This window comes from Cricetulus griseus, chromosome 7 (genome assembly GCF_003668045.3).
Source record: "Cricetulus griseus strain 17A/GY chromosome 7, alternate assembly CriGri-PICRH-1.0, whole genome shotgun sequence".
NCBI lineage: Eukaryota > Metazoa > Chordata > Mammalia > Rodentia > Cricetidae > Cricetulus > Cricetulus griseus.
Window position 1 is genome coordinate 80993428 of NC_048600.1, and position 123571 is coordinate 81116998.

At 41.8% G+C, this 123571-nt stretch overlaps 2 protein-coding genes and 1 pseudogene across 8 annotated transcripts; 2 read left to right on the plus strand and 1 right to left on the minus strand.

Moving 5' to 3' along the window:
• Positions 1-35623: 35623 nt before the first annotated feature.
• LOC100769546 lies at positions 35624-37299 on the minus strand (annotated as a pseudogene).
• Positions 37300-59038: 21739 nt separating this feature from the next.
• On the plus strand, positions 59039-82394 carry Myh2 (myosin heavy chain 2). Of its 5 annotated transcripts, none has more exons than XM_035447524.1 (38): positions 59039-59242; positions 59341-59484; positions 60750-60906; positions 61956-61983; positions 62065-62179; positions 62279-62371; positions 62959-63022; positions 63138-63236; positions 64218-64321; positions 64777-64915; positions 65213-65331; positions 65420-65569; positions 66637-66807; positions 66896-67205; positions 67272-67288; positions 67799-67852; positions 69103-69190; positions 69274-69391; positions 70888-71148; positions 71469-71724; positions 73209-73451; positions 73563-73739; positions 73822-73967; positions 74049-74139; positions 74228-74617; positions 75186-75312; positions 76232-76350; positions 76480-76676; positions 77282-77465; positions 77546-77711; positions 77808-77932; positions 78064-78372; positions 78456-78659; positions 79209-79334; positions 79422-79592; positions 79674-79778; positions 79888-79983; positions 82180-82394. In XM_035447524.1, the coding sequence occupies exons 1-38, from the start codon at positions 59039-59041 to the stop codon at positions 82330-82332; spliced, it is 5820 nt and encodes a 1939-aa protein (XP_035303415.1). In that variant the 3' UTR covers positions 82333-82394. The 5 variants fall into 5 exon arrangements, with proteins under 5 accessions (XP_035303415.1, XP_035303416.1, XP_027282921.1 ...); XM_035447525.1 differs by having other exon boundaries at positions 67283-67288; positions 67794-67852; XM_027427120.2 differs by lacking the exon at positions 67272-67288 and having other exon boundaries at positions 67773-67852.
• Positions 82395-86629: 4235 nt separating this feature from the next.
• Positions 86630-109146, plus strand: Myh1 (myosin heavy chain 1). 3 transcript variants are annotated; one of them, XM_035447530.1, is made up of 38 exons: positions 86630-86836; positions 86930-87073; positions 87181-87337; positions 88542-88569; positions 89319-89433; positions 89533-89625; positions 89738-89801; positions 90457-90555; positions 90644-90747; positions 90862-91000; positions 91244-91362; positions 91459-91608; positions 92404-92574; positions 93717-94029; positions 94125-94201; positions 95287-95374; positions 95461-95578; positions 95790-95913; positions 96001-96137; positions 96235-96490; positions 97959-98201; positions 98313-98489; positions 99274-99419; positions 99497-99587; positions 99676-100065; positions 100624-100750; positions 102365-102483; positions 102669-102865; positions 103981-104164; positions 104419-104584; positions 104672-104796; positions 105197-105505; positions 105589-105792; positions 106092-106217; positions 106301-106471; positions 106942-107046; positions 107162-107257; positions 108994-109146. In XM_035447530.1, the coding sequence occupies exons 1-38, from the start codon at positions 86633-86635 to the stop codon at positions 109144-109146; spliced, it is 5829 nt and encodes a 1942-aa protein (XP_035303421.1). In that variant the 5' UTR covers positions 86630-86632. The 3 variants fall into 3 exon arrangements, with proteins under 3 accessions (XP_035303421.1, XP_035303420.1, XP_035303419.1); XM_035447529.1 differs by having other exon boundaries at positions 86633-86836; positions 93717-94031; positions 94148-94201; XM_035447528.1 differs by having other exon boundaries at positions 86633-86836; positions 93717-94019; positions 94127-94201.
• Positions 109147-123571: the final 14425 nt, after the last annotated feature.

Here is a 123571-nt window from a genome sequence, read left to right on the forward strand (position 1 = left end):
TTAATAGGCGCACATTAAGGTATGTGAAATTCACTGGAGTAAATGTGTGGAAAGTAGGTAGGAAGGTGTGTGATACAATTTACAAATATTCCACTAGAAAAGACACCACAACACACAAGGATTGCATTCATTTTCCTGGAGATTTCACAGTGTGGGAAATTTTATCCTGAGGCAATGGCACAAAAAGAGTGTTTTTAACCCACCAAACAGGAGTGAATGGAAAGCCAAGTCATTAGAGAGAAAAAAAAAAGAAGCACCCCCAATTCAGTAGAATCCATGGCTTTCAGAGAAGGGACTCAGAAGATCATGTGACCATGCAGGGATGCTCTCTTACTTCATGGATGAAGAAACAGTCTAAAAGAGCACCAGAGGCTTGAAAATGAAAATAGTCTCTTTTGTACCTCCACTTATCAACCTCACTCTCCCACTTAACCACTGTGTCCAGGTTTTGTTGTTGTTTTGTTTTGTTTTATGAGACAGGATTTCTTTGTGCAGCCTCACTGTCTTGTAACTAGCTCTGTAGACCAGGCTGGCCTCGAACTCACAGAGATCTGCTTGTCTCTGCCTCCCCAGCACTGGAATTAAAGGCATGTGCCACCATCACCCAGTGATATTTTCTACTTCTTGTAGATCCCAATAGTAGATTCCACGTAGGAGTGAGATCCTGTGAAAACTGTTTCCCTGCGTCTAGTCATTTCTCTGAACATAATAGCTCGAGGTTTTCTCAGCCTAGGTTTGTGCTATAGCTCCTCAGTCACACCAATGGAGGTAGAAGATGCTGTTTCTGCACATGGTGGATAAGCAGTGAGGGAACTATCTGGAGAATCACCATTGGGTACCTTTCTGGGGGAAGGAGACATAGCCACCAGGCTTCCATCAACTGTGAAATGCTCCATCTCACTGGCTATGGCTGCTCTGCAAAAGCAAGGGTGCTGTCTTGAGACATGGCACCAAAATAGGAAGAGGACAGTCCAGGCGCCAAGTCCCCTTGAAGACTCTTCTCACTCAGAAGTATTTTTAGTCGTGGTAATTGTAGGTGGTGAGCCGAGCACTACAGCCCTCAAAATAGGTGGCTCTCAAACAAGCAAGGTCAGCAGGTGCCACCTCCGTAAGCAAGCCTGCAAGAAGGAAGGGATTAGCTGTGCGCGGGACAGCTTTCCAGAAGAGGCCGTCTTGCAGAATGATCTGGGGTGACCTTACTCAGGAGATTAATGTGCTTCTCCCCTTGTGCCATTAGCAAGCAGCAAAATATCTGACACCTGGGATACTGTGTGTTGTGGTAACAGGGAGAGTAAACGCAGGGGTGTGGTGGTCGCTCGAGTGAATATTGGGAAAGAGGAATTGGCAAGTGGAACACATCAGTGTATCTCCGGAGGTCCAACATGTTCTGTCTCCTGATAGATGCCCTGGGCCCCTGATGTGGAAATAGTTAACAGAACTTCAGAAAATAAAAATAAAATGGCCATAAAAATGGACACTAAGACTATCTAACTTACGTTCTCTGCTCCCACAGGGATACAGTTTGGAATGGGTTCCAAGGTAGGTGTAGTAAAGGCTTGCTGTTCAGCACAGTAGCCACTGGGAGGTAGGAGAATCTTGAAAAGGTGGGACCTAGTGGGAAGATTTCCAGTCACTGTGCGTATGCCACCCCTTTCTCCTCCACTCACTTTTTTTTTTTTTAACATCCCAGCCACATAGTGAGCTGTCTTGCAGTGCCATGAGCACATGTCATGATGTGCTATCCTCCACCCCCATCAGAGGCCACAAAGCAATGGTCTTCCCAGTCCTGGGTTAAAACCTCTAAACTCTGACCCCCAAGTAAGCTGCTTTTCTTTACTACAGGTTGGCTGCCTTGGGCCTGTGCTAACAGACAGCCGGCAATTGTGCCCAGTGACATTATGACCTCATCTGCCAGGAAAAGAATGCTTTAAGCCCAAGATTGGGTCTGCTTTTTGGACCTAGACATGCTCCCTTTATAGATGAATAGTGGATTCTGGCAACAAAACTCAATTGCTTATGAACTTGGTGACCACTCATGGAGTTTTGATCACTTGATTATCCTATGTGCCCGGTAAACCGCATTCTAAAACAGCAATGTGGGACCCTTCCATTGAGTACTTACTCTACACCAAATGGCATGGGAGGAGCTGGCAAAATAGTAATTGTCTGTCTTGTTGTGACTGCATCTGAGAGGGCCACCCATCTGCTGTCATCAAGTCTTGTTTATAGTCTATGTGAACAGGTCAGTCAATCCTCTACCTGTGAGAAACCTCAGCTGCCATCCCAGGCCACTGGCTTCCAGTTCCACCTGCACATTGCAATCATTGAAGGAATTTGGGAAAGGTGGCAAAACCTGGAGCATGGACCTCAGGGCTGTTCACTGAACTGGTTGGAAGAAGACGCCATGCGTCAGTGTTTTGCAAATCTACCCAGGTGATTCAAAGGCAAAGGTGGGGCTCATAATGCTTGACCGGGCTCAGCAGTTCTACTTCTAGGAAGGTAAAATAAGACCCACAGAATTCAAGGGACAACCCAAAAGTTAACGCTCACACAATTAGTGAGTTCCTTCTAGCAGTCTAAGTCAGCTATGCTTTGTTTTGGGCAACGGCTGTCTCCTAAATCCCCTCTTTCACATGTAATCTTCATATTTTCTTACTCATGTGCACCTTTCTACATCCTTAACATGTTCTTAAAAGTACCTTATTATTATTTGCATTCGTGTTTTGCCTGCATGTAGGTCTGTATGAGGGTGTCCGATCTTGGAGTTACAAACGGTTGTTAGCTGCCAGGTGGGTGCTGGGAATTAAACCCGGGTCCTTTAGAAGAGCAATCAGTGTGCTCTTAACCACTGAGCCATCTCTCCAGCCTCCACTTAACATATTTTAAAAATGAGTCTTCACAATATCATTTAAGCTGTGTCCTCTGCAATAAAACAGTGAAGTTCAAATTGAACTGCAATGGATTTAATAGCAGACCAGTTTCCTTTAGCTGTCAGTCACACCACAGACTTGCATCACATCTAGAGACTTCCAGGCCTGAGTGCTCTTGGGAAGGTCTGGGGTAGTGCTGTAGACCCTTAATGAGCCTTGATTGCAGGAGCTATGGGAGAAACTGCATTGGCCACAGGAACTGGGCAGGGGCTGATCCTCATGGGGTCTGTGCTGGCTAATCTTAATGTCAACTCGACACAAACTGGAGTCGTGTAAAAAGAGGGAACCACAACTGAGAAAATGCCTTCCGCTGAAAGGTATTTTCTTAATTACTGATTGATGGGCCCAGCCCATTGTGGGTGGTGCTATCGCTGGGCCGGTGGTCCTGGGTATAGCAAGCTTTCTTGTTGGACTATCTTTGTGCTGCCAGCCCACAAATAATGACCCAGAGACTTATTGTTAATTATGAAAGCTTGGCCTTAGCATAGGCTTTTTCCCAAATAGCGCTTATAACTTAATATGCCACATCCAACTTGCTCTGGGTCTCCTGGCAAAATCTAGATTCCACCTCACAGTTCCTCTCTCTCTCTCTGCCCCAAAGTCCCACCTATTCTTTTTGGCCTACCTATTGGCCATTTAGCTCTTTATTAAATCAGTCAGAAGTTGTCTTAGGCAGACACACATCTTTACAGTATAAACAAATATTTTGCAACACCTGAGTTCTATAAGAAAGCAGGCTGGGCCAGTAAGTATCATCCTCCATGGCTTCTACATCAGCTCCTGCCTCCAGGTTACTGCTCTGTTTGAGTTCCTGTCCTGACTTCCTTTGTTGATGATCAGCAATGTGGAAAAAGTGAACCCTTTCCTCCTCGGCCTGTTTTTTGGTCATGGTATTTCATGGCAGCAGTAGAAACCCTAACTAGGACAGGGTCTGTGAAGGCCTCTGTGGCACCCACCTCAGGAGTGAGGAAGACGGATGGACACAAGGACCAGGGACAACGTGATTTGGTTCACATCTTCTGGAAAAGGTCACAGCTCATCCTAACCAAAAAAGACTGTGAAAACGAGGCTGCCCACCTGTCATCTGGAATCTGCTGCTGAAACACTTGAATTGATGTAGAAGAGGAGGAAAATGACACCACAGAGTGCTCAGAAAGTGACACCAGAGGGCACAATTTAAATTAAATGTCACCTTTAGCTCTTTGGGGTCTGAAGGATTCAGAATTTTCAATTCATCTCTTCACTTACTGAGACTTACTTTCCTTTTTTTTTGTGTGTGTGTAAGACAACTAATCTTGCTCCCTTTATAAATACAGTCTAAACTGACACGCAATATTCTGAAATGAGAGGGGGGAAAGATGTATTCCCTTGTCTTCTGAGTTCGGCCTCTGGATGAGAAAGGTCTTTGAGATTTGACCAATAAATTATCCTTAATTAGAGTTTTGATGAAGAGGTTTCCTGGCTTTCAAATTAGGGAGAAGAGATGTGAAAAGCATTGCAGGGCTGATGAGATGGTTTGGTGAGATGAGAGGTAGACACATTCGGTACACAGGCCTGACAACCTCTGTTCAATCCTCGGGGACCATGGTGGAGGTAGAGAATAGAGTCTTGAGAGCTGACCTCTGATCCACACACACTGTGCCACAGCATTTCTGCTGAGACTGATGCATACACATCACACACGCACACACGCACACACACGCGCGCACACACACATACACACACACACACACACACACACACACACACACACACACACACACACACACACACACCTAAGTGTAACACATGTTAAATTTAAAAAAGGAAGGGACTGGAGAATCCTTTGGTGAAATGAGAGGACCTGGAGTCCTTCAAACCAGCCTTTCTAGACAAAACCCAAGGCCATGCGTTTCTTTCTTCATTTACACATAGAATAAATGGTACAAAGCAGGAATGTACACACAAGCTTGAAGTAAAGCTGCTGCCACTGGGAGGAAAGCAAGGGAGAACTGTAGTATTTATTATTATGATTAATCTTAAATATTTGAAGTAAATAAAAACATTTATTAAATCTGGCTGGTAGGTCATGGATACTTATTAAATTGTTTATCTAACTTTCCTGTCAACTTGTCTTTATAGGGGAAAGTAAGTTTTTTCAGGGATTGCAATTCTAATTCCAATGTCTGGTGTATGTATATAAATTCATTATATATGCATACCCATTGTGATGCAAAGGCTTGCATTGTTTATATGGGGAGACAGATGCAGAACTCAACTTCTGTTGCATAAAATGACATGCACATTTAGCAGGAAGGATTTGTTAAAGAGCTGAGGGAGTAAGGGCTGGTGAGATGGCTCATCTGGTAAAAGCTCTGAGTCTCAGACCCGATGATCTGAGTTAGAATCTTGGAACACATGCAGAGATGAAAGTGTCCTCTGACTTCCACACATGAACTGTGGTGTACATGCCCACATATACACATCATACACACAGTCCACACATATCCATCATACACACAGTCTACACATACATTCCAGACACAGAAGCCACACATACACATCAGATACACAGCCACAAATACACATCACATGACACACACATGTAATAAATACAAAACTTTTAAAGAGTTAAGGAAATAATGTTCAGTTAAAAATCCTTGCACAAGTAAAATATGTTGAGTTAAAAAGTGCTTAATTTAATAAAACATCCTTGTTTTTCCAAAACATGATGCTTCGAAAAAACCTTTTATTTCTTGAATTTACCTACAAATATAATGACATATGTAACTGTCTACATTCATTGGACATGTTCAAGCAGTATTAAAGAAGTTGACTGTTTCCCATCTCTCATGTCAATTCTGCCCCCACCCCACAAGTTAGCCAAGTAACCCCCTTGACTTTGTCTTTCTGTCTCTCTAAGAAAAAAAATTAAACCTTGTTCTTGCAAATCTTCAAACCAATTAAACGTTTTGTGGTTAACAATTACTTTTCTTTAATAGTACCACAATCATTCTAGAAAAATGCACGAGGGAACAAAACCAAGATAAAATAAGAACAGGTAAGTGGGCATGCATTTCTAATTCAGCTTGAACAGACTTTGTACCTTTTAAATCCTGCATCAAAGATTTAGGCTAGACTCTATTTGCTAGCATGTGTGCGTATATCTTCACTTCCACAGTCCCTTTCTGTGAGTGTGTCTTGACCATCCCGGGGAACTCAATAATTTCAGATGGTAAGTCACCAAGGATCCCCTACGACTCACAGTGGGAACCACCCTTGTTCCCCTGGGCATAGCAGGGATAGAGTCAGAGACCAGGACACTCCACTGCCTTCTCCCAGACTTCTGGATGGTCACAGCTTATCACCCCCACCTCCCATCTGCCCTTTCTCCTCTGTCCTTGCCTACACTACCCCCCCTTGCCCTACTCCATTGCTGCCTCCAACTGGCAGAAGAAGTGTCCATGTCACTCACTTCTTGGGTAACAGGAGCTCCTCAGCTGTTTGGGTCCTGGTTTGGAAGGACATCTCAGTGTCGTCCTGGCTCCTATAACAGCCAGCCTCCCAGAAGTTTTCACCTGTCAAAGCTGGAGATTGACTTATATTTCCTTATGAGAACTCTGTTAAAAGAACTCAAAATAAATCACCACACGTACTAGAGAAATGCTCAGCAGAGTCACCCCAGTCTTCTGAGATTTCTACTTCAGAACCAAACTTTCCCCTAAGTCTATGGTGTGTGTGTGTGTATGTGGGGGGGCTTACCATGTGGTCCTGGAAAGTATTCAGCGGGGAAAGCCACATGAGAAAGATTCAAAAGCAGTGTTACCTTTCTGGAATGAGCAAAGCCCAGAGCCAGAGGCAGGTTGGGAGGTGCTGAGCAAGGGCGATAGGACACTTTAGTCACGAATTGCCATTAACTTCTACAGAGCTTCAGAGATAGGAGTGGGGTTTGCGGGGCAAATAATTGGTCCCTTCTCTACCATCTCATTCTTCCCTCCATGTCTCTCTTTCTTTTGTGATTCTCCCCAATCTAAAACACCCTTTTATAAAATAGGTTATGTGGAAACAAATTAGCATCATAATCTTTGCCCAGGGTGTGCCTGTGGTCCCTGGGGGACAATGACGGGTGGAGCAAGCCAGCAGCTCTCACAGACTCTACACAACTGACAGTGAACCCTGCAATAGAGCAGAGGCTTAGGGCACAGGCTGGCTGTGACAAATACTACAAATACTACATCTGACATTGATGCTGGAGACAAATATGCACAAGGAAGAATGAGTGTGTGATGGGATGTTAGTTTTGCTGTGAGCCTAAAACTGCTCTGATAAAGTGCATTTAAACTTAAAAAAAAAGAAACAAACAAACTCCCAAGAGGCAAAATTATGTACTGTGCCTGCTTGTACAACATGGCCATTAAACAAAAACAACCAGGAGAAAGAAACAAGGACTTTTAAGATAGTCCCCAGGGTCTAATGCCAGTAAGTACTCTGATCTTGTCTGGGGACAAGGAGCCTTGAACAGGCCACATTCCTGTGCCTGGTGCCAGGGTCCTTTGGCATTATCATCTTACACAGGGAGAAGCAAGAATGTTCTTATAATCCAAGGCCTGGGCTCTCCTTCCTTGATCCCTGTGGGGTAAGAAATCTGAGGACAGAATGAGCCTGCCAGGGATGGCTGAGAGATGGGACCGGAGCTGGTGGGGATGATCTCAGGAACTCTATCAGGTCAAGCGACCTCAGTTGATCTGCCTGACCCTGGGTTTTTCGGTTGATCCTTTTCAAGGAAACCATATTATTAATCATGCTATTCAGCAGACACCATTCACCATTTATTATTATTATTATTATTATTATTATTGTTAGTTTTTTGAGGCAGGGTTTCTCTGTGTAGCTTTGTAGACCAGGCTAGCCTCGAACTCACAGAGATCTGCCTGCTTCCGCCTCCCTAGCACTGGGACTAAAGGCGTGCACCACCACCTGGCTCTATTACTTACCACAAACCTGTTCCACACCTCCTGAGTACTCCCATATGCCACACAGTACTGAGTCCCTTACACATATTCTCCTGCTCCCCTCTTCAGACTTCGGAAGGAGGTGCCAGTCTTACCTCCGAGTTATGAATAAAGAGCCTTTAGAGGGAGGAAATAATTTGTTAAAGCCACAAATACATTAGGTTTGGGGGCTCTGAAAAACCGTCTATCCAGACACACACCAAAGCTATGTCTTCGTGCTGCCCTTCAGAGCTCAGGCTACGGCTGATGACAGGAGGGCACTGAGGCTTCCTGAGGACTGGATTTGCTTCACTACATCCCAAGGTGGGTTAGTTAAAGGCCCTTTGTCCCCCATCTCTCCCCATCTCTCTAGAGCATCCTACACTCATGCTTCCCTTGCTCTACCCAATGGTGGCCCTGGGTAGCTGACTTTTCTTCAGACTCACCAAGCTTTCTTAGACCATGTGGTAAACGTGGCTTTTGTGCTCCACCTGCTGCCATGGCGCCCCATCATTCTTTCAGAAAGACCTATCTTTTAGGAATAGATTGCAAAGGCAGGATAGATGGCTTGGCGGTTAAGGGCACTTGCTACTCTCTCGGATGGCCAGAGTTCATTTTCCAGTAGCTGTATCAGGTGGCTCACAAACAACGGTTACTCTAGCTTTAGAGGATCCCATGCCCTCTTCTGGCTTTTGTGGTCACCTGCATACAGGTGTGTACACACACCTGCCCACACACATAAATAAAAATAGATCTTTAAAAAAGGCAAACAAAAAAATATGTCATTGTCTCCATCTTCCCAACCTTGAGAAAGTGACTTTTCTTCCCACCACTATGACTGTACCACCCTGTAAGGGCCTCAAGAGTTGGCCCTTCCATATTGGTGTTCTTAACTGGCCTTCTGTTGGCTCTGTGGAAGCATAGCTGTTCACTTTTGCCTGGTCCTCATCCCCTTCATAGTAGGTACCAGCATCATGGTTCTAAGTGCATGTTGGGTGCTCAAAATACCTGCTGTATAGATTGAACTCAAATTGGAAAGTGTAATTAGGATTTTGAAGTTGAATAACATAAATTTAGTTTTCACTTGCAGACTCCATGGCTCATGGTTATTGCACAGAAAATGCACTACCGAAGTCAAAATTAAAAGTCAAAGTCAGACCCAGGGCAGGTCCATTGGCAAGCCCTCAGCTGTAAGTGTAACCACCAAATTGTGAATTCTGTTTTCTTGAAAAGTGGTTCATGGAATGTATGCCAGAACACTGGATTTGGTAACACATAAGATTACGAGGGGAAGACGTTTTTTTTTTTCAAGACAGGTTTTCTCTGTGTAGCCTTGGCTATCCTAGAACTCACTCTGTAGACCAGGCTGGACTCGAACTCACAGAGATTTGTCTGCCTCTGCCTCCAGAGTGCTGGGATTAAAGGCATGCACCACCACCACCACCACCTGGTACCAGGGGAAACTTATATGAAAAGAGATGCAAGTGGACTTTCCCTACCCATTGACGTCCAATTCTCTAGGAGTATCTGAAAAGGTTCGATTCGTCAATAAAAAAGTAGAAGCTAACAAGAAACTCATGTATAACTAACTGGCAGATAATAGCCCTTCTGGATGAGCCCCATGTGGCTAAAGGGGCCTTTGTACTTAGTTGTAAATGAATTCTACCCAGCTACACCAAGTCATTGATGAGCCTACTGTTTCAGGTTGATTGGTTAAATTAACAAGGTTGTGCTGGTAAATATTGCTATGCAGAGATCAAGTTTAGTTATGAGTTTGGGTTGGTGAATGGGCAGGGAGTTACTCATGAGAACCCGTTCGCTTATTCCTCAGTATTAATGTCTAATATGTGCCCCTCCCCATTGTGCTAGTCGCAGGAAGTTGACAGACACTTTGAGGGTCTTCTGACTGAGCAGCTGATTGCCTCCCTATGAGTTAGGTGCTGCAGGCCAGAGGGACATCTTTTGCTCACTGAGAAACTCATGGTCACCCACATGCTAAGCTCCTTCCCTGGATCCTTGCATTTGCTGTTTTTTTCTGCCTGGAATGTTCTGATGTTTTCTCAACTGGTATCTTTTATGGTACAAGATTGTAACTCAATTCCTTTCTCATCAGAGACTTTCATCAGCATCTCAGTGTCGTTCTGCTACTTAGTCATCATATCCCCTTGCTTCATTCTCTTCACTTTCTGGAGATACTGTCTTTATTTGTATGCCTGGTCATCCCATCTCAAACAATTACAAACCCCATGGGAAAACAGTCTTGCTTTTAATTTTCAGAATTTGGAATTCCCACAGATTTGTGGAGGGAAGGTACAATTCAACCTCCTCATGAGTGAGAGAGGCAAGATTCTGCAGACACTGACAGGGAACTCAAGGTGGCTGGGGACATGATCAGGCATGAGGCTCTGGGTTTGTTTCTCCAAATGACAAAAGCAGAACAATGGAACTGAGAGCCAATGATGGGCTTGAACAGTAACTGTTTTATGAGAAATCTGTGAAAACATTGGATCTGGAGCACAGTGAATTAAAATGATGACCAGGCCGAGTCAGGCCAGAGGGCACCTACAAAGATGCCGAAGAAGAAAATGGCTTGCACAAGGGGATGGACACCAGTGTGGCCTGGAGCAGGAGTTTACAAAGGCAAGCAGTGAGAGATGAGCCTGCAAAGGTAGGCTAGATAAGCTCGGGGTAGGATCTCAAAGCCAGCCTCAGAAAGTATTCTCAAAGATGCAAAAGACTAACTCAGCCAGCTGCATCTCCATCAAACACAATTCATCATGTTCCATGCTAGAAGAATAAGTTCAGTGGCAGAGGGCTTGCCTAGCATGCACAAGATCCAAGATTCGAACCCCAGTGCAGTAAAAAAAAAATCATCTTACTCTAAAAAGAATGAACCTTTGAAAATTTTAGATTACACTATATAATATTCAGACTTCTCTTTTCTGAGTTAAATTTTTAAAAAGTATTTTAATTATGTGTATGGGGGGCTGGGAAGGCACTGAGCAGAAGAGCTCTTCCCTGGGGACCTTATATGCAGGGTGCTCACGGCACAGGCAGGCACAGCACATTTAATCAGATTTGGTACAGACTGTAAATCTGCTGGCAGGGCTGGGACTTAATAAAAAGTGTGTTATTGAGGAGATCTGCTCTCAGGAAGACTGGCTCTGCCATTAAAACATTTTAAAGCAGACCCAAAGGGGACAAATACAAGCCTCCATCCTGCAAGCATTTGGGAAAAGTGCAAGGAATATTGATTGGTATTTTAGGAGTGGAAGGAGGCTCTTTTATGTCTCTTGCTTCTTTAAAAATGTATAAGCAAAGTCACTAAAAAACCATCTTTGTTAATGGCAAGGTGGAAACCACGGTGGCTCCGTGTGAGGGAGAGTGACACTGCAGAAGTTTTAGAAGGACCTGATGATGTCTAAAAGTAGACAAGAAACGCTGGAAGCTTCCTTAGCACAGATCAGCTTCTGTTTGTGGCTCCACAGGCCATTTGCTACATCCACTCACTCCTCAAGGATCAGCTGCTCCCTTCCAAGTATTAAGATGTCAGCGAAAATCTACCTTCTGGGGAAATTCAATCAGGGGAGAGGAGCTGCTGACACTCGTAAAAATAGCTCTCAGGCACTGTGATCCCTCCGGTCAAGCTGGGGTGAAAGAGTAGAGCTGTGTGTGTGTGATCCTCAGGACTTTGTGTTCAGATGCACCCGGCCTGGGTCAGGAAGTCAGAGGGGGCTAGGGCCAGGCTTCAGGGACTCTTGCAACTCCCAGAAATTCAGCAGCAACAACAAAAATCTCAGGCCTTTACAGAATTTTTAGGGGAAATCTTTCATCAGAATTTCAGATGTTCACACCCCTTACCCCCAAATTAAGAACCATCACTTTGGTGTATAATGTCCACAGACATTTTTTTCACTCTTAAAAAATAATTTTTCATTGGCCAAGAAATACTTAAATACATATCATGTACACACACACACACACACACACACACACACACACACACACACACAATCTCATGACGCCACCCCTAATTGACCTGGAGTTCAAGAGGTAGGCCAGACTGGCTTTGAACTCACAGAGATCTGCCTGCCCCTGTCTACCAAGAGCTGATATTAAATGCATGTAGCACCACTTCTGGACTTTGAATACATAGTTTTAAGAAAAACCTCAAAATTGTACATAAATAAGGCTCTCTACCCATCCCACCATGTTAGAGCTGTTTTTGCTCTTCTTATCTTTTCATCCATTTTCATAATTATGCACATACACAAAAACTACAGCGGTGCTCTGTATGTGTCTGAACTTGCAGTTGTAACCCACAAAGTCTAGAGGCTACTTCCACAGTGCATATAAAAGCCCATTCATCTCTTTTTCAGCTGTTGCATGGTCCCCCTAGGTAGGCTGTGCTCAGTATACATAGCCAACCTCTACAGATGAACACTTAGTAGTTTCCAGTTTTCCTTCCTTCCTCCCTTCTTTGCTTTCTTTCTTCTTTTCTTTCTTTTTTTTTTTTTTTGAGACAGGGTTTCTCTATGGCTTTGGAGGCTGTCCTGGAACTAACTCTTGTAGACCAGGCTGGTCTCAAACTCACAGAGATCTGCCTGCCTCTGCCTCCCAAGTGCTGGGATTAAAGGCATGCGCCACCAATTCCTGGCCTGTTTCCAGTTTTCCACCACCTGAGCAGCAACACGAAATGAGTATAATTGTATAGGTCTCTGTCTGTGTTTCTATAGCTGGGAGGGTTTGCTTGGTCACATGATATACATTACATTTTTTAAAGTTTGAAATTAAAATATAATTACATCATTTTTCTCCTTCCCTTTCTTCCTGCCAACCCTTTACATGTACCCTCTCTCACTCTTTCTCTCAAACTCATGGCCTTTGGCCTCCTTTTATTTACATATATCACATATTATTATTTTATTTTTAATTAAATGTTTTTCATGTAGTATATTTTGCTTATGTTTTTCCCTCTCTAAACTCCTTCTGGGTCCTCCCTACCTCCACACCTATGTAGCTTTATGTTCTTTCTCTTTCTTTCAAGAAAAAAGAAAAACAAAAAACCCACAAAAACAAAAATCAAAACAAAGAAGCCAAAAAATGCCCAAACAAAAAATGCTTTCAGAAAAACCATGGAATTTGTGTTGGCCAACTATTCCTGAGCATGGAGCCTGCCTTGGAGTGTGGTTGATACACTCAGTGACATTCTATTGGAGAAAACTGATTTTCCTTTTGCTAGAGAGTATCCGTTGTAAATAGTTTCTTGGTTAAGGGTAGACTCTTGTGTCCACTTCCTCCTCTCAGTGCTGAGGCCCCATCTGGTTTGAACTTGTGCATGTCTTGTGTGTGCTGCCACAGTCTTTATGATTTCATAGGTGCATCAGTCTTGATCTGATCTGTGGATTTAGAAATCTATCGCTGGGAGTCATTTTATTGCCATGTTCCTTTAGCAGATGAATAGTTGGTTTTCCCCCTAGGCCCATGACCCTATCTAGTCTCAGGCTTTTGGTCACTTTAGTGGTGCCAATTGTGGGTTCCATCTTTTGGAGTGGGCCTTAAATTCAACCAAAAATGGTTGGTTGGTTACTCCCATAACATTTGTGCCTCTATTGCACCAGAGTATCTTGCAATTAGCTGACTGTTGTAAGTTGCAGGGTTTGCAGTGAGGTGACGATGATGATTAACTTTCTCTTCTGGTACTTTCATAGTGCTAGAAGGCAAAGAACCTTCTAGCACTATGAAATGCCATACATTTCGGGAGAAGCTTCTAGTTAAGCACCAGCTTGACCTCTCTGAGTTCTATGACAAGAGTGAGTGCTGTCTTCAGCAGTAGTAGAGCCTTATCATCAGGTTTGGATAGCCTTAGCAATAGCCTGTGATGTTTGGGGGATTCAATGGGACCCCTTTGGTTAATGACTCAACAAGACATAATCCATTCCTGGCACTGGAGGTTTTACTTGGTAGCATAAGCTGTCTAGTTGGGATATTGTCTCTCCTACTATTTGATGACTCCATTTATATTATATATCCGTGCATATTTTAAGATGCTTCTACAGTTGGTTTCAATATGGTTTTCAAATGGCTTTTAGTGTTAGTTGTCCCTTTCCTCTCCTTTATCCTTCTCTCCAATCTCCCTATTTAACCCTCTCCTCTAGTCTCCATTTTATCTGTCCATAACACTGTGTCTGATTTCTCTTTTCTTGGGAGATCCTGTCATCCCCCATGATCCTTTACTGGCTACCTAACCTCTGTGGTTAGAAGGTGCTCTGTAGGTGTCTCCTCAACACTCTCCCTCTGCATTTTACCTAGACACGGTCGTATGAACTTACATCCAAGAAGGTAAGACAGGAAGGAAGGAAGGAAGGAAGGAAGGAAGGAAGGAAGGAAGGAAGGAAGGGAGGGAGGGAGGGAGGAAAGAAAAACAAAGGAAGGGGAAAAGGGAGGAAAGAAAGGAGAAGGAAGCAAGATTTGTTAAAATGTTTATGCTATGTCCTATCTGAAGCAACCCAGTGTGACAGACATTCCGCTTGGGTTCTTACCTTGATTTTGAGGTTTTCCAGCTACAGAATGCTTAGCTTTTATTTGTTCTTCTGTGAAATGAACTTTGCTATCACTGCCTGAGAGGCATGCATGCATACATGCCTGTGTGTGTAATATATATATTAGGTGCTACAAGCCCAGTAGGACTAGTGAATTTACCCTTAGACCTCAGATCCCTCCCACTTCGTGACTTGTTGGAACTTCCTCTGGCTCTACTGATAGACTGATTCTACTTTCACTCTTTTTGTAGGACAACAAAGTCTTTCTCAGTCCTCCCAATCAAATCTTCATAAGATCTTAAAACTGAAATCTCCCAAGCTGCTTCATGTTTACAACACTGTATGGGAATTTGTTTAGAAATTCTGCAGAAAAAAAAAAAAACAACTTTGCTAGAGAGCAACAAAGGACAATCAATCAATTAGCAATTTATCAATATTACCTCATGTCACTCATGAGAGTGCTAGCATGCACAGACATATTCCAAAACCTTTCTCAAGGATGAGTGAGAAGAGACAGGAAATTTAAATACAACCCACAAGAGCAGGGGTCTAAAGGTGAGGACTGGGGAACACTACAGAGCCAAATAATAAAGAGAGGTCTCTGAGTTGGAAAGTCAGGGAGATCTTAAGAATTTAAAGGAAAAATAGAATGTTGTTAGGTAAAGGGGAGACAGATGCTTCTGGCAAGAAACATGGGATCAGTAAGAGCAAAGTGACAGAAGGGTTGAGTGCTCTGTGGTGAACATTGGACAACTGGAAGACAGCGAAGGCCAGGGTGGGTGCACATGGTGCCACTTGATATGCTGGGTTTTGGTAGCAGTTGCTTCCTGACCTCAGGATTGAACAAACACATACTTTACACTTTTCATTTTGCTAGTGTTTTGGGCTATTAATTTAGCATTGTGATGGGTAAAGTTATATAAAACACAAAGGATGTTGGAGTAAAAGGTCCCCTCTTATACCACCCTGTCTGGCTTTTTTGTATCACCAGGGGGCCTCTTCCACATAAGGACAGTAAGTTCATGCCAGTTGCTTGCCATAGTCACATTCTGTAAAATCACTACGAGTGCTGAATTGGCAAACACTGAACCACTGCTCTAAGGAAAATGCAGGGTCTGGTTCCCACAAGCTTCTGGTCATGGCCCTTCAGCAAGCCAAGGGAGGACAGGTGTATTGATAAGGATAGCATCTCTTTACTTTTAAGTAACTTGGGGAGGAAGGAGGGTTGTTGGTGTTGTGTGGCAAACAGTGGGATTTATTAAATCCGGGTAGGTTTTGGGCTGATGGCAGAGACAGACAGACAGACAGATGGATGGACACACACACACACACAGATAGAGAGAGAGAGAGAGAGAGAGAGAGAGAGAGAGAGAGAGAGAGAGAGAGAGAGAGAGAGATCTCACATAGCAGTATCAGGTAGGAAAACAGCATCAATGAAACAAACTGGGGTCATGGTAGAGCGAAGGTATGAGAAGGATGGCAACTCCCAATCAAGGAACAGCTAAGAAGTTTTAAAACTTAGACATTCTCAATTTCTCAAAACAGATTGGAGCCTAGACAGTGACAGAATTGTCAGTGCTGGAGTGTTCAGGATTTCCAGGATCATGGCCCTGTTTTAAGTAGGGCAACATTCTCAGAGGCCATTTCAGAAGGGGATTTTTTTAAAAGTCTCCCATCTACCTATTATATGAAGTTTCACAGTGACATTTCTGTTCAGGCGCCTCCTGTGCTCTGACCTACCAGCTACATGGACTGGAGGATATTTGGGTTAGAAGTAGAATCTCATGCAGTGCTTCACCCTGTCCCTGTCTCTAGCTGGGGGTGGCAGGCACTTAGCTGAAACAAAGCTGGGAATTGGATCTCTGACTCTGTCTCCTAGTAAAGGTCCCAAAGAGTCTAGGGCTGTGTTCAAGGATGAGACCAAGTATCACTGGGCCTGTAAAGCTCTGAGATGATCATTTCCTCTTTGAGAACTGGTTTGTAACTGTGCCTTCTAGGCCATCTCAGATGGAGGCAGTAGTGGGTCCTAAGTTCTCCATAAGAAACTTGTGAATGAAGTGTATGTGCATGTCAGAGAGAGGACTGAACACTCATGAACATCCATTATGTAGCAAATGTCAACTCTGTGTGCTGTGACCTATTCCACCAGATTCAACATTCTGGAATATTCATCTGGCCATGACCTGAGCAGGGATATTGAGGAACAAAAGTTAACCTTCTGAAATTGTCTGCCTCCCCATAAGTCAGTGATTCTTAATCAGAAGACATTCTCTTCCCCATCTGACACTGACAATGTATGAAGGTATTTGTGGTTGTCACATCAGGCGATTGGGCTGTTATGGAGGAGAAAGGCCAGAGCCACTACTAAATATTCTACAAGGCAGGTTTACCCCACAACTGAGTTTGCACATCAGCATTTCAGAGGACAAGAAGGCGTGGAAGAGGGGAGAGCAGGGGGACTTGGTGTCTCTACTGCAGAATTTTGTTTAAAATGCACTTAAAAAGATGTTGTAATGTATCTCAATTGCTTCCCCCTGTCAATCTGTTGACAGGTCATTATCCTTGGGAACTCGTGATTTACAGTTCAGGACTTGACATGGACAGTCATCAGATATCCATACATGGGAGTTAATTTTAGAGATTCATGTTTCTTATTCCTTTGTGTAGCATTTCATTTTTCAGGCTTACACTGCTGACTCAATATATTTTCTTATTTTATAACTGTGTCTTCAAAGCTGTCAGTAACAGTGACACTGAGTGATGCTGACATGAACTCCTTTAACATATCCTGTAAGTTCACAGGCTGTTGATTTCTGCTCTGCCCCTGGAGGAAGTGAGGTGAGACTGGGCTGCTCACACAGGCGTTTACTTAAATAGCTGCAAGCATGAACAGAGGGAGTAAAGACAGCAGGGCTGACCACTCCCATCATCGGATGCATTGGTTATTGTCTGTAAGAAATGGGCTGGGTGTGATGGCGATGCAAGCCTATCATTCCAGAGCTTGAGAGCTGAGGCAGGAGGATCATGAATGGAAAGACCAGCCTTGACTACAGAGTAAGATCTGTCTACAAAAGAATGGAGGAAAGGAAGGAAAGAAAAAAGACCTGATAGTTATGTATTGAGATAAAAGAATTCCAGAAATTTTCTTCTATTTCCTAAGAAGACTAAAGAATTTCGTAGTTGACTTTTTCTATGCCAAGTGCACGTTAAGAGCACCAGGCTGAGGAGCAGGTTTTACCGTGCATGCAGACCACCCAGGCTTTTTGTTAAATATCGACTCTGGTCCCGTGCCTGGAAGAAGGACCATGTTCCCTGTGAAGCTGACATTGTCCACTTGTGGACCACCTTTGAGCACAGTAGACTTTAGATATCTCTAAGTAGTATCTGGGGAGAGATCTTGTTGCTATTTAAAATCTGTAGGGTCACAATATTTAGTACTTAGAGGTTAGAAATCACTTCCACTCCTTGAATGCAATAGTATGGAAATCACAGGTGTTTTTGTTTGGTTGGGGCGTCTTTGTTTCGTTTTTTAGGATATAGAAAAATGAAATATTTAAGTCAATGGAAAAGAAATAAAGAATGGTTGCAGATTGTCTTAGTTAGGATTCCTATTGCTGTGATAAAATAGCATGACCAAAAGCAGCTCAGGGAGGAAAGGGTTTATTTCATTTTACAGCTTGTACTTCATCACCTAGGGAAGTCAGGACAGGAGCTCAAGAAAGGAACTGGAGCCATAACTGATGCAGAGGCCATGAAGGAGAGCTGTTTACTGGCTTGGTCCTCATGGATCTCTTATCTTGCTTTCGTATAGCACCCAGGACCACCAGTTCAGGGATGAAACCACCCACAAGGACCAGGGCTCTCCCACATCAATAGTCAATAAAGAAAATGCACCAAAGGCCAATCTGATGGGGGCATTTACTCAAATAGGGTTCCCTTTTCCCAAATGATTCTGACTTGTGTCAAGTGGTCATAAAATTATCTGGTACAAAGATAATGTTGACAGGTATTTATTTTGACTGGGAAGATGGCCCTTGTTCAAAATGAATCTCAAATTTTTTTTTGCTTTGAAAAGATAAAATAACATTTTATTATCAGTGAGTAGCCCATTGAATCAGGAATCAGCAGAACTGAATGCCATCCCAGCCACTGGATGATCATCTTGGAGAGCCAGGTAGCCTCTGTCGGACCCATCATGAAGTGCATCGGGCTCCTCTGTATTCCGAAAGGCCATAGGTGCAAGGCGTGGGAAACAGAGAAGGGCTGTCAGGGAGGCCTCACTAGGGGCTTTGAGGGAAAACATCTTGGGCTAGCTCAAGGTATTCATTCCATTCTTTGAACAATACACATATCTCATACACATGTAGGTATCTCATCATACCAGCAAGTATTTGAAAAGTTCAGTGGTAGCATCATTGAGAAAAACATTTTTTCCTAGCTGGTCACAGTGGTGCAAAAGTTTCAACACTCTCTCCCCATTAACATCACCCCAAATCTGGACACTACACGGACATCCCTCAATAAGTGAATGAAAAAACAAACTGTTCTGTACCCATTAAACAGAACCTTACTAAACAATAAAAGAGCTACCAAAGCATGAAGATTAAATGCTCATTGTAAATGAGTAAAAATCAGTTGGAAAAGGCTGAACATTGTTGGTTTCCAATTATGTGACTTTTTTGGTAAGAAACAAAACTTTAGAGACAGTGGGAGAAAAAAAAATCAATGATTACCAGGAGCCCAAGGAAATGGAGTGTGGTGTATAGGTGCAATGAGAAATGTGTGTGTGGGGAGGGCAGGGGTCAGACCAGGAAAACTATTTTATATAATACTCTAACGGTAAATAAATGGTACTTGGCATTTGTCAAAACCCATAGTGTTTACATCACAAATAGTGAACTTTCATGCATTCAACTTAGAAGATTCATAGGTTAGTATGCACAGTACAAGCACACAGGTTAGTATGCACACATGCATTCTTTGCTGTCAGCCAAGAAGTTCCCCCGAATAACTGCCCATTAGCAATGAGCACATTTAGTGTCCAGATAGCAGTTTCTAAAAACCATGTCTAGTAAAGACAATTAGAGATCCCAGAAACAACACGCAGATCCAACTGAGAAGGGCAGTATGAAAGACAAGCGTGGAGGATCTCACAAGGTCAGAAAGTCTGAAAAAACTAACAAAGAAATAAACGATCCTCAAAAAAAGTAATGCTACATCACAGAAGTCAATTGAAAGGCCTCCTAAAGGCCAAGGTTGTGACAATCTGAGTAACAAAATAAACACACCTAAAGTATAAAATGAATACCTACAAATATGCTCTGATTGGAACACATAACTAAGTGGTAAGAGGTGAATTTCCATACAGAAGGATTCCATACAGTCTATGCAGATGTTCTGCCTCCAGGATGGGGAGTGTAACTCACACTCCTTCAGCTGTGGTCTGCCTGTCAATTTCCCACTAACAGTAGAGCACAGAGGGACAGGAGCAGTCATAGAAGGCCGGACCAACCCAGCAAACACTCCAGTGGCTAGGTGATTCATGTCAACATTAACAGCCACAAGTCCTCGGATGTTAGGTGATAGGAATGGTGATACCTTGGAAAACTTCATCCTCCAAAGCTACAGCGTTAGACATGAGGAGTCTCAGATGATGGGTGAATGTCCTGTGAAATACAACAAGCAAACACTCTCAAAATCGGAGAAGTCCATCAAAACAAGAGTTGTCTGAGAGCCTGCAATGGCCAAGAGAAGCCTGAAGACACCTAATAACTGAATACAGCATGGCATCCCAGAACAGAAAGTGAAAATTAGCCAAAGTTAATGAACTTTAAACTCAAGGACTAGCAGGCATACACTATGGACTTTACTAACAAATATGGACCATTTACTAATACATATGACATTTCTAACAATAAGAAATGTATAATTTTGGTTGCTTATCAGCCTTTTGACTAAGATCAAGTGTAGAAATGTGCCATAATAATATGGTGTTAATAAAGGGAAAATGATTATTCCCTGCTTTTAAGTGAATCTAAAACTTTTGAAGATTATAGCCTTTAATAAACAAATCATGTTAAATTTGAAAGCCTTAAGAAGTCAAACAAAATGTTGCTATATAAGAATCTGACCTATGGTGCTTTGAGCTCCACCTGTATGGAAGAGTCCAAATTTTCAAGTAGTGACTTTCTTCTTTTAGTCTGTCAAGAAGATGTAACGATAGCATTACATTAGGCAATGACAAACAAATCACCTTCAATCCCTTCCCTCTCAGAAGTCAGTAGACAGCATTAATACCACAATCCCTACAGCCGTTTATCTGCCAATCAGAAGCTGCACTCCTGTAAGTTTTTAAGTCAGACTATGTCAGAGTCATTTGTTGTTTGGCAACTGTGACCAACCTGCCAAGACTTGGGATATGGACAGAGATAGAGGTGCTGAGGGAGTGTTCTGGGAAGCCCAGCTCTTACATCTCAGCAAGTTTGCTGGTGATGTCAAGTTTCCATATTTTCAGCAGCTTCCTGGAAACAAATCCTTAAATGCTTTTGGGTGCAGGCAAAGGAGAATGAGCCGCAGGCTTGCTTCCTATATTTAACAGACAGATGCAGTTATAGTCATTAGGCTTTATTATTTTCTTCCATAAAGAACATGGAAATGTAAGGCTATCAATTGTAAAATCATGTAACCTGCCCACTTGCTTTATATAAATGTACAGAGTGGAAAATAAAAAACAATGAGATTAAAGAAATAAAATAGCCCAAGGGAATGAAAGCATGCCTTCCAACATACTGAAATACGGGTAGTACTAGTGTTCAGCCCTTTCAGTCTCATGGTGTAACTCAAGAGGAAACCACTTTTAAATGACTATTTTCAAAATGTCTGCTCACACTCCTGAAATGAAAAGAATAATCCTATCCTGATTATTGCAAACATACATGCTTTCAAATGATTTCATCTCATTTAAGGAGTGAACTTTGCTGAGCTAAGGAGTTTACATTCAAACTTGTGAAGAATCAAAGAAAAGAGTTCTCAAATGAGACAGCTGGCAATTCTCCCACATCCCCCTTTAAGCACAGTCGCAGAGGCCTGCATATCTGAGTGGTGTTTGTGGAAAGCTGTGACAGTGAACCTCCTTGCAGGAGACTGTTGGGCTATTCCACCCCTCTCCACTCACCATCACTCCAGGGATGATGCTGGCCTCTGAGGTTAAGCCTTGCTTCTCATAATGCAAATCATCCAATCTTCAAGGACATGGAGACATCAGATATTTGCATTTCTTGCAGTTATAACTGGGAAAGTCCAAAGATCCAGTTATGAAATGTCTTGGGAAACACAAAGTGTCCTTGGGGGGGGTGTAGGACAAGTATCTTTAAATTCATTTTCAAAATCCATTCAGTATTTCTTTAAAAATGTTGGGGTATTCATAGTGTACCTGAATCTCCCAGTGATGAAAGATAACATTGCTTTCCCATTTCAAACTCAGTCACAATGAATCGTGTGTGTGTGTGTGTGTGTGTGTGTGTGTGTGTGTGTGTGTGTGTGGTCTATGTGGGTATTATACACCTGTGCAACTAGGTAATTATTTGGCATACATGTGCAAAGTGACTAAATTAAACTAGAAGTAGATCTGCTCACCCAACTGATTTGTGCATTTTCCATGTTGGTAGACACTCTGAAGTAGCCCTCTTACAGATGTAGCCTGGGTTTATATCTCCACCCACACCATGTGAGAATCCCCAACCACTGGTGTTTTTTATAAACCAGAAGCATGGACCATGGACGACAGATCTAGCCCACACCTGGAAGATCTACCCCAATCCCCTCAGCAGATGAAATCCTATTTCTGAGGGAGCAGCCACTCTGTTTACTTCAAGGTCGCTATGTGACAAATGTGTCCCCAGCTCAAGTTTACAAGTTCCAGATGAAGGTGGTTTGTCTTTCAACACAGACCATCTTTCACCAGGTTGACCTCGAGCCTCCCGGGACAACACTCTCCTCAGCACTTTGTACTTTGGATGTGCCCACCCGTGTCAGGGATAGAGATGCTAGAAAGCTCAGGAGTAGACAGTAAAGACATTTTTCTCTTGTTATTTCTTTCATTTCCTAGGCTGACTTGCTTCTCTTTCATATGAACCAGGGTAACACTGGGACAGTGTCATCTTACCTGAACTATTTTAAGTCCTTGGCTAAGGCCTTTGTGTTTTAATGAATTTATTGATAAAAAAGAACCATATTTATTCCTAGCAAAAATGACCATTTAATAGAATCATCACTAGTTAATAACAAAATATGCAACACCAGCATTCTTATGTGTTATTTCTGGGGGACTATTTATTGAAATTGATCAAACATAGGACTCACTTTGGTGTGAGGAGGGTTCTCCCTTCAGTTCTCAGACTCAGACTTAAGTGGATGAGAAAAGGGCCATAAGTTTTCTTGGCAGAGTGACCTATTCACAAGTCAGGAACCAAGCTCTTGGCTGCTCTGTGGCTCAGTAAACTGATAGAAGATGCCTGGTACTCAGCCATCTCTTGCAGTTCCCATGGTAGCTATTTGATGGCCAAAATTCTACAGGCAAGAAGACAGCAGGTGAGTCCACTGGAAGCTAGTTTCTCTGCTCCCTTTCCCCCTTTCTTTCCATCCTGCTTCCCTTGACCTTAGCACTCTTAGCATTTACAGTATCTCAGGTTCTTTCCTGTCACATCCCAAAACCACATCTCCTCAGATTCACTCTCTCTGCTGACTTCCCAGGCCAGTCACTGGCATCCTCCCTCCTAAAGCCTGCACTGTACTTTCTGCCCACTGGCTTTCTCCCTCTAACTTCTTCAGCCTTAACTCCTCCTCCATCATTTACTCAGTCTCCAATCACCAGTCACCCTCACACTTTTCCACTAAGAGAAGCACATTTGCGACTTTCCTTGGCCTCCACCTGTCAGTATCTTCCAATGTGGGGCTTCCAGATCTCTGTGTTTCCCACGTGCAGACTAATGATGTAATTTGACCATTGCTGTAGCCACAGGCTTTCCCCCATTGAAAGGCTTCATTTCCAACAGTCTTTTTGGGCAGAGAAAAACAAAGGGTCAAAGGCCATCTGTAACATTTAAGCTATCCGGAATAAAAATGTAGATGGAGACAAAAATAACAGATTTGAAGTAGAGGTACAGAGCACTTACCTAGAAGGTGCAAGGTCTTGGATATAGACTTCAATACTGCAGAGGAAAAAGCAATACATTTAAAGTATTGAGTTTATATCTTATCTTATATGGGAAGGAAAAGGTACTATATTCAAACCGTCTTTAATAGAAAAAAAAAACACCTCTTTTGAAGGCTTGGGATATAACTTAGTGGGAGAGTGCTTACCTAGCAGGTTCAAGGCCCTGGGTTTGATTCTCAGTACAACGAGAAAAAAAGAGAAACACCAATTTTTAAGAATCAAAAGCAAGACCATCTCTGTATTTAAAGTGTTTCCTTGTGTAAATTTTTTCGATCAAAATTTAAAAGCTTAAGCTGTCATTGCCATTGGCACAGCCATTTCTTGGGGGAATGTAGACACACCATTCATGATGATGATGAGGTTGTAATGAGAACGTTATTTATTTGCAAACTGTACAACCCAGTTCAGAAAAAGAGGGGAGGTTTCTCACAGCAATTTAAAAACAGAACTACCTGAGGCTGGAGGAATAGCTTAATCAATAGAGTGTTCATTTAGCATGCAGGAAGCCTTGCATTCAATTCCCAGCACCACATAGACTGGGTGTGGTGGTGCACACCTGTACTCCCAGAACTTGGGTGGTAGAAGCAGGAGAATCAGAAGTTCAAGGCTATCCTTAGCTACCTAGAGAATTGAAGGATAGCCTAGACTACATGAGACCTTGTCTCAACAACAAAGCAAACAAGTCCCTACAGGACTACTATCTGAACTAGCAACCTTGTTTCTGAGTGTTTATCCAAGAGAACTGAAATCAAGACCTTGAAGAGATCTTTGCATTCACACGGTTCACTGCAGTACTGTTCACAATAACCAAGACATGGAAACAACAGGTCCGTTGCCCAGTAAATTAATAAAGGAAAGAAAATGTGATACACATGTACACACAGACACACACACACACAGACACACACACACACAGACACACACACACACAGACACACACACACACACACACACACACACACACACACACACACACACACACATACACACACGAGTGTTCTTCAGTACTAGCAAAAAGGTAGCCTGCCATGTGTGAAGGATAAAGCCAACTAGTAGCAAAAGGACACATAGAGTGCAATCTTACTTATATGTCAAAGCCATACAGATACAGATTGTAAGGGCTGAGTTACATAACAAGTAGTCTCTAGAAATGTGCTCTGTCACATTGTATCTGCAGTTAATAAAGATGCACTTTTGTGATATAGCTCTTCTATGTGCTCACTACAAGTAAAGGCCCACAAAGCTTGGCTTTCAGCAGACTTCCTTGGCTGCTGGTGACACCCAAGGAAACAGCAAATGTTTGCTGGTTTTGATAGACACATGGTAGAGAGAGCATGGTCACTGATAGGGACACACACCTGACCCCAGGAGATAATGCATGGTCACAAGTAGCATGAAATGGACCTGAAAATGCTGGATCACCTGGAAACAGGCAAGCCAATGGCAATCAGTTTTCTAGTCATTTCTCCCAGTAGAGGTTGGGAATAAGTAAGAAGACAAGGGGTGCTAGAAGAGTGCCCCCACTACCTCAGGCTGGACCTCTGGCTCTCATTTAATAAGCAACACCAACCAGCAGGAGCAACTACCATCACCATCTTCCAATATCCCCTCTTTTTGCCCTGGTATCCCCTTCCTAGTCCTGTTCCCAACTATTCCAAGTTCTCCCAGCTGGAGAACTACTTCATTCCTGTTCCAGAAGGAAAGAAAACAAAACCAAACTGGAAAACCATAGCTCTCCATTCATGTTTAAAAGCATACTTGCTACTCCCATGGTCACATGCCTCACCCTCATTTCCAAGTCCGTTTACATAAGCTTGCATATACCTCTTGAATCTATATACGTACATGCATAGAGGTAGCTATTATATCTGCTTTGCCACGTAAATATAATTAGAATAACGAACCAAACCTACCAATGTGCTATAAAATACAGAGGATCTGGCACTATTAGTATAAATGGAGTTAAAAAAAAAAAAAGAACACACCAATTTCTTCTGGGATAATCACCTTTACAAAGCAAAGCCCCTAGGAAAATGTTAACGGACGAGAACTGCCCAGGGTGTGTGCTTAGGATCCTGAATCAAATTACTGAGGGACGGCCCCACTTATTTGCTACATGATATTCAGCCTCTCTGCCCACTCACTGCTGCTTAATAAAGATTCATATCCTGTGCTTCTCACCAATTTGCCAGTTCATTTAACAGAATCTGCTGATGGACCGAAAGATGCCAATAATTTCCATGGGCGATTCAGATTTTTGCTTAAGAATTGACTTTTGGGAGCAAAAAGGAAAAAAGAAGCCTGCCAATTGGTGGAATACAGGACCAAGTTAACAGCTCACTCTAAAATTACCATCATGTTATGTCAGAGAGAGATTGCAGGGTTTTTGGTTTTTTGGTTTTTTTAGCCTTGCTCCTAAAATGCATTTAGCTTAAACATGACTGAGGGGCTGGAGAGGGGGGTGGTGTTCTGGTTTTGAGCTGGTTGCTGATAACCTGCATATTTTCAGTTGGGTGAAAATTCACCTTATTATTTTATAATGTGCTTACTTTTGGGTATTCATGCATATTTCAATAAAGGGTTTAAAAATGCATGTGCTATCTTCACGTATAAATACAGAAGACCTGGGAACGTCTATAAAGATACTTTATCAGGTTGTTAAAATCCCAGAATGCTTGCTTCTTGAACCCCCAAAAAGGTAAGTTTAGGACTGTAGTCTTGTGCCTTGGAAGTAAATTTTACTTGTGGGTGCATGTCTGAACACAACCAACAGCCGAGTCTTTGTAGAAATGATTTCAGATGGCTTCAGGTTCAGGTCGTAATGGGGGTTGGGCTGTGGCTAGGCCTGAAAGGAAAAAAAAAAACTGCTCTGTGACCACAGCAGTCCCCAGGAGACTCTGCTGAGGTCACCAGCTGTGCCTGTCTATCTCTCAGGCACTTCAATTTGGGATGTTAGAGCCACTTGCCACAACCTACTAACAGCCAAATAGCCACCTTCTATCTTTCTCTCTCCCCCTCTCTCCACCAGGACACCTCAACTGGAGATCTATACCCCAGTTTACCCTGGGCCCCTCCCTTCTGCCCCCAAGTAGACATGCTATTTAAATCAAACACAGCTTCACCTTAAGTCAGTGGTGTTTTCTTTGCCTTTGTGGATTGCTTGACTCTGCACCAGTCAAGTCCTCTTCCCTTTCCAGTTATTTGGGATTTCTGTTTGGGCACCCACACAGGCTAGAGGAAAGTGCCTTTCTTCTTCCTGGTGCCAGGGACACAGCCTTTATCCTTTGTTTTCCTCACACACATCTACAGTACAGAATATATAGCACACAAGGCATGGCAGAAACACAGAAAGCAGTGAGCGTTTGAGAGTTATGACTGAGGCTCCAGATGGAGCTTTGCCTCATGCTGATCTCTCTGCCTTTTCATTAAAACAATAGACAAGTTTATTGTTTCACCTTCCAGTTGGAATAGCTATTAAACAATCTGATACACTTGATTGTTTTTCCTGGTAGTGCTGGATCTTGACGGCAAGGTCTTTCGCATGCTAAACAAGTGCTCTACCACTGAGCTACACCCCAGACCTGGAAGGCATTTCTTATACCAACTGTCAGTACTCACTAGCTCCACTCCCTTATCCATTCACCTTGACATGCCTGACATGAACCAATTGCCCCTCTGTGTGCCCAGTGTCCTTTTAACAAAAGCATTTATTCTGTTTTGTCATATATTGTCTGGGTCCATCATTCCTTGGCAGCAATTCTAAAGTTCAAGATGCACTGAAAAGACAAAAGCTCTTTTTCCTTTTTAGCAGCTTTGTATTTGGGTGATAGTCTTGATTTAAAAAATGATGTAGAGGTATTTCTCTCTAGTGTTTATGTGATTATTACACTGCAGTGGTCTAACTTTGAGATGTTGTCACAAAACTTAAAGGGATATTAGGTGAGATAAGTCTCATAACCTCTGTGCAAACAGATGGCAGGAATCCAATATTTTTGTGGTTTGGGGAGAATTTTTGTATCACACACAATATACATTCTTTTACTATGAATATTATACAGTATTCTTTAGAAAGAAACCCTTTCCCAATCAAGAACACTCTAGCCCTTCAGTACACCAGTGGATCCACGATTTGCATGCAGAAGCTGGTGCCTTCAGAGTCTTTGAAGAAAATGATCTCATCATTGTCTTAATCTACACTATCTCTGGAAAAAAGTCAGTGACTCTGCCATACTATAATGATGGCCATATAACTTTTCTTGGTCAAAACCATGCGACACAATGGGTGGTGCCTGATGTAAACTTTGTCTTTCAGCTAATGATGATGTAGTGATGTTGACCCGCCAGTTGTAGTAAGTGTACCTCACTAAAGGGAGTTGTTGGTAGTAGGAAAACTGGGGCCAGAACTGAGGGAGCTTAGAGGGATTCAGAATTTTCTGCTCAAACTTTCTATAGACATAAAGCTTCATTTCAAAGTCTACTAATAGAAGCTTGCCATGATCGTGCACATCTGTGATTCCAGTATTCAACAGCCTGAGGCATGAGAAGCCCAAGTTCAAGGCCAGCCTAGACTACATAGTAAGAACCCATCTCGAAAAACAAAAGTTCAAATAGAGCAATGGGGAGATGAGTATGACCAGACTATGTTACATGTATACACACATGAAAAACCCTGTAATAAATCCTATTTATTTGCACAATTAATTGCTTTTGTAATAGTTTTTTATAAGTCCATGTACATTTTTAATTTGAAAAAGAAATAAATGTATATTGGGAAAATTGGCTTACTTTTGATGAACTATTCAGTAAGTATGCTGTCAGACCCTCTGTAACAGGAAATGTATTTGATGGAACAGAGTGGAGATACATCTACTTTTATCCTTGTAGCTAAAGTCCTCTCTCACAATGTCTGCTTGTTAGTGAGCATCCTTTTTCTTTGCCTGGACATCTGTATGATATTCAAGCTCCCAAGACTCACTTTGGGGGGAGTTTAAGGAAACAGATACAGATATACGGAGAGATGGCTTTTGTATTGAAGGTGGGTATAATTTTCCAAAGGAAAATGGGTGGACATTGTACATGAAGGAGCTTGGGAAGAAAAGATCCATGCCTCAGGGAGTGTGGAAAGTGGACTTTTCCTTGAGAGTCTAAAGTAACATGGTAGTTGGAGATGCAGATACTTAATCCACTCACTAGTTGGAGGATATGTGAGGTTAAGGAACTTATAGGATCTCTCCAGGCTTGCACTCCTCTGTTATAAGCTGAAGGTCATTGTAACACCTGCCCTATACACCTATACCAATTAAACAAAACCATCCAAGCCAAGTACTCAGTACTATGGTAAGAGTATAATGCTCAAATAAAGGTAGTCACTATTAGCCTTGTATGGATTATTATAACCCTCTCTTGTAAGTCTCCAATAAAAAAGTCTTCACAGATCAAGACAAGTGTGTTGGTTTTGAGGAGACTGGGAGAAAGACAGTGTTCAGTGGGAGAGTAAACAGGAGTGCTCCCCCACTCCTGCTCCATCCTATAATGAGCAAGAGACTGTTGGCTAGTGAGGGATTCATAGCTCCAAGTTTTAAGTGGAAGTGGTTGCCCAGGGTGAAGCTGGCAGGAAGATTCAGGATGCTGCCAAGGAACTGTTTGGAGGAAACAGATGCAAAGAGAAGCAATGAAATAAATCCTATGGTTGAGAGAGAGCTGCTCTTCTCAAATGGGAGTTGGAAAACCAGTCAGCCCCCTGAGTAGAATAGGAACCATTCCAAGATGTGCTTGTTAAATTTAGATAGGTTGTATTTGATAGGTGGGAGCAAATAAACTCAAAAGACAGCACTCAGCACGTTCATGCTCTCTTAGCGAGACTGTTTCAGAATCTGCTCAGATCACCTCACTTCAGTCTGCCTCCCACTGAGTCAGGAGCCTCCCCTGTCTCTGACCCATGCTGGTCTATACTGCTTCTCTAGATTGACTTCTCTATCACACTGCATCCATGTCCTTTCTCTTTCATTCTAGACCATTCCATTTTCTTGCTCTCTAATCCAAGGCCAAGGAGTTTTCTTGGGAACCTGTGGTCTTACTGAGAGAGTCTCTCTTACCTATGCAAGCTTCTAGATCAATCTCCTCTACAGGACCCTCTAGTAAAGCAAAATACCTCAGCCAATACTTGCAAAAGGGCTCTGTTATTTAAGGTTGACTGACTTGAAATATTTGTCTTAAGTTATTTCGGCCATTAGTAGGCTGCTGTCTGTTTCTTGTGCATGAGTCTGGTTTTAGTGCCTCTCAAAAGTTCCACCTTTTAAAACTTTTTTCTCCTAATCAAACACTTCTTCAACCATTATTCTACTTTTTCCCATTAGAGCTGTCTGAGCTTTCAAACACAGTTTTCTGAAGCTGGTCCTTGATGGATCACATTTCTTTTGAATATGCGATCTTTAGATGAAGCTCTAAATTTGGGTTCCACACATTTAAGAATTTGTATTATCAGATTAATCAGTAGGAAGAATTAATTGTCCCACTGCTTTTAATGGAAGATCAGGGAGAGAAAGGATCATTTTCTTGACACATAAAAGGACTGTTCAATCATGAGCAATTTAGCTAAGAAGAAAGAATTAGCTTGGATTTGAAATACGTCATTTTCTCTCATTCCTGGAACACAGACAGGGGGCTTGTTCCCTGAGCTCAGAACTTGATGTTGACCTATTTTACCTTCCTTTTTTGTCACTAGCATGTTTGGTTTGATTTTTTTCCTGTCAAAGCATATACTTATTAACTAATATGAATCTTCAAATTCCTTTATTTTACCTAACCTAAACATAAATCTAAGACCTCAAAGGGAAGTGAAAGGAGCCAGTGCCCCCTTCTGCCTTGATTTTATTTGTTTTAACTGCCAAAAGCAAGTCAGGGGAAAATGACTGAGAATTTCTTTTAAAGGTAGCATCTGTTCTCTATCCCAAGGTCTGGTCTACCTTGGCCACCAGCTTTTGACTGCAGACAGCCATGTCTTTGTCTGCAGCTATGGCTTTGACTGGTCCTTCTATCTTGACCTCTGTGTCATCACTCTGTACCCAGACCCACTTCTCAGCTTGCTTGGAGTTCTGGTCTTTCCCCTTACAAGCTGAGTGGTACTAAGCAACTTAGTGAATCCTCTCTGGGCTCCAGCACTCTAGAAAAGACATCAAAGAGCACAAAGCCCCGCAGAAGGAGAACTGGGGGGAATTCGGAGCCTGCTGAACCTGGTGGTGGTTTGACTTCAGGTTCAGGTTGCTTCGGTGCTGATGGTATTTCTTCGTACAGGTATTTCTTCATTTCTTCATATTTCTTGCAAAACACACAGCTGACAAAAAGATCAACACCATGAGTATGCAGAGTATCTACCTTTCAATAAGAAAGAAGAACCTAGCTTTCCTCTCATTTTCCTTATCTTCTTCCTCTTTCTCCCTTTTCTCCTTCTTTGTACTATGGATTAAAGCCAGGACTTTGCAAATGCATATACTATCACTAAACCATGCTCTCAGTCCTAAGTAGTCTAATTTTTAAAAGCGGAGAAAAATCTTCAGTAGGAACTTCTCAAGAGAAGCTGAACAGATGTCTAACAACATACTAAAAGATACTCAAGATCGTGTTATTGAGCAAAAGCAAATTCTTTAAGTCTGTCAGACAAAGATAAAGGTAAAGTTAGCAGGTGGACAGTACTCAGTGTTATAAAGTAAGGACACAGAAACCGGAGTCTCACACCTTGCAGGTGGGAGTGCAAAATGGTAATTTATTATAAAGTTAAATATATGATTGCTCTACAATCCAGAAACTCTAGTCTCGATACTTACCCAGAGAAATTACATGTATGTCTGTGAAAAAAGCTTACACATATGTTCCTAGAGTCTTTAGCAAAACAGTAAAAAACTAGAAATGACTCAAACACCCCTTGGCAGTTGAATGGATGGACAAACATCTTTATAACAAGCTGGTAATAGGGAATTTTCATGAAAGGTTTAAGCACTGAGGTACCATAAAGTGGGTAAATTCAAAAACACTATGTTGACTTACAGAAGGACAATCAGAATGGCCCATTGAATAAAAAATCTGAACAAAACAATTTATGGTGAAAAGATTTGAGAGTGTGGTAAGCACTGGTTGGTGGTACTATATAGGCATACATGTGAAATGCAATGGTATCAGTTAGAGTTCAATAAAGCAACTTTTTAAAATGATTATGTCATAGAATCCAAAAGATTCTTAAGCAGTGTAATCAGGAAAAGCCATTCCACTGATGTTAAAACACATCCTCTGGTGTTTTTAAGGTTTCTGAGGTCAAGATGCGCCTTAGAGTCAATGGCATGCTAAAGTTTAATATTTTCTATTCTTAGAAGTGTGTTAAATTACAGAATATTGAAAGCTGGTGACTTCCAAGTATTTTTTAAAATTTTACAAAATTCTTGTTCTAGTCATCTCAACTGAGTATTTCTGCTTTGATATCGCTTCTAACACCTACTAATAACTAAGGTATTGGGCAATCTAGCATCACTCTGATTCATGCCCTACAAAATGACTTTCCCTAACAACTATGCTTTGGAATCATTGAAGATAAATTAACCTGTCTGCCAGACTCCAGCCCCGCTCTCTGCAGCTCCACAGCTGGGGCTTCAGCTTTCATTAATAGGCTCAGCTAGGCCTCAGCCTTAAGGCCTCGCTAAGCCAAAGAGGGGAGTAACTTGAGCGTTGCCATGACTCCAGCTGCCAATTCTGCTCAATCCCTGTCCAGTCCTAATGACTAGTTTCACAGAATGGTGGGAACTGTCAGCCAAGTCTTTTCCATTCCCTTAAATTAGTGTGAAAGATAACTCTGTGTTGGTTCACTTAACATCTATTCCCAACCTCATCATCCCATGCTGTCCTCAATTAGGGAGGCTGAAAAGCCAAGTGCTCTGTTTTCTAGCTTCCCTGGTTACTTCTGGTAGCCACATGACCTGCCCTGGCCAATGAACATACTGCAATGGGAGAAGCTTTGATCTCTGCTTACTCCTCTGTATCTTACCTTGAACTAAGAAGTGATTGTTATGATAAAGTGTGAGGGGAACCTTGAGTGGGGGGACCTTGGAGGATTCCATGGCAGGCAGCAAGGTTGACTGAAGCAGGGGACAAACATGCCAGGCAGACAGAGCTTAAGTAAGAAGTTTTATTAGAAAGAGAATGGGGTGAGGGGAAAAAAGAGGTAAAGAGACACAGAGACAGAAAGAGGACAGAAGAGAAAAGGGAGACAGGAAAATTCCTGCCTCCCCAAGGGGATCCACAGGGAAGAGAGCAGGAAAGAGAGCAGAAGTGGATGGGGTCTTTCTTTTAAAAGGATCCTTTGTACCTGCATGCAGACTACTAACCATGGGACCCTGGGATGACCAGGATACTGCCTGAGTGCATTCTGCCAGGTGACAGGGACAGGCCAGCATAATGCCTGAGTCCTTACAGAGATGCTCTTTGGCAGCTGTTAAGCAGCAAGGATGAAGAACTCTATACCAAGAGGGTGGAGAGGGAAAACAGACACAACCTTGAAACAAACTATGGTTACAGTTTTAATGATACCATCAATGGCTACTTTTTCTAGAAGTCCTTAGCTACTAGTGACTTGCACTGAAATTTTGATAGGTTAAATATGGTGTCTAGAACACGCTTCCAAGTTGCCCAGTGGAGGCTGGTGGAAAGAATAAATCTGTAAGTAAATGATATAATACCAACAGTTGTGGAAACTGGATAGAGACATACACCTGGGCCATCTCTAGTTTCATGTATGTTTTAAATCCTCCATAATAAAATGACTAAGATATCTGGCTGAGACTACCTCAGTCATCAAGTTTAACATCACCAGTTGGATCGGGTACTTTCTATTTAATGTGGCCAAATATCTAACAAGAAGAAAGCTAAAGGAGGAAGGTTTTGTCTTGGCTTCCTGTAAAAGAGGACAGGCAAGACCTGGGAGTTCATAAAGGCATGCATATGTGACTGGACACCTTACAAGTGAGCAGTCCAGGAAGCAGAAAACAAGGAATGTTGTTACTCATCCAGATTCCCCTTCCCCATGCCTTTCATTCAGCCCTGCCCCCCAGTCCATGGAATGGTACCACCTGCATTCATAGTGGGTCTTTTCTCCTCAGCTTTGAAAGTCCCTTAGTCATACACAGTCAACCAGGCTTGGCTGGCTCTTCCTCCTCACTTAAACCCCTCTGAGAACAACTCCACAGACACATCCAGAGGTATGTCTCCTAGGTGACTCCAAATTCAATCAGTTGTCACTGAAGATAAACCATCACAGAAGTTAACAATTGAGAGATTCACATCACTATTGTTTTGTGGCTGCTCTTGGCTACCACTAAGTCCTAGTATCGTGTGAAAGCCTGGAGATTTGGATGAACGACAAGATGCCTGCTCCACTTTCTCAGAGAATGTCTCTCACCTTTATTGTGGAGCAGCTTTACATACAAACTTACAAAAACCCCAGGTCAAAGGGTTCACAACAGGATATTGATCCTAGTGGGGTGAGGTCAGGAAAACAGGAGGTACCTGTGGTTATGTTGGAAAACAACTCTTAGAGACCCCGTGGGGGCTGGGTCCTAACATCTTCCCCTTCTTTATATATAACAAAACAGCTATCAAGTAAGAACTATAAGATTGGATTTTAACCATTCTTAGTGTGTTACTATAACTAACGATCTTCAGCTCCATCAAAGACCATAGAAGGATAATACATAAACTCTAGAACTGACAGAGACATCTTGCTTCCTAGAGAGTTACCCAAAGTTTCTTGGTAACATTGGGGCATCCATTTTTAGCCTACAGGCCATAATGTGTCTGGCAGACTTCTCAGCAAAGCAGGGAATTCTAAACTGTCCACCTGCATTGGCAGTTTGTCTGTCACCTTTTTTCTGTGTCTTGCAGAATATCTAACAGACTCATGAAGCAGGAACTGTTTAGGACTGTCCATCAGCAGTCACTTCAACAGTCAAACAGTTCAGGCAAGAGCAGCTTCTTGCCCAAATGGCTAGTCTTGCCATGTGAAAGGCAAACTCTATAAGGAGTTTCTTCAATGCCTATCTTCCTCTCAGATGTAATTGGTGTGCCAGGAGCAGTTGTGTCTCACTGTCAAGAAAAACCCTAAACCATTTAAATGCCATATATTCTGTAGGTCTTTGAAAGGTTTGAAGAATATCTATATATCTAGAAAACCTAACTAATATCAACAAATGAAGACCCATTCTAATACAATTGAAGAATATCTATATATCTAGAAAACCTCATTAATATCAACAAATGAGGATCCATTCCAATACAAAGTATCAACAAATGAAGATCCATTCCAATACAAAGTATCATTTCTATATCATATTCTTCCTTTTTTCTTTAAAAAGTGATTGACTGTGACTACTACCATTTCTTTTTTTATTTTTTTAAATTTTATTTTATTTTATTAGTTCAAATTAGGAACAAGCTTGCTTCAGATGTCAATCCCTTCTTCCTCTCCCTCCTCTCCCCCCCAAGATCCCACCTGCCCCTAGCCATCCCCCCTCCACTCCCCAGGCAGGGTAAGGCCCTCAAAAGGGGCTTCCCAAAGTCTACCACATCATCCTGGGCCAGGCCTAGGCCCTTCCCCATGTGTCCAGGTCAAGAGAGCATCCCAAATGAAAACAAATATTTGAATCACCTGGGCCACTGCTTCAGGGAGTCCTGCCCCATGAAACCATACAAGTCTGGAAGGAATCCACAGCTCTTCACCCTCTGTGGAAACAAAAGCAGAAATTCTCCTCCCAAGTAACCTGTACTTTAACAACTGTTGCTCCTTCCCCAGAAATTAAACAATTCAAAAACAACACAATAGCATTCTTTTGTTAACAGTCACACATTTATGATCACACTTCATACACATGTGTGGCCACACCATATTTACAGAACATATATTAATGACAGGAAGGGACACAACCATTGTCAGCCCATGGATTGAACCATATGAACAAAACTCGAAAAGGAGAGGAGGTGTGGGGAGGGATGGCCCCCTTTACCATAGCTTGGTATTTTTGGAAGGTCTTGAGGATGCGATGAGGACTGCCATATCTTTGTCCATTCCTGTATGGTCTTTTGTAGGGCCTGGGTTTTTCCTTTATCCACTTGGACATATTCTACTTTCTCATCTGATGTGACAGATGATGTGGATGGCTTGTGATGAGGGCTCGGGGAGACTGGATGGAAGTCTAGGGCTATGTAATTCATATTGCCAGTACTCATTTTTGGAGCTGGGTTGTTGGTACTACTGGGTACAGGGGATGAAGACACTGGTTTCTGCATAGGGACATAGTTCTCATTGTCTATGGAGTCTGTGTTGGTGACACTTTGTGAGGAGATGGAACGGCAGTACTGGGAGAAGCTGGAGTTAAAGGTGTGGTTCACCGAGGACCAAGACTTGGTGACAGGTGACTTGAAAGAGAGCTCATTGATGACAGTGTTGTTTCTCAGGTCAAAGGGTGCTGGCTTTGCATTTGGCCATGCTTGAGGTTGAGATTGACTGGGGGTGGCTGGATCTTGCTTCCTCGGCTGAAGCCTTTATGAATAGGAAGGGCTGTGCATGGGTAGCCTTGTGGGTCAAAGTGATGGGGCATTGTGCTCATGGGGATGTCAGAACCTGGGTTTACAGGCACATAGTTGTCATCAGAGCAGGCACTGTCTGATCAGCCCACAATAGTCTTTTCTGGAGATTTAGCAGACCAGCAGGTGGTTTCTCTGCTTCATGTTGGGTACTTGTTGTCACTGACTGGAGGTCTTTGTTGAGGGCTGCTCCACCGAGGTGTCTTGGGGTGCCATGGTGGGGGAGCTATGGCTGAGTCCACTAGGAGGTCTCCAAATTCCCAACACAGGGTATTGCTTGGTGCCTTGAAGGTGTACACATCCTCACTAACTGAAGCAGACCCTGTGAGGCTGCCCTTGGTGTGGCTGTATGAAGCCAGGCTACGAGGAAGGTCAAAAGCACTGTATTGACTTAGCTTGGGAAGGCTATAGAAGCCAGGAACCTGACCACTGACTCTGTTGATACAGTGTCTATTGCCCTGGACAAATTTTTGTTTGGCTGCATCACTCTCCTGTCAGGTGCTCTGAGAGATACTGGCACTCCTCTTCTTTTCTGTCCTTTGGCTTATGCATTGGTGCAAGTGTTGATACTCCTGAGGTGCACTGGTGGACAAGACAGGCTGGATGTGGCTTGACACAGGTAGCTGGCTAGAGTGTGAAAGGGCTGAGGACTTTCTTGCTCAGAGCAGGTGCTGACAGGAGCTGCTGAACTCAGCTGGAGAAGAGCAGAGACTATGACTGATTGAAGAAAGGTTTCTCAGGGAGTCTGTGCTCTCTTTAGTCTGACTGAAGCTGCAGATCTGGCAGATGCTCTGGACCCACCTATTCATGTCAGCCTCTGTCTCAGCCACCAGGTAGAAGGTGTGCTCATTGGTCTTGATACCAAACATAAAACTCTTTTGGGGCTCTTTTTTGTTGAAGGTCTGGCCTACATCCAACTGCTTACAGAAGTTTAAATTGATAATCTGCAGGGGTTTCCAGGAGTGTTCATTGTTATAGTATTCTAGAATATCTGGGTCACCATTCATCTGACCACTCCACAGGATAAACCAGCGTTTCTTCCAAGCATAACGCCTCAACTTTTCTCGGGAGGTGATTTCTCCAGCCAGACTGTGCACACCACATCATTGCCCACTGACTGGAGCCTGCAGCGGGCTCGAGTGGACAAGGGCACAGGCAGCTGGGTCAGCTGGCTTCTCGTATGCAGCTCACAGGGGAGGGATTCCTCAGAGGAGGATTTCCTGTATTTCTTTAATAATTTTCTTAACATTATTACTTAATCCAAAGTTAAAATGAAATCTTACCAGTACCTTGTATCTTTAAACTTTCTCTGTGTGATTGACTGTGATCTCTATTCCAATCCAATTCTCTTAGGAGCTGAGGTATCTATTTTCCTGTACCTTTTTCCAATCCAACTCTCTTAGGAGTTGAGGCACCCCTTCTCCAGTGCCTTCACAATCCAACTCTCTTAGGAGTTGAGGTACCTATTTTTAGTACCCTCATAACTTCTTACTTGCTGGCCAGCCTTCTGAGGGTGATCTCTCAACGTCCCCTTTCTTTCCCAATCTCGGTGGAACCTCCACTTTGGCCACCACTAAGTCCTAGTATCAGGGCAAAAGCCTGGAGATTTGGATGAACGTCAAGACGCCTGCTCCACTTTCTCAGAGAATGTGTCTCACCTTTATTGTGGAGCAGCCTTATATACAAACTTACAAAAACCCCAGGTCAAAGGGTTCACAACAGGATATTGATTCTAGTGGGATGAGTTCAGGAAAACAGGAGGTACCTGTGGTTATGCTGGAAAACAACTCTTAGAGACCCCGTGGGGGCTGGGTCCCAACATGGTTTGTAATGTTGAAATCGTGTGTCTCTTGATATGATGTAGTGAGAAGGGCATTCCATGTCTACGGTGATCCTTCCCAAGTCATCTCAGTATAGTTAGGAGAAATCATTAGACAAATCAAACTGAGGAATATCCTATAAAATATCCAACCAGAATTCTTCCAGAAATGCCCAAACTGTGAAAAGCCAGAGACACTGACAGCTGAGAAATGCTTAAGGAGACCTGGAGACTGGAGGCTGTGAGGCATGAGCTGGATTCTGAATGGCACAAGCACACACACTTGTGGGCAAACTGAAAAAATGCCATGAAAAACTGTGTTTAAATAACAGTATCAATTCAAGTGTCTTACTTTTGACTAATGTCTTAAAGTGTCAGGAAACTGGTTAAAATGGACTTATACCCTCTTTATGGCTTTTCTATGACTAAAGTCATTCCAAACCAAAAAAAAAAAAAAAAAAGATTATTTAAAGAAAAATCTGAAAGAAAGCAAGAGCTTGGCTTTCCAATGGCATTACTGAACACTGAACTAACATCAGCAATGATCCATCCCCAGAGCCCTGGTTGATGTAAGAAAAAAATTCTCAGTAGCAAAGTTAGCTAGTGTGTTACCTGTAGTTGACTAAATATGAATTGATAAGATGTGCTTACTTGCCTGATGCTGTTAGATGTTAGAACCCACAGCTAAGAACAAGAGCCCTTGGTACCTTGCAGCAATTCAGAAGCAGAACTCTAAGGAGCCAGTTCCCTACTCACAGGCTGGCCAGAGGCATCATTCCAGCAGGAGTTGCATGCCAACTTCACCCCACCCCCATTACCTGTGCTCATAAGGGAACCAGGATATGAAGAGAAAGGGCTGACTGTCTCTCTCAGAGCCTGCCTGAAGCAAGCAATCAGTAGCCCTTGTGATGTAAGACCAAGAGGGATGCAATAACTTTCTTTTTTATTTCAATTCTTCATTGTCAATGCTTTGGTGCTTCAGTTCTTCGGGTACAATGATTCAGGAGGTGCAACGGAGAACAGATCTCATGCAATAGCAATAAAATACACAACACCCACCAGTAAAGCAGTAAAACTGTGTGATACAAGTATGGATAAAAACATGAAACTTTACAGGAGATGACAGAGGAGCCTGAATGAAAGCAGTGTCATCATGTTCCCCCATGAAAAGATGCTGTGCTGTAAAGTGGCCTATGTCCTAAATGAATCTGCAAGTCAAAATATTGTCAATCAAACATTTGGTGTAAAAATCAGGTCTCATAAAATGTATAAAATGAACTAAAATGGCTCATATATCTCAATGAAAAACATAGCTGTAACACACAAGATAACAGGCAAGAAACTTTCCACCATCAAAGAGTTCCTGGAAATGACTCCCAAAGCACCAGCCATAAAAGATGAAGTTGATAAATTAGGTTTCATCTAAAGCTTAAAACTTTGCTCCTGGAAAGACTATGTTAAGAGAATAAAAAGACATGAAATGGCTAGGCCAAAAGCAATCGCACATCACATCTAACAAATATGAGCAGCTACCTGGTTCTGGAGCCCAGTAGAAAATGAAAACATGGGACTCTCATTGCAATATCATTAAGGATGGCAAGATGTAGGGAGATGGACCAGAGGTTACAGTACTTGCTGTGTATTCAACAGACTGTTGTTTATACCTTCAGAACTCACATAAATGTCAGCTGGGCATGGGAACCTGTTCTGAATTTTACTGAGAGATTCCTACTCAAAAAGACAAAGTGGAAGAACCATGGAGGAAGACTCCTAACATCACCTTCATGCCTCTACACACACACACACACAGGCACACACATACATGTGCATCTGACCACACCTGTGTGCAGACATGTGAACACACATACATGCACAAACACAGTGTACACACACACACACACACACACACACACACAGAGAGAGAGAGAGAGAGAGAGAGAGAGAGAGAGAGAGAGAGAGAGAATACTTCAAGGATGCAAGAGCCAAACATTAAACAGTAGGGGAGCTTTAGTAGTGTAGGGTCCTATGTGACCACATGGGACATACTCTCAAGGGGATGCCCTATCCAAAGAATCTGCATCCAGAATATATAAGTAATTTTAAAATTCACTGGTAAGAAAAGTAATGTCTTATAAATAGGTAAATGATTTGACTAGATGCTTCATGAGTGAAAATATAAGAAAGCTTTATAAACACATGAAAAGACTTTCAACACTAGTAGTCATTAGAGAGATGCCATCAAATCCTAATGAGATATCATTTCACACTTAAATAAATAACTTCAATTAAAAACTGCATACAGGGGGATGGAGAGATGATTCAAGCAGTTAAGACCACTGGATGTTCTTCCAAAGGACCCAGGTTAAATTCCCAGTACCCACATGGCAGTTCACAACTATCAGTAACTCCAGTTCCAGGGGATCTGACACCCTCATACAGACATACAAGTATGCAAAACTTCAATGTATATTAATAAATAAATCTTAAGGAGAAGAAGAAGGAGGAGGAAGAGGAGGAGGAAGAGGAGGAGGAGGAGGAGGAGGAGGAGGAGGAGGAGGAGGAGAAGAAGAAGAAGAAGAAGAAGAAGAAGAAGAAGAAGAAGAAGAAGAAGAAGAAGAAGAAGAAGAAGAAGAAGAAGAAAAAGAGGATGACTCCTACATATAATACCTGTAAGACTAGATGGCACACACCTTTAATCCCAGCACTCAAGAAAGAAGAGGCACGTGGATCTCTGAAAGTTCCAGGCCAGCCTTGACTGTTGTTTTAGGCAGCATTCTTTTGCTGTGAAGAGATATCATGTCGACAGTAACTCTTATAAATGAAATATTTCATTGGAGCTTGCTTACAGTTTCAGAGGTTTAGGCCATTATCACCATGGAAGGAGGCATGGCATCATGCAGGCTGACAGAGACTGGGCCTGGCTTGAGCATTTGAAACTCCAAAGCCAACTCCTCAGTGACACAGTTCCTCCAACAAGGTCACACCTCCTAACAGTGCCACTCCCTAGTGACCATGCATTCCAATCTATGAGCCATATGGAGGACATTCTTTTTCAAACCACAACTCTACAAAGCTGAAGAGAGAAACCCCGTCTCAAACAAACAAAACCAAAAATTACAATAACTACCAGAAATAATACAATGGAGCTACAACTCACACTGCTGCTTTTGGCAGTTTTGCATAAAGCTGAATCTACACTTGCTTATCAATCCTTGATTTTAACTACACACACACACACACACACACACACACACACACACACACACACACACACACACATATGCACACAACATCCTGTACATGAATGCCCAAGACAGGGATGATGATAACAGTCCCCAAACTGCAAACACTGAATCCTCCTCCTTGGTAGGTAGCACGGGTAAACCATGGAACATCGATGCAATGGTGCATCTCAGCAATGAAGAATGAGCAGACAGCTGATAAGGTAAGGGACTTAGAGAATCTCAGGGGTGCTGCGTCAAAGAGCAGCCTCAGGGGGTTATATAACTATATGATTCAATTTATAAACTATTCTTAAGAAGACGGGAATGCGGTGGCAGGGAACACAGGGATAAATAGGGCCAAGTTTCACGGCTGGAGGAAAGTATGATGATGAAGAGGTGGTGGACAGGAAGACTTTTTTTTTGATTGGTGAAGCTGTTCTGTGTCTTGACTGTGGTTGTGTTCCCACTACTTTATAAAGCATGCTTCCAAACTCACGGACCTGAGCATCTCCATCCAAATTTAGCTCTATGCTCTGTAAAGTTGCAAATATAATTTTGAAGTTGAGGTTGGGATGGCAAGTAAATACTGAAATTCACCTAGAAGAGAAAGCACACAAGAAGAATAAAGATGTTTAGCCAAGCCAATATGCAAGCATGTCTGAAGACCTGTTCTTCCAGTTGCAACCTTTTATGAGATTATCCTGGCTGGAGTGTGGGACTGGTACAAACCCAGAGCTGTGGGCAGAGAATGCAAATGGATGGGAGAAGTTGAAGCCAGCATAGACAGCTTTGATAAACTTAGTTCATGATAAACTTAGTACTTTCAACCATACACAGGTGGGCTGCAGTCAACCCACCCTATCTAAAAAGTTCTTCAGAGGCAGATTCAGCCAATCAGAGGGGGAAAACATTTGTATTGCGTCTGTACTGGTTATGTGAAGACACTTGTATCTTGTTATTTCCCAAATAGACTATATTAGGTATTTTATGGTCTTTGTATGGCATCAAGTATTATAAGCAGGCTAGAGATAGTTTAAAATAGATTAAAGAAGGTGAGAAGGAACCAGGAAAACACCATGTCATCTTTTATAGGAGACTTGACCATTGGTCGGTTGTAACATCCAGTGGGGATCCTAGCCCCAGTCCACCTTGGATGCCAAGGAACAACTGGATTCATTAAATAATTGGAAACTAATATACAGCTATCTTTTAAAAGTTAAGTTTAAGGAGAGATGGCTCAGCAGATAAAAGTGCTTGCTGCCAAGCCTGGTGACCCAAATTTGATCCCTAAGCTACACACTGTAGAGCAGGGGAACTGTTTCCTGTAAGTTCTCTGATTGCTACACACATATATGATGCACCTGCTGCCCTCCCTACGGCTGCATAAATACATAGAATAATTTTTAAAGTAAACTTTATATGTTCATGTTACACTAAATTATAGCTGCAATAAAAGAACTAATTGTATAAAACAAGATTATAAAAGCATCCTCCAGAAAGGATGAGAAAGTTCATGGCAGTACAGTTTCTAATGGAGAGAGAGAAAGATAGGCAGCCCATCAGAAATGAAATAGAGCACGCTCACACTATACAGTAGTTATATTAATATATTAGTCTACATGAAAAGATTTTTAAAATATAGAACACAATTTGTCTCTTTTATTTATTTTTTTAATATTTATGCCTCTTCCTTTGTTTTAGGACAGGATCTCATGTAGCTCAGACTGGCCTTGAACTTACTATTTAAGTGAGGGTGACCTTGAAATCCTGACCCTTCTGCCTCTGCCTCCTGAGTATTGGGATGACAAACATGTTCCACCATGCCAGGACAATATGTTTTAACTGATAAATTTCATATGTGTCTATTAAAAGTGTACACTAACAGTCTAGAGGGCTGGGTGCTACACTGCTTACAGTGAGATGGGGGAATGGAGAACACTCATGTGTAACTCTACCCACCTAACATTTAAGAGATCATTGATATATACCACAGTGTATTATTGACTGTAAAACATGCACTACCTTCATCACTACTCAAACAGCCTGAGGAAAGGGGCTTTAAAGAAGAGCCTCTAGGGACTGGAGAAACTTGTCATCAAGGAAGTCTGGTAGAGCCTGTCATAAGAGAAGGGATCAATGCGAGACCATGCCAGATCCCTCTTGGCTAGAAGGGCTTTACATTCAGGCCAGACCTATGTTTTGCCACCCTAAACACAGTTCACCAACAAGAAGTAGGTGTTGAGGAAAAGAGAGACCTTCGGACTGTGCTCCAGGCCTAGTTTGTGTTCACCCATTTGCATTTACAGTGGTTTCTTTTTTATATTTTTATTTTTTTGTATGAGGGATAAAAGCAACACCAAAGCAAGAGTTAAAGTTTGAGAAGAACACTACATCCTGGGGTTGGAGAGATTGCTCAGTGGTTAAGAGCACTGCCTCCTATTGCAATGGATCTGGGTTCAGTTCCCAGAACCCACATGGTAGTTCACAACCATCCACAACTTCGTTTCAGAGGATCCAATGCCCTCTTCTGATTTCCATGGGTACCAGGCATGCATGTGGTGTACATGCACACATGTAGGCAAAGCCCTTATACTCATAAAGTAAATAAATCTTAAAACAAAGAATGCTCTATCCCTTGACCTTAAACTCTGATGACCAGTCTGCATTAGCACAGTTTGGAAAGTGAAAATCTAACACCTGGGTCCATTGAGATGCCTTGGCAAAAATTCTCTATGGGGTTTATAGAAGCAAGGTGATGCTGAATAAGAAAGAGAGGGGATGAGGGAGCGAGAGAGATGGGGAAGAGGAGGAATAAGGGGAGAGGAAAGAAAATGGAGAATGTTTCCTTTGGAGAAATCATCTATACATAGAAACCAGGAACAAGTAATCACTTCCTGGCCTTAGGATGCTAGATACTTGTATAGTCACATGATCTTACTACAGCTGTGCATTGCCAGGCCTCTCCCCACCAGAAGGTGCTCCTCTTGGAAGACACAAAAGACAAGTTACATAGAAAAGTCCATCTCATCTTGGCAGCGGAAGAGTTTGAAACACAGTTCTGAAAAATGTTTAGTGATTCTCAGAATATATCAGGTATATTTATTTCCACACATAAAACTCTTTTTGTTAAAATAACTGATGCCTCTAGTAATAAGAATTGAATTTAAAATGACTTTAACAGAATAAATGACAATTTTGTCAGGATAAATCAAGTCCTGTGTCACGTTTTAAAGTTATTTTCTGTGTTTATAATTTTATTTGTGAAATATACTGCCACAGGGAAGAAATTCCTCTACTTGTGCTCCTATTTTTAAAAGTCCTTTAATACTTCTTGGGTTAATTGGAGCTATATGGGGGAGTCCTGCTGAGTTAATTACTACAAGTCTGCTTCCAAAATTGTCCTTAGGACAAACATGGCCTTACTACTTTAGGTAGATACAGCTTCCCACAAACAGCAAGAACAGTGTTTTAAAATGTAATATATATATACAACATTGGTCATAAAGACACTTATAGCTTCAAGGTTACAAGTTAACAGGTCTTGAAACTATTAAAAGCCAGTTTTCAACATTGCAGGAAATTGATTTGCTCATGTAACAAAGACTCCAAGACAGTAGCTCTCAATCTGTGGCTTGCAACCCCTTTGGAGGTCAAATATTAGACATCCTGCATATAATATTTTTACATTACTATTAATAACAGTAGCAAAATTACAGTTATGAAATAGCAACTGTTAATACTGAGATTCATGAAAGAAATACGACTTCCACAATTTTAGTCAAATTTGAAGTAAGTTTTAATTAAATACTGACCAAGATGGACTATGGGCAGGACCACTCCCTGGAATTCCCAGCTGAGTGGCAATGAGATACACGTTGTAGGGACTTTTATGTATAAACTCAGTCACCATATTTCCCCATGTGGCTTGGATATTATTTTCCAAGAACTATAACTCCCAGAATTCCAGGAAGTTACGTCATCCTTAGGCAGGTGGGACTTACAGATTCACTTTTGGGTCTTACACAACAAAATAATTTTATGGTTGGGGTCACTGCAACACGAGGAAATGTATTAAAGGGTTTCAGTATTAGGAAGGTTAAGAATTTCTGCTAAGACAGTTCAGGACAACTCCTGATTATTCTAGCTTATGTCAATATCGTTAAACTTTCTTTTATCTTTCAAGAAGATATGAGGGCCAGATTAAGACCTCTCACATTCTCAAGTGTCTGAGGAAATCTAACATCTACCCAAATTTCCTTGAGTCTTTCATGACTTCCTTTCAAGCTCAGGACAGCCTGAAGTTTCCATCTTGAATGATTATTTCTAATTGGAGTGAGTTGCAGGGGATGAAGAAGATGAGGTTACAATGTTCTAGCCCCACAACAGCTAATACTAGCACATGGTGTCAAGTGTTTCCTGTCCACCATGTCCTCTGGTCACCACTCTATTACAATCAGGAGGAAACAGAAGCTGTCAAAAACTTTTCTTTTGCATCAGAAAGTGGTTAAGGCAAGGAACCAGGGTTTGTCAAGATACTAAGAACAAGTGATTGACTAGGATGAGCTTTGAAGAAGAGGTGAATATAAGAGCCATACCACAGGAAGGAGAGCTGTTAAATATTGTGACTCTCATGAACTCACAGTAGCCACGGTTGCCTGCATAGGGCCCTGAAGCAGGTTTTTTCCTTTGGGCCACCAGCTCACAAATAATGACACAGAGACTTATTATTAATTATGAAAGCTCTGCCTTAGCTTAGGCTTGTTTCTAACTAGCTCTCATAACTTAAATTAACCCATATTTTTAAATCTACATCCTTCTACATACTCATTACCTCATCTCCATTTTGCCATTCCTGATTATTCCATATCTGGCTGGTGACTCCTCCTTTCTTCCCAGAGCTCTTTGTCCCCAGAAGTTCTGCCTGTCCTTCTCCTGCCTAGCTAATGGCCATTCAGCTCTTTATTAAACCAACCACGTCTTCATTCGCTGTAAAGGAATATCCCACAGCATGGTGTACATAATACTGAATCAGTAAACATTTGGTCAGGTTTTGGGGACAGCTTATGGGTCCTTGTCTCACCCAGGGAAGCTAGTAGCAGCCAAGGGCTGTCAAAGAAGAGGAAGTCATTGTCTTCAGTGATGGAGCCACTGGTGAGTAACTCATGCATCAGTGCATAGTGTTACACCTGTGCTCTGTGGGTGGCCCAGAGTGGTCACTGTTAAGCACAAAGGGTCATGAAAAATAAACAAAACAAAAAGATATGAAAGTGGGGTGGGGACTTGATGGGAGGGAGGAAGGGGTTAGTGGAGGTGAGAGGAGGGTGAGGCATGAGTGTGACCAGAATGTATCTCACACACACACACACACACACACACACACACACACACACACACACACAGAGAGAGAGAGAGAGAGAGAGAGATAGTATATATACATTCTATCATCTACCTATCATTCCTATCTATCTATCTATCTATCTATCTATCTATCTATCTATCTATCTATCTATCATCCCTATCTGTCTGTCTATCTTTCATATCTATCTATCTATCTATCTATCTATCTATCTATCTATCTATCTATCTATCTATCTATAATATAGTCAAAGAACAGTTGACTTAAATAAAAGAATTTTTTAAAAAGTTAAGCAATATGGTTCAGGCCACCCAGAGGTAAATTCCATCATGAGGATGTGAACTATGTTGGTTCACGGATCTTATGGCATGGTTCATCATCAGCCAATAGGGAATGGAGACTTGAGACTGGGTCCATGTTTTGAATAGTAACATGCATCTTATGTTTGTATTTTCTTCATCAGTTTCTCACTCAAGATATGTTGACTGTCTTCACTGTGCATGGGAGATGTTTCTGTGGTCAGACTTAGGTGGGAATGAGAACTCTCACTTAAGTTCTATGAGGAGTGAAGACAGTAAATTTTTTTTCCATTTTTTATTTTAAATTAGAAACAAGATTGTTTTACATGTCAATCCCAGTTCCCCCTCCCTCTCCTCCTTCCTTGTCTCCCACTAACACCCTACCTATCCCATACCCTTTCTGTTCTCCAGGAAGGGTGGGGCCTTCCATGGGAGATATTCAGAGTGACAGTAATTTGTATGCAAGCAAATAGATAAATTAAAGAACATATATTTGGTAAACACATTGCAGTACTATGGAGATGGAGAAGGGTTGTAGTGGTCTGTTTTGAGAATCTACTTTCTCTTCTGGGTTGTGAGCTCTTAATATTCCCCATTTTGTCTCAAATGTTTTGCATGTGGCAATTGACTGTGTAGAGAGCATGTAAACCATGCCTTTTGGAAACAGTGATCCCTTGCAGCTTTAGTTGCTTCTACAACTGGTCTACCTTCTATGCAGAACAATGCCCTTCCTTTATTTAGCTCTGTGTGGAGAGCTCTGGCCTCACTACAATTCAGAAGTTCAGAAGAGTGCAGAAGCTCAACAGAACAATTTCCTTATAGAAAAAAATGGAAAATTTAATTTGTTGAAGACTTTTGAATTTTCAAAGTGTGACCTTTTGGTTTTTTTTTTTTTTTTTTTTTTTTTTCAGAATTCTCTGTAACTAGGTCTCTGGAACTCCCTGAGAAGACACAAGTGCACCATTTGTGAAGTAACTGATGCTTGGCAATAAGTGGTACCATCAGAGGGAACACACATCTTCCAAGGGCCTGTTACAGTTACTTCTCATAAAAGCCAGCAGACAGGAGAAATATGGCTGCTCATTACTCGCTTAAGAGCCTCAAAAAACCTGTGTTTCTCTTTTTTTTAATTCAACACATTTGGGGGTGTCCAGACCATGTGTCTGGCACCAACATAGGCCTTGGAGATGGAGATGTAACTGAGCTAAGTCGGCCCCACCTTTGACCTAATTTTTATCAAATAGTAGTGCTTTCCCCCAGATTTCCTAGATTCTCTCTATCTTTTGACTCATAGAGTCTGGACCTCAGCCTTGAATTTCTGGATGCAGTAGGTCAGGAATGGGGACTGATAATACCATATACCAAATTCCCAAGTGAGGCTGAAGTTGTTGGTGTGGGGACACTTTGGGAGCTGCTATCTGGGTCACAGAATTTAAGAATCTGCCGGCAGTTCTTCTATGTGGCCAGGGCTAAGCATCACTAAAGAATCATGTACTCATTAGGTAGAGATTGCAGTGGGACCACAGAATATTGAGAGAAATGCAGAAGTTACCCATATATGCCCAAGAAACCTACATTGTGACAGGAGAGGCGTAATACAGCTTAGGATTTTATAGATAGTTCAGTTATAGATAGTACAGTTTATATTCATAGTTGATGAATAGGTGTTACATGGTTGGGGCCTCAGCAGGGATGGGAATGGTTGGAGAAACCTGCACAGTTTTGGAAATGAGTAATCTTTGGATGCATGGGGGAAAAAAAAAACCCAGGAAGTTATCCAGGGAAAACTAAGTCAAGGTCCATTTCCTTCCAATATGTTACAGGTAGCAAATTCAAACATTAATGACAGTGCTTGTCACCATGTTAATTGGGGGTCTCCAGAGAACAGAGGCTGTATGACAGATTAATGCCTGATGGACAATCTCTGGGGAGATAAAGACTTTCTGAGCTGTAAAACTGAGACCACAAGTTTGAACAGGATAGTTCCCAGAAATTCCTGTGTTTCCCCTAAATCATCAATTGTTGACCCACATCCCTTTTTGGAGACAATATCTCACTGTATCCCTGGATGGCATGAATCTCACTACGAAGACCAGGCTAGTCTTGAACTCATAGACACCTCCTTGTCTCTGCCTCCTAGATGCTGGGACTCAAGGTGTGTATAACCACATCCATCCTATGGCCTTTTCTTAATGCCGGCCTAGAATAATTTGTCCAGTAGGGAGTGTCTATATAACATCTAGGCACTCCATACTGAGTCTCAATCATCCAGGAAGGATAGAACTCGGCTGTTCCCACCTTCTCTTCCAACCAGCCATCTACTTTTTGTTAAGTATGTGTATGAGTGTTGAGGACATTTGTGAGCCGACTCTCTGTTACTATAACAAACACCTGAGACAGTCAACTTATAAAGGGAAAGGCTCACTTGGGCTCAATTTTGGATGTTCTGTGACTGATTGGTTTGGGCCAGAGTGTTAATAGCTCCAAAGGCCAAGAACACATTCACGGTGCCCTAAAGACTTCTAAATAGAGATCCCACCACAAATCTGGGATCTAGTCCATGGGTGGTTGGGGGGACATTTCATATTCAAGCTACAGTGGCATGGCTAAGAAGCACACTCCTCAACCACATGCACACAGGCAGTTGGAGTTCAGTTCATCAGATCTTTATAGGCTGTTTACTTTGAGGAGTCTTCAGAATTAGCTTATCAACATTTTCCCACAGGCTATTCCACATCATGGGGATTTCAGTGGTTTTTTAGTTTGCTTTTCTTATTTGCTCAAGGTTAAAAGAATGTAGGATATAAAACTATACCTTCCCACAAATCAATCAAAACAAACAAATGTGTGTGTTTGTGGGTGATTTATAATAAAAAAGGGCAAAAAATGAGAAAATCCATGAAAACTTCTGTGTTCAATTTTCTAGCTGGACCAGAACAAGCAGGTCGCCAGCGTTTGGCTTTTGGAAGCGAGGCCTCTCTCTCTGGCTTTGGTCCTCTCTTGGTCAGCTTCTTGGATTGTGCCAAGTTTCAGCTTCTTCACAGGACCAGAGCTTTGGATGACATGCTCATCCTTCCCTTCACATAAAAAACCCTTCCTCCTCAAGCCCTAAAAATACCCCTCTGCCTTGGAACACAGCCTCTTTTCAGCAGCTCCTCATCAGAACAGTTGCTTGACTTGGAGCAAGCCAAGACCAGGAAGAGAAAGAAGCTCTTTGGTGGAAGCCAGCCCACATGTGGGTCTCCTTGAAATGTTCAATTCACAGAAATAACAAATGTCTTTCCTTCCTCCACCATGAGATTCCAACCCAGCCTGGCCCATGCTCTTTATTTTCTTTTTTGGGGGAGAGCATGGATGTAGTATGCTTTTAGCTTTTTTTGTGGGAGATGATTTAGCAAGAAAAGGTCAAAAATATCTTGACTTTTCCTTCTTGCAAGTGAAATAGACAACAGAATTAGGTTACTCGGTGACTTTTTTCCAGCTCTACAAGGTAACTTTAGAAATCTCATTGCAGTCAAACAAAATAAAACTTCTCAAAGAAATGTTGGGTAGACTTTAAGTCCTGTATGAGACCATTGAAGAATTCATTGGTGGACTATTCTAGATTCATGCCAATGTTGTGTGTGTGTGTGTGTGTGTGCGCGCGCGCATGCGCGCGCATGCGCGCGCACGAGCGTGCTCATGTATGCACGCACTCACCTCACACTGATAAGCAAGGCTTCTATCTCTTAACTGCATCCTCAGGCCTTAATAGTGTTGTTTGGCTAACATCCCCATAAAACCTTTTGTTGTCACAGCCTGTAAGTAGAACTGATGGGCTAGCTCAGGAACCGGGCAGAGGTAAAGTGTAGCTGTTTCCAATTTCAAGAAGCATCCACATGGGTGAAGACACTGGTTAAGGAGGAAAGGTGAGAGATTAGGAGCCCTGACAGAATCCCTGAATGTGTTCTGGGGCTGGGGAGAGAACAGGGTAAGAGTCAGATAGGGGGAGTTCAGGGTAGCTGGTACACATGTAGATGATGGAAAACCAAGCTGAGAGTACAGAACTGTGCAAAAAATGAAGAAAACAAAAACTGGTAGAGGGAGGAAGGTGCAATGGAGTTTAAGGGAAGGGGACTGTGAGCTCAAAGCCAGGCCCCTAGCAAGACTGAGTCTCAAAATAGCAAAGGAAACAACCAACCATGAAACAAGCAGGTTTGTGGGGAGTGAAGGGAGGTCAATGGTCTGAGGACAAAGGCAAAAAGGAAACATTCTGGTCAGCCTTGTGGAATTCTGGAACAGGACAATCGTTTTTAATGAGTTAGTCAGAGCAGTGGCTCCTGACTCATCCCATCCTAGACTGCTTCCCTAGACTCCGCCCTCACACAAGACTTCCCCAGATAGACTTTGAATTGTCCTTCTTCCTAACCACTCTTTTTGAGTCCATTTTGGCATCAAGAATTTCTTTTTCCCTGGACTTGCTCCTGTCAAATCCTATACATTTCTTCATAGACTCTCAGAGGGATATGATCAAAATACATTACATACATGTATAGAGATGCTATAATGATGCCCATTGTATAATAATAATAGTAGTAATAATAATAAATGCTAACAAACTTGCATAAAAACATAATAAAAGAATTCTGTTTTACTGTCAGCATGTTGAATTTGAAGAAATTGAAGGAACAGGAGAGCAAAGACTGGGTGTGGGTGACTCTTTCACCCCATTTTCTCTGGGCTCTATATTTAAATTTTCTGTATTCCCAAATAACTATTGCTGTATTTATTACTTTGGTTTCCTCACAATATTATATGGTTCCTGAATAAGGATACCATTTTACTAACTTATATGCCATCTCCCTCACAATGCTGTATGATGCCTGGATAAAGCTAGTAGTTTAGTAGCTTATATGCCAATCAACAGCCCAAGGGAGTTAGAACAGCCTGGAGAGAACAACACTCAGAGGTGTATGCCATTAGGCATCAGAAGCAGTAGAGCAGGGCAGCACATTTTTATTTGAATTCCAGTGTGATCGCCCAAGACACTTGACTCTTTTCTGGATCATGGTTTCTCAGAGAAAAAGTAAAGAGAGATTATCTATCCCGTTCACACCTTGGAGCTGTTATAGAAAAAAAAGCACCTCTCAGAAGATATTTACAGGTCCAGAACATCATGTAAAGTGTAGAATTATTGAAATGATGGGTGCTTGTTCCTTAGCCATCCAAGCAGCATGCATTGATCTCTGTCATTATAGGGGTGGGGACAATAGAAGCCACGTATGCACACTGATCATACTTCTCAGCTGCATACTAACATTGACTTGACACAAGCTAATAACTGGATGCTGACAAGTGCAATAGTGAATGCAGATTTTTCTTATATTCACCAAATCATTTCTCAAGATGGGTGTAGTGACACATACCTATCATTCCAGCACTTGAGAAGGAGAATTCTGAGCTTGGGACTAGCCTGGGCTATGTATATATCGAGATCCTGTCTCAAAACAAGCAAGCAAAATAATGTCTCCTTTTCATTCTTTTGTTGTTTTATCCTCAAATTTCTGGCACGTTCATATATCTACATACTCTTTTAATTAGAAGAAACAAAGTAATGTTTTAGTCTCAAGGGAGTTGGTTTCCTGGAGTTTTCCACAGTCATCAAGCTCTCTTATTTCCAGATGTGCTTTTTGCTGTGGGTCTTCCTGGTGAGGGAGGCGGGGTGTGGCCCACCTTGTTCTGTCCTAAGCACCACAAAAAATTCTTTTCATGCAAATCTGGATTTTGTTGGATTTGAATATAGCACATTTTCAGTAACTTCCTGGACAAGTCCATCTGTGAGCAAACACAGATACAAACTTCCATCTTCTTTACCTATTTCAATATAGCACTAAATAATCACACAATCTTTTAAGGATAAATGTGGAACAACTACAAAGTCACTTCATATACAGAAAATCAAATTCAAAATGGCTTTCGGATGATACCATCATCTGTTTCAAAAATTTTAAGTCATGAGCATTCTTAGGCCTTTTGCTGGCTGTCATTTTGTTCTTTTTGCTGTTGTTGTTAGAGTTGTTTATACTCTTTCTCCTTCTTTCTGTCTTCCTGTCTTTGTCTCTGACACTTGTGGGGGTTGGCTCACTCTTTCACCGTATGGGTCTTGGGGATTGAACTCAGGTCACTAAGTCTCTACCTGCTGAACCATCTCAAAGGCCTCATTTTTTCTTTATAAAGTAATTCCATAGAAAATGCTATATCTGGATATTCAGACATGTTTTGTTCATGTGGATTGCTGGTGCATAGTTACCAAATTTGGACTAGCCAATCAGCAAATTTCTAGAGAAGAGTGTCAACAGCCATTGCTAGAAAGAGCCTTGGACCAGGAGTCTGGTCTACAGGATACAGAGAGAGAGAGAGAGAGAGAGAGAGAGAGAGAGAGAGAGAGAGAGAGAGAGAGAGAGATGACTGAAAAATTCACATCTCCAGTCCTGACTCCTCCAGGCGCTTGTCTGCTGTCACTAATTCTGTGTTCTTACTTCTTTTGATTGCAATTCATTCTTTTCTATTCATAGGTGAGATAATAGTCTTTTGAGAAATAATCAGCTTTTATTTTAAAAGCAGTAGTGGAAGCTGGTTCTTCCTATGGGGACTTGAAGTCTTTCTTCCTCTTCTGTTCTTTCTGGTTTTGCCAAGCACAAAACTCAAAAGATACAAAAAAGTGTAGCCTTCCACTGTTACCAACCATCTGGTTCCTCCCCAGAGGCCAGCAGTTAGCTCATTTTCCCATCCACTCCCACCAAGCATCTAGCCTAAGCTCTCATTTCTCCATATTTATCACACTATGACAGCTTTGTGTCTCTTTCTGAACCAAACTATGGTTCCTTCATTAGGTGGAATAGCCAAGAAGAAGGTGTGGGTGAAATCTGAGCTGGACTGTGATGAACATGTGACGGAGTGGTAAGGAAGGGAGGAGGACATTTCCCATGAGTGCATTGGGGATTTATATGGAGCCTGGTGCATCCTGGGTAGCTGAGACCACAAGGAAGCAAGTCTTACTGTAGCAAAAAGTTCAACATAAGCACTAACAAAATACTGGGGCCATTGTAATCACAATTGTTGATATCAACTGAGTGAGCAAGAGGTGCCACACACTGTTCTAAGTTTCCAGGCATTTTACTACTTAATCCTCAAATGCTGATATGTGGCATCACTTCCTTATCCTTTTATACAGCAGGAAATGGAGTCTTGGGAAGGCATCCTAAATTTCTAAGGGCAAAAGCTTATATGCTGTCAAGAATGAACTCTGGGTCAGCTGTGAAGGACAGGAATGCTAAGACAAGGACACTTGGAGCATCGTGCATGTGTACGCTAGGGTTTGGGGTGCTTTCTAAATGTCAGCTCCACTTTTTTTTTTTTTTTAAACAAGGGTAAGACACAACTCTTTCACAACAAAGAATTTGGACCCTGTGCTTTTAAATCTTGCTGTCATGTTGTTTTGAGGTTACTTGAGCCACTTTATCAGTCTTTTTGATTCTTTAAACCCAGCCCTCCTGTAGACAAGGCCAGTGGCTGTTGTTCCCTTGGAACCTCCCTGAACAGCATAGACCAATGCTTACTCTTGAATTTCCCCTATTTCTGAAGTAGCCACAAGACTTGAATGTGACACATGGCTCAGGGGTGACCCATGGAAAACATAAGACTCATTTGAGAAGTGCTGAAATCCAGGAGGCACAGAGAGGGTGTTTATCTTGATTTGTTTTCAGAGTGGGAAGTGCACTAACCCAACTGACTGACCTATATCTAACATACTAGTCAGAGAATAACAGAGAATTTTTATCAGTCACAAGTTGAGAACCAAAAGACATAGAGACTAACTAAGGCTTGTCTCTCAAACACTGAGAAACAAGACTTTGCATGTTCTTCACACTAAAAAAGGGTTACATCAGGTAGTTTCTAGCTGTGTAACACAGCATTACAGAACATTTGAGAGAAGAGCTCACATGTGGAGGAAACAATATATACATTCTGAGATGACCAAGTCACTATGAAAAATGATTTGAAAATGAAGATCAGTTTAGAAAAAACACAGAATGGGAAACACTTAATGCTTAAGGAAGACTTCATGGGGAGAAGAAATGGAATAAGAGAATATCAAAACATCAAATCGGACACTAATGATTTCTGTTGAATGGAAATCGGCAGCATGGCTCACCAGGTTTACCAAAGCAGAATTGCCTAGCCAGTGTGTCCCAGCCTCAAAAAAAAGCTACAGATGCGCCATGGAATGTTGATCCACTTGGTGTTAGAGTAGCAGTTGGGACGTGACCTTGGGACTGCCTTTAGCTGTGAGATAACTAGACAAGGGTCCCTTGAGAGTAGCCTGGGCTGTGCTAGAGTTTGGCTGTGTTCCCTCTGTTCCCACAGGAGGCAAACACAATGGTGTCTTTGCCCATGTGTTCTGTGGAACCAGGATTCAGCAGCCAGCTGAAAGTGTGATGGGCCCTGCCATTGTCAAGAGACCCCCGTAATTGCTGGAAAGCTAGTGTTCCAGGATGTCTGGGGCAGGGCACCATGCCCAGAAGGCAAGGTGCTGGAAGGGAGAATTGTGATCCTGGGTGATAGCTCAGAGTGACAGCTTCAAAGCTTGCGACTTAACTGCATCAGGCCCTTCTCTGTGTCTGTGACTAATGTGCCCTTTGACCAACTTAGCAACTAAGGACCATTTTAGCATGCATATATTTTAAAAATTATAGCCTCATCAACTTTTGAAGTATATGATATCCAAAGAGTTCAAATGGGTTAACATTCTACTTCCAATTTCCCAGAAAATTCAGCATTGTATTTTGTTAATGCAGGAAGAAAAAGAGCCCGGCAAAGTCTTCATATGCCATTTTAACAGATATGAAGAAAATGGGGGAGGGCCTTCCTTCCTTTCTTGTGCAAAGATCTCTCCATGATGCTAATTATCAAGAATGCAGAAACTATCTGCATCACTTAAAAAAGTTGTTTTCCCCCTTCCCCCCCAAAGCAGAGTTTCTCTGTGTAGCTCTGGCTATCCTGGAACTCACTCTGTAGATCAGGCTGCCCTCAAACTCAGATTTGCCTGCCTCTGCCTCCGTCCTGAGTGCTGGAATTAAAGGTGTGTGTCACCATTGCCCCAATTAAAATGTTTTGATTAGAAAAATGCCATATTTTGAGCACATAGCAAGGTATGGACATTTGCGTGCATGTGTATGTGTATATATATATGAGCGAGAGAGCTATCTAGCTCACATTTACTTTAAAAGTTTTAAAAAGATATTATTTGGAAATTTAAGACACATTCAGTATTTAATATATTCCTTAGTATAGTAGACGTTATATTTGCTTTATTTCATTAACAAAAGAGAGTAAGAAGATATAAAGAAATAGCCCTCCCAAGCCAAATCTCTCCCACACTTCTCTAGGGTATTGCACTCACATTGCCATTTTCCCTTGAAGAGCTATGAGAAAAAGAAAAAAAAAATTGGCAAGTACTCTCAAAAACCACCTTTTCCTACTAGGAAATGCTCAACTTTCTTTCTTGCATACATGCCAATGAGGAGGGGGGCAGGGAATGGCATGCTGCTATATAGAGGAACAGCTTGGCCAAAACAATTGTTATTTTTGTTATTAGTATTTTTAACAAGAGCCAGGAAATTCCCAGAATGTTGGGGAAACAAAGAGATTTTTTTCTCTCCGTTTCAATTGTTGAAGGCATGCAACTTAATTTTGCTGGACTGGAGAGAGAGGATTAACAGGTAAAAATTAAGCCTTGTAAATTTAAAATGAATGTATTTTATTTATATCATTTAATATGTGAAATATGCAAAAGTGATGCAAGGCTACGAATGGCATGCCTGGCAGGGCCAAAAAGAAGCGGTGAGGGCAGCCAGGTACCCTGCTGGCCACTGTCTTTATCCACCAGCCTGAATCTTCTCAAATTATCCATAGGAGATTTATCCACATACTCAATAAGAAAAATATTTCTAATTATATCCAACAATTCTTAATATGAATGAGAATTATGCAGAGACGCTAGATTGCCAGGAGGGTTTTTGCCAGACAATTCCTTTTGACTTAAGAAAGAAGAGGCAGCTGCATTGTTTCCATAGCTATCCATATAAAAGAGTCCCGCACAAGGCTGACTCGTCCTGCTTTAAAAAGCTCCAAGGTAGGTGGGAGCAGGACACTGGCCATCGCCTGGGCTGCAGCTCCGTGGTTTCTGCATCTGTGAATTCTGGTTTCTTCAGCTTTCCATAGCCAGTGGGATTTTATTTCTCCACTTATCAAGTGCCTTCCTGTTTTTCCCTCTCATACAGGACCCTCTTATTTCCCAGCCACATCTTCTCATTTACCAATAAGGTAAGGTTTGGACTAACCAGTCCCTGGAGGAGTGATGGAGAGCCTCTGGCTTCATGTCACTTAGCATCCTTTGAGAAAGTGCTTGTCTCAGGAAAAACTAACAACTGCATTTAAGGAAAGGGTCTGGGGAGGGAGGGAGGGCTTTCACCCCTGCATTGGTGACTCGGGCACTTGTAGGGTGACATGTGAGCAAAATCAATTCTAATAGATTTTTTTTTTGCATCTGCAAGAAAAAGCAACAAACAAACAAAAACAAAAAACTGCTGAAGTCCTCTTGGTAGAAGAGTTCAGATTTTTAAAAAAATATAACTTGCCATTAGAATTCATTTAGTAAACATGACCTCTAACAAATAAGGAAGGAAGTACTTGGAACAATGGTTCTTTTAAATTTTTTATAGGCCTGTAAAAAAGTTACCCTATGAAACCAAAACATAGTCTAATTTTTGAATATGGAAACAAGGTATTCAGTAGCCCTGTTACTACTGCATGCTGCATCTCTGAAGAGAGAGCGACTGGGGTAGTAGATTTAAATGAGTGACAAATATTTGGTCCTGCAGTGACTGTAGCAGGATTCCCTTCTCACCTGGCATTGCTCTGCTACCTGTACCTAGAAGTAGCAAAGGACAAGCTGCCAGGTCTCATGTTCTGTACAAGGAAACTTAGAGCACTGGGAGCCCTGCCACATGGAATCACAAGGATGAGGGTGGGTGTGGGTTGTCTCCTTCATGCCTTTAACTTGTTTTAGTGTGCAAAGACATCATGTTTGAATAGTTCTACCAGCATCCAATACAAAAGGGGCGGGGGAGGGACAAAAATTAAAATTCTTCCAAAACTACTTTGGGTAAATTTGGCTGAGTATCCATAAGAGGAAATAAAGTTTCTTAACTTATATGGCCAGAAAGATGTGTGAAATTAGAGTAAATGACATTTTATAGGCAAATAATTGCCCAAATCTTTTCCACTTACTTAGTTATTTTAACTTGGTTTCTCCACGTCATTACTCTATCCTGGGGCTTCAAAGTGAAAAGAAGCTGGCTTTATAATCCCTGCCCTAAAGAGGGAGACACTGAGGCTCAAAATGCTTGAGACTTCCCCAGGGTCACAGGGTCCTTGGCAAATTACTCTACCTATAACCTAGTTTCCTAATGAGGATGCCTGTCTCAGAGGATGGGAGATGCTGGATGTCAAGCCCCAAGCACACATCACTGCATTTTGTTCTTATGATGCTTGCTTCAGAACTGCAGCCTAATAGCAGTAGAAGAACTGCCTAGTGTAATTTGCAGCTGGGCAAATTACTGAACAGACACTGTGAAGATCTGCTGGTTGGACTGGAGAAAGGCTCAGTGGTTAACAGTGTTTGGTACTCTTGTTGAAGACCTGAGTTCAGTTCCCAGCACCCACATGGTGCCTCACAACCACCTGTGACTCCAGTTCCAGGGGATCTGACACTCTCATCTGGCTTCTGCAGGTATCAGGCACACATTGAGTGCACAGAATGCACATTGCAATTATATGCATGCATATATATGTGCATATATATGTACATACATACATACATACATACATACATACATACATACATACATACATACATACAGGGAAGCTACTCATACAGATACCAGGCAGTGCAGACTGTATGTTTTTGTTTTGTTTTGTTTTGTTTTTAAATCTCCCTTAGGGTCTGTGAGCTCAGCAGCCATGAGTTCCGACGCCGAGATGGCTGTTTTTGGGGAGGCTGCTCCTTACCTCCGAAAGTCTGAAAAGGAGCGAATCGAGGCCCAGAATAGGCCTTTTGATGCCAAAACATCTGTCTTTGTGGCGGAGCCCAAGGAGTCCTTCGTCAAAGGAACTATTCAGAGCAAAGAGCCAGGGAAAGTGACCGTGAAAACCGAAGCGGGAGCGGTAAGTAGAGAGCCTGCCATGTTGTACCTGTCACATTCCGCTGCATTGGAAGGTTTGGTCCCTCGCTTGACACAATAGTTATATTTTCTATTTAACAGACCCTGACGGTGAAGGAAGACCAGGTTTTCCCTATGAACCCTCCCAAGTATGACAAGATCGAGGACATGGCCATGATGACTCACCTCCATGAGCCCGCTGTGCTGTATAACCTCAAAGAGCGTTATGCAGCCTGGATGATCTACGTGAGTACCCTCCACCAGGGCTCTTTACTGTCATCCATGTGTCCTAAAAGCCTATCACTCACACTGATGCACAAATGTGTCACAAGTATCTACTAGTCACTTGAAGTCACTGGTAGAATTATTAGTTATTGTTGCAACTGTAAGGCACATGCTGAGTGCAACACTTGCTCTTCTCTCCAAAGGGAAGGCCACAGTCCTCGCTGCCCGGCTTGACCACAGATCTGTTGATCAAACATGCTCATGCCTTCTCTCCCCTCTCTATTGCTGTTGCCAAATCATCTCAATGAAGGAAAAGATAAACACACTGTAACATTTAAAAATGGAGGTTTCAGGGATCAAAGTTCATTCATTTTTCACTCTCCACATGTAACAATAATTTGGCTCTGGTCCTATCACCCTTGGACTCCTTCCAGTGTCTCCAGGTAGCCTGGAGTAGTCTGCCCTGCTCTTCCTATCCCTTCATTTACATTGACTGTACATTTATTAACTTCCTCATCTCCTGTGTTGCCTGGGAATTTCTCAATGGGCATCATCTTATTTATGTTTTAGTCTGACTGGCTTGCAAGGTCCTGACACATAATATATATCTGATAAGCATTTGAATGTCATATTGTATATATTCATATTTTTACACAGTTTAGCTGGTACTGATATTCAGCTGGGCAACATCCACACCAGTCAGATGTTTATGCTCCACAGCCACTTTAATTGGCTGGTGCCAGTCCCTAACCAGTTGGCAGCCATCTTTTAAATGTAATCATGCATTGTAATCATGATGCATTTATTTGTTCTCTGTCACTCTGTAACTCAGATATATTTTACAGTGAACCCAAAGCTGCTACATCTACATACTGTTCCATTTATTTTTGAAGGGCTTTTTATCATGCTGTCTTAAAGTGTTGCAAAGTCCCCAATCACCCCTTATTGTTGAATACATATATGTTCAAATTTATGTCCTTATACATTCAAGTTATCTCAATTCTGCAAAGGAAATATATTCCCATTTCTTTCAAGCAATGAAAGTGTCTCATTTTTTAAAAGTGCACACTTTAAAACAAATGGACAGACATGACTTTGGTGAAAACCATGATAAGTCCCAAGGGAAACAGTAGGAACTCTGAATTGGTCATTCCCCTCAGAGATGTTGCTCTGTCAACCATCGGTTTCTGTGCTGGTTCCAGGAAGAAATGTACTTGTGGAAAGTGCTTCTTTTTCTTAGAATTCAACTAAGCATGTTGCTAGTCATTCTCTCTTTCCTTACACAGACCTACTCGGGCCTCTTCTGTGTCACTGTCAACCCCTACAAGTGGCTGCCAGTGTACAACCCTGAGGTGGTGGCAGCCTACCGAGGCAAAAAGCGTCAGGAGGCCCCGCCCCACATCTTCTCCATCTCTGACAATGCCTACCAGTTCATGTTGACGGGTGAGTGGCTTGACTATTTTGTACGTGCCTAATCTTTTCCCTACAGACCCCTAGAAAGAGTTTCAAATCAATTATATCACACCACTTGGGATGACCCTTTTTCTCAGAGGCTTGTGTGTGATAGTATAGAATGGCTTATGAGCTCTCTAATGTTTAAATGTCAACAGAAGTTACCTGTGGTGAGACATATGAACACAAAATACAAGCATCTGTGTGTAGATATACACGCATGCACACATAGACACAGCCATGCATACAGACTGATTCTCTATTACCAGTAGATCAAGAAGCAGGAGAACAAACTGCTTCTGTGGTTTTCTCCTCGGTTTCGTAGATTGTGACCAACAGTACACAGGGCCTTTTCTGGCCTTTACCAGAAACAACCCGTCAGATTTTGGGAGTATTTGGGCATTTATGCTGTGACTCTACCTCTCTGGTGTTTTACTCAACTAAGTTAATCTTATGTACTTGTGGCCCCCTGGGGAATGGCCTGGAGAATTCATTAGGCAAAGTAAAGCATCAAAACAAACTCTTGCCTCCTCTTAAAAATATGATGAAACCACGATACTGTCAAAGCTCCCACCTTCACCCCTTATTATTCCTCACACATCAAAACATTTCCAGTGCCCGAGTCTCATTAGTCCTTTTGCCCACCATGAATGAGTCACTAACTTTAATTGCCATCAAAAGGGGATGGAAAAGCCAGGTCTAGTTTAGATACTGATTTAGTGGTAGAGTATTGGAAAGAAATCTTTGTGTCTCAGGAAAATGCTGCCCTATACCAAGGTTTCTAAGCATTTTCTTCATCATGGAATTCCCCCCAATTAAATGTTCTGGGAAGACCTAAGAGTGATGGTGTTTGGTATAAATGGTTGCATGTGTGCCAAGTAGGGGAGCAGAAGAGATGCAAACTGCAGAAAGATGTCAGGCCAGTGTGCACCAGGCCCTAAGGCTGCTAAACCGAGACAGAAATTTCATGCCGTTAAACTATTCTAGCCATTTACAATCTGGTTCGGAACGACATTAAGTGCCTGCAATTTCTCTTGTAGACCGTGAGAATCAGTCAATCCTGATCACGTAAGTGGGCTTTCATGCTCCTTTTCATGTCTGTGGAAGTGGCTAGACGCAGAGCCTCCTCTGATTGTTTCCATTTGACAGTGGAGAATCCGGGGCCGGGAAGACTGTGAACACGAAGCGTGTCATCCAGTACTTTGCAACAATTGCAGTCACTGGGGACAAGAAGAAGGAGGAGGCTCCTTCTGGCAAAATGCAGGTGGGTCTGATTGTCACAGTCAGAGTCCAGGCTCTATGGGGGGCTCTCAGGCAAGAAAGCCCTGAGCCTAAGATGTGAGGACTGATCTTTCCCTTGCAGGGGACCCTGGAAGATCAAATCATCAGCGCCAACCCCCTGCTGGAGGCCTTTGGCAATGCCAAGACTGTGAGAAATGACAACTCCTCTCGCTTTGTGAGTCTCTTGAACACGGTGATGGGCACTGTCCATTGGCCGAAATCTGTGGGATGGCTGTGATGTAGACCTTGAATCTTTCATTCACAATATATTATACTGTGGTTTTCTTTGGCTAACTTCACAGATCAAAAAAAAACAAACAAAAAAACAAACAAACAAAAAAAAAACAACAAAAAAAAAAAAACAAAAAAACAAAACTGTGGCCTTAAAGGACATGTAACTTTTCTGGAATTTTTCATATTATTATTATTTACACTGTAAAATGTTTTATTTTTAATTTTAATTGACAATAATGGCATATATTTAGGGGAAACAATAGGATGTTGTAATATACTTATACACTGTGGGCTAACTAATCCAAGCTAGTTAACACAGTATAGCCTCCTGCACTTATATTCATACATTCTTAAATCAAAGATAAAAATCCTTCTACTTGTAAGGTAGAAGGTAGGCATTTTATTCCTGTTGTCAATAGTCTCCAACGCGGTATAAAATTAAAGCAGTAATGTTGCAAGTGTTCTGAACATTTTTCAACTACTTGATATTGTTCAAAACAAAGCAGACATGTTGGTTTTCCTTCCAAGGGTAAATTCATCAGAATCCACTTTGGCACTACGGGGAAACTGGCATCCGCTGACATCGAGACATGTAAGTGCTCATCTGCAGCGCCATTCTGTTCTTGGGACTGCTAATGTGGCTGGAAATCAAACCTGCTCTGTGTCAGCTTTTACAGCTCTCCTGCTTGTGATTTGCTTTCTTCTAGACCTGCTAGAGAAGTCCCGGGTCACTTTCCAGCTCAAGGCGGAAAGAAGCTACCACATTTTCTATCAGATCACATCCAACAAGAAGCCAGAGCTGATTGGTAAGGGATGTCAGCCAGTCCCCCTCTGAAGTCACCACACCACACCTGCCAGTGCCCACCCCGATACTCCACGCCTGAATTTTTAAAAATTTCATTAAAAAATAGCTTTACAGGAGCGATTATATAGCTCAGAGCTGAGCTCAAGCTCAGTCCCCAGTACCAAAAAAAGGGGAGCTTTGTAAGTTTGTTGAAATTTGTATTTGCTTATCATAACAATTCTTTAAAAAGCCAAAGAAAAGTGAAAAATCATATTCAATTTCTACTATGAAATAACTGTTTGAACACTTAGATAGACATCATCATATTCACCTTCTATACTTATAATTAAATATAAATAAATGCATGCCATTTACACAGTTGAAGCTATGGCTACACTTTTGGAATTTATATATATTTGCTGAGTGTTATGGTTTTCTTCATATAATATTAATATTGCTCTACAGTTTTGTGGATGGTTGCATAGTGCTCTACACTAGTGATCGGAAAAACTTACTTAATAATATCCTTTTCCCTTTAAGGATTCAGTTTGTTTTCATTTCTGATTTTTAAATGGTCACCACCAAAAAGACTATACTAGTAATCTTTATTTTTTGAGGTAATTTTTATTTTTTGAAAATTTCATACATACATACCATTTGTTATATCGTAGCAATGTTTAAAAATTAGTGTCAGAGGATGGGTGTTGGTGGAGCACGCCTTTAATCCCAGCACTCAGGAGGCAGAGGCAGGTGGATCTCCGTGAGTTAAGACCAGCCTGGTCTATAAGAGCTAGTCCCAGGACAGCCTCCAAAGCCACAGAGAAACCCTGTCTTGAAAAAAAAAATTAGTGTCAGAGAATGCCATGATGTCATCTTGAAGGTCTTTAGTATACATCAGTCATCTTTCACCCTCTTATGTAGCGGCCTCTGAATCTGTCTGGAAATCTCTTGCTTTAATGAAGACAGTGACTGTGCTCATTTTTGCTCTCTTCCATGTACTTAGAAATGCTACTGATTACCACAAACCCATACGATTACCCATTTGTCAGCCAAGGGGAGATCAGTGTGGCCAGCATTGATGACCAGGAAGAACTGATGGCCACAGATGTAAGTAGAACACAGAGCAATGCTTGGGCTTACTGTGCAGGGCCAGAGATATGGTTCACTCCAATAACTATGTGTAGTCTCCATGAGAAACAGCAAAGGAAGAGTTAAGGGTGCTAAGTAAACACTGGACCGCTGGGGTTAGATGCTGTCCCTCAAGAGGCTTTTATAACTTATCACCTCAGACTTTGCCAAAATCCTTGCTGACTTCGAGGCGCAACTTCTCAAAATTATAAGTGTCTGAGGTTTGCCATGTATTCTCTTACACTTCCTTTTGACTCGTGAGGTGACACACACCTGTAACTTTGTTGCCCCAGTGAGCATCCTTCCCACACCCTTCCCTCCCTCCGGTAGTGTTGGTGTGGTTTCCTCAGTATGACCAACTGGTGAGGAATGGGAAAATGCGCTGTAAATAGCAGATCATAACCTAACAGTTACCATCTTCATTTTGTTGGCAGAGTGCTATTGACATTTTGGGCTTTACTAATGATGAAAAGGTCTCCATCTATAAGCTCACGGGAGCCGTGATGCATTATGGGAACATGAAGTTCAAGCAGAAGCAGCGTGAGGAGCAGGCAGAGCCAGATGGCACCGAAGGTACAGCTGTGTCTTCCACCTGACTTCATGCTTCATCTGAAACTCTCATCCTTAAAGTGTTATTCTGAGTTTTCCTAGGATGGCAAACTTGCATTTTTAGATCCAAGCTTTACAGAGCACTTTAATACATCGTGTAAAGCATGAACATGATTTTTGGTAGTCAAGGTCTCGAACTCAGTGAGAACATAGGCAAGACTATTAAAAATGTCCTGAAAACAGTGAACAACATACATGTAAATTTTTTAAGAAAATGGGCTTCTTTGGTCCCTAATACCATTGTACCACCCTTCTTTTTAGTTGCTGACAAGGCTGCCTATCTTCAGGGTCTGAACTCTGCTGACCTTCTCAAAGCCCTCTGCTACCCCAGGGTCAAGGTTGGCAATGAGTATGTCACCAAGGGTCAGACTGTAGAGCAGGTAAGCTTATAATTAAAAACCACCACAAGGGATGAAAGCATTGCACCTTCGTCATGTAACTTCAAGAGTTCTATCTTCATCTTTCAAGGTGACCAATGCAGTGGGTGCCCTGGCCAAGGCAATGTACGAGAAGATGTTCCTGTGGATGGTCACCCGCATCAACCAGCAGTTGGACACCAAGCAGCCCAGGCAGTACTTCATCGGGGTCTTGGACATTGCTGGCTTTGAGATCTTTGACGTGAGTTGCTTGATTGATGGAGCACTTTTATAGCAATGACTATGTTACTGAGAAATTCTGAGTATTAGGATTGTTTCTTGACATTGTCTGTTATATGAAGACTTAAAGGATATTTGCTTGTCACCCCTAGTCATTTTCTGTAGCAAATGACAATCAACACATTTAATGAGGACCCTTCAATTCACTGCAGGATGGAAAGGAGTGTGAATGTGGGTGGGGAGGGGCTCTAAGAATCCCTGGATATAAAGGAAGCTAACATTAAAAAAACACAGTGAAACTTAGTAACCCATAATACGCTCCGAGTATACAGTGCAGAAATCACTGAGAAATACTCAGGGAGATAATAAAGCCTGAGAAAGGCTTAATAATTTAGAATCATCATTAATTAAGTGCAATTAAAATTTAATGCTTGTTAATATAATATCATGAAATAAAAATTTCTATTTGATCATGAAATACATTTCCCTGCTCATAGCTTTTTAAAAGTTTATCTTTTTTTTCTGATTATTACAATAAAACTTGGCTTTACCAGAAAATATAGAAAAGCAATGAAAAACACGCTGTTCTACTAAGTATATCTAGTTCATTTGACATTTGGTAGGGTTTTTAAAGATACAAAAGTGTGCTGTTATATTATACGTGATCTTTTGTGTCTTGTTTATTGTTTTCATTTCACACTAAATAACAATTGCTAGTCACTTGAAATTCTGACCATAGTGGTGTACAGGCTCTGAATCAGCTTCTTAAGGACTGAGAATCTGCTCCTAGATGAGGCCTCTGGAAGACACAGGGGGCATCTGGAATAAACATAGGGAGATTGAGTAGAAACTCAGGAAAAATGTGTAAATTTAAGCAAGTTCAAGAAAAGAAAAGAGTATTAATGCTGACTTAAGACTTTGTTTATAACAGCAACAAATAGTGACTTCCACATGCCTCAAACCTTCCATGCTTTTTATTTTGCAAAAGAGACTCTCCTGACTAATGACGTAGACACTAGCATCTAAAAATTATTGCAAAACAAATGCCCAGTTAATTTCAGAGACAAATAAGCATATCTATTTATTTAGTTCAACAGCCTGGAGCAGCTGTGCATCAACTTCACCAATGAGAAACTGCAACAGTTTTTCAACCACCACATGTTCGTGCTGGAGCAGGAGGAGTACAAGAAGGAAGGCATCGAGTGGACCTTCATTGACTTCGGGATGGACCTGGCTGCCTGCATCGAGCTCATTGAGAAGGTATCCTACTCTGTCTGCTCTGAGCCCCCTTCCCATGTGCTCTGCTCCTCCTATTTACTTAGATGCCTTTGCTTCATCTTCAATCCAGCCAATGGGCATCTTCTCCATCCTGGAAGAGGAGTGCATGTTCCCCAAGGCAACAGACACATCCTTCAAGAACAAGCTGTATGAACAGCATCTTGGGAAGTCAGCCAACTTCCAGAAGCCTAAGGTGGTCAAAGGCAAGGCCGAGGCCCACTTCTCCCTCATTCACTATGCGGGTACCGTGGACTACAACATCACCGGCTGGCTGGACAAGAACAAGGACCCTCTAAATGAGACTGTGGTTGGACTGTACCAGAAGTCTTCAATGAAAACTCTAGCTTACCTCTTCTCTGGAGCTCAAACTGCTGAAGCAGGTGAGGAATCCAAGCCTTAACTTTCTGTAAATATTACAGCTTAGCTATTAGCTTGAGTCTGGTGAGAGCCTCAGCAGAAGGGTGTCATGCCAAACCCCTTGTTCCTTGAGTAGTAGACTACACTGGAGTTTATGCATTTATGGTTCCCCTCCCTACTGACAGAAACCTTATCACAATGGCCAGAAAGGAACTATCAGGCTCTCAACCAATGAAAAACCTGGTCTATAGTTCTTCCCTCATCTATTGAATGTGAAGCATCTAGAGATATTTAGGACAATATAGTGAACAAATTCTGCCTTTCAGTGCTAGCTTCTATTGATGATATTTGAAGTCACTGTGTACCCAGTATCAATACCAGAACTCTTCATGGTTAGGTGGCTGCTGTTCCCATCACCTCCATATAGATAACTAATCACAGAAAAGTGGGTGTGAACTTAGTTGAAAAAAGAAGCTTCCAAGTGGGAAGAAGCTCTTGGGATGGGGGAAGTTCACTTGAGCACTGAAAGCACAGAAATCAGCAGAATGGATCTCCCTGTATTTAAATGATGCTCTCTTTTCCTTCTCCAGAGGCCAGTGGTGGTGGGGCAGCCAAGAAAGGTGCTAAGAAGAAGGGTTCTTCTTTCCAGACCGTGTCTGCCCTATTCAGAGTAAGAATGAACTGTGACACTTCCAATTACCTTAGGAATTTGGCCCCAGAAGTATGAGATCCCATTTTTCAGGAGACAGTAGAAAAGGGCTGATATTTACATCTTCCGTTAATATGAAATGGGAAAGATTTAAATCATTTAGACTTTTATCTCCCCTTTCATGCCAAGCCATCTCAGAATGAAGGGTACCTCTTATGAAATCTTACAGAACTTAATGATCCATCATTCATAATCTAGTTGGATAAAAGGACCCAAAGCCATGTACAGAAAGAGTAAGAAAACACCAGTAAGACTAAGGAAACTGTCCATTGTGGTGTTGTACTCCTGTAATCCTGGACTTGAAAGGCAGAATCAGGAGGACTGAAAACCGAAAACAGTCTGGGATGCATTGTGAGAATAATTACAGCAAGCCCCAAAAGTAAAGCAAACCAAACTAACATCAAAACAAATAAGATTAATGAAACTTAACAATTAACCTACAAAGAAGCTAATATGATATTATTGCTATTGATCCACCAAAATATAAAGTAATTGCCTTATCTATGGAGCTGCAAAAAATGTCCAAGGTCCAAATGTGGTGCAGGATTGCATTTCCTTATTGAAGAACCATGGAGTTTAGTAAAAGATAGAGGCACCATCTAATAGGTAAATATATGTTTGAGTGGCCAAAGATCAGGGAGGAAAGCAGGACAATGCTGATATAGAGTGAAACGAAGCCCATGCCAGGCTTCTGCCAGCAAGAATACAGGAAGGCAGACTGAGGAAGAGACTACATCTCAGCAGAAGCAATAAAAGTCTTCTTTGATTGAAAGTTGGTCCTCCTGAGTCAATGGCAGGAGCTTAGTCAGTGAAGTACTTGTCTTGCAGGTGAAGTGGTTCAGATTCCCAAAAGCCACATTAAAAGAATAAAACCAGTATGGTGGTGTGCACCTACAATCCTAACAATATGAGATGGATTCTTAGAAAATGCCAGGCCAGCAAGCTCTGGCCAATATGGCAAAGCTCTAGATCAATGAGAGACCCTGTCTCAGCCACTGGGTAGAAGGCACCTATGAATTCACATCCAAAGTTGGCCTGAAGCTCCACAAGAGTGGTACACATGCATGCACACCCACATAGAAAACACACATATTAAATAGAAGAAAGAAAACCTGTTATGCAGTCAACCCAAGGCACAGGTTGATTTTACAGATATCACGGACTGTTCATCCCTTTGCTGATAGTCTGACAATGCTTTCCTGATCTTACAGGAGAATTTGAACAAGCTGATGACCAACCTCAGGAGCACTCACCCCCATTTCGTGAGGTGTATCATCCCTAATGAAACCAAGACTCCTGGTAAGAAACTCCAGAGTGAAAGCACAAAGCATGGCTGCCACATCTTTATTGTGTTCTGCTGTGAAATAAACATGCATTTCCAGGTGCCATGGAGCATGAACTGGTCCTGCATCAGCTGAGGTGTAACGGTGTGCTGGAAGGCATCCGCATCTGCCGGAAGGGGTTCCCCAGCAGGATCCTGTATGCAGACTTCAAGCAGAGGTCAGGCCTCTCTTAATTATGATGTCTTTGATGCTTAGTATAAACAAGTTGGATGTAAGCAAGGCAATTTAGTGAAAAGTATGCCTCTATTTAATGTTTTTGATTTGCCACAAAAGAACTAAAGACTCTGAGTCTTACAACATTTTAAAAAGCTACTATGTGAGCCTGGCAGTGATGGCCCATGCCTTTAATCCCAGCACTTGGGAGGCAGAGGCAGGCGGATCTTTGAGTTTGAGGCCAGCTCTACAGAGCTAGTTCCAGGATAGCCAGAGCTACTCAAGGAAAACCTATCTTAAAAAAAAATAGATACTATTGTTAAACGCTGTGTAAAATGTTCACTAGATTTACTAAGACTCATAGATATGTACCCTGGATTCTGTAGTTAGGAGAGTCACTCTTTTATTACCTAATCCCATTTAGCCCTCACCATCTCACAGTTGAAATAAGAACTACTATGATCTCATTTTCTGGCCAAATGAAGTAGGGTTCAGAGCGATCAAATTACTTGCTTAAAGTCAAAGCTAAAAGTCACTGGGTTGGGACATTTCATGGAGAGCTAGTTACAAATAGGTCACCTTCTTGATTTGCTTGATTTCAGTTCTCTCACAGATGAGCTTTTCTAGTATCCCCCAGAATAAGAGGGGTCACGTCATGGTGACAACTCCATAGCTAGATCTCTTTTCTCCTCCCTGATAAGCTGATCTTGAGAATCAAGGCTGAGTTCTGGGTGGAACCTGCAGGGCACTGACCTCCTCTAAGTCTAGAGCTGGTTGACAAAGAATAGCAGTGCTCAAGACCAAAGGGCATCCAAGGTTTGATCTTAGGCCAATAGGATCACTTCTCAAACCTAAAACATCATCTGCTATATTCCTTATTATTTTTATTATTAAAATATAATTACATTTCTCCCTTCCCTTTCCTCCCCCCAGCTCCTCCCATGTTCCTCCTCCCCTTTTCCTTCTCAAATTCATGGATTCTTTTGCTTTATTTAATAGTGTTTCTATATTCATTAATTTAAAAGAAATAGATTTCTTGGACTTATGATCTTTCATTAAAGCAAATCTATCAACCAAAAATAACACATTATATTCCATAGGCCACCTACTCTTAAATGTAAAAAAAATCATAGGATCCTTGAGGACACAGTCTGATAAAAAGAAAAAAAGGAACTGGATAGGTATGGCAGTGCACACCTTTAATCCCAGCACCCAGCAGGCAGAGGTGGGTGCATCTCTGTCACTTTGAAACCAATCTAGTCTGCAGAGTGAGTTCTAGGATAGCCATGGCTACAGAGAAATTCTGGCTAAAATAGAGTGGTGGGGGCAGCAAATGGATTAAAAATATATAGCCAAAGGTTGAAAAACCATGCAAATAATACTGTTCTTTGTTTGTGGACAAAGAACAGTAATTTTTAAAACATTAATTTTAAATAAATCATTTAGAATTTGACCACTGTTTGCAAAACAAATGTTTACAAATGACACCCATTTTAACAGATACAAGGTTTTGAATGCCAGTGCCATCCCCGAGGGACAATTCATCGATAGCAAGAAGGCTTCTGAGAAGCTCCTCGGCTCTATCGACATTGACCACACTCAGTATAAGTTTGGTCACACCAAGGTCTTCTTCAAAGCTGGTCTTCTGGGGCTCCTAGAGGAGATGAGAGATGACAAGTTGGCCCAGCTGATTACCCGAACCCAGGCCATGTGCAGAGGGTTCTTGGCAAGAGTGGAGTACCAGAAGATGGTGGAGAGAAGGTATAAAAAAATGCATAGTTGATTCACATCTTGTGTCTTCAAAAAAATACAGTGGCTGTCTAATTTCTGGAAGTCAAATTTAAGAGTCGGTATTTTTAATAATTTCTTTGGGTGATTCTTAACCATGTCCAAGTTTGAGATGCAACCATGTAGAGAAATAGATGGCGATAAGTTCTTGACCATCACCATGAAATATAACTTTTGTAATCTGCAAGTTTGAATGCAAGTGAGGAATGGGGTGGGAGGGGAACAGAACCGTCAACCCTCATTCCTGAGATTTACTCTCACTTCATCATTAATTAGTAACCACTGCATTTCAGGGAGTCCATCTTCTGTATCCAGTACAACATCCGTGCCTTCATGAATGTCAAGCACTGGCCCTGGATGAAGCTCTTCTTCAAGATCAAGCCCCTGCTGAAGAGTGCCGAGACTGAGAAGGAGATGGCCACCATGAAGGAAGAGTTCCAGAAAACCAAAGATGACCTTGCCAAGTCGGAGGCAAAGAGGAAAGAACTGGAAGAAAAGATGGTGTCACTACTGAAAGAAAAAAATGACTTGCAACTCCAAGTTCAGGCTGTAAGTTGGGGATCTATCCTGGGTATCACTAATCAGAATGAAGCATTGGTGCTCTGGCCATGATAAGTGTGATGTAAAATTTACAGGGAGAGAGAGACTCATCGCTGAGAGATGGTTAAAGAGTCCAAATGTCCACATTTCTCTCACTGTCCAAAAACACACCCAAACCAGTGCTGTGACAATGAGGTAGAACTGTCCTCTTCCAGTCTACACATTTCATCAATCTACAGGAATTGTGGCTTCTTTTCTGCTTGAAGACAGTCTTCAAAAGTGATTAACACAAACCAATCCCAAATAATATATTAATGGGATGACAACATGGAGAAAGATTTTTCCTTTAAATCTTCTATGAACAACATCTTGACATCCATTGGCCTCACATTACCATTATGGGCAGCTGATGGGCAACAGTGTTCTACACCAGACTGTACTGAATTATTGTTTGTTATTGATCTCAAAACTCATGCCTGTTGTTTCTTCCATCTCCATGGGCAGAGGCCTATTACACCACACCTTCAATTCAATCTTAGCATCTAATCTGATGTGCCTTCTCCCAACATTTATTCCACCAAATCTACCAAGTGCTCACTTCTGGGTCAGCCATTTTAGAAACACTTTCATTGAATTGAAAATGCAATGTATAAAACTATTTGGGTTAAAGTTTGCTCATCACAGGGCATTTGTGTTTTCTGGTAAGATTGGTCTCTTCTGTCAGGTTGGGGCAGTGTAATAACTCCTGCAGGCTTACAGAAGGGGCCTTTTTTCTGCTTCCTTCAAATCTGCATCCAACTCTAAACTATTCTCCCCAGATAGTTACTCAGATCCTGTCCACACAGCTAAGTTTAAGACATGGAGCATATCATAGTCTCTAAGGTAGTCAAAGGATGATGGCAGAGGATCATTAGCATATACATACATACATACATACATACATACATACATACACACACACACACACACACACACACACACACACACAGAGTGCATGTGCGCTCGCCATTCTCTCTTCAGTAGGGCCATTCTCCAGTACCACAAAGAAAAAAAAAATCAGCATCCGTAACATCTTGCACTTTCCCTGCACAAATGTTTCCTCACCTGTCTCCTACTATTTCTGCTATAAGCCAATTTCTACACACTCCACACCTACTGATCTCTCAAGGGCCAAAAACTAATTCCATAAAGCATCAAAGAGTCAATGTGTTTGATGTCTAATATAAATTATGTTTTAAATTAATGTCAGCTTTGAGAGATGGGTGTTCTCATCTATTATAAAACATACTGTCATAAGGAAAGGAAAACAACATAGTTTGTTGTTCCCAAAATGCAAAATGTGTTGCACAGGTAAGTGGTTTATGAAACAAAGTCCTTGAAAACATAAATAAATGAACATAAGAAACCCAATGACCAACTCAAGAAAGTTCAAGTGTTATCATGGAAATAGATTTGATTCTTTCTCCTAATTTTGATCGTATTACCAATTCCAGGAAGCTGAAGGCTTGGCTGATGCAGAGGAAAGATGTGACCAGCTGATCAAAACCAAAATCCAGCTGGAGGCCAAAATCAAAGAGGTGACAGAGAGAGCTGAGGATGAGGAGGAGATCAACGCTGAGCTGACAGCCAAGAAGAGGAAGCTGGAGGATGAGTGCTCAGAGCTGAAGAAAGACATTGATGACCTTGAGCTGACACTGGCCAAGGTTGAGAAGGAGAAGCATGCCACAGAGAACAAGGTCTGAGATATACAGATGGAAAGTTTATGACTCCTTTAAATTATGAAATAAAACATAAGAATAAATCTATTAAAACATAACATGTAATACAAAGCATGTTTGCTTCCTAAGGTGAAAAACCTCACAGAGGAGATGGCAGGCCTGGACGAAACCATCGCCAAGCTGACCAAGGAGAAGAAGGCCCTCCAAGAGGCCCATCAGCAGACCCTGGATGACCTGCAGGCAGAGGAGGACAAAGTTAACACTCTGACCAAGGCCAAAATCAAGCTTGAACAGCAAGTGGATGATGTAAGCGGTGTATTATCAAGGGAATGATTTCCTTCTAACGGAAACTATGCATTCCTTCTGACACAACACTATATTCATTTAGCTTGAGGGGTCCTTGGAGCAAGAAAAGAAACTTCGCATGGACCTGGAAAGAGCCAAGAGGAAACTTGAGGGTGACTTGAAACTGGCCCAGGAGTCCATAATGGATATTGAAAATGAGAAACAGCAGCTTGATGAAAGACTCAAAAAGTAAGCATTAAAGAACTGCTTAGAGCTTTGCTTCCAGTGCTGGCTATGGATGGGATTTCTATCTTGTGTTTCTTCTTTAAGGAAAGAGTTTGAGATGAGCAATCTGCAGAGCAAGATTGAAGATGAGCAGGCGGTCGGCATTCAGCTGCAGAAGAAGATCAAGGAGCTGCAAGTAAGTAAATGGCTTCTATCACTGTAACTCATCAGCAAAAAAAACGACTGACCTAAAAAGCTGAGCCTGTACTTTCTGCTACCCCCAGGCCCGCATTGAGGAACTGGAGGAGGAAATCGAGGCAGAGAGGGCCTCCAGGGCCAAAGCAGAGAAGCAGCGCTCTGACCTCTCCCGGGAACTGGAGGAGATCAGCGAAAGGCTGGAAGAGGCAGGTGGGGCCACTTCAGCCCAGATTGAGATGAACAAGAAGAGAGAGGCTGAGTTCCAGAAGATGCGCAGAGACCTGGAGGAGGCCACCCTGCAGCATGAAGCTACAGCAGCCACCCTGAGGAAGAAGCACGCAGACAGTGTGGCTGAGCTTGGGGAGCAGATTGACAACCTGCAGAGGGTCAAGCAGAAGCTGGAGAAGGAGAAGAGTGAGATGAAGATGGAGATTGACGACCTTGCCAGTAATGTAGAGACAGTGTCTAAGGCCAAGGTACGTGGTTGGAAATTGATATTAATGATGCCAATCCATAGTGATATATCAGTTTGCATAGGACACTTCATATACATTAAGCCACCTGTTATTTTCAGTAATACAGAAATGTGAAAAATGATACAATTTTTGCTTATCAAGACATGGAATTTAAAGAAGGCAAGCCCATCAGACTATCACAGTGTTAATAGGTAACTTGAGCACAAGTCACCTGTGTTTTCCAGGTTTCCAGCTGGATAGAACAGGTCTCTCATATTTTTTTATTATATGACAATGGTCTCATATATGTAAAAGCAGTGAAGTATTTTTAATATCCTCTTATAGGACAGGCCATAGAATTCTTATAGAGTCATAAAATCAGAATCTAATCTCAAATTTTATATTGCTATTGCACATAGCTTTATAATTTTACTTCAATAAAAGGAAAGACATTGTCTAAGTTACATAATTTATAGGATAATTTGATTAGTTGTTCAAACCGATATTTTATTCCTTTGCAGAAAATCAGATACAAGACTGGTCATTCTCTCAGAGCATCATGATCCCCTTCTTTCTCTCTCTCTCTTAGGGAAACCTAGAGAAGATGTGCCGCACCCTGGAGGACCAGGTGAGTGAACTCAAATCCAAGGAGGAGGAACAGCAGCGGCTGATCAACGACCTGACGACCCAGAGGGGACGCTTGCAGACCGAATCTGGTAATTCTCCATCTTCGATGGTGTCTGAGCATAGAGATGAGGTAGTTAAGAATAAATGACTTGGTGATGTGAGCACCTAATATAAGCAACTGAGAAGGTGGGTGATTCACCGGAAGGCTCAGGCTCAGCCTGCATCAAGGTCATGACTAGTTCAAGCTCTGATCCAGAGAGGTCATGAGGATTTATCTACAGAGCAGTTGCTGGGATCAGAAACCACTCTAGCAGGAGCCCAGGGCTTCTGTCTCAGCCCTTATTTTTCATTGCTGCTATTCCTTTTTTTTGCAGTTCAGGGGATCAAATCCACAGCCTCACACATGCTAAGCATGTAATCTTCCACGAAGTTGTCCACAGCCCTACATGTCCTTTTGTTTATGTCAGCATGAATTAAATCTCTGAATGGCATGCCCAGTTCTCAGTCATCTCTGGACATCCTCAGGATGGCTCAGTGGGTGATGCTTCACAAGCCTGGAGTGTTGAGTTCAATCTCCTAAACCCACACAAAGCAGGGAGGAAAGAACTGACTCTACCAAGTTGTCCTCTGACTTTCACATGTATACTGTAGATCACACACACACACACACACACACACACACACACACACACACACACACACACACACACGAGCATGTATGAGTCTCTACAAGTAGATATTTTAGATACTTGTTTGGATCCTCAGTACAAAATTTTACATACTATTGCATAAGGAAGATTTCACTATGGAGAAGAAAAAGGAATTAAAACTGTATATATTCCTCTGGATTGCTACACAAGTTTCACTAGAAAACCTAGAGATTTCGCACAGAGCCAGAAAGTGTCAGTATATAATTTAATCATCCGAGAGTTAAATTTACTTCTCAAATGGGCTTCAGAATTCATTCTTCATTTAGAGAACAACAGTGCTGCTTCTTCTGTTTCCCAGGTGAATTTTCACGGCAGCTTGATGAGAAGGAAGCGTTGGTGTCTCAGTTATCAAGGGGGAAGCAAGCGTTTACCCAACAGATTGAGGAGCTAAAAAGGCAGCTTGAAGAGGAAGTAAAGGTGATTCTTGACCTAAGGCTGGTGGCTGCATTTTGTCCAAGCATTGACCCTAAAAGCCTAGTTCCATCAACTTTAAGGAAACCGAGTGCTTAAATATCTAGTACAATGAAGGTGTAACCATCTCCACAGGCCAAGAACGCGCTGGCCCACGCCCTGCAGTCCTCCCGCCATGACTGTGACCTGCTGAGGGAACAGTATGAGGAGGAACAGGAATCCAAGGCTGAGCTTCAGAGGGCGCTGTCCAAGGCCAACAGTGAGGTGGCCCAGTGGAGGACCAAATATGAGACAGATGCCATCCAGCGCACGGAGGAGCTGGAGGAGGCCAAGTATGTGCACATTTGGGAGAGAATGTATAGGAAACCTCATGCATTCATGCCACAACATTGCAGAGTAACTTCTGTTTGCTAGACTATAATAATAATTTCTGAATAGAATGAGCACAACAACCCTGCTCCACTGACTTAAAAATCCAGTTAAGGTAACAAAGCATAACAGATAATTGCTAACTTCAGAGCTTGCTAATTCTTTGCCAAGCGCCCCAAACTCATTGCTGCTTCTGTACTAACCAGGCCCTCTGTATGCATCAGTCCTCATAGGTCTCCCAGTAGTTCACTCTGGGTTCTTAGCAAGACCTTCCCTAAATAGCTAGGAATCTTGCCCAGTGATGACTGTGTTTTATTTCTCTTCACTGCACTTACATCGTAAAGGTGTTATTAAGAAACTTGGGACTTGGCTGATGTTGATTTTTTTTTCATTTGTTTGTGAGCTTCACAAAGCGGGTGGTATTTGTTTTGTCCACTAAGAGGACCCCAGTGATGTTTCTTGAATGAATGACTAGCATTAATATGAAGTTTTCAATATTCTTTAGCGTGATGACACTTCATATTGTTAATATGGTTTCTTCTCCCTAAAACTTCATGTCATCTTCAAGGAAGAAGCTGGCTCAGCGTCTGCAGGCGGCTGAGGAGCACGTGGAAGCTGTGAACGCCAAGTGTGCTTCCCTGGAGAAGACGAAGCAGAGGCTGCAGAATGAGGTAGAAGACCTCATGCTGGATGTGGAGAGGACCAACGCGGCCTGTGCTGCCCTGGACAAGAAGCAGAGAAACTTCGACAAGGTGATCCCTGCAGCATCCTCTCCCTGTTCTGCATACCTTTCCCTCGCCTTCACAGTAGCTCACTGCTCTTGGTTTTCCAGATCCTGGCAGAGTGGAAGCAGAAATATGAGGAAACACACGCCGAGCTGGAGGCGTCCCAGAAGGAGGCCCGCTCCCTCGGCACTGAGCTCTTCAAGATGAAGAATGCCTATGAGGAGTCTTTGGATCAGCTAGAAACTCTGAAGCGAGAGAATAAGAACTTGCAGCGTGAGGCCCTTTCTCTCTCACCAGTACCCAAGACTCAGAGGGATCTCTATGTCATGCTTTGACCACATCCTTACCTATTTTCCACCCCATTAACAGAGGAGATTTCCGACCTCACGGAGCAGATCGCAGAAGGAGGGAAGCGTATCCATGAACTGGAGAAAATAAAGAAACAAGTAGAACAAGAGAAATGCGAACTTCAGGCTGCTCTAGAAGAAGCAGAGGTACAGGCTGCATGCTTGGTTAATCAACATATTCAGGAAGAATTGCGTCCCCCTACAAGGCATGTAAACAGATGCAACATTTCAATGTGCTTCTTTGATGTTTGCTGATGTCCTCTCTTGCTGTCCTTAAGGCATCCCTGGAGCATGAAGAGGGGAAGATCCTGCGCATCCAGCTGGAGCTGAACCAAGTCAAGTCTGAGATCGACAGGAAGATTGCCGAGAAGGATGAGGAGATCGACCAGCTGAAGAGAAACCACATCAGAGTCGTGGAGTCCATGCAGAGCACCCTGGATGCAGAGATCAGGAGCAGGAATGATGCCATCAGGATCAAGAAGAAGATGGAGGGAGACCTCAATGAGATGGAAATCCAGCTGAACCACTCCAACCGCATGGCTGCTGAGGCCCTGAGAAACTACAGGAACACACAAGGCATCCTCAAGGTACGTGGCACCAAGAGATGGTTCCAGATGAGGGGGTGACTCAGCCTGAGGACATGGAGTCTCATTGACTGTTTATTGCACAGGACACCCAGCTGCACCTGGATGATGCTCTCCGGGGCCAGGAGGACCTGAAGGAGCAGCTGGCTATGGTTGAGCGCAGAGCCAACCTGCTGCAGGCTGAGATTGAAGAGCTGCGGGCCACGTTGGAGCAGACAGAGAGGAGCAGGAAGATTGCAGAGCAGGAGCTGCTGGATGCCAGTGAGCGCGTGCAGCTCCTCCACACCCAGGTGGGGTTTTGTACAAAGACCTCCCCCAGCAGTAAATGCTTAAGCATCTCAAACATAAAAGCCTGAACTTTTTATATAACAGCCAAGTTTTAACTTCCGCCAAATTTCACTGTGTTACTGAGAAATCTCTCACTGTTTTATGTTAGCAATTGTTATTGATTCTCTCCCTAGAACATTTTAAGGGTGCCTATGCTCTACTGTATCCCCATAGCTATTCACCCTTACTATCAACGTTGACATTTTTATTGTGAAGAAACCGCATGATACAAACATCTGTTGTAATGTTACTTATGTGCATGGATATTCTGATTGGTAAATGATAATTATAAAATCATAAAGCTGCTTCATCTACTTCTAGTGCACATGAAGATGCTAACTATTCTGCAACATTTCTATCTTTTTCTATTTATAACTGGGCTATGTAACATATTTCTTTAATGTTGAAGGGCATTTCTTTTACTTACGCATTTTTATCTGATGCTTTTCAAGAAATAACTACCCCTAAGTACTTTGATAACGTACGAAAGTGTAACAATTGTTTTTAACTAGAACACCAGCCTCATCAACACCAAGAAGAAACTGGAGACAGACATTTCCCAAATCCAGGGAGAGATGGAGGACATCGTCCAGGAAGCCCGCAATGCAGAAGAGAAGGCCAAGAAAGCCATCACTGATGTGAGCGGAGGGCAAGATGGAGGTGGAAAATCTGAATCCTGCTGGGCTTTGTCAGCCATTAGCCAACTCTGTTTGATCATTCACTAGGCTGCCATGATGGCGGAGGAGCTGAAGAAGGAGCAGGACACCAGCGCCCACCTGGAACGGATGAAGAAGAACATGGAACAGACGGTGAAGGACCTGCAGCTGCGTCTAGATGAGGCCGAGCAGCTGGCGCTGAAGGGCGGCAAGAAGCAGATCCAGAAACTGGAGGCCAGGGTAGGTGTCTGTGTTTGTCCATTTCCGAGTGTTTCCAATGGCTCATTGGAACAAAATTCTTCAGAGCCTTCCCTTTTGTAGGTGCGTGAACTGGAGGGCGAGGTTGAGAGTGAACAGAAGCGGAATGTGGAAGCTGTCAAAGGTCTTCGCAAACACGAGAGGCGAGTGAAGGAGCTCACTTACCAGGTAAGCAGTGGTCCTTAGCAACTATTACCCCTCCAGATGTGTGTGAGACACTCACGGTAATAGCTAGTGCTTGGGGAGTAATGCCCTGTGGTTCTTAACAATCTTGCAGACAGAAGAAGACCGAAAAAATATTCTCAGACTTCAAGATTTGGTGGATAAACTCCAGGCAAAAGTGAAATCTTACAAGAGACAAGCCGAGGAGGCTGTGAGTATCCTTAGGAGAGGGAATCGTGAAGTCCTTGGATTGAGAAAAGCTAGTAAATAACTTGATTGACCACCTCATTTAGTAAATAAGCCATTTGCTGTATACAGACTCCGTACTTTAGGGCTTTGTACATCTTTGTACTTTTTGCTTATTGCTTCTAGTATCAACAGCTTGATTTTTAAGGGAAAACTCCAGCTTCCAAAGGAATTCCCCCACCCCCAAATAAAAGTAGAAATAATACAAGCTGTTTTCCATGGCTGTGGTGGGGACAAAGCAATACAGAGATAAGAACAGAGATAAGAAAGATAAGCAGAAATCCCCAGACACCTAGCCATTAACAAGCAAACTTAAAAATAATTCCTGGGGGCTGGAGAGATGGTTCAGCAGTTAAGATAACCGGCTACTCTTCCTGTGTTCAATTCCCAGCATCCATAATGATCTGTAATTCCAGTTCCAGGGGATCTGCCACACTCTTCTGGCCTCCATAGACGCCAGGCAAACAAGTGGTTCACAGACATACATGCAGGCAAAATATCTGCACACATAAAATATAAAACGAAAGTAAAAATAACTTGGGCTAAAATAGACATTAGAAAAAGCTTGATTACCAGAGATAATTATTCATGATAAATGAAATTACAAGGAAGATGTGACTTTTACAAATATATGGAAGCAGTGAAAGTTGCTTAGAGGGTTAATTCGTTGCTTTCTGAGCTTTTAGCATTAATCAAAAATAAAAACAAATGAATAAATTAATATCCAATGGAAGCACGCAATTCTGATAAAATAAAGGTAGAAATGAACTGAATCTAGTATGCTATTTTCTATTTTGACATTTTAATAATACCTAATAACTTCTGGAGAATTAATAAAACAAATACATTTATTGCTAGCTTAATGAAGAAAAGTAGAGTAAATGCAAATAGCACATCACTAATAAAAAGGGAGACATGCCTTGTAGAGGAAGGATTTTTAGTGCATCATATAAATCTATTCAGAGAGCTCAGATCACAAAGAAACTGATCTTTTTTTTTTTTTTTTTTTTTTTTTTCTGAAGAAAGTGAGTTACCAAGTTGGGTGAAGAAGTTACTCCAGAATTACTGTTGAAAAGGACCCAGGTCCGGATAGGTCTTTCAAAATTTCAAGGGACAGATAATCCCCAGCTATGTAAGCTGTTCAAGAGCAATGAAAAAAAGATGCAAAGCTTTCCAATTCACATTACAAAGCTCACATAACCCTCATACCAAAACCCGTCCAAGGGAGGACAGGGGAAGAAATGAAATGAAGGCAACCTTATTCCTGCCTGCAGTTACAGCACGGACACATTACTAAGTCCTAAAACCCACTCAACACTAAAGCCCATACTTAAATGAAGGAATTGTCTATCAGTGGATAAATGCGCTTAAGTCCTATAATGTAATGATGTCTTATTCTGGAATCTGGCAATGTAACAGTTATATCAAAATCAGGAGGAAACAACCACTTTGTGCCAGAATCATCCCTAGTAAACTTTAATGGACATTTTCAATGTTTTAAATGGCTATTAAGTCAATCATCCTTAATATAATAAGGAATAATTAATTTCAGTTAACAATTATCACCTAACAGCTAGCATTAACAAGCTGGCCTTTTTTTATGTTTTTGACTTCCCTGACCTTTTTTTTTTTCTCGCTTTATTCATGGCATATGTCCATTCAGATATTTTAGTTGTTGGGACAGGATAGGTGGTTCAGTTATAAAGAGCACTTGTTGCTCTCCCAGAGGATCTGAGTTTGGTTCCCAGCACCCATGCCAGGCAGCTCACAACAATCTGTAACTCTAGCTCCAGGAGATCCAAGCCCTCTTCTGGTCATCAAGAGTGTCTGCATACACATACACACATGAAAACACACACACACACACACACACACACACACACACACACACACACACACAGAGAGAGAGAGAGAGAGAGAGAGAGAGAGAGAGAGAGAGAGAGAGAGAGATCCTTACAAAGAGATATTTTTGTAAAAAAATTTGGAATGAGATAATTTGGTGACACCAATCTCAAATCATAAAATTAATTTCAGTGGTAAGCAAGATCTCAGAAAGGGTAAGATTTTATTTCTCTGTTGATGTCAAGTCCTGTTTCTGCTGGTCTACAGAGCTTAGAATGATTATAACATGAGTTTATCATAATTCTGCTTTTGTTCTCAGGAGGAACAGTCCAACACAAATCTATCCAAATTCCGAAAGATCCAGCATGAACTGGAGGAAGCCGAGGAAAGGGCTGACATTGCAGAGTCTCAGGTCAACAAGCTGCGGGTGAAGAGTCGAGAAGTTCACACGAAAATTATAAGTGAAGAGTGAGCAAGCCCTGATGTTGTGGTGTGACTGAAGAGAAGCACAAAATGTGAAGCCTTTGGTCATGTCCCTGTAGGATTCTATTCCATCCTATTGCAAGGAAATAAAGAACCCAAGTTCTTTTGCAAGTAATATCCTTAGGCTGGTCCTGTCTTTTATCACCTTCCTAAAGCAGTGTCTAAGTCTGAAGAATCTCAGACTGTTTAACAGTCACATCCAATCTGCTACTAAGAAATGCTCACTTATTCACATGTACCTTTGGTTCATCGAGACACTTTAAGTTGGTAAAGGTGTCACTTAACAAGAAAGCCTGTTCCAGTGAACAGAACTCTGGAAGTCATTTCTATTTCTTCTTAGTTGTCCCTCGTATATTCGTCTTGTCAAATCCCAGGTAGCTTCTACATCTCATAACACAATCCTGACTTTCCAGATCTAGACAAAGAATGGTGCTAAGTATATTTCTACAGAGATAATTCACACTAATCTTGTCATTGAATCTTCTTGTTTAATGACCGAATAAAGAAAACAAACACCAAATATTCTTCATTAGCTCATGAAAACCCCAATATTAATGCCATGAATATATAATTAATACCACAGTATATGCATTGGGTCTTCTGTATCATCAGTTGGAAATAACTCTTCCTTATGAAAGCTGTAGGGTGCCTATCAGATCTAGACACATAGAAAACACTATTCTATATGTTATAATTTGGTATTGATTTTTCACATTTTTATAGCCTCCTCTATAATCATATGAAGAGCCTAAAATCAATGTCTAAGAGATCAGACCAAGACTCTCAAAGCAGTTCACTAAAATGCATATAGAAACATAGTAGCTATCTAGATTATTGAGACATTTTCCTAGAAGATTAACATTTTAGAACTGGAGACAGCTTTGATGCGCCACCAAAAACACAGCCTTCCTAAACAGCACCCAGTAAAAAGCTAAATGCTAACTTCCCATGTGAGCCGAAAGCAAAAGTGTCTTGGCTTAGGTGGCAAGTCTGAGACATGGAAGTAACTCAGCAGGTAAGCCGGTTTGCAGTGGTTTCAGGAAGAGCTCAAGATTGCTCTTCTGTCTGTATTGGCCCATCTTTCATCCCTGCCCCCCACTTCATCCATCAATACTTAAGTATCTTATAACTTGGTAGCAACAACAACAATAACAACAAACCAGGCCTTGCTTTCTCCTCCCTGGAAAGTTTTCTCAGAATAGAACCAAAGTCCATCTTAAAATTTCCATCAAATTCTAGTCAGAGAATTATGACAGTGTTTGCTTTGAGAACTCTTAGCCACATTTTCCAGGTACCCAATAAAGAAACACATAGATAAGAAGCAAAGTGATGTACCTGATGGAACAAAGCAGCTAATAGTTAACTAGGGAAGCTCCTGGTGGATGTGCAGCCCTTCGGGACTCTTGGTGGTGCCTTTAATCCACTCTAGACAGAAGAGTGTTATCAGCTCAGATCAGTTGCCCAAGTTCTAAACTGCTGTGTGACTTGTGGGACTCCCCTCTATTCTTTGAGGTTGGTTGCTTTGTTAGAAAATGAGAAATGTGAATGACATAGTCCCTTGCAGTAATAAAATCATATGACCATCACAAACCTGCATCTCTAGATATCTACTTTCACGTAGCAACTTGTTTCACCTCATCAGTGGAATAGAGCTGGGTGTAAAACAAGAGCCTGGGGGCTCAGTCTCAGTCATGCAACTGTAGCTATGAGAGAGATGCAAGGCTATTTGGACAGCAAAGCAAACTCGCGTTAAAATAGGAAACAATGTGCGGATGTCGTCTGTAAGTGAAAATTTAAATATATACCAAGGTGACTGCTGGAGAAGTCAAACTCACTGGCATATATAGACAAATATCCCTGGGTTTTAATATTTCCTCACTTCCACTTCACAGAGGAAAGGGTTTCACAGGCAACTTGATTTTTTTTTCTTAATGAGAGAATGTGTGTGGTTGGCAACAGTTTGGGGATAGGTCTCAAGTGGGAAGGGGATGATTCGACAGTGAGTCAGAGGTGACTGCAGGAAACAAAAGCAGCTGTCTATCTTTGGCTGTTCTTCATCAACCAAATTTTAAAATTAAGCTTTGAAGCATCCTTCAAAAAAGGACAACGAATTGAAAAAAAAAAATCCTGTCATCTTGGGAAGAAGCAGCAGTGTTTTAGTGACAGTTGGTAAGCAGTAGAAAGTGTCCTCCGTGGTATAATATTGCAATTGTGCGGGCAGCTGAAGAGCCTTCACACAGGGCACTCAGTGAAACACAAGAGCTCCAGGCAACAAAGTCCAGGGATTCCAGAACTCAGCAGTCTTTAAAACAACACCTTACATTATTCCAAGGGCGGATCGTTTTCCTATCACCAACAACTCAAATTATTTATAGGAGATTGGTTCATATACTTAACCCAATGTGAGAGGGAATATTTCTAATTATATCCAAACATCTTTAATATGAGGGGAATTAGGCTTGGAGACCTTCATTGCCAAAAACACGTTTTGCCAAATATGTTTTAAGAAAGAGGAGGAGGTTACGTGTTTTCCATATTTGATCCTATAAAAGCACCCTTGGAATGAGAATGACTTGTCTTTCCTCATAAAGCTTCAAGGTAAGTGTGTGTGAGGACAGGGCTCTGTGTGGACGGGAAGAGATGCCTGGCTGCTGGTGTGCATGCCACACATCCTGGCTCCGGCTGCTCCTGGCAGGCCTTCCAGTGAAACACCAACTTACTCTGTAGCAATTGTAATTAGATGTAATGGTCTTCCCAGTCATTTCCTGGTTTCCTCAGATAAGAACTGTCCTCCAATTGGGAGTCACTAGCATCTAATCAGAAGGCATTTGCTTTTTTAAAATTACAGTTCTGACCCACCGTCGAGGTTGCATCACTCCAGGTAAGGTCTTTTTTTTTTTTTTTCCTTCCCATTCTGAGTGCAAGAATCTTCTTTAGCATTTGGAAAGCATCTGTTGGGGTTGAAAAACTGAAAAGCATTTCAATATCATGGCTGACCATTTTTCTCTTGAAAAAATTCCAAGGGGGCTTGGGAAGCTAGGTCTCACTAACCCAGATCCTTTGTAGTATATGTGATGCTGTCTCCGTCTTAGGAGCTTTGTGCATGATGTTTTCCTTTTGTAGTTTGTCTTTTAAGTGATTGCAGCATGCAATGTAACAGTTTACTCATTTAAAAGAAAAGTAGAAGCATCCTATGCTACAGCTGTTAGCAGTAATCAATAAGAACTGTGGGATGATGTCTAAATGGATAGATAGAATGTATCAACCCTTGCCTTACCAGAGTAAGAATCTGCATATTGCCTCAGAATCTGTCAAGTAAACATTTAAATGGTGAGAAAGTGGTTTCAGCAGGACAAAGCACTTTAATTTTGATACAGTATGAATGGAGAAATAGGAAAAAGTTTATGCAATGGCGCTTTCCTGAGAAGGGTATCTTTTAAAATTACAATGCAGGTTATATATGTAGACTATTGGCAGGGCTCATGAATGACAAAAAGCAGATTTTAAAGGAAAAAGTTGGGGGAAACATTTAAAAGAATATGAATAAAAGATCAAGAAAACATAATGAAGTTTGTCAAAATTCTGATACAGGGATAGGATTAATGGCCTGCAATAAAATGTTGTTTTGACAAAACAATGACAAAACAAGTTCTTCTTATTTCTGCTTTCTCTTCTAGTGTGCAATCTTTGTAATGGCTCAGTCTATAAGGGAAATAAAACCCAAAACTCCCCACAAGTAAGGGAGTTCCTAAAACTTTAGCCACATATCCTGGTTGTTGTTTTACCAAGGCAGCCAACTCAGAGCCCTTCTCAGCATCCAGCACGTGTTCTCAGAGGTGTGAAGGATGCCAGAAAGAGGAGGACTCCCTGCTGCAAGGTGCTGAAATTCCAATGGGAAAGAAAATATGTACGAGGAGCCAGAGAACATTTTAGCTTCTTTGCTTCTGTGTTTTGTATGAGCCTATGGTAGGCAGCTTCTAAAGGTTAATATACATAACAAATGAGGCTCAGGAAGCAGCCTTGACATCTCTCACAGTAGGTGAGCCACAAACAACTACCTCCAAATGCATGATGAAATGCTTGTCAGCACTGGCAAGGAACAGGGATGCTGACATTTCAACCACACTGCAGCCAGGGAGGTGGTTAGATCTGGTGCAATGCATTCACCCAACTGTCAGAGAATGAAAAAAAAATGCATGTGATTCTCATAGCCCAGTTTTTAAATTTCTATCTTTTCTCCCTCTGCCAGGCAGGCTCTCCCACTGGGCTGCCACCAATAGCCCGCAGCCATGAGTTCCGATGCCGAGATGGCCGTTTTCGGGGAGGCTGCTCCTTACCTCCGAAAGTCTGAAAAGGAGCGAATCGAAGCTCAAAACAAGCCTTTTGATGCCAAGTCATCCGTGTTTGTGGTGGACGCAAAAGAGTCTTTTGTGAAAGCAACAGTGCAGAGCAGGGAAGGGGGGAAAGTGACAGCCAAGACCGAAGGTGGAGCTGTGAGTAAAACATCTGGAGTTGGTGGCACTACATCACTGGGCTCGTTTGATTGACACTGAGCTTCTAACCCGACATCTCTTCTTTATGGACAGACTGTAACAGTAAAAGATGATCAAGTCTTTCCCATGAACCCTCCAAAGTACGACAAGATCGAGGACATGGCCATGATGACTCACCTGCACGAGCCTGCCGTGCTGTACAACCTCAAAGAGCGTTATGCAGCCTGGATGATCTACGTGAGTTCTCTCTCATGGCCTTTTGCTCCAGAGAGTAATGAATACTTTTTTAAAGTAGGAGATAATGAATGTCCCATTCAATAATTATGTCCCCCCTTTTCATGCAGACTTACTCGGGCCTGTTCTGCGTCACCGTCAACCCCTACAAGTGGCTGCCAGTGTACAATGCAGAGGTGGTGGCGGCCTACCGAGGCAAAAAGCGTCAGGAGGCCCCGCCCCACATCTTCTCCATCTCTGACAATGCCTACCAGTTCATGCTGACGGGTGAGTGGCTCAAATGGTTTTCACAGGAGTTGTTCTGTCACCTATCATCCAATAGTGTTAGAGTCCAAAAGACCTTTTGAAAGAATCAATTGTTCATGATTGTTCATGATGTTCTCTAATGCTCATGAAAGGTGTCCTCAAGAGTAGAGAGTGGTAGACACTATCAGGCCGGAAGCTAAGCTCGGTAGCTTCTGACTTCCTCCACTATCTCAGCAGAGATTGCAGCTTCTTCATGCCACTCGGTGTCATATAGTCTCCTTGTTCAGAAAAGTGTGCTTTACCTTGTGTGTTTGAATAATGTGAAACAGATAACTGAGAGACACATTGCTTAAATAGAAGCATAGATCACGTCATCAAGTCCCTCACTGCTTCAGTTTCTTGTACTGGATGCTTTTGGAAGTGCTATCATCTTTAAAGTCATCAGAGTGCTGTCTTGATGTTGGTTTTTTCTTAGTAAAGATGGTGTTTGAGGTCCCTAATAGTTTTATAACTAGAAGTTTTCACCCCACAAAGGATTTCTCTCGGAGAATCACTTTGAGATGACTACACGATCATTCTTTAACAGTTCGAGAAAGGTCAATCATAGGGTTGTAGTCTGGGTCCACAGGACAAGAAATTTTTCTTTGTGGGGTTAATTGACCCATTTAGAAATGAAATCTTAGCCGGGCATTGGTGGCACATGCCTTTAATCCCAACGCTCGGGAGGCAGAGGCAGGTGAATCTCTGTGAGTTCGAGGCCAGCCTCGTCTACAGAGCGAGATCCAGGACAGGCTCCAAAGTAATACAGAGAAACCCTGTCTCAAAAAACCAAAAACAAAAAAAAGAAAAGAAAAGAAAAGAAAAATGTAATCTTAACCTTTCTAACTTGTAAAACCAGAGTGCATTATGCATTTCTAGCAGTAGCTATTTATCAGTGGGAAGTGTGCCCCTGAAATCTACAGACTGGGGTTGGGGTGGAGGCGTGTGTCTGACTATCCGTTATATGAAACCAATAAGATACTCTTCCTGTGGTGATAGAGTTATGACAGCATTTTATGGTTTTCTTTCTTGACTTGAAAAACCAGAGAATAAATCTCATCTATAACTTTATATAATAATACAGTAAAGAAAAAAAGAAATTTCCATGAAAAATGTGACACTTAGGGACTTAAGAAAGATTTATGTGACTAACATATGTGCTGACTACACACTGCTTTTCTTCCAGATCGGGAGAATCAGTCTATTTTGATCACGTATGTATTTCTATTCTGAAATTTTCTGGTGTTTTACTCTCAGAAAATGAGAAACCCAAAGAGAAAATTAGCTAATACTAAAATGGCACAATCAGTGAGGAACTGGGAACTGTTTCAGATTCACTGTAAAAGTAGATTGAGTCCAGATGAAAAATAACAGTACTGAAATTTACCTTGATGGTCAGTGTAGCACTCCCAGAAGTAGGGAATGTAAAATTCCCTCTTGGAGCTTGGCCAGAGCTCAATCCAGTGCAGGGAGTAGCACACAGCCTAATGAAGATAAAGCTTTTGGGGGTTAGCACCAGTCATGCTATCTGAGGCCTACCTAGGGAACTTCCAACTCCTGTGAGATTTAACTGCATCCTTATCTCTAGCTAGTCTAAGGCAGCCAAAGAATACACACATCACTCAGGGCTTCTTACTCATCCTTCCATTCACTGCACAGCTGTTGAGTGGCTTTTTCAAGAACAGGTATCAAAAAGAACCTGGAATGTTTTAAGCGTCCAAAACACAGGAATGAATGAATAAATGAATGAATGAATGAATGAATGAATGATAAACGAATTTCCCTATTTGTCAGTGCAAACTAAGGGAAACAATATGAGTTATTCAGGGAGTGAAAAGACTTAACCTAGACAAGTATGACAGAGATATAAAGACAGATGCATGAGAGAGCAAATACTTTTGGCAGACATAGTTTCATCGGCCACAAAAGCTCAATTTTCCACATATTGGTCTTTATTGGACAGTGGAGAATCCGGTGCTGGGAAGACTGTGAACACGAAGCGTGTCATCCAGTACTTTGCAACAATTGCAGTCACTGGGGAGAAGAAAAAGGAGGAGGCTCCTTCTGGCAAAATGCAGGTGGGCCTGATTGTCACAGTCAGAGTCCAGGCTCTGTGGGGGACTCTCAGGCAAGAAAGCCCTGAGCCTGAGATGTGAGGACTGATCTTTCCCTTGCAGGGGACCCTGGAAGATCAAATCATCAGCGCCAACCCCCTGCTGGAGGCCTTTGGCAATGCCAAGACTGTGAGGAATGACAACTCCTCTCGCTTTGTGAGTCACTTAGTCTTCTCTGACCTCATATGAAACCATATCGGAAGCACTACATTAACTCCTCTCTTGTACATCAGACTTTGAAGCTAACAGCATCTTTTTCCCTCCCAAGGGTAAATTCATCAGGATCCACTTTGGTACCACAGGGAAACTGGCTTCTGCTGATATTGAAACATGTGAGTAACTGGACCTTCTAACCAGAATCCAAGAATAACAAATGAGGGTTTGGAGGAACACTCTGCAGCTCCTGCTCAGCATGAAGCCCAGAAAACACCTCTGCTGCCAAACAGGCTTGCAGTGAGTGCCAGCCTTAGGCAAAGCCCACAGTGTGCTTTTACCCACCCAGGCATGAGCTAATGATTCTGTAGGAACTGCCAGGCATTCTTGGACTCGTTTGAAATATCCTGGCTCAGAACACTTTCAAAATACTCAAAGAGCAAAGTAGCACGGGGGTATTTGAGTTGCCTGTGGGTTTAATGTATGTGACTCTTCCATTTCTGAGCCTTGGTAACTATTTCCCATAGTAACTCTTCTATTAGAATGCCAGGAGACTCGTGGAAGCAGCAGTTTCAGGGCTAGATTATATTCCAAATGTTATGGTTCTTCTCTATGAGAAGCAAGCATTCCTTTAGGCAAGCACATTTTACCTTCATTCTAGAGGTAGGAAGAGGGAACTTATCATTTGTAGAGATGCAGCATGTGGTACCTCATGGTCATTGAGCTACAATCTCCAGGGGTCATAAGACTTACTGATGACCTCAAGTTCGAAAACCACTCCAAGACACTTGATAACTCCCGCCCCCTCCATTTGATGTTCATTCTCCATTACAGATCTTCTGGAGAAGTCTAGAGTCACTTTCCAGCTAAAAGCTGAAAGAAGCTACCACATTTTTTATCAGATCATGTCTAACAAGAAGCCAGATCTAATTGGTAAGAACCTTAAATTCATAAATGGAAGTTAGTGTTTTTATTAGCATTTTTAAATACTAAACATATACCCTAAATCCTATGTACCCAGAAATGCTCCTGATCACCACCAACCCATATGACTACGCCTTTGTCAGTCAGGGGGAGATCACAGTGCCCAGCATTGATGACCAAGAAGAGTTGATGGCCACAGATGTAAGTCACACATTATGTATGAGCATGACAGCAGTAGCCCAGTTAGAGTAAACTATAAATTCTGCCAAGTAGTGTCTTCTGTACTTATATTTATCCTCTCTTGGCTCCTCATAGAGCGCCATTGATATTCTGGGCTTCACTTCCGATGAAAGAGTCTCCATCTATAAGCTCACGGGAGCCGTGATGCATTATGGGAACATGAAGTTCAAGCAGAAGCAGCGTGAGGAGCAAGCTGAGCCAGATGGCACCGAAGGTACCAAACCCAAACAGTCAAAACCAAACTAAACTCTCCATGGATTTACAGAGAAAATAGAGTCCAAACAAAGTCTCCTTTGAGGCTGAGCTTCTAGTGAGCGCACACAATTTTTTCCCCACATAGAGTTCACAAAGCAATCTACTCAACACTCTGCCACTGTGTATTATGGGGCCTAGAGAAGGGCCCATAATACATAATACATAATACATAATGTTGGGACCTTGAATTATGTTTCTGCAGTTGCTGACAAGGCTGCCTATCTCCAGAATTTGAACTCTGCTGACCTGCTTAAAGCTCTGTGTTACCCCAGGGTCAAGGTCGGTAATGAGTACGTCACCAAAGGCCAGACTGTGCAGCAGGTAAATGCATGCCCTCTGTGAAGCAAACACACCTGAGACATCGTTAACGTTAACACATCGTTAACGATGCCAAGGAGAACTACTCTGTCTCTAAAGGTGTACAACTCAGTGGGTGCCCTGGCCAAAGCTGTCTACGAGAAGATGTTCTTGTGGATGGTCACCCGCATCAACCAGCAGCTGGATACCAAGCAGCCCAGGCAGTACTTCATCGGGGTCTTGGACATTGCTGGCTTTGAGATCTTTGATGTGAGTTGGCAAAAACTTTGTAGTAGCAGCAAAGTTTGCAAGTCTTGTTCCTGTAGTCACTCAGAGAATGCCTACAAAAAAAAAATAACTGCGTTATAAACTGATTCATTCAAGAGGCCTGGAAATCTGGGAAAGGGTGTGACCTAGGGAGTTAAACTCCAGCTCTGTCATTTCCTCACTGTGTGATAGTGGGAATGGCATGTGCCTGGCCACTGCACAGTTTCAATGAGGATCTATCAATCTATGTAACACCTTGTTGTGGATTTTTTTTTGTCAGTTGTAAGATTGCTGCACTTAAAGCCCTTAGCATAATCCCCTATTCATAATCAGCAATCAGTAAATGATAGAGAAGATGATTAATCAACAATAGCATCACAATGGCGCCAGGAAAGACGATGACAAATGAACACAGACTTTGAGATTCCTGTCTGTTTAATTAGGGAGATGAAGTATGTTTTGGCACTAAGGTAACTTCTGCAATGTCCAGGTACAGTGGATAGAAACAGCGATTGAATAAACTCAAATATACCTGCCTAAGAAAGAGTGCTATACCATATGGTCAGTAAAAGTGACTGACTACCTACCAGTTGTATTCCTAATTGGTCTGATTCTAAACTCATATTTGAGAACTTTTTTCAAGGAGCATATTGATACCTAGATGAAATTTGAATAAGGGGGTTTGCTACAAATGGGACAAAACCCACCATCCTATGAGAACAGTTAGTTTGCCCAGCTGAGGAGAGCCCAGAAAGGCTTCTAGAAATCGATTGCTAATTTGCCTCTCCACTTATTTAGTTCAACAGCCTGGAGCAGCTGTGCATCAACTTCACCAACGAGAAACTGCAACAGTTTTTCAACCACCACATGTTCGTGCTGGAGCAGGAGGAGTACAAGAAGGAAGGCATCGAATGGGAGTTCATTGACTTCGGGATGGACCTGGCTGCCTGTATCGAGCTCATCGAGAAGGTTAGTGTTCCCTTTTCAGATCACAGTTGTGTGGTGTGTAAATGGAAAAACAATAAAACCTTGGTATATGTGATGGCAAAAGATTGCTACCTATAAACAAAATGAGGGAAGTATGCTGGCAAAATGAGACAAAATATTTTCTTTTAAAAAATGCTCATTCTCTGACAATTTTACAGACATACACAATACGTATTGTACATAACATATTTTGGTTATTTCCACCCCACATTACCATCTTTACCCCCATTCCCACCCCATACACACGCCAACTCTGGACTCCTCAACAGGTCTCCTTTCCTACTTTTTTTTTTTTTGATCCATTGATCATAGAGGGGGAGCAGAGATTTCTTACCACACCAAGGACAACTTACGAGTGACACTGACTGCTTATAGCTCCTCAGGGAAGGGCAGGGTCTACGATACCTCCCATCCAAAGTTGAAAGGTTAACAGGTACCCATCCGATACAGGTGTTGGGCAGGTAACCACAGAGTTCATGAGCATAGTGGCCAGCTATGTCACATCCAGAAGATGCTTCACAGCACCCATCCCCCATCTTCCGGCTCCTCCATTTTTTATGTTCCTCCTCTTTGAGAGAGAGTCCATAATTCTATGCCTACCCAGAGTTTACAGTCAAAGCCTTAACGTTGAAAGCTATCCTTCCCCATAAAAATTTAGCACTTATTAGAATATTTTTATTTACCTCTTTGACATTCTTAGATTCACTACTATTGACCTCTGAAATACAAATTTCTAGTGCTGTAGACAGAGGTGTCCAAACTCACCCCTAGCACTTAACACAGTGTCCCCTGCTCTCATCCCCACAAGTACTTCACAGCAATTGCTGAATAAGCCCTGGAGTCTGCACTGTTAGCAAGTGAGTCTAGTGCAGCTAGTTACAAAGCCACACTTTGAGAAGTTCTGCTCCAAGATTTTTGGCTAAAGACACAAAGTCCAGAAAAGCATAGCCCTTATCTATTTTTGTCATAGCTAAGAGTCTCATTAAGTCAGTGACCTTTGACCAAACAAATGAGTTTTCATTAGCTCTGTGGAACTGAAGACTGATTTTAGCCATTCATGGCAACTGTCACTTCTGTGAGCAGAGAGAATCATGTGGCATTTGTTTCTGCACTTATTCTTCTAGCCGATGGGCATCTTCTCCATCCTGGAAGAGGAGTGCATGTTCCCCAAGGCCACAGACACCTCCTTCAAGAACAAGCTATATGAACAACATCTTGGAAAGTCCAACAACTTCCAGAAGCCCAAGCCAGCCAAAGGCAAGGCTGAAGCCCACTTCTCGCTGGTGCACTATGCTGGCACTGTGGATTACAACATTGCTGGCTGGCTGGACAAGAACAAGGACCCCCTGAATGAGACTGTGGTGGGGCTGTACCAGAAGTCTTCAATGAAAACTCTGGCTTACCTCTTCTCTGGGGCAGCAGCAGCTGCTGAAGCAGGTGTTTGTCAATCTGCAATCTTTATTTAAAATGGAAATTCTAAGCAGAGAATCCTGGCTTCTGACTGACCACTTTTGCTTTCCTTGTCCCCTCAGAGTCTGGTGGTGGTGGTGGCAAGAAAGGTGCCAAGAAGAAGGGGTCTTCTTTCCAGACTGTGTCAGCTCTCTTCAGGGTACAAACTTCATTTTCTCTCTAAATGGGTTTAGGATGTTAGATTGTATGCTGCTGTATGTGGGGAGTAGGGGAGTGGATATTGTTTCAAAAGCTCTGGAACTGGATGTGACGTAGGTGGGGTGGAGTGGGTCAGCTGACAGTGGTATTTCTGAATTTTAGGGAGGGTCAGAATAGCTTTGAAGAAATACCTCAATAAATAAGATAAGGGTCAGGAGTGAATTACAGAAGCATCGGATGGAAAAACTCAATTTTGGAAGTGGGCAGTGAGGTCATTTGGCATTTAAAAATATCCAATAGGAGAGGACTACATATGTCATGAGTTTTCTTGAACTTCTGGGAGCTTCCAAGTGATTTAGGTTTCTAAGTATATACTTGTAGAGGCCTCAAACGAGTAGATTTGAAAGTGGAGGACAGGTGAACAGTGGCAGGAATTAGAGAGTGAGTCAGAAGAAGAAACCAGGTATGATATTTAAAAAGAAGTCTTCAAGGAAAATTCACTTTTTTCTTGGCAACCTCAACATCTTGAAAAATGGTCATTATTGTTATCCTGAAAGACTCTCTGAAAAGCAGTAAACTTTGAAACTCGGTAATATGACTGCTAGTTTTTGTCAATTCCAAGAAGGAGACATTAAATGGACATTTTCTAGGGAGGTAGTGGGATGACACAGCTGTGTGGTGGGATAAACAAAGACCTTGTGAGAGTAAATTAAGAGATGGAAGGTTTGGAGGCAACACTGGATTAGGAGCAAAACCAGACCAAATATCTCAGTACATGTTCCATGTATGAACATAGCATCTTTGTATGTTTACAATGCCATGATAAATATATAACATATGCCAGGAAATTCAACAGAAGTGAGCAGCCACCTCAACAGCTAACAGGGAAACATGCTCCTGGGGCACAAAGCAGAAACCAGGAGGAGATATCAAAGAACTTAGAGATTCCAGACATGACTCTGGGAAATTCAAACCTTGATACTGTTCAGTAGAATTGAACCAAAGTGGTGACCCATGGTCATTATGTCTGTTAATATGAGTGTTTGAAACAACACATATTAAACAAGATATTCTATGACTCTATAGGAGAATCTGAATAAGCTAATGACCAATCTGAGGAGCACCCACCCCCACTTTGTGCGGTGTATCATCCCCAATGAAACTAAGACTCCTGGTAAGACACTTCTGCTATCTACTCAGATGAATCCCCATGTGTTTGCTTTAGAGCCTAGACCATCAAATATGTGTATGCTTTTTCAGGCGCCATGGAGCATGAACTGGTCCTGCACCAGCTGAGGTGTAACGGTGTGCTGGAAGGCATCCGCATCTGCCGCAAGGGGTTCCCCAGCAGGATCCTGTATGCAGACTTCAAGCAGAGGTTGGATATTTTTCCTTTTAACAAATAGGAAGGTGACATATTCAGGTGACTTGAGGACACACTGTGATGTCCTTTGACTACACAAAGAATAGATAAAGGGTAATATGGTTTCCTTTTTTCTGTTAGACTACCCACCAACAATGGCATTTCTAAAGTAGGGGGATTTGTTTGGTGACAACAGTTCTGTAATTTCTTTGGTTGGTTTAAACAGATACAAGGTGTTAAACGCAAGTGCCATCCCCGAGGGACAATTCATCGATAGCAAGAAGGCTTCTGAGAAACTCCTTGGCTCCATCGACATTGATCACACCCAGTATAAGTTTGGTCACACCAAGGTAATCCTCTTGAAATCTAGCCTCATGTCTTCCTGCTCCTTTGAACTTTGTGTGAAGTTTCTGATCTGCAATGTTGCCTGCACACAGGTCTTCTTCAAAGCTGGTCTTCTGGGGCTCCTAGAGGAGATGAGAGATGACAAGTTGGCCCAGCTGATTACCCGAACCCAGGCCATGTGCAGAGGGTACTTGGCAAGAGTGGAGTACCAGAAGATGGTGGAGAGAAGGTATGAATAAGAACAACATATTAAGTTCATTGTTCTAGTCCCTTTCGTCCTGATTCCCATTAGAATCTGACTTTGAACATTTCTGGTCCTATCACAGAGAGTCCATCTTCTGCATCCAGTACAACGTCCGCGCCTTCATGAATGTGAAGCACTGGCCCTGGATGAAGCTGTACTTCAAGATCAAGCCCCTCCTGAAGAGTGCAGAGACAGAGAAGGAGATGGCCAACATGAAGGAAGAATTTGAAAAAGCTAAAGAAAACCTTGCAAAGGCTGAGGCCAAAAGGAAAGAACTGGAAGAAAAGATGGTAGCTCTGATGCAAGAGAAAAATGATCTGCAGCTCCAAGTTCAGTCTGTGAGTCTCAAAGGCCACTCTAACGCTAAAGTCTCTACTCAATGATGACCAAGAAAATACCCCAAATTCCACAAAACGAAGTGACTGACTACCAAGCTTTTAAATTGACAACCCCTTTGAGTGTTCTATAACATTCCACACACATTATTGCAAATCAGTGCAGTAGGATTCTCAGTTGCCCAGAAGGAAAAACAAAACATTTTCTCCTTTCTTTTAATTGTTTTTCCTGGCAGACCGAGGGTGGTAAATAGGGGGATATTTGCTTTTCCACAATTCTACCTATTGACAAATGCTAAAAGAACAATATTATTAGTGAATAGGGAGAAGACCTTGTAATAGTAATGTATCAACCTCAAACTAATATTCCGAAATTCTAACCTACAGTCTTTTAAAAACTTTCCATGCAACTTTTCTTCTGGAAAATTTAGACTTCCTGAAAGAATTGGAACATAGCAAGGCTTTCTATAGATGATGGTGTTAATTTTTGTGCACATTATGAGATATTGGGTTGATAGTCTTATTCTGATGACCCAATAAAGATCCTGAGACTTGAAGAATAATACATGACCAGGGGCTACCATTTAATCTATTTTTGTTTCCCCCAAACTCCTGTCACAATCAAGCACAGAAACATGAAAAGTTTACTTTTTAGTTTTCTGAATTCAGAGGGGGGAACAATCAGTCCCACTGGGTCTATGTATTCTGAATATACAATGAAATAAATTGCAAACATCAAGGTTGGCTTGTATCTTTACTGTAGTTTGTATAGACTGGTTTTTCCAAAATGAGGAGACATTCATCACACCACCAAGAATAAAGAGAGTATTGAAGAGGGTATCTAAGCTTGATGCAACTATGCATTTATTTATAGTAGCAGTATTCCATCTACCACCCACTTAGTAACTATTTCATGAGTTCCAGAGACTAGAGAAATATCCATTCTGTCACAGAGTTTGTATTTCAAATCCTATTTCCTTTTCTGAGAAACAAGGTTAATATTTCTCCTATGACCCATTCTCCTTGGTTCTTCCATCCATTTAAAAAAATTCAAGCTACATTGTCATTGGAGGACATGCTTTTCCTTTGAAGCCATTTTTTGATGTTCACTGTCCTCTTAACAAGATCTTGATACTCAGTTCTTTAATGTCTTCTTTTGTACACTAAACCTTAGTAAAAATAAGCATTAAACAAAGAAAGCCAATTTAAATTATATGCTGATGCATTAGACATATGTTATAGCAAAACAATGGTATTATAGTTTCACCAGGGCCAGGAACCATGTCTTACATTTCTTTGTTAATATTCAAGTTCATAGTCAGTGCTCTGTCAATTTTGCTCAGTGGTAGAAAGCTAGTTAAAAGAAACCTGATGCCTTCTAACATAATTTCTTTGCTTGCTTTCAAAATATAAATAAAATCTAAAAGGTCTAAGGAACTAAAACCTAAAAATGCCTATCATCTCTCCACAGGAAGCAGACAGCTTGGCTGATGCAGAGGAAAGATGTGACCAGCTGATCAAAACAAAAATCCAACTGGAGGCTAAAATCAAAGAGGTGACAGAGAGAGCTGAGGATGAGGAGGAGATCAATGCTGAGCTGACAGCCAAGAAGAGGAAGCTGGAGGATGAGTGCTCAGAGCTGAAGAAAGACATTGATGACCTTGAGCTGACACTGGCCAAGGTTGAGAAGGAGAAGCATGCCACAGAGAACAAGGTATGAGATATACAGATGGAAAGTTTATGACTCCTTTAAATTATGAAGTAAAACATAAGAATAAATCTATTAAAACATAACATGTAATACAAAGCATGTTTGCTTCCTAAGGTGAAAAACCTCACAGAGGAGATGGCAGGCCTGGACGAAACCATCGCCAAGCTGACCAAGGAGAAGAAGGCCCTCCAAGAGGCCCATCAGCAGACCCTGGATGACCTGCAGGCAGAGGAGGACAAAGTCAACACTCTGACCAAGGCCAAAATCAAGCTTGAACAGCAAGTAGATGATGTAAGTCTAATACCATTGAAAAATTTTAAAATTTTTTTATAATTAAGCAAATATGAGCTTGTCTTTTCATGACACACTGAGCATTAACAAGGCTCTTCTCCCACACAAGAACTTTAGAACAAAATTGCTGGCATGAAGACCAAGATGCACATGTAAGATAATCAATAAAGACAAGTGTCTGTGAATAACAGATGATATGAGTGAAAAGAATTAAAGGCAATGAGAATTTGTTCATGAAGACATCAATGAACAGAACAGTCTTTAGCTGAATGAGAAACACCAGTGGCTTCAAGAGCACAAGGGAGAAGGGACATGTCAAGGCAGAGAGTACAGCAACATGTCAACAAGCCTTATGCTCAGAGGGACAAGGGAACATTGGATAAGTGGATGATAAGCTGGATGTACATACTGATCTGATATCTAACAGAGAACCTGTTGGAAATGTATAAGTACAGGGCATATTAGCCAAGGTCATGTTGTGGAAAAATTCCTGTGATGCCCATCCTGTGTGGAAAATACTGCTCACAATGCAGTCAGTGGGAGGTATAGGAACCATGACGTCACACTGGCAGTCACGGCACAATTTAGTACATTTCATATTTTAAACACTTAGACTCTTTAGTCTAAGCAAACAGTACAAAGACAGTATTGATGAGAATGATCTTCCTAACTCACAAAACCTGCCAGAGACCATCTGATACACAATGAATTAATGTCACCAACTTTAACTGAGGCAAACATCGTGCTATTATAGGCACTATGTTCATGAATTGTTAACTTTTAGCTTGAAGGCTCACTGGAACAAGAAAAGAAAATCCGGATGGATCTTGAAAGGGCAAAGAGGAAACTAGAGGGAGACCTGAAATTGGCCCAAGAATCCACAATGGATGTGGAAAATGACAAACAGCAGCTTGATGAAAAGCTGAAAAAGTAAGCAATGAAGATAAATGTTTGGGCGGGAGATACTATTAATTGCTCTGTGACTGACACAAGGGATTTCTGTATAGGAAAGAGTTTGAGATGAGCAATCTGCAGAGCAAGATTGAAGATGAGCAGGCCCTTGGCATGCAGCTGCAGAAGAAAATCAAGGAGCTGCAAGTAAGTAAATGGCTTTCATCACTCTAACTCATCAGCAAAAAAAATGACTGACCCAAGAAGCTGAGCCTGTACTTTCTGCCACCCCCAGGCCCGCATTGAGGAATTGGAGGAGGAAATCGAGGCAGAGAGGGCCTCCAGGGCCAAAGCAGAGAAGCAGCGCTCTGACCTCTCCCGGGAACTGGAGGAGATCAGCGAGAGGCTGGAAGAGGCAGGTGGGGCCACTTCAGCCCAGATTGAGATGAACAAGAAGAGAGAGGCTGAGTTCCAGAAAATGCGCAGGGATCTGGAGGAGGCCACCCTGCAGCATGAAGCTACAGCAGCCACCCTGAGGAAGAAGCATGCAGACAGTGTGGCTGAGCTTGGGGAGCAGATTGACAACCTGCAGAGGGTCAAGCAGAAACTGGAGAAGGAGAAGAGTGAGATGAAGATGGAGATTGACGACCTCGCCAGTAACATGGAAGTTATTTCCAAATCTAAGGTACAAACATGCTATAAATGTCCAAGAGACTTTTTTAGGATAGGTTTGAACCTTGACCAATCGTTAGGAATTGAGAAAAGGAGGGAAATCACACGTCAGGACAAGGGAAATGGGGAGTAAGCCTGATGTACCTACCCTAAGTGAGAATAGCCATACCCAAATAACAAAGTGAAATCTGAGTTTTTTCAGAAAACAAAAGAATACTATCCAGCTAGACAGTTTGAGGTTTTAAAATGCTTTATATCAATTTGGGGCTTTTCATTTTTTCCTTTAGGCACAAACAAAATTTGCATCTCACAAAACATGCAATGAGCTCAATCAGGCATCATTATCTTACACCACAGCTAAGAAAGTCTAGAGAAGGCAGTGGAATCACAGAACAACATAGTAGAGCATGCTCAGACCATGTGTCTTGTTATCCTTCTCATGGCACCAGAAGCTCATTATTACTGTCTGTAAAACAGTGCATTCTCAAACCAACAGCGAAGTCTGGATCACTCAAACTTTCCTTGGGTGCAAGGACTTGCTGTTATGCCTTCCCCAACTCTTTGAATGCAGGGAAACCTTGAAAAGATGTGCCGCACACTGGAAGACCAAGTGAGTGAGCTGAAGACCAAGGAGGAGGAACAGCAGCGGCTGATCAACGAGTTGACGGCCCAGAGAGGTCGTCTACAGACGGAGTCAGGTAGGCTGTTTCCCTGGAACCACAGACTTGCATTTTCAACTTGCTGAAAACTGTACTGAATTACTTGAGATCATATGTTACTTTCCTTGGAGACATCCCACTAGATCAATGGCATAAAGTTTCTTTTTTACAGAAGATAGGTAATTCAGTAGGTAGATAGTAGGTAGATTGGTTGATACAGTTATTTTGCTTCTAGACATTATATAGAAGATTTGTGTATAATTAAAAAATTATCAAATATGGGTTGGGCATTTAGGCATCTACCCATAGTTGTAGCTCCCGGGTAATTGAAGTAGAAGGATTCTAAGTTTAAAGTCAACCTGACATACACTGTGAGCTAGGCCAGCCTAGGCTACATATCAAGACCTGATCTCAAAATAAAACAGAGTTAATCAAATACAAAGTGAATTCCCATAGTAACTTTCCACTTTTCAAAAGTACTGTCACGGGCTAAGTATCATTAATTTTCACATTAGCCTGTATAACGTTATCCCCAATTTGAAGATGACACATCATGGAAATGATGGAGTACTTTGTCTAAAGTATGAACTGCTGGGGATGAACACAGTCTGGTAAGAAATAGTAAGGAACATAGTTCAGTAAGGAGCAAAAGTGAAGTTATCCTTGACCCGCCAGACCGGGAAGTCTCTGTGTGAATACCGGTAGCTTACTGACTTGACCAACTTCCTACTGAAGTTTTATCTCTCTCAATAAGAGCTGAAAAGATGGAAGTTGTTTCAAGGATCACATGGGTTGTCAAGGTAACAGGCAGCCGGCATGTCAGGGAACCACTCTTGCAGCATCATTCTAATGTTGCTCCTTTTGTGACACTCAGAGACGGTACTATTGTTATTAAGGTGGACAGGACTTTCAGTGTAAAACAAAAGCTACTCTGAGGTTCGGATGTTCTCTGCAATTTGCCCTCTTTAGCACATGGTTTTATTCCTGCCAGCAGTGTGACCTTAAAGAGTCAGTGTTTCTTAATTAATTTGAAAACAGGTAAGACTTGCAAGTAACCAGTTTTCACAAAGGGCACTGAAAGGTTTCCCTCACCTTGTATTTTCTGGATATGTTGTTTAAAGAACGGAAGACAGACTTAAACATCATTTCATTTTGGATACTGTTTATTTTTCAAAACCAACTTGTTTTGGGGACAGAAAGATGTTTGCTTGTTTTCCAACATGAGCATGCTCCCCAGAGTTTCTTCAGAGCATCAGTTCTGCTTACAGAGTCACTTATTTGAAGATTCTCATTCCTCATCTCCTACTCCTACACACACACACACACACACACACACACACACACACACACACACACACACACTTCAGACGACTGATTTTCTAACACTATCTCTTTAGCTGGAAAGCACCTGGGTGCCATGTCCATTTGCTATACTTCACCATTTTCAATCACCTTACACATCTCCCCAATTGTTCCTCGTATTCTCATTCGACACAGATTTGCTCATCAACATGAAGTGGACGTTGGAGGATTTATAAAACCTAAGCCTCTTACCTCATTTTTAGACTCGGTGCCCTTTCTCTGCTCTAGTTTTTATTTTAGAGTTTTCATGTATAAAGTCAGGCTGAGTTTTCTGGACCTTGGTCCTTCCAGGTGAATATTCACGCCAGCTAGATGAAAAGGACTCACTAGTGTCCCAGCTCTCCAGGGGCAAACAGGCGTTTACACAACAGATTGAGGAGCTGAAGAGGCAGCTTGAAGAAGAGATAAAGGTGAAGCCAGATGGATTCTCGTTGTCATGGTTACTATTGTTCTTGTAGTTGTTTGTATTTTCCTGTGTAGTTTTACAGTGTGCATCTGTGTGTGTTTTCGTTTTTTGCTGGTGCCTTCTAAGAGCTTAGAGAATAAATACCAGTTTGAACACAAACTCTTAAATCACTAAACTCTTACTTCTCAGGCCAAGAGTGCCCTGGCTCATGCTCTTCAGTCTTCCCGCCATGACTGTGACCTACTGAGGGAACAGTATGAAGAGGAGCAGGAAGCTAAGGCTGAGCTGCAGAGGGCCATGTCCAAGGCTAACAGTGAGGTGGCCCAGTGGAGGACAAAATATGAGACAGATGCCATCCAGCGCACGGAGGAGCTGGAGGAGGCCAAGTACGTGCCTGGCTTGGTTAAGATGGAAATATATACCTATGACCATCAATCCAAACAGGAAACACAAGTGCCTAGGTAGTCCATGGAAAGAATGGCAAAAGGAGAAAAGGTGCAAGGCAAGAGGAAGCTGAACTGTAATTTTTTAAGGGGGAAACCTTTGACCTCATTTGGTCTACCCTGGAGCAAATAGAATTATTATAGTAGCTTATTCAGGTAAATTATGTACTCTGGTGTGCTTTTCCTCTCTCAACCACTAATGGAATAATTGGCCTAGGGGTATGGATGTAAGAGGAAAATAATCTGAGTAGCTCTTACTTTTTATATGCAAAAATATAATGTGGGTGGAAATAGAAATATGTGGTTAAGACCAAATATGGTGTACAGAGATGCTTCAGTAAGGGAGAAAGCACACTGTTTTATAAAGGAATAGTCAATGCAATTCAAAATTTCAAGGCCGAATTTTTGTGAGATAGAACCTAGGTAGGAAAGGACCTTACTCATCAGTCAGCTTAAGTTGTATCAGGCATCCATTCTGTGAATAATGCACAAGCTATACACGGATGAAATTAATGTTTTGGTAGATGCTTAAAGGAAATTTTGATATAAATTCTCATGCATACATTTATATTGACTTTGGGAAAGATTTTTAATTGATGGTTTAACAAAAAAGCTGGCAGAAAGAAGGAACTCAATTATGCAGATAAAATCAAGGATGTTTCATTTGAATTCAACATAGTCAACAGTTGAAGACTTAATACGTGTGCCAGCTTATGAGAACACAAGGACTAGCAAGATGCAGACTCTACCCTCTGAGCATTAAAACTGAGTGGAGACACAGACATAACTGACAGTAATTCCAGGTAGATTCCTAGTTCTACAAAGGAAGGAAGATGAGTGGAGTCTTGGCTCAGGTTTCATAAAGTGTAATGATGGTGAAATTTGGCTGCTCTTAGCAGCTGGGGGTAGAAGAGCAACAGTGAGTTCCCGGAGAACTTGCTGGACAAAACAAACTTCACTGATTGAGGAAGTCTGGCTGAGGAAACACTCACTTGCTGCTGATTTGAAATAGTTTTACTGATAACCATTCCCATCTATTATCCATTTTCACTTCTCAGGAAGAAGCTGGCTCAGCGTCTGCAGGATGCTGAGGAGCACGTAGAAGCCGTGAACGCCAAGTGTGCTTCCCTGGAGAAGACGAAGCAGAGGCTGCAGAATGAGGTGGAGGACCTCATGATTGATGTAGAGAGGACCAACGCGGCCTGTGCTGCCCTGGACAAGAAGCAGAGAAACTTTGACAAGGTCGGCTTCCAGATCTTTCTACAGTGTTTAATGAGATCAGACTTCCAAACCACTTGATCACTGTCTTCAGCTCGCCTGCCCCTTGGCAGGGATTGTGTGAGGGATGCCTCTGAGCTTTGTTAGCTCTCTCTTTCATAATTATTTTTCAATCCAGGATCACTTGGATCAAATTCAGAGTTTCTAGAGCACATGGCTTCTGTCTTCTACTCCATCAAACTTTATCTGCTGCATTTTTCTTATCCCTTGTTATTCAGATCCTGGCAGAATGGAAACAGAAGTATGAAGAAACCCATGCTGAGCTGGAAGCCTCTCAAAAGGAGTCCCGCTCTCTCAGCACAGAGCTGTTTAAGATTAAGAACGCTTATGAGGAATCTTTAGACCAACTCGAAACCCTGAAACGTGAAAATAAGAATTTGCAACGTGAGTGCATCTCACATTTTCTTTAACAAGATATTTGAAAGAATGCTTCCTGTCTCTATACACATTTCTATGTTTCTTCCTTAACAGAGGAGATTTCTGATCTCACTGAACAGATTGCAGAAGGAGGGAAACGTATCCATGAGCTGGAGAAAATTAAGAAGCAAATTGAGCAGGAAAAATCCGAGCTCCAGGCTGCTTTAGAGGAAGCAGAGGTAGACAATCTATTGCACATTTTACAACAATTACAAGAGGAATTAGGCTCTACGGGGTGCAAGAAATGAAAAATTATTCTCTATTCTCTCCACTGAGGATGAAGATAAAGAATGAACATGAATGCAAGCACCATAAGTACATATTAAGAACTGTAGTAGAAATAGAAAACAAACAAAGATGAATAAGAGGAGGGTTTTTAAGGGGAATCATCTGCTGGGGAGATAGAAGTCTATGAAAATACAAATTACACACATCAGACGTTTCCATAGCAATGGAGTAAGATGTGTATAAGGGTTATGATGGTATCACACAGAGGGAACTAGTGAGGAAGGTTAGTTTAACTTTCCTAGAGCACTGCACACTTCAATTCTCCTAATTTTTCCTCTTGTTGTCCTTAAGGCATCCCTGGAGCATGAAGAGGGGAAGATCCTGCGCATCCAGCTGGAGCTGAACCAAGTCAAGTCTGAGATCGACAGGAAGATTGCCGAGAAGGATGAGGAGATCGACCAGCTGAAGAGAAACCACATCAGAGTCGTGGAGTCTATGCAGAGCACCCTGGACGCAGAGATCAGGAGCAGGAATGATGCCATCAGGATCAAGAAGAAGATGGAGGGAGACCTCAATGAGATGGAAATCCAGCTGAACCACTCCAACCGCATGGCTGCTGAGGCCCTGAGAAACTACAGGAACACACAAGGCATCCTCAAGGTAGGTGGCACCAAGAGATGGCCCCAGATGAGGGGGTGACTCAGCCTGTGGACACGGAGTCTCATTGACTGTTTATTACACAGGACACCCAGCTGCACCTGGATGATGCTCTCCGGGGCCAGGAGGACCTGAAGGAGCAGCTGGCTATGGTTGAGCGCAGAGCCAACCTGCTGCAGGCTGAGATTGAAGAGCTGCGGGCCACACTGGAGCAGACAGAGAGGAGCAGGAAGATTGCGGAGCAGGAGCTGCTGGATGCCAGTGAGCGCGTGCAGCTCCTTCACACTCAGGTGGGTTTACATGTATGAAGGGGAAATTCTTGCTCATATTTTAGCACTATTCAGAGATTTATCCATAATGTTTAATGAAGAACTAGGTTTAACATGTTTAATTGGGAAGGAGTAACATTTTCATCTATCTGACCTATGATATCCAGAGTTGACTGTCTTTTAAAAGTATATTGTTAACTAGGTTAATTTATGAAAACTCTGAGGGATGCTAGTCAATAATTACAAGTTTATTTGGACATTCGGTATTCTAACTTCATCCTTCAATATTTAATATTTCTATGTTTTGGTATTTTAACCAGAACACCAGCCTCATCAACACCAAGAAGAAGCTGGAGACAGACATTTCCCAAATCCAGGGAGAGATGGAAGACATCGTCCAGGAAGCCCGCAATGCAGAAGAGAAGGCCAAGAAAGCCATCACTGATGTGAGCGGAGGGCAAGATAGAGGTGGCAAATCTTGTGCCAGGCCTTGCCAGTCATTAACCAACTCTGTTTTATCACTCACCAGGCTGCCATGATGGCGGAGGAGCTGAAGAAGGAGCAGGACACCAGCGCCCACCTGGAGCGGATGAAGAAGAACCTGGAGCAGACGGTGAAGGACCTGCAGCACCGTCTAGACGAGGCCGAGCAGCTGGCGCTGAAGGGCGGCAAGAAGCAGATCCAGAAACTGGAGGCCAGGGTGAGTTTCCTGATCAACATGTGTTCTTCTGCAGCATGTGACCTTCAATAACTAAGATTGTCAGACATTTCAGGGCATCCTGAGGTCAAGTTCAGATAACTCCTGTTACCTGACAATGTAGTTTGGGACACTTTGACTAAGACATCAGGAAGTACAAATAAAACAGTGGGTCACTTGAAGAAGTAGAAGCTCATTGACTGGTTAGATGATAGGTAACGTTTTTTAACATCTGCCGTTGGTGGCCAGAGAGATGGCTCAGTAGTCAAGAGCACTTGCTGCTCATTCACAGGGCCCAGGTTCAGTTGCCAGCACCCACATGGTGGCTACAACTGTCTGTAACTCCAATTCCAGGGCATCTGATGCTCACGTCTCACCTCTGTAGTGTGCCTGCACACATACAGCCAAGCACTCATATACAAAATAAAATAACAAAGCTAAGAATAATTTTTAAAACCCACCTTTTGGTGCAGGTCCGTGAACTTGAAGGAGAAGTTGAAAACGAACAGAAGCGCAATGTTGAAGCAATCAAGGGTCTTCGAAAACATGAGAGAAGAGTGAAGGAACTCACTTACCAAGTAAGGAAAGGGCGGAGCCTCTCTGGGTTCCTACCTCTATCTCCCAGACATTAAAAACTGTATGTACAGAAAGCGAGGTAAAACTTCAAGAATCTCACATTTTAAAATCTTTCAGACTGAGGAAGACCGAAAGAACGTTCTCAGGCTCCAGGACCTTGTGGACAAACTGCAATCAAAGGTGAAAGCCTACAAGAGACAAGCTGAAGAAGCGGTGAGTTCCAAATCCCTGACACAATTGGGTGGCCTTCAGGTCACAGACATCAGGAGGCCAAAGTAGTTGAAGGATTGAAATGAAAAGTTGAGGAAACAAGGAAGGATCAAAGGGAAATGACCTAGCAAGTGTCTAAGAAAGTGATGCAACTGGCCACTTCATGAACCAGAGAAGAATGTCCTAAGGAAAATGAGGATGCACTTGGCATCTCTGAGGCCCTGAGTTCAGTTGTAAGCATTAGACTCAACCAATCAAAACACAGTCCCCATAGTATTGTAGAGAGGAGTAGGAGCAATGTAAGGAGTCTTGTTCAAGAAACAGAAAGATCAAGGAAGAGAACAGTGTACCTAGGACTAGAAAGTCAGGGGGAAGGAAGCTGTGGTAAGAAGCATTCATCTTAAGATAAATACAGTCAGGTCATAGAAGCAAGGGGGTGTTCCTATCCAGGCCAGAGGTGGTCTGCTTTATATTTTTAAAATAGTGTCCTTGCTACAATGTAGAGAAAAGATTTTTGGATAACCCAAGTCAGTGTAGGAAGACATGTTGGGAAATTTTCAGGTGGGCCTATGGCTTGCATTACAGTAGGAATGAAACAGAGAATTGATGAGATTCAGAACTCATCCTGGAGATGAATAGGCTTTGCCAGTAAGCTGCCCAATGGAAGTAAAAGGAAGCAAAGCAGAAATAATCATCATGTTGTAGTTTGAGTGGCCAGGTGCGCAGTGTAAGCATTATTGAAATGGAAACCTAAAGGCACCAGATGACCAGGGTGAGGAGGAAATAGGAGCTCTAGTTACATTAAATGCAAGGCACTGTTGTATAGACAGTGAAGAGATCCCGTAGGTGACAGCAGCTGTATGTTATCACATTTACCCTTCGCATCTCAGCTGAAGGAGTCAAGTGTCACTTGCTTCTCTGTGGATACATGTATCCTCACATTGCACATGCGGTCCTCTGCCCACTGGTGGTTTTTGTTTATCCTTGACCTCTTAACTCTAAGAGGAAGAGAAAGGGGAGGGGCTGGCAAAGGAAGAAGAGAAAACAGATGTGTCCACATGTGCACCTTGCACCCACACCCTGGCAGACCACTCAGCTTTGCTTTTCTCCAGCTCTTTCTTTCTTTTGGGAGAGGGAGATGCAGGGGCTTTTCTGAGCTACCCTATTTAAAGTGATTCTATGCGCCCTAAATGTTCTAAATCTGAATGTCACATTTTGCGAGGCTTCTTAATGAGATGTTTAAAAAAGAATCATTACTGGAGACTAAATTAAAACTGGCCTTTCCAAATTCATCGCTATGTCTATAAGCATAATCAGAGACCACTCAGACTATTTTAGAGAATAATAAACATGTTTAATTTCTGAACTTTATTAAGTGGGGATAATTTAAGACCCAAGTGGCAATAATTTATATTCAGTTTGGTGCCTCGGAGATTACTTGTTTGAGTCTGGTTCATCCTCAGGTGCCTTAATAGCCATGACAACAAAGACTGGGAGAGTGGCATAGTTACAGCAGCTTCAGCTTTCCCAAAAGTTCAGAGACAGTGTTATCTGTGCTTATAAGTGTGTTCAAGAAGCATAAGGGGAATTAATAAAAGAAAAATTTTACACACTTCTCCAGACATTTTTTTTGAAAATTTACTGGAGTTGGTTTTAAGCAAAAAGACACCTAAGGCACATGGACACAAGAATCTAGAAATGTGAACACTTCTTCTTTATAAATACATTCCCGTTCACAGGAAGAACAATCCAATGTCAACCTTGCCAAGTTCCGCAAGATCCAGCATGAGCTGGAGGAAGCTGAGGAGCGGGCTGACATTGCTGAGTCCCAGGTCAACAAGCTGCGGGTGAAGAGCCGGGAAGTTCACACCAAAATTATAAGTGAGGAGTAATTCATCCAAATGCAGGAAAGTGACCAAAGAGATGAGCAAAATGTGAAGATCTTTGTCACTCTGTTTTGTATTTATGGCTTTGGGAGATAAAAAATTTATCTGCCAAGAACTCGTAAGTCTCTTTGTTCCCCGTCTGCATGTCAGTTGATCTTTTTGGTACATGAAGAAGAGAAAAAGAGAAAGGAACATTTTGCTTACATTTAAGTCTAAGTGCTTAGTAACCAAGGTTAAACTTGATAGAGGGCAGCCAGGCCTGTAGGTTCAACACATGCCTGTGGGAAGAGGGTGAAGCCTAGAAGTGTTCCATGCCATGCATAAGGAGTCCTGCTTGGCCCATCGGCTGGCTTCGGTTAATGAGATTATTGAACTCCTTCATGAAAGATGGAGTAAAAATAAATTAAAATGGTAATTACATAATACAATCAGAGCAAAACTAAAAAAATGTCTTTAATTACTGTCAAAAATATTTAAAAGGCAAATCTTTCAATATAATGACATGAATCAGACAAGGTTAGGATTCCTTGAAATAACAGGCTTTCCACTTCACGGTCATCTTTACGTATCAATGTGCAGCCTTTGTTATCTACAGATGTTTAGACACTGTTTTTTTGCACCTTCTCCCAGCTTGACACTTAAGAATGGCAAGGAGGAATTAAGAATGCGTTTTCTCCATCCTTTGGAAACATTCCTATCTTCAGCCTCCTCCTGTCTTTGATAGCACCAAGTCAATTAGCATATAAATGTTGTATTTTTACACCAGTTACATATATAATGCATGACACTTCTTTGATGTCATTAATACACACACACACACACACACACACACACACACACACACTTTAATGGAAAATAATCTGAATTTTATTAGTTTCTCCAGCTATGTTCTGGCATTATACAGAGTATCTTAATGCTAGCATGGTTGAAAAGCTGTACAAATTGAAATGTGATACCTTCAACTATAAATATTTTAATTGCCATACATGAGTTTAAAAACACACCTTAATGCATGTTGGACACTCTAAACTTTCTAGAATCTCAATACCACAAAATAAATATAACGTACTGTACAGATATGGAAAATCTAGTTAGCACATAGCACTTTACTCACCACTAACAGCACATTGTGTGAAATGCACGTAGTGACTTAAAATCCTAGCTTTTGAGGCTCAAAGTACCTCTGAAACTTATATATTACAACAAATGAAAATCACAGTATATAATTGAAATTTTAGTTGGAAATATCAAATGCCTAGATATCTCAGATAAAAGAAATTTTTTTTATAGTACAGTTGCTATTGTCATTACTGGAACCACCTTAACTACCTGTGCTGAGAGAAGTGTAGGTCTTCTATTTAGGTCAATTTTAGCAGATAGTGAATAAATAAAATAGTAAATGTCTTTATCAGAAGTTTAGCTAAGGTCATTTGAGAACAAAAATATAACCAGTTAAAAAGCAGAACAATGTACAATTAAGCATTTTTAACACTGTTACCCAGTAGGTTAAATTGTGCAACACCTCTGGACCTCAGCTCCTAGATTCTCTCTAGGTTGATACGAACTTCAATTTGGAGCCAATGTGTAATAATGCTAAATCTTAAGCTAGGCTTTAAAACAATTTAATAAGCAGTTTCAACACTCCTTACCATCCAATTATCTTACAAAGGTTAATACTTCATGCCATACTCACATTGCCATCCCACCTAGCTCTTAACTTACTGGGGGGAAATGGATAGATAAGTAGACAAATGTTAGCAAAGAGGCAGGAAGGGAACAAAGGACCTGGCTGTGCTGGAAAATATTGGCTGAACCTTCACTTAATCCTGACAGTGCCTGAAAATCCGAGATGTCTATATACTGTTGACACTACCCCACCCATTAGCTTAAGTTAAAATCTGTATGTGCTCTCTCCCCTTCTTTCCTCTCTCTGTTTCTCTCCATGTCTCTCTCCCTTTTTTCTCCCTCCCTCTCTCACTTCCCTCTCCTCTGCCTCTCTCCCAGCCTTATTCTTTATCTTTAGCTAGAAGTAATACCTCTATCAATTGCTAGTGCTACATTTAGTGTTTGAGGACTACTGTCTTACAACATGTATTCTGTATTATTTTTAAAAATCCAATTCATTGCCTCTGCTTTAAAATTGGTATTGTTACATAAACATGTAAAAACAACTTCCCCCCTCTGCTGCCCCTCTAGCTCTTCCTTGAGGCTCATGCTGTTCACCTGTCCCACAAACCCATTGCTGTCATCCACTGGCTTTTCCTTCAGAAAAGAATTTGGCATCTGCTTTCCCTTCCAACTCAATTCTTAGCACATCCCCATGAGACTCCAGTGTCTGACTCCTACCTCTGTTACCTTCTCTTCTAGTCTCCTCCTTCCACAGTCTCACTCTAGAACATACCTTCAAAACTTTTCAGTCTCCAGAGTCACTAAATCAAGCACCTTCTTGACTTCATAGCTTGCTTGTTGGACAGTTCCAAGCATAGCAATTCTTCACCTCCATTGGCCTCTCTGGAATTTATACTTTCTCACAGCTCCCATATCCATAAAATGCCATTTTATCTTTATTCCTCTTCCAAAGTAAGCCAAGATTCATAACCCAGCTTTATGATCACTTTGTTGGCCTGTCTCTAAACTCCTTTGTCATTCTCTATCCCCTCTCCATTACATCCAAGTAGAAAGACAGTTATTGTGATAACTCCTCTGGTTGCCTTCTCCACATTCGAGAGTAATTGGTACCATTATAAATTCATGCATACTAGCCCCTCAGTGCTAGGGTTATATAGTAAGCTTCTCAGATTCCTTTAAAAAAGTGCTCCTTATTTAAAATCTCCAGTCTCCTTAAAACCTCCTCTTTGGCCTCAACAAATGACCTCATAGTCTGTGTAAAAGGGAAAAAAATAGATCAGGACACTAGAAAATAGAAGTGCCTCAGTCTTGTCTCCACACAGCAATTAATGTGTTACAGAGAAGCTATGGGATGCTGGTAAGAAGTGAATCCCTGATAGAGTCTAAACTTAGGAGGGCTGTTAGTGTGTGTTCCCTGGTGGACTTACCTCAAAACACAAGGACAGAACTGAAAGACCCAATCCCAACATCAAAGCCAGTCACACAAAAGAGAAACTAGTGAACTCTAGTTGAAAGTATCCGGTTATAGGAGAAAAAGGAAAAAAGAATGAAGAAAGCATAAGGGAATCATGGAACATCATCAAACATATGAATATGTGAGCTATGGGAGTGCCAGAAAGAGAAGAGTGATAAAGGGGAACAAAAAGTTAATTTATAGAAATATTGGATAAATTTCCCCAAATTTTTGGAGAGATGTAGATCCAGAACCATTAAAGTTGAAGGATACCAAGAAAGGGTAGCCCAAAGGAGACTGTAAGACACATCATGATCAGATTGCCAACATTTTAAAAGCAGCAGGAGAAAAGTGACTTACCTCTTGGGGATTTGTAGGAGGAAATCTGTAGGAGGATAACAGAGAAATTCTCCACAAACTAGAAGCAGGGGAATCACACACTCAGGGATCTAAAAGAACTACCTGGTAAGAATGCTGTACACAGAAACACCATCCTAAATAACTGAGTGGAAAGAAAGATTTTTCTTTCTTCTTTTTTTTTTTTTCAAAAAGACTTTTTTAGGCAGACAAGAGTTGAAATAATTCATCACTGTAAAAGTTATCTTACAAGAAATAATGAAGAGAGTCCTTCACATTAAAAATTAAAGAACTCTAAGCCAAAACATGGAGACATAAACTCATTACCTAAGGTAAATACACAGTAGATTCAGAATACCCTAATATTTCTTGCTTATGTTTGTGTTTGTTTCTTGAGACAGGGTCTCACACTGTACCCTAGGTTGGCCCTGCCAAGCTTGTAGCTATCCTCTGTCAGCCTCTCTAGTGATGGGATTAGAGGTGTGAGTAGCCACTCCTCACTTGAATACCCCAATATTGTAATGATTAAATAACTTTTAATTCTAGAATAAGCTAAAATATAAAAGTATTAAAAATAGCTAGAGTTGTAATAACTTGTTAATAGACACACAGTGTAAACGTATTTACAATGTGGCACCAATGGCAAAATAGGTTTTAACTATATATTTGAATCATATGCCTGTTTTATATAGGTGGTATTTAGTGTTATGTAAACAATTACTGGTGAAAAGGGGAAAAATTCAAGAAACACTGCTCTAGAACACACAATGCAGCATACTAAGTCATTAAAAAGTAGGTCTTGCCATTTGTAGCTATAAAGGTTGAACACAGGACACTGTGCTAAAACAAACAGGCCAGACACACATTGCATGGTCTCACTTCTATTTGGAATCTAAAAGCCAAACTCATAGAAGCAGAGAATATAGTTGTGACTTCCAGGGACTGAGAGTTATGGAAATGGAAAAATGTTAGTGAGAGGCCATAAAGCTCTCAAGAGATGACTATGTTCTCAAGATTTAATGTGCAGCATGTGTGATGATAAACATATCAATTAGGTTGTGGTAATCACTGGGGACATGAATTATATATAGTACATTTTATATATAAAGTCACCACACTGTAAACCTTGAATGTCAGTAACTTATCAATAAAATACCTTAAAATAAAGGTGAAAATGAATGCCAGGAAGTGGGAATTATCCCACACTTCTACTGCCATGTTCTCCCTTCATATAAGGAGGTCTCTCCTCCAAATTAAAACCACCTCCTCTTCTTGGCACTAAACCCACCCATCCAACCTTCCTGGGAATTTTATGCAATGGAGTACCTTTCTTTTCCATTCTCTTCCTGAGTCACTTCAAATTTACTGAGTTCTTTTGAATTCTCCTTTGTCCTTACTTTCCTCCAGCTGTTGTCTATTTTCTCAACTTTCCTTTCTGAGTATCTATGTAGAATATAACATATTCATCTCCTTACCTCCCCCTACTCTTCGACTCCTGCTCTCCTAGCTTTTACTCCCTCTGATTTCTTTCAGTGATGTCTCTATGATCCTTAGTGACTTCTTATTCTGAACCAAACACTGTGTCACATTTTAGGCCCTTCCCTTTTTAAAAAATAATCACAAATAAAACATGATTTAAAGGTTGATATAGGATGGCTGACTAATTAGTATGGGAGTGAATGCTGCTACAGTCTTACTATACAACAGGTACTCTTCTGAATGCTTTATCAAAGGTTCACTTGTTACAATATCTCAGTGAAATGGTTCCCCCCCCCCTTTTTTTTTTTTTTTACAAGTGAATTAATTTGAGCTGTTTGAACCAGGTCCTGATTCTAGGGTCTGCATTCACTCTATTGCCATTCAGAAGAATCAATATAGTGAGATTAATTTGGAAAAGGATATAGAATGTGTTCTGGATAATATTCTCCTTCCCCTGTAGATTGTTTTTCAAACCTGTGTGAGTGAAATTCAGCCTTCATATTTTTTAGTATGAGTATCGGCTGAATGCTGTTACTTTCACAGGTAAAATATATCTTTTAAAAAGTAATTACAATTGTATGTTCCAAGAAGGCTTCTGTCCATCTTTATACTTTAAAGCAATTTGTGGCATCAGCCCCATAGACACCATACACAACCAAATTCTTTCAGTGTGTTTCAGTGGGTATCATACTGTATGTCTCAGGACAGAATTGATGCTGCAAAGGTCCCTCCATTTTTACTTTCATTTTCTCCCTATATGACTTCATACATTCTCTTGGCTTCTAATAGCATCCATACCCTATGAGCTCTGAATTTATATCCCAAGCCTAATTCTTTCTTCCTCTGAGATCCAGGTCAATCTCTGCTAATAGTCAGTCCAAACCCAAAATAGACAAAATGAATTCATGCCCTTTCTCCATTTTCTTCAAAACATGATTATATCTGATACCATTTTCTGTCACAGTGGATGACAACAGTTGCTCATGCTCAAAATCTGGGGATCAGCCCTGACATCTTTATAGTTTTCATTTTTTCTCATACCCAATAAATCAAGTTCTCTATTAGTTAGTTTTCTATTGCCATGACAAAATACCATGACCAGAATCACCTTAAAGGAGAAAGTCTGTTTTTGACTTTTCCAGAGAGTTAAGAATATAGTGGGGTGCAATTAGTGCATACCACAAAGGAGTCAGAGCAAGTTTGAGGAGAGCAGAGGTTTAATGTATAAGTACCCATGCGACAGAGTCAGTCCTGTACAACCAGGTGAACCATGGAACAGAGAGAGCTGCCTGCGTCTGACCCTCATATTTAAGGTCTTGCTATGTCACTGACCACACTCTAGTGTGTGTGGTCTGTGTCACCTGTGCCAGACCCCAAGAGGGCGTGGCTAACATTTCCCCTACATAAGAGTGCATAATAGTGAGGACCACATAACAGCAGGCAGCTAGAGTAGGAACCTAGCTGAGCACATTTGGTCAGTGCATCAGGAAACAGAGTGAAGTGCTAGTGGGGCTGGCCCATAAACTCTCAAAGTCCATCCCCAGGGCTGTACTTCCCCAGCACGCCTCCACATCCTAAAAGTTCCATAACCTCAAATAGTGCCTCTCCCTGGAGACTAAACCTTCACATACACGAGCCTGTGGGGGAGGTTTCTTATTCAAGCCACAGGTCTTTCCTAAACAATTTAGAAGTCCATCAACTTCTATCTTTGCTGACATCTTCTTCTAACTACCAACCCTTTCTATCTACTCTGTCACATACTCGTGCTTCCATCTCAAGTTTCAGACATTCACAATTGCAGCCAGAGATCTGATAGCATCATTTTCTAGTTTAAAATGGATTAGGGTCTTAGCACATGATTTTTCTTCAGCTTCAAGAGCCCTTCATTGCTTCTTACCTCCACGTCTTTAACAAACTGTGACTGCTTGAATAAAAATGGATGGAATAGACTCATATATTTGAATGCTTGGTCACCAGCTGATGGAAATGTTTGGGAAGGATTAGGAGGTGTGGCCTTGTTGGAGAAGGTGTGTCACAGGAGATTAGTTTTGAGGCTTCAAAAGTCAATGCCATTCCCAGTTAGCTCTCTTTGCCCAATGGCTGTGGATCAAAATGTGAGCTCTCAGCTCTTCCTTCACTCCACCATCATGGACTCTAGCCCTCAAAAACCATTAGCAGAATTAAGTCCTTTATTTTATAAATTGCCATGGCCATCAGGGTTTTATCACTGCAATAGAAAAGTAACTAAGACAGAAGTTAAGACTTAATCAATTGTCTTCAAAGTCTCAGCTCTAATTATGTTTCTTTAAGTAAATCTTAATACACTCTGAAGAATAATTCATAGCTCAGGCCATAGAGATGATGTCTTGGCTTACTGCTCTTCCAGAGGACCTGATTTCAATTTTATGCACCTACATGGCAACCTACAACCATCACTATCTCCAATTTCAAGAGATCTGATATAATCTTATGGTTTCTGTGTGCACTAATCACACACATGGTACATAGATACACATGCAGGCAAACACCCACACAATTAAAATAAAAATTTTAAAGAAGAGTTCATATCTCCCAGCCATGTGTGTTTTTGTCTATTACTCCCTGTAACTATAGATGACATATTTCTGCCACCTTAAAATGTAAGCTCCATGTGTGCATGCTTGGGATCTTCCTTGTTCTATCCTTGGCATTTAGATCAACTAACTACCTGATGCTTGGATGCATTTTTTCCTGTTTAGCTCTTGCTTCCAGTCTCATCCAGTTGAGTTACTATGTAAATCGTGTCTTCTATCCTTTTTTATTTTCCAGTCCAAACCACAGATCCTTTTTTGTCTTTCCCATTGCAATGCCATTGCTAGATCCTATTTCATCTCTTGCTTTGATGCATTGTATCTGGTCTTACCTCTACTGCCCAGTAATTCTAGGCCATCTCATCTTTTCTCTTCAGCTATTTTGTTTTGTCCCATCACTTCCACACATCTTCTTATATAACTTAGTTTACTACCCTGCCTGGAGCAGTGACTTCTTGCTGTCTTATCTCTCTTCATCATCTATGCTGCTGTCTTCTACTTTGCTTCAGCTCTTCTACCCCCATCTCACCTTCCTATTCACTTTTGTTTTATCTAACCTACTCAGTTACTGTATTGGTTCACCTCTGTAGTCCAGCCATTCCATCTGGTCTCTCCTAGTCACTTTCCGCACTGTTTCATCCCTAACCCCCATTTTTTATACAATCTTCTCTCTCGATCTCCCTCTCTCCCTCCCTAGATTACCATATCTTCTCTCTAATTCCATTATAACCCCTCGTCTTTTCTCTCCTGTTCTGTCCCGACTCACCTCTCCTCTTCAGTTGTTATATCCATTGTCTCCATCCTGTTACTACAGGCATCTGCTTTACTTGTTTAAATAAAAGTAGCTGTATATAGTCACGTTTTATTTCTGAATCTTCTCCAACTGTAACATGTATTTAAGAAAAATGCATTCTTCTTTGATGTTTTCTTAGTTTCAACATGTTTAACCAATTAGCAACCATTTACACAGTAGAATTATAGAATTCTAACATACCCACACACAACTGGTTCATGAAAACTGAAATATTGACCCCATTTCTCCTCACAGTGCATCCCATTTCTTTACAGTCATTTCTCATGGGTATCCTGCCACTGTGGACATAGTGTACTCTCCTTCCAATTTTGTGGTGGAAAGCAGCTGCCAATAGTTGTGGCACTGGCACCCTGGTCCTTGTTTTTTTGTTTTTTTGTTTTTTTTTTTTTGCATTAAAGGTATCCTAGTGCCATACCCAAAACTCAAAGAGAAAAATAAAAGTTTCTGTGGCTTTTAATCTCCAAGGCCTCCTCCTGGAGCAAAACAACAAGGAGAACCTTACTGTCTAACTGGAATTAAGCAGGTGATGATTTAAGGGGACATCAGCTATAATTAAAATTATCTGCTGATTTATTTTCATTATAGTCCATCAATAAGAGGGAAATTAGATCCAAACACTAGTTATTAATGTTACCTGAGGAGTGGGGACAGTATATGACTCTTCAAGTCTGAAACATCAGACAATGAGGAGGAAAATAAGATAAATGTTTTAAATTTCACACCCCCAGGGAATCAGTGGGGCCCTAAAGAGTGAAACAGACCAGAGTTGTTAGGGAAAGTTGAAGCATTCCATTCTCCCCCTTCTGAAACTTGTTTTCCTCAGCTCTGTGCCTCGGAGTTAGTTATAACAACTAACAGGTGCTGTTCCTGTTTCATGTAGTGAAAGGAGAAGAAAGGTGTGCAGAAGCATGGAAAGAAAGCGGTGAGTGAGTAAAACTGCTGCACGTGTGGGGGCCAAATAATATTATGTCACTAAGATAGAATTTTCCTATTTATATCCAGCAACACAAGGATGCAAGTCTTGACGTATTTCTGTCTTTCAGACTCCAAGTATTTTTCCACAGTTCTGTGTGTTGTGGTTTTTAGTTTATTTGTTGCTTCCTGGTTTTGGAAACATCGACTTCTGGTTTGTGCAATAGGACGTTGTAGCAACGTATCAAGTTGAGTGATGGGGAAGGGGGTGGAAGGGGTGGGGAAAGGTTCACCAAAATGAAGTATGTATGAAGAAGAATTATGAGAGCCTATCATCTCGCAACTCAGATTAAAAAAAAAACAAAACATGATAGTAGAACATATCTAACATGGCAGAACAGGGACGGGGGAAGCAAACTGGAAGTGAAGGGAAGATACCATGTGTTGGAAGAAGTCCATAGATTGCAATGAATGGTTGACATAGGAGAAAATCTGTAACTTTTCCCAGGAGTGATGGTGCTGGGGACCTCAGAGTAATTTAAAAGAAAACAAATACCAATTGTATTTACTGGGTTTTAAGAAGTTTTATTAATGCGCTGACGTGGCTGGACACCACAGAAACTAGGCTCTGAATATCTCTGGTCCAAGATTCAACTGCCACAAAAATTTATATCTAAACCAGAAAATAACCTGCTTACTGGACATCCCCTAAACACCCAAAGTCCTTTACAATCACTTTAAGTCCTTTGGAGAATTCAGGAGTCCCCGTGAAACTGTGACCGGAATCCCTAATGGAGGAATGTGTGCCTCAGCGCCCCCTACTGACACTGTCCTGAGCATTTGATACAGAGGTTATGTGCAGCAATGAGACTGTATACCAATTTACACCTTATAATACAATTTAACATAATAATGTACAATATGTAATTAACTTTTATGACCACAAGGTTAAAACAGTGTTAACTTTTCCCTGGATTTGTTTGCAATAGATATAAAAGTACAAAGCCTCAAAAACCTTCATTTCCTCGTTTATGAGGATAATAGGAGAAAAGTTGCCAGCAAAAAGTGTTTATTGGGCTGTTGAACAGTGCATCCAAAATATACTCTACTTTGGATTAAGGCAGTCCTTCCCACACATATGTAGCCATAAAGAACCGAACGAGTACAAGGGAGCTCAGCTTCATTTCCTGTGTTCTGTTTAGACACCCCCTAGACAAGCAAGCCCAAAGGAGTTGTCTCCATTCTCCTTCAACATTTCTTCTCTTTTCTCTCTGTCCAAGCTCCATGGTGTTCTCTGATATCTACTATTGTGGCCCCTGCTGGCTGCCACCTACTGCATCATTGTCGTGTTTCAGGATTTTCAAGACTGTGACTGATTAAAGGTCTGATGCTTAGGCTCAGTCAGTCTCTTTTCTCTACTAATGTACTTTCTGCCTTGGTCTCCTTCAAATATTCTTCTTTTATCTTCCAGATCCAAACAGATTTAATAAATAGTTACTATGTCTATAACTGTGACAAAAACTTCCAAAAGAGGTGGAAAAAAATGAGTTGTAAAAATCTTAAAGAATCAGAACAATTATCTCTGTGGCATAGAGCCTAATAATTTGGGTAAGCCACTCAACTTGTGTGGGTCGCTGCCATGAAGGTTAAAAAAAGAAAAAAAAATTACCTGATCACCCATTTCATCGCTTTACATCCAAAGGCAATTTAAAAGTATAGAAGATTTAACCTGCTGGCATGTTGAAAGACAAGTTCTCCGCATTTATAATCTAACAGGATTCTAAAAAGGCCACCTCCTGAATTAGCAATTTAAGTCAGGAGACAGCAGTGGAAAATACCACGCCAGCTCACAGGGACAGTCAGAGTGAGTAGATTTCCTGTCATATTCGGCAACAGCTGTGCCCGTGTCAAGTTAACCAAATCCAATTTCTGCCTTTCAAGGGCACGTGTGTCCCCCTCCCCTTCTCTGTCCACGGGGAGACCTTTGTGGACAGCATGCCTTTCTTCCCACCTTAAGTAAAAGGATGCAGTACCCACCTCATTGGAGCTACAGCTAGCCTTGGGCGTTTCCCCATGCCCTAGGAACTCGTGTTTGTATTCCTTCCGTGATGCAGTAGAAACATGCATGGGGTATCACATGGCAGCCTGCTGGCCCTGCCGTGGAAGCATGGGTGGGAGAGATCCGTGGCAAATCCTCCAGAAAGGGAGCAGAGTTTTTATGCAATCCCACCTTGCGGTATCACTGCCCCATCACCACTGCCTAACCTAAGACTTCACTTTCTCCTTCATGTTTAGACTTCCAGACTTCAAAAGAATCTTATCACCCGTCCCTCTAAAACCCGAGCCTTGCCTAGGAATTTTCCTCTTAATATCCATCACTCAGTGCTTCCAGTCACAGTGTCAGATCTAAAGCTCCATCCAGACTCCTTCATGGCTCTAAGCACCAACACATCAATTAGTCCTACTCTCCCCACGTCAGGCTCATCCTGTCAAAAGAGCTTTATAGGCACGAGAGTAAGTAGGAACCTGGCTTTGAATTTTGTGATGAATGATACAACATCCAAGCCTGGAGAAACAGCCTCCGAAGCCTTGGATCCCCATCCCCTATCAAATGCCTATAAAGAACCCTAGATCATCTTCTGTCAAATTATTTATAGGTGACAAGAAATATTTCTAATTATATCCATTCACAGCCACAGTCAGTGAATATTGTGCAAAGAGATTGCCAAAAATGGTTTTGCCAAGTAGGTCCCCAGCTAGGACAGCTGAGGTGGCTGCTGTGTTTGCAGAACGGTCTCTATAAAAGTGAAGCTGGGGTGCCTCTGTCCTGTCCTTCCTCAAATTCGTAAAGGTATGTATGTGTGGCAGACCACATGGCTGTCTGTGCACTCCTGATGTGAGTGAGTTTACATTTAAGGCAGATGGCTATTCCTTCCCAAGCTTTACTGTCAACACCCCCGAGAAAGACATTGCAAATATAGTTCTAGTGTTTTATGATTAAATGGAGAAAAAGAAAGAAAATGCCCAGCATCTCTGTTTTATTCTTTCAACAGTACTTGTCTGCCTCAAGCTTGCCTCCTTCTTCATCTGGTAACACAAAAGGTAAGAGAAATTTATTATTACTTTCCAAAGAAAAGAGGCCTCTTTCTCTCTCTAGTGTTACATTTTAATGAGTGACTATCTTATTTTCTAGTCTATTATTGGGTATAGGAGCAACTTGTCTTTAAAAGACAGCGTCTCATAAAACTTGGACTGTTCAAGTCTGTAATCAACCAGAATCTGATGCCATTTCTCTTTTACATTGACTTCTTAATGCAACTCATGAATATTTAATGTGAACTGCTATACAATTTAACCAAGTAAAGAGGCTACATAGTAAAATAAAAAAGTGTTGCTCCAGAAGTCAAAATTTCTGGTTGCCAATCTAGGCTTTTCACTAATTCCAGCTCCCTGGGTCAAACCTGTTGGCTTTTACAAGTCTTCACACATGTGTTGCAAGGGAATTAACACTAGACCTGGATTTAGATGGCTGGCTCAAAGCTCTCCACTGCCACTTACCACCTTGGTGATCCTGGATGACCCTTTACCTTGCTGAACCTTAGTTTCCTCATCAGTGAAATCAGAAGGGCAGATTCAAGTCGGCCGCTAAGGTCCCTCTGGCTCTTGCTGTCTAGAATCTAAGCCAATGGTTACCAAGGACTTTCCCACCAAATCGAAACACTCAGTGTGTCTCCCCTTGTATGCAAGTGCCGATGTGTAATTAGACTCATGTGAAGAATATATAGAATAAAGAAAACCTACTATGTATTAGATAATTGATTTAAGTGGGTTTATATTGAACACAATAGGTAATAACAATTTAGAAAATGTATCGCTTCCAAGGAAATCAATGTTACTTGTTGACACTGGAGGCAATTGCTACTGTGTGGACAGAATCCCAACACTATATACCAATTCAGAGGCTCCTTGAAGGCTTATGACACAAAAGCACAGATGACTACTAAGATATGTATGGGGATACATTGTCTATGATTTAATAAAGACACTGGAGATCAGAATGCAAAACTAGCAATTACCATAGAAGCTGAGCAGTGGTGGCACACACCTTTAATCTCAGGACTCAGGAGACAGAGGCAGATGGATCTCTGTGAGTTCAAGGCCACTCAGGGCTACATGAAAGTGAACCAGTCTAAAAGAGAAACAGAGCTCATGCCTTTAATTCCAGCACTAGAGAGAGTGCTCAGTGCAGTCTCAGTGGGGAGTCTAGGATTCTGAAGATTGATGGACAGCAGTGCAGTCTGGAGATTCAGTCTGAGGTTTAGTGGATTGCCTGTTTGGTCTGAGCATTGGTAGAGGTGAGAACTCTCTAGTGGCTGGTTGCTTTGCTTCTCTGATCTTCAGTGTCTTTATTAGATCATAAACAATATATCACCACAGACATGACTAGGGTGATGTTGCCCTTCCTGTGTTCCAGGATCTACTGCCGAATAGCAATCATCAGGGCACAGTGTGTAGCGGATCCAAAATTGCTTCATGTAGAAACACAAAAACAATGTCATAGAATAGCATTTGAAGAGACAAATGTAAACTAACATCCAATGTTTCAGTATCTGTCCCTTGAAAACATAACTCAGCTTCCACATCTCACCATAAGCCTTTGACTGATTCTAAGATACAGGATGTGGAAAATTTCATATCTAACTCTAAATTGAGAGAACATTCACTGTGTATAACAAAAGACCAAGACTCTTTCTGGAAACATCATTGACCCTAGCAACCAACATGTGGCTCTCTGTACCATCCTCTTCTCCACTCCACGGGGGCTTTTACTATGACCAGAGAGAGAGTTGTTTTGTTTGACAAAAAAATATGAGTTGTTTTTGCCTTGAAACTTCATCCTGGCAATCAGTCTCAGGAGAGAAATTAAAAATGTGATGTTTTCAAAAAGAGAAGGCAGAAGAAAGAGAGAGATGCACTAAGCCTAACACAGTAAGAACTGGGCAGAAACAAGTGGCATGCTGAAACCAGTCAGGGGAGTGCAGACTAATATGTGACCACCGGGGAGTCTTATTAAAATTCAGGTGCCTGTTTTTCTCAAGAAATCCTTTGGAATTATTTTTGCTTGGATAATGGTCACAGCTTGTGCAGAGTTTAAAAACTGATGCAAGGGACTAGATTTTGATCTGGAGCAAGATAATTTGTTGTTATTTACAGCTT

What these genes read in the sequence shown, in the direction of transcription:
- Myh2 (XM_027427120.2), top strand. Translation starts at nt 59,039, where the DNA reads ATGAGTTCCGACGCCGAGATGGCTGTTTTTGGGGAGGCTGCTCCTTAC. An exon ending in AGCTCAAACTGCTGAAGCAG is followed by an intron (nt 67,206 to 67,772) that starts GTGAGGAATCCA and finishes TTCCTTCTCCAG; the next exon opens with AGGCCAGTGGTGGTGGGGCA. An exon ending in TCCAGAAACTGGAGGCCAGG is followed by an intron (nt 79,593 to 79,673) that starts GTAGGTGTCTGT and finishes TCCCTTTTGTAG; the next exon opens with GTGCGTGAACTGGAGGGCGA.
- Myh1 (XM_035447530.1), top strand. Translation starts at nt 86,633, where the DNA reads ATGAGTTCCGATGCCGAGATGGCCGTTTTCGGGGAGGCTGCTCCTTAC. An exon ending in TATGCAGACTTCAAGCAGAG is followed by an intron (nt 95,579 to 95,789) that starts GTTGGATATTTT and finishes TGGTTTAAACAG; the next exon opens with ATACAAGGTGTTAAACGCAA. An exon ending in CTGCTTTAGAGGAAGCAGAG is followed by an intron (nt 104,797 to 105,196) that starts GTAGACAATCTA and finishes GTTGTCCTTAAG; the next exon opens with GCATCCCTGGAGCATGAAGA.